The 144,179-nt window shown below is 41.4% G+C and overlaps 2 protein-coding genes across 4 annotated transcripts; both read right to left on the bottom strand.

Annotated features, from left to right (window-relative positions):
* Positions 1-44,848: 44,848 nt before the first annotated feature.
* pde4dip (phosphodiesterase 4D interacting protein) lies at positions 44,849-108,208 on the bottom strand. Of its 3 annotated transcripts, none has more exons than XM_083887825.1 (40): positions 107,860-108,208; positions 104,287-104,363; positions 95,978-96,101; positions 95,688-95,848; positions 93,203-93,317; positions 85,146-85,283; positions 84,729-84,848; positions 83,753-83,845; positions 83,400-83,609; positions 83,160-83,318; positions 82,967-83,065; positions 81,048-81,185; positions 80,772-80,951; positions 79,641-79,835; positions 79,309-79,563; positions 78,981-79,140; positions 74,967-75,052; positions 74,711-74,877; positions 72,575-72,866; positions 70,207-70,369; positions 69,932-70,057; positions 68,744-69,215; positions 66,824-67,059; positions 66,678-66,726; positions 60,427-60,704; positions 59,500-59,649; positions 59,180-59,377; positions 56,541-56,822; positions 56,107-56,238; positions 55,267-55,386; positions 54,946-55,135; positions 54,663-54,766; positions 53,761-53,865; positions 52,682-52,777; positions 52,385-52,569; positions 52,141-52,272; positions 49,756-49,894; positions 49,574-49,620; positions 49,293-49,425; positions 44,849-47,455 (listed from the first exon to the last, which is right to left on the bottom strand). In XM_083887825.1, exons 1-40 carry the CDS (start codon positions 108,121-108,123, stop codon positions 47,298-47,300), a joined length of 6,528 nt encoding a protein of 2,175 aa, XP_083743951.1. In that variant the 5' UTR covers positions 108,124-108,208; the 3' UTR covers positions 44,849-47,297. The 3 variants fall into 3 exon arrangements, with proteins under 3 accessions (XP_083743951.1, XP_083743952.1, XP_083743953.1); XM_083887826.1 differs by having other exon boundaries at positions 56,550-56,822; XM_083887827.1 differs by having other exon boundaries at positions 49,293-49,416; positions 56,550-56,822.
* On the bottom strand, positions 86,410-88,058 carry LOC310926438 (uncharacterized protein; the record flags this gene model as incomplete). Its single annotated transcript, XM_083888564.1, has 2 exons — positions 86,410-86,511; positions 86,772-88,058. The coding sequence occupies 2 exons, from the start codon at positions 88,056-88,058 to the stop codon at positions 86,410-86,412; spliced, it is 1,389 nt and encodes a 462-aa protein (XP_083744690.1).
* Positions 108,209-144,179: the final 35,971 nt, after the last annotated feature.

The following is a 144,179-nucleotide window of genomic DNA, read 5'->3' as shown; positions in this document are numbered from 1 at the left end:
CAGAGGACACGTGTGGGTTGGTTTAGACCAAAAACCATACATCACTGCAACAGACAGCATCCCTGCTCTGCTCCATTAGTGAGGCAATCGCTCACTCTGCTAATTAACAACAATTCATCTGTGTGTGTGTGTGTGTGCGTGTGTGTTCTTGTACTTGCGCCATACTGAGGACCAGTGAGGGTTTTTAACCAACAAAGTGAGGACATTTTGGTCGGTCCTCACTTTGTTTTCATTAAAATCACTTCCTTAGGTTGCTATAACATGCTATACTCAATTTGTCAAAAAAAAAAAAAATTCAAATTTTGGACGACATAGTATATAGTATGACTTTTTTGTCAAATTTTGGACCAAAAATTTTGCGTCAAATTTGTTTTCAAATTTTGGACCAAACATCTTAGGTCCAATTTTTTTCTTTCAATTTTTGACCAAAAAATTTGGGTCCAATTTTTTTTCCCAAATTTTGGAGCAAAAATTTTTCATCAATTTTTTTCAAATTTTGGACCAAACATTTTGGGTCCAATTTTTTTTTTCAAATTTTGGACCAAAAATTTTGCATCAATTTTTTTGTCTTTTTTTTTCAAATTTTGGACCAAACATTTTGGGTCCAATTTTTTTTTTCAAATTTTGGACCAAAAATTTTGCATCAATTTTTTTGTCTTTTTTTTTCAAATTTTGGACCAAACATTTTGAGTCCAATTTTTTTTTTTCAAATTTTGGACCAAAAATGTTGCGTAAATTTTTTTTCAAATTTTGGACCAAACGTTTTGGGTTAAATTTTTTTTCAAATTTTGGATGACAGTATAGTATGACGTTTTTGTCAAATTTTGGGTCAAATTTTTTTCTCAAATTTTGGACCAAACATTTTGGGTCAAATTTTAGTAGATGTCATTCATGAAGTAGATATTTGTAATTGTGTTGATTTATAAAGTGGAAATGCTGGTCCTCACTTTGTCAGCTCTTTTACCCGGTCCTCAGTATGCAGCAAGTACAAGAATGTGTGTGTGTGTGTGTAAGAGAGAGAAAAAGAGAGACGGAAGCTTAAGGTGGAGCTAATAAAACTAAGTAAAGCCCGTTTGCAAATAAGATGCCAAGCTATAATCAATAATCCATGCCCATGCTGACTGTGTGTGTTTCCGTGTGTGTTTCAAATATGCATGTGATAGTTTACACAGCCAGTAGAGTAACACTTATTATGTATGTAATTATCCAGGGATAATAAAATCAATAATCAATTTTGCATCAAAATCCCTAAAAGGAAAAATAACGCACAGTAGATTTTAATGTTTGAGCTCAGATTTCACCATTTAATTTTCACAACTCTAACCAGAACCTCATAGAGGCAGCAAATGGTAGCAAATGCACAAAAAAAGTAAACAAAATTGATGAATCAATGAATCAATTATTTATTATGTATTAAATTTAATAAATATTTTGATAATCAATTAATAACCAAAACAAGTTTCTTAAACGTGAATATTTTCTGGTTTCTCTGCTCCATAAAACCAAAAAAAATCATTTTGGTTGGTTTGTGGACAAAAACAATTGAGTCATTGAGCTTAGGAAAACACTGATCAAATTTTTTTGTAAATGTTATAGACCAAACAACTAAACCATTCATTGAGAGAATAATCAACACATGAATGAATAATGAAACTAAATGTCACAGCTCTAGATTAGATGGCATTTGATCCACAACAATGCCAAGATACCAGAGGCACAGAAAATATGAAGTTACAGTTGAATTGTATTGTTGGCTATTGGTTATTGTTTTTTTTGGACTTACAAATTGTGCTATGATTTATGTTTGTTTACAATAATTTGTGCACTCGACAGGTCCATTATCAACCTCAATAACCCTGAAAGATAGATCTTTTTAGTGTTGACTGACTTCATATTAGTAGAGACTTTTTTGTTCATCATCAAAAAAATTGGTCTCACCACCACTAAGATGAAGAACTGTCACTAACACATCACATGCGAGAACCAGGTGGTAACCATGGCAATAGGTATGTGTGAAGCTCGGTCAGGTGATGCATGTATCAGGCTTGGGTTCAGACACAATAAAACCCAAAATGCCTGTTGAGTTTGGGTCAGAGCCGATGTTTCAGATGTTCATACTGTACAATCCCTCTCACACACCATCACCACCATCCCTCCTCTGATGTGGCATGACTTTGTGATCTCTGCACAAAACACCAAACAAGCACATGCACACACACACACAGGTGCAACCAGTCCCAAGGTGCAAATAAGAAAACCCACACAGTGCTCCAAACATCATTATCCAGAGCTCCCAGGGTGTGAGGACGTCTCACACTCTTTCTCAAACACACACAGAGAAAGAGAGTTGCATTTCAGTCACGCTTATTGTCCACATTTGTTCTTGGCACATATCCGATGGAGCTTTAACAATAATAATAGCTTTAATAGCTTTTTATATGGAAAAACATAGTTGGATTAATCCAATAATTTTTTTTCCCCACTTGTGAGAGAGGGTATTGACTGTGTACATTGTGTACACTCTCTGACACTTTGCAGCATCAAATCTATCACTCTCAAGCCCAATTTATACTCCTGCGTAAAGTGCTCTGCGTAGGCTACGCAGAGTTCTCTGCGTCGACGCAGAACCTGTTGTAGAGTCTCTGCGTCGTCTCCGGCTGCACGGAATATTTTTAAGTGTCCGTCACTCCGTCAAGGGACAACGGAGACGGCAAGAGCTGTGATTGGTCCTCAGGACAGGCCGAGCGAAGCTGCTCTGTGCCGGCTCACAGTGAGCACCGAGCGTCCACAGAGGGCGGAGCTGAAGACCGCCGACTTCGTCGCTGCCGAACTATAAATACGTCATATCTTAACACACACAGCACATGTTTAGACTCTAAATGGCCAATTTCTCGCCTCAAATTATCTTAAAACTGCGTTCCGGGACACAGAAAAGTGACAAACGGCCGCTGTTTCAACAACAACAGTCTTTCTCCTTCGGACGCCATTGCTCACTGTAGCCAAAAGCACAACAACCTTGCGCAGCGACCCCTACTGATCGGGCGGGAAATTGCAGCGCCTATCCGTCACCACGACGCAGAAGTATAAAGGCTCGAGTGGTCTATGTGGTGACGCAGATGGATAACGCATTACGCAGTTGGAGAAGTATAATGTGGCCTTCACTGATCACTTTCAGTAGGTCTGTGTGGTTACACTATGTATGGATGGTGGATGTAGTTTTTCAGTAACAACACAGCTATCAAAAACATGGCAAAAAAATATTGTTCGTCTTTATGGACTAGTTTCTAGAACATTAACTCCAGACACAGCTGAGCAATGCACTGCCTCTCTACAGGACAGCACAGCTCTCTATTGTCACATCTGAAGTTTAAATGAAAAAAAAACAAAAAACAACTGTGTGGATACAGCGTGTAAATATATATATTTTTTTAAATTTCCTAATAGCTCAGTTCACACACGCTGACAGGTCACATGATATACAATACATTTTAAGGCATATTAACATGGACACAGAAGACTTCTGATAAGGAGCTGAAATGCTCATGTCGACACTAGGGCTGTAACGATATGCGTATCGAAATCACGATACTCAGAGCCACGAACCTGTCTCGTGGCGTGAGAAAACAGAATCACGAAATGCCCTTTCTAACTCCCAGTTATTTTTCCAGTCTTCTTTACTGATGTCCCCTGTACCAGGGGCAGCGTCAGACGCAGCGACAACAACATCATAAAACCATGGCTAACTTGAACAAACACAGACGTGCTGCATACCCACAGAAAGGTCAGAAACTCTTTTTTATGGTTTATGAGCTAAAAGCTAATATAAACCATTCTTATGGTCACGAAACACCGATGGATCAAACCCGCAGGAGGTGAAAAAAAACCATTACAGCGCTGTTTAAAAGCGGCACCGGAGCGTCAGCGTGATTATGTAAACAGCAGAGAAATTCACAGATTCTAACGGTACCATTTACCAAGATTCACGGATCCATCCCCCAAAATAAGAGCAAAACAACAACTGACTCTCAAGTTATTTCCACTGGAACAAAACTGCTTCTCGTGAAGAACTACACTTCCCAGCATGCTTTGGGGACAAATCCCAGTCTGATTGATCATTTACTTTGTATTTTTCAACAGTATTATTTTGTTACAGAAAAGAGAGAAATCTTTGGTTATTTATTTATTTATGTTCAAATCTGTTCACAGTGTTCCAAAATATTTGTTATTAAATGTTACATTAAGTAAATGTTGTTTAAAGGTACACTATGTAGTATTTATGGGTTTATATAACCCAAAATCCACTTTTTTATACATATTATGTGCTCCTGCATTGTCTAGTCGCTGTATAATAGTTTTTGTTTCATTTTCGTAGTGTTTCAAAAAGTCATGTTAAATAACATGGTCGCGGGCCACGGTTGCATAGCCACTGTTAGCAGAGAGACGCCATGTTTCTACCGGAGCCTGTAAGGACAAACGCGAGAGAACAAATCAAGCGTCTCTTTACTTGTAGCAGAAGTCCCGCCTCCTCTCTCTCCGCTTCGTCTGCTACGGCCGCGGTAGCTCCGCCCTCTCCCTCACCTCACGAACCTCATCTGCTGACACGGAGAAAGACGACGAGGACGACATTTGACCAGCTGCGGATACCGTAGCGCTCAGGGAAGGGAGGGGGTGAGCAGAGCAGCAGGTCTTTGTTGTAAATTTCAGCCTCTCCTCTAGATGGCACTATAAACTACTTACTTCCGCTTTAAATGAAATGTTTTTTAAATTTAAAAAAATCGAATCGTGGGTCAAAAATCGTGATACAAATCGAATCGTGAGTTTGTGTATCGTCACAGCCCTAGTGGACACAGATCATTTTAAAGAGGAACGTAACCCCTGTTGTGAAGCTGACCAATGCCTGATTTTGAAAATCTACAAAAAGTGGGCAGGGAGTTATCATTGAGCGGGGAGGGGAAGGAGGGGTGAGTGAGAACGGCGATCATCGAGTGACAGCAAGCACAAATTGCAGCAGCTTTGATGTGGTATTTCCAGTGGCAGCTTAGAGCTGCATTCAGCGTGGGACACATGCATTTTAATAAGTTCACACACTCACACACTCACATGACATTTCTCACACTGACGATGTGATAAAGTGAGTGATAAAAGTCACTGCACATAAATTAGTAATCTATGAATCGATGATGTGAAGGCAGTTCGCTCCGCGTAGTTCATTCAAACAGCCGTCTTGAATAAGCACCCGACTAGCCAATCAGTAAAATAGTATTCAGTGTTGCTGGGCAGAATGGATGTGCTGTGCTCTGGTTCACAGCTCCGCGGGCCCCTTCCACACGGCTGCACAGCTGGAGTCACAAGGCAATGTTTTGTTGGGGGTTCTTCGTGCACAGAAATACACCCGTGAATGTTGTAAACAACAAATGAAGCAGCTTTTCTACGGCGTCAACAAAGGAGCTTTTATTCTGAAAAAGTAAACCGGATGTTTCCTTTTCCTGCTTCCTCTCCAATTCAGTGCATACTCTGCAGGGGGTGGCTAGAGGGAGTACGGTTGGTGACATAGAACCGGGAAAGTGATGATAGCATGGTAAGATCCAACTAATAGGGAAATTCAAATGCAATGGGAGGTGTTTATCCAGGGAAGGCAGTACATACATACACCCATTTTTAACACAAAATATGAAATTCAAATACTTTACGCAAAACTAGCAAGAGTTGGACCTGGATCAGTGAATAATGTTACTAGATTACCCTACTCCTTACTAGATGATAACACTAGTTTTAACCTGAAAAGGGTGGTTTAGTTATTCTTTAATCTGAAAACACCAACCACTGTCAGAAAACCATTTTCAAGCTATATATATATATAAATATCAGTGTATCAGTAAGTTGATACCTATCAATAGGTGTGTGTCTTGTGTTTGTACAAGTCAATTGTTTACCATGTATGTTGATGAGATAAAAACAAAGAAGTCTCTACGCATAACTAGAAAAACTAAAGGCCACATTATACTTCTCCGACTGCGTAATGCGTTATCCGTCTGCGTCACCACGTAGACCACTTGAGCCTTTATACTTCTGCGTCGTGGTGACGGATAGGCGCTGCAATTTCCCACCCGATCAGCAGGGGTCTATGCGCAAGGTTGTTGTGCTTTTGGCTACAGTGAGCAATGGCGTCTGAGGGAGAAAGACTGTTGTTGTTGAAACAGTGGCCGTTTGTCACTTTTCTGTGTCCCGGAACGCAGTTTTAAGATAATTTGAGGCGATAAATTGGCCATTTAGAGTCTAAAAATGTGCTGTGTGTTAAGATATGACGTATTTATAGTTCGGCAGCGACGAAGTCGGCGGGGATCAGCTCCGCCCTCTGTGGACGCTCAGTGCTCACTGTGAGCCGGCACAGAGCAGCTTCGCTCGGCCTGTCCTGAGGACCAATCGCAGCTCTTGCCGTCTCCGTTGTCCCTTGACGGAGTGACGGACACTTAAAAAATATTCCGTGCAGCCGGAGACGCCGCAGAGACTCTACAACAGGTTCTGCGTCGACGCAGAAGACTCTGCGTAGCCTACGCAGAGCACTTTACGCAGGAGTATAAATTGGGCTTAATATGTATGGCATTCAGTATTATAGACAGACCAAAATAGCCACCATTGCTAATTTTCACCTCGGGGGATTAAATAAGTTATATTCAATTCTAATCAATGGTGTGTACACTGTGGAAATGTCTCTCTTTATTTTGTGTTTCACTGAACAAAGACAAAGGCCTGTAGGGATCCAGAGAGCACAGCCACACTTTACCTCTACACTTTTGTTCTGTTATATGGGAACACAGAAAGCAATGAATTAAAAAAAAAAAAAAACTACAAACACATGCACACACACACTATTGCTAATGTTTGTAAGCAGGCAATGAACAAAGCCATCAAAAAGAGGTTTGGAGTTAAAGAGAACAGGAGGAGAGGCAGCAAAGGGAAGAAAGAAGCAAATGAATAATCTCACAACATCTCTGAACTTGTGACAGTTGCCTGGGTGACAAGGACTGTGTGTAAAGTTTGTGTGGGCGAACTGTCTAAGTATATTTCAGTCGGAATACGTGTGTGTGTAAAAGTTCAGGACTTTTCTATTCAGAATGGTGTAAATCATCCGTCTCTTCTCTGTTAAAGCTCACATACTGTAGAGTGGTCCTGTTGCACATATATGTTAGTTAAGGAGGCCTGCTTACATCATTACAGCATTTCTCCAGAACAGCAGATCCTCCTGCTCCGGGCACTAGTCCGGGCACATCTGGTTGCGTACATTGAACCACAGAAGAAGAATAAAGTCCGTTGTGGAGGTATTTCACGAGCGACAGTGTCGTGAAGAAGCTATTTTTAAAGCGGAACTAGACCGGAAGTTCCTATTATCGCTGTTTTTTTGGTGTGTATCTGCGTCATTACCTGGTTTATGAAGCCCTGAGGTGTTTCACGAGCAACAGTGTCTTCTGACTCTGGGTCTGACTCCAGTTTAAAGTCATAAAAGGGACTGCGGCGGGGAGTCGTGAAGAAGCTATTTTTAAACACTGTTAAAACAATGTTTTGATAATGAGGAGCAGTGCATCCGCCGTTCCAGAGGGGGGCGCTGCGCTTCTGAGAACGGATGTGCTGGATAGTACTGGCCAATCACAAGACTCTGTCTTCTGGGGGTGAAAGTTCACTCTGAAATCTCGCAGCAGAAAAACACCATCAGAAAAGAGGATTTCTATCGGCTAGTTTACAGCAACTAGGAGGTTTTTGACCATAAAAACAAGTTAATATGCAACAGGACCACTCTATGTCACCTTTAAACACTGTTAAAACAATGTTTTGATAATGAGGAGCAGTGCATCCACCGTTCCAGAGGGGGGAGCTGCGCTTCTGAAAGCGCGTGCGCTGCTGATTATGTCACTTTCGGGTGTTGGCCAATCACAAGACAGTTGGAAAGGCTCTACGCTGGCTGGTCAATCACAACACCCTATGCCTTCTGGGTTTGAGATTTATGTCTGAAATATCGCGGCTCAGGACAGCGTTGGAAAACAGAGATTTCTAATCGGCTCGTTTACAGCAACTAGGAGGTTTTTGACCATAAAAACAAGCTCATGTATGTAAGTAGACCTCCATAACTTGATGAGTGAGAGAAATCATCTACTGTCCCAGATAAAGGCCATTTCCCACTAGATCTTTGAGTCTTCACTTTGTAACAGGACCTGCATGTTGCTCTGTGAATGCTCCTCTTGTACAAGACAAAACTCTTGTTTGATTCCTGAGCTGGCTCCAACTTCCTTCCTCCATTACTAAATTATCACTGGATTATTTTGACACATAAAGGGCAGAGAGGACTGGTCTGGTGGTAATTACTGTAAAGCAGCTGACCAGAGACTCCTGGGCTTCTGCACTGCTGAATATGCTCACATTTTCACCCAATTAAAGTCTGTCACCATCACAATTTTATAGGGTTGGTGCGACGACAAATGAGAGAGCAGCAGAGCCGTGGGGGGAGCATAGTTAAAAGGACACTGGCTTCATTCTGTAAAATGGAAGTGTGTGTTATGAACTCAATCCCCCTAAAACTCCTGGGGTGTAGTATCAAGAGCTTATATAATGTGAGAACCGTCACATGCTTCAATTATTTATTGGTCTATTTAAATCTTGCGATTAAGGAACGATATTAGGAGGGAGATCGTAAAAGCGAGAATGAGGCTTTATCGCTGCTTCAACTTTGAAAGTTAGAGCACTAACCAAAGTTTCAGATTGAAAATAATGTGTAGTAAGGAGCTCCCAACAACCTTAAAATGAGGAACTGGTCATGGTGATTTGTCACCTGCAGGCTCAGAGCAAACTTTATAGTTACATTTCATAGTTACGGAAGTTAACATGGGTCATGAGTCTTATTCCATCCATCATAGCATTGCTCTTTCTCCTTCAGCATCATATTTTTCATCTCCTCACAGGACACCTTACTAGTTGTCGGACCTCTTGTCTGCTGAGGTGTGAGAGGCTGGGATGCTGCCAGCTTCACATTTGACAGTGAGACAAAACAAAACAAGCTAAGCCCTGCTTTTAATAGTTTATATCCACAGCAACAGGGCTCCCCTGTTCTTTACTTGGCACAACTATTGTACAGTTAATGACGTAGTGTAAAACATGCATTATCTTTCTGGCATTATTTATATATATCAAAAAAAACATGAAATATCGATAATATAGTTGTTAATATCAAATGTTCAGCTTATTCAGGACAGTGTGTCCCATTCAAATGAATGCTCTTCTTCTTCTTCTTCTGTGGTTCAATGTACGCAACCGGATGTACCCGGACTAGTGCCCGGAGCAGGACGATCTGCTGTTCGTTTACGTCACAATTCCAGGCTTTTTTAGACCGCTTGCAGAGCCCAAGAATACCAAAATACCCAGCGTTCTCAGCAGTGGCTGAACCGTTTGTTTCGAAACTTTAGGTCTTCATAAACGAGGTAATTGGTCAGATTGGTAGCCATGTTTACAGTGGACTGGACAAAGTTAAACTGATAGTTCACTTTAATTTAGTCCAGCTTAGTTAAACTACAAAATTACATTTCCAGAGGGAATGCATCAAAACATTTAAGAATGGCAGAATCAAAGCTGAACTCTATCCAAGTTTGCAGTTTAAGTTCAAGTAGTAGACGTAAAAAATGGTGTTGTATAAAAAGCTGAATAGTTGAATACCTTGTGACTGCATTGAAGTTGAAATGAATTCATGATGAAATGAATTCATGCAATGATTTCATGAAATGAAATTGAACAAGCCAAAGAAAACACAGTTTTTACAAAGCAGTCCATTAAACACAGCATAACACAACTTCTGTCATACACCATGATGAGGAATGATCAACAGGAGGTTCACATCAATGTACAAAAGAGCTCTCATATATTCACTTCCACAGTCCCTTCCAGCACACACTCACTCACTGTGTTCAATGAAAAAGTGCAAAAATAAAAGCATCTGCCACTTTCACTTTCATGTTCAACCCTGTGTTCTCCTTCCAGCAGAACCCCCCCCCCCCCCACACACACACACACACACACACACACATACTAATAAAATACTTGCCTGACTGTGTTTTATTCAACTTTCAGCCTTTAATAAAAAAAAGAACCTTTCTTTTTTTCTTTTTTAAATATTCTGTAATGTCCACGTATGACCAATTTTAGAAAAGCACACACAGACACACAAACAAACACCACCTGCTAATTTCTGGAGTTACCACGCAATACTTGACTGTTTTACTGGGGAAAAACAGACATAGAGCGTAGGGGAACAGCAGCAAGCAGACCCCTTGTCCATTAGTCAAGACTAGGTAAACACCATATGGACACACGCGCGGACGCTTCACTAACACACGCACAGGGAGGTGGTTCTGTCAGGTAACATCCTGAGTGGACCGCCCCACTTTTTAACAGACAGAAAATAGGCACCGTAAATATAACGCATGATGCAACATGTCAGTTAGGGTTTGGGTCATGATTCGATTAGAAATCCATTCTTTTTTTGGAGGACATACGTACGTACATAAATACACACATAATACGACATACATAAGAGAACAGTGTTTGCAAGTTTAGGAAGCCTTTATATGTGGAAAAAAGTACTTAAAAAAAATTATCAGAATAATTAAATAAATAGATTGTTTTATGTTTTGAATCTACTTAGAATCATTGAGATTAAGAACTTTTACATGAATAGGTTTTTTGACATCTGTAATATCAGTATAGTTACAACATTATATGCAAGTGATATCATTTGGACTGCACATTTAAACATCGAGTACTTGATGACTCTTTGAAAACAGTTGGCTAAAATTTGGTTTGGGCTGATCATTATTCAACTGACTGATATGGGTTTTTCTATGGCTAATGTCTATTTTTAGAAAATCAGGGCAGTCACTTGCTGATAAATTATGCCATTTGTGTTTGGATTGTTTTTTGACCCATATATTTAGCCAATTATTGCTTTTTCCCTCCATTTAATGAAATATAACTCTTTGATAACTGTTAGATGATAACATGATGATAAGTTATACCAAAAAATGGGTTTACTTCAGTTACTGGTTAACAATCCAATCTATTCTATGTCACTGCAGTGCACTTGTTATTATGTGCATTGTAATTATTAATATTATTTTCTAGTAAAGAAAAAAAAACATGTAGAAAATAAATATTAAGTACAATACAAGTCATCAACAAAACTTCCTTCATCTAGGTATATTCTCCAAAAATAGGAGTAGAAATAAGGAGAAGAAAAAAAAGCCCAGAAACCGTTTAGATTTAGAAATCACACAAGTTGTTTGAATTTCATATAAAGCACTCAAGCCCATTCACTGCCAGCCATTTTGAACACAGTGGTCGAATGTCAGCCAATGAGTTAATCATAATCAAAGTGATTGTGCTGACATGTTTTAGAGGATGAATGACCATAATATTAAAAACACACTATTTTCACACTAAATACAAAATAAATCTCAATTGGAATTTACAAAAGGGCTCTTGATGACAGTGTCCAAAATAAAAAAAGGTAATATATATGTATGTCTCCACCCAGACTGTATGTTACAGCTGAAATCTGCCTCTATACAATATAATCTTCTGTGTTCTATAACGTGTAATGCAGAGGGTGAGAGGAGAAGCAGAGCAGAGTGGTGGGGAAAAGGGCTCAGGTGTTCTCTCTAAATCCTAATGTAAGTCCATTTGAAGCATGAGATGAAGCTTTAAAGGCTCCGACAGCCGTGACCATGAGCGACAGCACTGAGATATATAAAATGTGCATCAACCGCTGTTTACTGAGTGATAGGATGAGCGGGACTGAGGGATGCAGCAGTGAACCCAGGAGAGAGGGGGACTAGGCAAAGAAAAAGAAACATTAACGAAATCGCCCATGAGAAACACAATAACGCCGTTATTTTCTCCACAAGAATAAATCTGCTTTCAGATCCAGGATGCAATTTGCTTCTGGCTGCATCAACCACAGGGAGAAGAATAAAAATAAGAAGAAGTATTTCAAACCAGCCAAAACCATAGATGCAATTCATTAAAGCTCATTGGATTGGACCACAATAGGTGAAACATCACTAACACAAAACACTGGAAAATAAATGAAAAGAAATGTTCTGAGTCTGGAAACGTTGACATTGTAACTTAAAGGAATATATCATCATAGAATAATGACAACAATGACTAATGAGACGTGTTCATTTCTTGCATTCACAGCCCACAGTCACTCTAGTTCATAGCACGCAGTGTGAGGGGAAGGTCTTTACATGGAACACAGCTGCCATCTGCTGGTTCCTTTCTGTTTCACAGCTATCGCACTCATGTGCCAGATAATCCAGTTTATTTTTGTTTGCTAACCTTCATCCTGAACCTGGTCAGAGTTTAACATGAGAGTTCTGACATGGCTCTAATTACCTGGGGCAGCCCATGGCTAAGAGGAAGGGAATTAGGCTTGCAACTAGGGGCTCGCCGGTTCTGATCTCAGTGTGTGTGTGTGTGTGTGTGTGTGTCTGTCTGTGTCTGTGTGTGTGTCTGTGTGTGTGTGTGTGTGTGTGTGTGTGTGTGTGTGTGTGTGTGTGTGTTCTTGTACTTGCAGCATACTGAGGACCAGTGAGGGTTTTAAACCAACAAAGTGAGGTATTTTTTACAGAGTGAGGACATTTTGGCCGGTCCTCACTTTGTTTTCATTGAAATCACTTCCTTAGGTTGCTATAACATGCTATACTCAATTTGTCAAAAATTTTAATTTTGGACGACTTTTTCTCAAATTTTGGACCATCATTTTTTTTTCAAATTTTGGACAAAAATTTTTTTTTCAAATTTTGGACCACATTTTTTTTTTTAATTTTGGACCAATTTTTTTTTTTCAAATTTTGAACCAATTTTTTTTTTTCAAATTGTGGACCAAAAATTTTGGGTACATTTTTTGTTTTCAAATTTTGGACGACATAGTATAGAATGACGTTTTTGTCAAATTTTGGACCAAAAATTTTGTGTCAAATTTTTTTTTAAATTTTGGTCGACATAGTATAGTATGACGCTTTTGTAAAATGTTGGACCAAAAATTTAAAAAATAAAATAAAATTTGCTCTGGGGCTCCACCTGCAGACATTTTATGGTACTGCAACCAGTAGTACATTTGAATTATCGATTACGAAAATAGTTGGCAATTAACACAGCTCTTGCAGGAATACTTAAATCTTAGTTGACTGCAAAACTTTGTTGATTGTTATTAATGTTTTGTTTTGTATGCTGCATCTTTACGCTGACAACAGGCTCTATCAAGCAATACTATCAGACCTGACTGAAAGAGCTTTGTGTGTATACAGCTAAACCCACTAACCTGGGCGACCAGTTTTTTTGTGAGCAGTAGAATTCACTCTTTTCAGCGATGCACCCGTCATGGCAAGTCGCAGCTAAAACAAGTTACGTTCAAGTTGAATCAGCACATTGATTTAGCTCTTTTTCTGCTGCTGGCTCAATGATTGTTAGTTGCAGAAAGAAAAAAAAGTCTAGTCTTTACTAGTGCAATGCAACAGTTGCCTCAGTGCAATTTAACATAAAACAACTTCCCATGTACAGTGACAGGAGATGTCTAACTAATAATGTCAAAATGCCAAAGGAATAAAAACATTAAACATTACACAGTGTCCGTCAAGGTGACTAGACTGTTGAAAGCAGGGTGGATTCAGCTTGTAGTCAACTCAACCACCAGCAGGAGTCAGAGTAAACAATTAAAAACAATCATACTGCAGCAGCAGCAGCAGCATCTTCACAGTCATATGGAGTGAGCTCTGCAATATGTCGCATTTTGACCCACAAAAGTCTTCAGCAAATACACACTACAGTGAGTGGTGTGCGTGTGTGTAATAAAAGCCTGAGTCATCTTTAGTCTGCCTGCCTGCATTTAGCTGGCAGAGGTTCATTCTTTCATTCACTCACTGTGACTCAGCATCAGAATAACAGTGTGTTTCTTACACAATTCTAGACCATTTTTTGTCAACACACACTGCTAGGTTTTAGTTATTAAGACCCCACACGGGGCTAATTATCTGTCTGAATCTCAACTAATGCTCTTTTGGGATCGTCCTAATATGAATCTGGGAGGAAATTACTTGAAAAAAAATATGTGAATGTTTTCTGTCTGAGTGTGGATGTGTTGGCATAGATTTTGTGAACTGACCAGTCCAGTGAGCGATGGAGCAGACTGTCCCAGGGTCTGGCTCCTCATACGGACCAGGTTGTTGACCTCTCCTCCTCCTGCAGTTCCTCCACCCATGGCTCCCTGGCCTCCAAAGCCTCCAGAGGCACCCTGCCAGGCGAGTTGACTCACCCCTGTGTGCAGGCTGTTGGACAGAGGCAACAGCTGCTTACCTGTGGAGGAGAATGTGGAGGAGATTCAAATCTACTGAAATCCAACTAAAGCCCAATTTATACTCCTGCGTAAAGTGCTCTGCGTAGGCTACGCAGAATCCTCTGCGTTGACGCAGAACCTGTCGAAGAGCCTCTGCGTCGTCTACGGCTGCACAGAATATTTTTTAAGTGTCCGTCACTCCGTCAAGGGACAACGGAGACGGCAAGAGCTGCGATTGGTCCTCAGGACAGGCCGAACGAAGCTGCTCTGTGCCGGCTCACAGTGAGCACCGAGCGTCCACAGAGGGCGGAGCTGAACACCGCCGACTTCGTCGCTGCCGAACTATAAATACGTCATATCTTAACACACACAGCACATGTTTAGACTCTAAATTACCAATTTCTCGCCTCAAATTATCTTAAAACTGCATTCCGGGACACAGAAAAGTGACAAACGGCCACTGTTTCAACAACAACAGTCTTTCTCCCTCGGACGCCATTGCTCACTGTAGCCAAAAGCACAACAACCTTGCGCAGCGACCCCTACTGATCGGGCGGGAAATTGCAGCGCCTATCCGTCACCGCGACGCAGAAGTATAAAGGCTCGAGTGGTCTACGTGGTGACGCAGACGGATAACGCATTACGCAGTCGGAGAAGTATAATGTGGCCTTAACATGTTCTCTATTTTTTTGCTACACTCAGACTAGAAGCATCTGTGGACATGTGTAGGGAATCAAATCAGATCTAATGGGTCACCACCCGGACTAAATGGAAGAAATTTTAAATGTGGCTCAGACTCGACAGGAGTTCATATTCATCATTTCCTCTGCAGTCGTCATATTAAACTCCCAAATAAACACAAAATAATATATAACTAACTCCACATCGCTGAGCCTTTTTCACGGGGGCTTCAAGTTATCACATGAACCTCTGCTTGGTGAAACATGGCAGCTAAACTGGTAGGATTTTCACTTTACAGATTATGGACATGGCAGATGTGCAAAGGATTACGTATATATGAGTAGTTGCTGCAGTTCTACTAAATCACAGGATGACCTCAGGTCATAAAGGTCACACATCTGAACTGAGGGTGTGAGTGGTCCCACATTTACACCACGCTGAGGTCAGAGTTTTAAGCCAAACACGAATCATAAATCACAGTGACGAAGCTGGATTAAGGAAGCCTTTTGAATGTATGTATTTCATGCAATTTTCAGTCTAAATAAATATGACTGATACGATTCGAAGCACAGATACAATTCTTAGATATTCTTTACACTTTGTACTTTTTTTGGCCAACACAATTATTATTGTTGTCTGACATATTACTTTAGTTTACATTAGTTGCAGCTCTACAGAGTATGAAACTGAGGGTGTTAATAAATATGTGGTTTAAAATGACATTGTAAAAAATAAAGACTGAAATATGACTTCATGAGAAATTACCACAGAAATAAAACACTAATATGTATCACCTGTCAAATATTATGTCATCAGGACCTTTATTCTTGTTCTAAATTTCAACATTTATTGTATTTTATCAATATTTCAATATTATGTAAGTGAAAGAATTAGGTATGCAACGGTTCTGAACTGAAACTGAAAACCTCTGTTCAAAGGACTTCAGAAGCTCATTCTATCTTTCTAAGAAAAGTGATTTTTATTTATTTTTGTTATACCTCTAGTTTAATTTTTATTGTATTTATTTAGACAATGTAGACTGGTTTTAAGACAAATGTTTTTGTATTCCTGGATAGTTAAGCGATTAATACAAGGCAAGCATTTATTTTGGTCTAAATATTACTATACTAGTATACTATATTGTTCATGTTCTTGATATTGCAATGCAACAATCTGGATTTCTGGTAAGTTTTTACAGTATGTCTTTAAAAACCGAGGTTTAAACTGAACCGTGAGTCAAAAAACTGAAGTTCGAACCGAATGTGGGGTTTGGTGAACCGTTACACCCCAAGAAAGAAGTGAACTTATCTCACAATACTTTGTGTGGAGATAAAAACAAAGAAAGCATCTGTGTTATTTAGAAGGTTGATGAAAAAGTATATAGCAATTGCATACGGATGTGCGTAGATGTGTTACCGGTCATGGCCATGCTGCTGCGTCGGGCCCGGTTCTCATCTTGGCTAAGCTGTCGGTGCAGTTTGGATTTGGAGGCAGTGGTTGCTGCGGGCACAAGGTCAGGATTGCTCAGCTTCCTGAAGAGGAGAGGAGGGGGAATGGCAAACTCCCTCTGAAAAAAGATGGAGAGAATAAAGGGGGGAGTAAAGAAGAAAAGGAAGACTGATTAGACCTCAAACTAGCAGCACACAAGCCACATCAAGAATATTTTCAGAATAATAATACTGAAAATACAACAATACAACATTTAAGCGTTTCCAGAGTTTTAATTACAATTGTTATTATCAACTACATTTTTTGATTCTATTTTATTTCTGTCTGTTTTTGTTATTTATAGATTCATTTTGCAACATCACCATGTTAATCATGTTTTTCAAGATTATTAAGAATTTTAATTTCAAATAAGTGAATAGTCCATTTTTCCCTTAACTGTTTTTCACTTGACTGGCCCAAATGTGGCCCCGCCTTTCACCCCACTGTCAGCTGGGATTGGCTCCAGCTCCCTCCAGCTCCCTCATATGGAGGACAAAGTGGTAAACAACGAATCAGATCCTAATCTTCAGAATTGACTACTTCAAAAGCATGTAAACCATCATCGAAAGCAGGACCTGAATTTAGTGCTGTCCACCTAGAGCAGGGGTCTGCAACCTTTAGGATGAAAAGAGCCATTTTTGTCGTCCCTCCACCCAAATAATATTCATTTGGAGCCGCAAAAAAACACACAAGATGAAGATAATAACACATATAAAGGTTTTTATACAGACAAACTATATACAATAGTAACAGTCTCTTTCATTAATGACATTTAAGAACTACAACATGTTCAGTTTATACCCAACCTCAAGACCCCGTAGACCTGGTTCTTCCATTGTTTCATTGTTTGTGGCAAATTAAAGAAATGAAAATGAACCCACTTTGAAATAAATGAAGCAAATTTTTGGATTGTATGTTGTTCATGCTCGAGAAAACGGTATGTGGATCCAAATATGGACAGGACACATCCAAACATGTCAATGTTGGATGTGATGCACAAGATATTAAAATACTTTTATTTTGTCGCCTTGATCTCTAAAGCTACAAGGAGCCACTGCAGAGTGGCTCTAGAGCCACATGTGGCTCTAGAGCCGCAGGTTGCAGACCCCTGACCTAGAGCTAATAAGGTTGGATGTTAATAATAAAGCTGAACGGCGTCATCAAGAGTGCCAGACCTGACAGTTTAAAATAAAATTTTACTATTTTTCTAAACGTGGCTTCAAAGAAAGGATGAATTTCACAGGAAGTCCAGAGAGACCGAGTACAGTGGGTTCTTTGTGAAAGTAGGCTGCAAGCCAAAACAAAGTCATAAAACACAACACTAAACCACTCACTGACACCACAGCACACACATGCCAATCCCACAAAAACACACACTCGCACTCGTCAGACAGTAAAAGCCATACACGTACACACACACACACACACCTGTTTTCAACAGTTTGCACCCAGAGCAGTTAGCAGCAGTAAGAGGTACTCAGAGGGCTGATGCATCCTCCAAACAACACTGTGCCAACAATCATCTGCAGATCTATGATGTAGTTAGTCAGGGTAATAAAGGAAATATTCCTTTGCACTTCCTCAATAAGGTTTCCAGGCAGACACTCGGGGAAAAAACACAGCCAACACAAACAGAACAGTATTTGGGATTTCTGATTCAAACCATTTTGGAAACATCTGTCGTTGCCATGGAAAGAAGGTTTTGGTCAACTCGTATCTTTTTCACCCATTCCTGCTGTTGGACAGGCCTTTGACAGGACTTTTCCAGAAACATCTGGATAGCCCACATTAACACAAACACACACACACACAGCTCCCAGATGGCTGCAACCTTCATTACTAAAACCCACCACTTAATTAACCCAACCACCATAATGTTCCACGCAAACACGCACGCACACAGGAACCCTGAGAAACCTGCATCCATTAAGTGAGGTTGGAGTAAATGAGCCGCAGCAAGTCCTTAATGAATAGCCAATCATCACATTAACACGTGAACCTAATGTCTTGCACAGTCACAGCTTCATGCTTCAAGAGTCAGAGGATCATTTTACACCTCAACCATAAAGTCATGAGGCACAGTGATTTAAATAAGAAATCTCTATAATCTCCATACACTTGAGGTTGTGTGAAATAATAACAACAACTATAAACACAATGATTCTTTAATTCAGGATTTCAACATTTAACATCATTTTATGTGGAGGTTGTTATGGATTCGTCTATGGCAACACCAAAATGTACAAATTAGAAGAGCCAGTTTCCCTCTATCTTATCTAACATTTAAAGGTCCCATATTATACCCTATTAACCCAAGTTAAACTAGGTCCTGGTGCCCGAATGAACATGTCTGTGTCATGCTTTAGTCAAAATATCATAAGGATGAAGCACAATAGCAGTTTAATAACTCTGCCAAAACAGCCTTTTTCACAACGCTCGGTTTTGTGCCTGGTCATTTACATGTGAATGAGACCCAGGTAAACACACATCCACTGCTTCCAAGGGAGTGTCGATCTAACTTACTATCCACAGCCATACTGTCGCCACTTATCACCTATTGTCATGCAGCGTCGTCACAACCCCCGCTCCATATACCCCGTAGTAATGTCCGTTTACCCGTTGTTACTGCGTTTCACCGTAATGCATAGTGTGACCACGATTTTGGCTTCTCTGGATCATAAAAACATTAAAATCGAAGAAAAACGATTAATGCGCCGCGCATATGTATATTCCTATGCTGTGTGTTACTGCGGCTCCAACTGACGTGTGTGGATCAATAACACGAGGAGAGAACGTGGAAACACGACAGAAAGGCAGCCTTTGGTTGAGAAGAAATGTAGGACAACATCTACATCTTTCTGCAGTGCTTTCAAACGCGTACTCTTCATATTATTGATTCACACATGTCACTCGCTAACTGCAGGCACGCAACTGGTGCGTTCAAGGTGTTTTTCTAGCATAGGAATTTACATACACGATCAACAACAAAGGGCTTGTGAAGCTTGTGAACATTTTTTTCATAAATAAAATATATCCACTGGACACAAAAATACTCTGAGGCTGGAAGTTTGTGTAAAACACTGTACTCCGCTGTGCAGCCACTCTTCCTCCCTCGCCTGCACTCTCGTATTTCACAGGGACAAGGGGGAGCTACGGTGGAGCTGTGAAGTACTCTGCCTGGCGGGGTGCCAACATTCACGGTGAAATGTGTTGCTTTGTCGTCATTCCGAGGGAGGTTAAAACATTGCGTGTTTTATCGCCTATACTTACACAAAGTGGAACCACTAAAACATGACTGAGTCTTGTTTTTTCACATTTTGGGGACTGGTATGGCCCACTGAGTCCCAAATATAAGTACTAAAAGATTAAAAAGTTGATTTTGCACAATAGGGGACCTTTAAAGAATTGTGGTCTCCCTGTTCCACCATAATCGGGAAGCAGGACAAACAACCTCTATAGAAATCATCTGGTTTGATTTGGGGTCTGTTTACTGTTCAAACTCTCTCGTTAAAAATCTGAGGCAAAGCAGTTCATGATTCCCTGTTGCAGATGTAGCTGAGAAGCTGCACAGCCGTCTCTGGCTGCACCATCAGGTACTGAAATTTGGTGAAGAAAGATTCTTAATGCGAATCAGCTTTCTTCAATTTTGACAACAAAACAGCTCCGGAGTGACTGTTTTCATCCTCGTGAAAATCAAAACCATCATGCCCAAAAGAGTCAATTATATGAGATCAACTGATCATTTCAAAACAACATGGACTTTACTATGAAGCTGTAGCAGCTCACTTTAATATGAAGGTTTTCTAATGACATTTAAAACGTAACTTACAATAACTTTACCCAAGCTTTTTAAAAACTGCCTTTATGAGAGTGAAACAAAATACTGTAGCACCATGTGTTTTTGCCTGAGACTGCTGTAGAAAAAACAATTACATTCAAAGACTATCAGGGTCAACCACTGTCCAGGTAGTTAATGAGAGAAAAAACTGTTCGTTATTACAATTGCAATCACGTATTTTCATGTAAGACACACCAAGTAAGAGGAGATAAGCATTAGGTTTCACTCAAAAATATTGACACTAATAATAAATATGAAACATATCTGAGCTTAACCGTGAATATGCAGCTGATGACGATGTCTGAAAGAAAGCGAGCTCAATGCAACACACGCTGCTGTTTGGCATTTTACAGAATGCAGCTCCTTGTTCAGTCAGCAGGTGGCAGAAATACATCTTTTGTGTGTACTGTGATGCCATCAAGACTCACCGTGGAAAGCAGAACGGCTGAGAAGTAACAAGGAGAACACATTCATATCTCCAACATCATGATTTCAAAATGTCTCTTGTGAGCTTGTGTCAACCAGTTGAGTTGTCAGAGATCTCCTTCACTTGCTTTTGTTGTGCTGTAGCCAAACAATACTGCCAAGATTTGCAGTGCAATAGCTTAGGGCATGATGACATGACACAATATACTGTCATAGATTTTTGGATATTGTCATATTGTGATAAGGTATCTGTGTGGTTGCATTGATAATCACCATATTTATCATGTTGAATAAATTAGTCAAATACACCATTATAAATGAACCATTAGGGCCGCACGTATTGGACTTTCTGCCCCTCTCCGATATGCCGATGTATCCGGAGTGCTTGGGCCGATAACTGATACCGATATACATACGCTTTCCCTTCGCCCAACTGCAGAGGTAATTTAGTCTCTTGTAGTGAAATTAAAGATCCTGTAAAGCAAATTCTTGTCTTCACACCAGTGTGTGTGTGTTTGTGTGTGTGTGTCAGCTGCAGTGGCCACACCTCCATACTCTCAGAGCCAAGAATGAATATTTCCTGCCTTTTCAGCCTGCTGTTGTTCTCATTAGTCATATTGTCAGATCTTTTGTATTGGTATTTGGCAAAAATCCGATACATTTTAACCCTGTAAGACCCACGGTTGTAAAATTATAACGTTACCTTAAGCCATCCCAAAAAACAATCTGTTATACTTTATCTGTTTTTTTTTTAACCACATGTACACAGTCATTGGGTCTTATTGTTCAGTCTCACAATGTTAGTGGATGTTACATTTGTTTATAAGTCCCCACTTTATGGCCATTAACGCAAACAACCTCTCAAGATTTCGTCCGAACAAAATCTCTTTGTTTCATTGGACTGGATTCATCAGATTCAAGTAAGTAAAATGTATTTTATATTTTTTTGAGCATGTACATATTTAGTTATTGTGGAATAGATGCATCACATTTCATTTAGAGCTTGTTAAATACTTGTTGTAATTTTACAACACTGGGTCTTGGTGGTAGTCAAAATAGCAGGCTTGTTGCAGTGGGCACAAGTATTTTCTTTCTACATGAACAGTATACATTACACACATTATATCCTTGTGTTGTGTTCTGGTCAAATTTGACTGATTTAAAAGTTTTATGTATTGTATGTCCAAGTAAAAATATATAGTTAATTTGATCAGACTGAGTTAAAATCCCATGCCTTTGTCCACAAAGAGGATATCAACAGACAATTCAATTCCAGGAAAGGTGTAAATGTCCCTGAATGTGGGGTGTGGAAGTAAGTGGGGGTATGCATGTTTTTCTTTAAGTATGATAAGTAGCGAGCGTAGGCTAAAGGCCACATTATACTTCTCTGACTGCGTATGCGTTATCCGACTGCGTCACCACGGAGACGACTCGAGCCTTTATACTTCTGCGTCGTGGTGATGGATACGCGCTGCAATTTCCCGCCCGATCAGTAGGGGTCGCTGCGCAAGGTTGTTGTGCTTCTGGCTACAGTGAGCAATGGCGTCGAGAGAGAAAGAGAGAGAAAGACTGTTGTTGTTGAAACAGTGGCCGTTTCTCACTTTTCTGTGTGACGGAACGCAGTTTTAAGATAATTTGAGGCGAGAAATTGGCCATTTAGAGTCTAAACACGTGCCGTGTGTGTTAAGATATGACGTATTTATAGTTTGGCTGCGACCTTCTCAGCGGGGATCAGCTCCGCCTCTGTGGACGCTGGGTGCGCACAGTGAGCCGGCACAGAGCAGTGCCATCTTGGCCTGTCCTGAGGACCAATCGCAGCTCTTGCCGTCTCCGTTGTCCCTTGACGGAGTGACGGACACTTAAAATTTTTTTCATGCAGCCGGAGACGACGCAGAGGCTCTTCGTAACCTACGCAGAGCTCTTTACGCAGTATAAATTGGGCTTAAGCCATTCACATTTACATTTAGGGCATTTAGCAGATGCTTCAGTCCAAAGCGACTTACAATCAGTAGACAGCATTATCTGCCTTGAAAGCATTTCTACCCAGAGGACTTGGTCCACCACCCTATCTATTCCTTCAGATTATGTACTACAATATAAAAATGTTAATTCATTGCTTTTTTTGTCAGAATGCCACCAGCAAGAGCCTTGATACAGTGTGCAGGATGTGATTGATATCATCCAAACTGGAGAGAGTGAAGTTGAGATGGAACTCGATGACACTGATGAGAGTGATGAAGACTCAGATGAAGATGTCTGTCAACAAGTGGACAAAGAAAACCAACCACCCATGGACTGTCCAGCTGATAGTTACTTGGACATCGAGCCAAAAACACACAAACACATCATGCACTGTGACAGGTGTCGAAACACTGATTTTTCTGGTCTGGATATCATCTTCAGGCAAAGAGAGTCCAGCAACACAGACGGTGACATCATGAAGCCTCTGAATGCTCAGAAGAGACCATCCAAGATATGTGCACACATGCCATTGGATGTACGCAAGGACATGAAGACAGGGAGAGGATGCTGCGATAAAGGATACATCAACACACAATGCAGCAAGTGTAATGTAACGCCTTTGCTTTTCAGAGGACAAAAACTGTTTTTAGGACTTTCACTAACAATGAAAGTTTGTCATGAAAAGAAAAAAGGAATGAAGAAGTTGCTAGAAAAAGCTAGAGTTTTATCCTGTTTATTTATTTATTATTAATAAAGGCTTTCATAAAAATATGACTACTGTGTGATTATTTTTAAATCTTATATACATTTATGGAGCCAAGTAAGCAGTCTACCCTGCAAATGAACCCTTATTTGTTCTGAACTGTTGTTCAGACAGTGAGTACAAAGACAGAAATTCTGCTACCACCAACGTTGCAAAATTACATTTCTCTAAAAACGTACATAAACATTTTCCAAAAACTCTTTGATTTCTGCCTCCTACAACAACATCTGAAAGGTCAAATATTTTTTTTTTTTTAGGTTTTTCTTAATTTGGGTCTTACAGGGTTAAAGCCAGTATCTGTTGATACTAGGGTGTAATGGTATATGTATTTGTCCCGTGGTGCCATAAGAGCTTCCTATTAATCTCTGCATGTGTTTGGACTGTGGGAGGAAACTGAAGAAAAACCCTCAGCCAGAGAAAACCCACGCAGGACGTGAAGCAGCAACCTTGCTAGCCACTGTGTGGACCTGTATTTCCATTCTAAAAAAATAATAATAGTGTGAAAAAGGAGGAAAGTGAAACAGGTAGTGGACAATGAGGGGACGACATTTGTTTTACGGCAAAAGAAGAAGCGAAGCTTCTTTTTCTGCTTTCGGAGAATTAGACAACACTGCGAAATAGTCAATTCTGGAGTACATACCACAATCAGATGATTTAATTTGCATCCATGTAATGGAAATATATTGTGATTACGATGACAAACTACTGCACCACTGTCTTCAGGTCTTTGGCGGTCTGGTTGCGTTCCTGTGATTCATAGAAAAATGAAAAATACAGCCCAAGTAACACAAATCACCTGAACGTTAATATCATCAAAGCAAAGCTATTTTGAAGGAATATGAAGCAGTTATAGCCACAGCAGCAGCAGCAGCAGCAGCGGCAGCTAGCTTGAATGTATAAAGCATTCACAGAGCTGTCACCAGCAAACCAACCTGTCTGAGAAAGACACTGAGAAAACACTCTGAATAATACATAGATTTCATAATATAGATCAATGTAGCACAGATGTGAACTGAAACACATCACTGACACAGTGTGACCGAACCTGCAAAAAGGAAGTAAAGCAAGATTATCATAATCCCCCAGAACTCACACACACACACACACACACGCATTGGTTTGGTCCTCACAAAGACAGACACACACACACACACACACAGCCAATGCTCCTGCTGCATTACATTTGGGTCCACATTTATCTTTCATCACTTCCTGTGGAGAGCTGTGTCACACATTAATGCAACACGCAAAGCCACAATCCATCACACATGTCACACCACAGAGCCTGAAACCATGCAAAGTCCCAGCTGAGCTCCACGCTCAGGTTCTCACTGTCCCTTGTGGACAAACAGACAGACAGATGAGCTCGTCAGCAGAGAGTCTTGTCATTTCACTGCACCACAGGCCCACACAGCAAGAAAACAGCCTCAGCCAATCATGCGTGTTATTTTTTTTGGCAGCATTCAAGGTTTGACGATCCAAACACATGAGCTTAAAAACTCTCTTGTCTGGAGAGGGCGTTGGACTGTTGATTTAATGAGGGGGGTAAAAGCAGAGGGGGGCACCTCTGGGAGGTGTCGCCGTTGGTGGCCACCTGAAGACACCTGTGAAGGGTTTACCCCTTTACTAAAACCTCTACACCAAGTACTGAGTATCTAAGGGATTGTACTATCTAGTCCTACACACCTAGAGCCCTAGTTATAGCTTTAGCAGGAGATGAATTTTGAAATAAAATAGATTAAGATCTGTAACTTGTGGAAAAAGGGGATACAAGCTCGATCTCTCATAATGAATGTGCCGCTTATGTACATTTAACTAGAGGGGGAAAAAAAGTCATGCATTTTAATTATTGTCTTTATTATTTATTTAAAAATAATCGATTATTATTTTTAATAATGTGACCGACACTTTTACAGACGTCTCTTTTACTATTGCGGTCAATGGGAAAATTGCTTTTTGGGCCCAATACATTGATATTGATAAAAACGTATATCAATTCCCACCCCTATATGTAAGTAAAACATACAACCATTTTGCTTATAAATCAGTCCTCTGCTTTCAAATCAGTCCCCTTTGCTTGCAAGTTCTAAAGTTTTGCTTACAAATTCAACTGCAATTCAACCTACGCTGGTGGATGAGAGAAGAGTTTCTATTGGTTGGTTGGTTTGGCCTGGTTCCAGCCCCAGCTACGTCTTCCGCATTACACCCACTTCTCCCTTGTGCTGTGCTGCTTGGAAACGTTTCCCATACGGAAACCAAAATGTCTATTGGTCACATATATATTCTGTTGTTATAGAGGAGCAATGGAGACAAAACAATATTCACATTTAAAAAAAACAAATAATCACTTTGCACAGTCTAAACTGAAATGCTGGAAGGAAATGCAAAAAGTATGACAAGAACCACTTTTGAATGTGCTTTCTAACTGCAGGTTCCTCCATCTTCATTCATACACTGTTGACCCAACATTGATGTAATGATGTCACAGTTTTGGATTTAGTAGTTATGTTAGTAGTCACAGCAGGAATGAATTAACTGGTGAGATCAGAGGTTCAAGTCGAGTCCCTGGCTGCTCGTTCCACCCATCTCTATCACTAGAACTGTAGTGAAAAGCAATCCCCTGATTTACATGTATGTCTATATATTTCATCCCAACCAGATGGCAGAAGTACTTGGAAGACAAGTATTTCTTACGTGTATACTGCTTTTATATTCTCCATCAGCTGGAGACATTGATCGGTTTGCTGGTGACTCCTGAAGCCCAGCCAGCGCACAGAGCAGAGTAAGTGATGTCTATGATTCTTAACTTTGTCTTTTAATTCTGCTCAAAAATGTTTTTTTTTTATGATTAAGATTGTTTTTTTTGGGCTCTCTTTTTTGCAAGCAGAACTTATTCTGAAAGGATAGCTTTGACTTTGATGATTTTGGTTTCTTGCCATTTATGTCTATAATCTGGGGAAAGGAGCAGTGACCGTGGTTAAAGCTGTGCGTCAGGGAAACTAAGTGTCACTCATACTCGATGCATCTGCTTTGGTTGGATACAGAGACGGTCAATATTTTACAACTGAACCTCAAACTTCCGAGTCCTTCTGCAGTAAAGTCCAAGTCAAAGTCAGAGACCCCAATCCTCCAGTCGGAGTCAAGTCAGAAAGCAGGAATCAAATCTGACTGGCTACTGCCATAGTTGGAACAGATTATGTCAGAAATAGGGATGGGACTTTTTTGTCGACAAATCGATCGACAATCGACACGTGCGCACCTCGACAAAAAAAATTAAATGAAAAAAAGTCGAAGTGTCACAAACACGTAAAATTTACGACCAACGAGGTTAAAGAAGCTATGCACAAAAAGGTGATCCTGCTGTCCAGGCTCGCTGCGCTCTCACATGACGATGAGCGCATTGAGGAGGACGAGTCACGGCCCATTTTTGTGAATGGAATAGGTGAAGGCGGGTCAGTAAGGTGACTATGGAGCTTCGGCCGCCGTCCGTGGTGCTCAAAGGCTGCTTTGTAGGATGAGTGTGTGTCAGTCACCTGTAACGTTAGCCTACATGGTGACAACAGCTGTTCTCACCATGTAGGCTGTGCGTGTCCAAGCGCGTGTGTGTGTGTGTGCGTGCAGTGCGAATGAGCTTGCGCTAATATTTAAGACGGGGGTTAACACAACAATAAGGCGTCTACACAAATGAAGACGGCATCTCAGCCAGTCAAGATCCTGCTCTCTGGTGGACACAACAAGCGCAGGTTCAAAGACCTGAGCCGTCTGGCGACACACACCTGTGAGACGCACCTGTTTTTTTGCCCCGCATTTTTATTATCGCTGCTTTTATGGTCAATAACGGACATTACAGCCATGTTTTTGAGCCTAAAACTAAGTAGTACACTGTAGAATAGTTTCCACCCCCGCATTGATGCTGTTAAAAAACAAAAAACAAAAAAATCGACAAAAGAAATATATATAAGACAAAAAATCGACACTTGGACCTCGACAATCGACTCTAAAAATGTCTGAAATTCCCATCCCTAGTCAGAAACAACGTTTTGTAATGGTAAATGGTGCTCTGCACTTACATAGCACTAGTCTTGATGAACACTAAAAGTTGCTTTACACTACAGATTTGTCATTCACCCATTCACCCATTGACATGTGACAGCGGTGGGTGGACTAGAAGAGAAACAGGACTGAGAAGACATTGTCGTTCACTTCTTTAATTATTATCTAGATAAAACACCTTTTTTCCACTTTCAGCAACAATATGGATTATCAATAGTAACAGAAATAAAATTATAATGTGTGTAATTTGCCTGCATTCTTGGCCAGGAAGACAAGCATGTCAACAACATCCGTTAATAAGGATTAGTGCGTGTATCCTCTGCGAGAATGTGCCTGATTTCTGGATCTTGATCACTAATCCAGTCAATGATCTTTTGTTTCGGTGCCCTGAAACTAAATTAATTAACAACCTAAATGTTTGGCTGCTGGCTGTCAACACCACTGTTTGTAGAAATATTTTAAAACAAATGCTACAAGATGTGCGGGTGCTGAATATGGCCTCTTCCGGTCATTTAAAAAACTTCCTCATTACAAACTAAGTCCGCCATGTCCATGTGATGCATGTAGCACTCTAGTTCAGCATGGATTCGGATTGGAAAATTCTGAAAATACGTACCATCTAGTGCATAATATTGTAAAAAAAAAAAATAGGTGATATATGATAACATCTAATATGGGCCCAGGCCTAGCTGTGCCACAATAAAAGAAGGAGCTTTGACTAACTTCAATAAGGAGGAGTGAAGAGACTCCACTGCTGGGTTAGCACAAGGTCACATATACCATCCCAAACACACAGTGTTTGCAGGAAGGTTTGGTAACAGCAAAAGAGGAAGAGAAAGAAGCAACTCAGTCACAAACGAATCAACACATGCAGCTGAGTTTGTAACAATACCAATGAGGAAAGAAGCTGGAGGGAAACGAAACAAAACAGATTCATCACTTCATCAAAAGACTTGAAACCTGCAATATCTAAAGAATATCAAAGTCACATTTGAACGCATTGGTGGAGGATCAACAACTCCTGTGTGCCGTGATGTAAAATGTTACGTTACTCACGTAACCCCGGTTCTCTGATAACCGAATGAGGTGTCTCACTATGGGAAACGCCCTCTGGGATGACCGGTCATGGAAGCTCCAATTTCACGTCCGTCAATGACAGACCAATCATTTCGAGAGGTACGGGACAGCTTGCTCCCCTTATAAGCGCCCTGTTCGCTGTACCCGCCATTATTAATCGTATTTCTTCCACCACACCTGTAAAAAATACCTCACTCGGTTATCAGAGAACCAGGGTTACACGAGTAACTTAATGTTCTCTTTCAAACCTCCCTTGGTATCTCACTATTGGAGATATAGCCCACTCCCAGATTTGCATGCTCCAAAGCCCACAAAGTGGTGACCCGCAGTGGGTCGAAACCCAGGTTTAGCCTGTAACATAGATTAGTTTGTCTGTCAGGGTGGTTCAGGCTGTAGAATAAGACGTGTAATAATAATTAATCTAAAATTTGATTTTGGCTTGAACAAATATTATATTATAAATATTGTGTCTTGAAACACTACAGTATATGCCAAAATATGCAAATAACATTTACACAAAGCAAGCCAATCCACATTTCTATGTTGATAAGTGTATTAAAATGAGGAAAAATAATGGTGCAAAAAGTCATTTTTGCACCATTATTGATGATTCAAGTCAATCAAGGGACATTTAGAATAGATAAATATTTGCGTTTGCCAGCACTTGTCATGTCAAACCTGTCATGTTTTAATCCATAACGTTTACACAGGGTCGCCGTTTCGCAGTTGTAGCTCAATGGATCATATTGATTTGATTAGCTAAGCAGTAGACCTGCTTTTGACTCACTAATGAAGTGATTCTCACGCATTTGGAAACCGGGGTCTGATTCTACCGGATTAGAGGTTTAAAACGAGCTGTCAATCACCCTAACTGACCAAGGTAAGCCAGAGCTATGGTGCTGCCTAACTGAAGACACTGCAGACTCACAGAGTTGTTATTACGCACCGGACAGGAAGCATCGATTTACAGCGAGTTATCATACTTTTTTTTTTTTTTTTCAAAACAAGTTCTTTTTAGATCTGTAGTGACATATAAATAAAATTAAATTGTTTTTTTAATAATTTGGTACCTAGAAATCTCAAATGGCACAGATGGTGCCAAGCTGTGTCAAAAGTGAGAACGCCCAGACATCTCTTTACTAAAACCTCTGTAATTTCACTCTGCTTTTTTTTAGGCGAGAGAAAAAAAATCCTTCAGTTATGCTGTGTTCCATGTACATTTACTCTGACACAGTGGCATCTACAGTGAAACATACACCTCGGGTGGAATCTCACAAGTATTATCTTCATTCTGATACCAAGATAATCCACATAGAGCTTGTAACTGCAGAGGTTTTCTCTATTTAGTTTGGGCATGTCATTTTCGAGCAGGGACTCCAAAAAGAGGGTCAGGGAAGAAGTGGTTAACTAAGGTATAGAGCTTATTAGGTGACACATCTGTTTTTCCTTGTGTCCCAGCTGGTAGCCATGATTTTACAGTGAGAAAGCTTCCGTGTCTTCACCTGGTTCTTAATATGTGTCAGTACCTCATGCAGCCAGAGTTTAAAACTGAACTATCCCTTTAACTGCTGAAACAATGAGACAAAGGGAAAGGAGGACATACAGACAAAACGGAATACAAATTTAGGAGTTGGGAATAACAAAGGAGAAAACACTAACGATGACAGAGCAGGTTTTCTCCAGAATGTCTTCCAGCGTGAGATGACCTTAACGCGTCAGCACAGTCCCAACGGGGGACACAGGGTAAGTAAAGCACCACTGAGTCTTGTTCAAGATAACAACATGGCTGATGGAATTCTTCATTAAAAAAGGAGGAGGGTTGGAATCAGCCCCAGTGTTTGAGGCACAATGAGGAGTATAAATGTTAAAGGAGGGAGGCTGAACAGTGGGCAACATTTAGAAAATGTTACACATTCCTCTTCTGTCTGCACTCAACAAATTATGTCAATTTAAATAAAGGCAAAGGTTGGATTTTTCCCTTGCTTTCCTCAAAGAGAGTAAGTATTATATAGACTAAAGCCCAATTTATACTTCTGCGTAAAGTGCTCTGCGTAGGCTACGTAGAGACTCTGCGTCGACGCAGAGACTGTCGAAGAGCCTCTGCGTAGTCTCCGTCTGCACGAAATATTTTTTAAGTGTCCGTCACTCCGTCAAGGGACTACGGAGACGGCAAGAGCTGCGATTGGTCCTCAGGACAGGCCGAGCTAAGCTGCTCTGTGCCGGCTCTCAGTGCGCTCCGGGCGTCCTGACAGAGGCGGAGCTGATCCCCGCCGATAACGCCGCTGCCGAACTATAAATACGTCATATCTTAACACACACAGCACATGTTTAGACTCTAAATGGCCAATTTCTCGCCTCAAATTATCTTAAAACTGCGTTCCGTCACACAGAAAAGTGAGAAACGGCCACTTTTTCAACAACAACAGTCTTTCTCTCTCTTTCTTTCTCGGACGCCATTGCTCACTGTAGCCAGAAGCACAACAACCTTGCGCAGCGACCCCTACTGATCGGGCGGGAAATTGCAGCAAGTGTCCGTCACCACGACGCAGAAGTATAAATGCTCGAGGCGTCTCCGTGGTGACGCAGACGGATAACGCATACGCAGTCGGAGAAGTATAATGTGGCCTTAACAGCACTTTAAATATATGCATTAGGCATCTGTTTCTTTATGTACGCATGTATCGAAATTGGGATACTCAGAGCCACGAACCTGTCTCGTGGCGTGAGAAAACAGAATCGCGAAACGCCCTTTCTAACTCCAAGTGCTACCAAACTTATTTTATTAGACTTTTATCGCTTATCAGCGTGAGAAATGTCATGTGATCATGCGAGTGTGTGAACTTATTGAAATGTGTGTCTCACACAGAATGCAGCTCTAAGCTGCCAATTACCCCTCCCGCCCATCCCCACTCACTGATAACTCCCTGCCCACTTTTTGAAGATTTTTAAAATCAGGCATTGGGCAGAGTCGGCAACTCCAGTGTCATTGGTTTTTACGTGACTCATCACTGTGGCTATGCCTTCTATCCATATAAGACAGTAATGCAATAACAGGTCGAAGCATGTGGCATGTTTGAACCAAATGAACTCACCAGCCGCCTGTTTAATTCCCTGTGGATTAATGCAATATCCTAACTTGAATGCTTTAATCCCAGGTGTGTTTGAGTTTGAGTATGTATGTGTGTGTTACATAATCACACATTTAATTCCAAATCTGCAGGATAACATTGACTGTGGTGAAAAGTGACACAAAAAAAAAAATCAGGAGGCTCAGGTGTGAGTTCTTTTCTATTATCATTATTGCTAATTCAAGATGGCTGCAGATGGCCACCTCAGTGCATTGGTGCGTTTTTCTGTCTCTTTTGTAAATAATTGCACACTTATTTTCTGGTATATTATTTTGCACTAACACCAATGGCCAGTTCCGTTATCATTGCAATCTGAATAAATTAAAAGAAAATGCATACAAATATTGCTATTGTTCGTTTCTTTAGAATTAACTTTTGCACCATTTTTTCAGTTTTCCAGCACCGAAGAGTCACCACACAAGATAACTAAAATCAAACAAGGACGTGCATGTTTTGCTCCCATGAGGTTACAGCACACAGCGTGTTGAAATCTTTATAGTTGCACATTTGATCAATGTGTCACACACAAGCCATGAACTAGAATGAACATTAGTTATCACTGGTCATATCCAAGCTGCAAGTCAAGTCCAAGCAACAGGTCGCTATGACAGTCGACAGTGCATTTCATCTCCATAATAACGTTGATACATGCTGGTTGTCAGCACTTGATGACAGTTTCAAAACTTGGCTGTCACGGTTATGAAATATCACAACAATAACAAGGCAACCACAGGAGACAGCATTAGTCACAGCACACACAAAAAGCACTAATTTATATTAGACATTAGGCATATTTAAATGACAACACTATCACATATGCTCATCTTCAACATGTGGGTTATTTCATCATGACATTTTAAAGATAAATCAGGAATTAGAAAATGAACATGTTTCTGGTTAATCAAAGAAAAAAAAAAGTATGCAGCTTGTCAATGGTTTAAGCTGCCGACTAGAAATTGTTGCGACTGTGCAGATGCTAGACGTGGATACGAAACTTAAAAAAATGCAGGGAGAAGTGACGACTGAAATGGCTAGCAAAGTGTCATGGCACAAACAAAGTAGGGATGCACAACATTATCACTTATAACTTCAGGTGAAAATCAGGACTCTGGAAAAAAATGTGGTGTGGCTGTTTCAAGATGCACAATAAGGAGGCACTTGCACAAAGATGGGCTGCATGGTCCAGTTGTCAGAAGAAAGCCATTACTACACAAATGCCACAAAGTATCCCACTTACAATACGCTAAACAGCACAGAGACAAGACTCACACCTTCTGGCACAAAGTCACTTGGAGTGATGAGACCAAAATTGAACTTTTTGACCACAACCACTACATTTGGAGAGATTCAACAAGACCTATGATGAAAGGTGCACAATTCCTCCTGTGAAACACAGCGGTGGATCACTGATGTTTTGGGGGATGTGTGAGCGACAAAGGCACAGGACATTTGGTCAGAATTGATGGCAAGATGAATGCACCAGGGATGAAACCCAGCATCTGGTGCATGTGATGTCTATGCCTTCCAGACTTCAGGCTGTAATTGACTGCAAAGGATTTGCAACCAAGTATTAAACAATGAAAGTTTGATTTATGATTGTTTAGTTTGTCCTTTTGGTCCCCTAAAAAGTGGGAGGCATTCCTACAGTGTTGTAATTCCTACACCGTTCACTTGATTTGGATGTAAATACCCTCAAATTAAAGCTGAAAGTGTGCAGTGAAAGCACATCTTGTTCGTTTCAATTCAAATCCATTGCAGCGCTGTAAAGATTCAAAAATAAGAGAATTGTGTCGATGTCACAACATTTATGGACCTGACTGTATGTTACCAATCATATGAGTGAGCAAAGATTTGGCTACTAATGGGAGCATTTCAGCTACCCTGTTGAACATGGAGATGACAATTTCATTATCGACAAGACCCACACCATTTTACATGTTACTGTGAGTGTTTTAAAGGTCACATAGAGTGGTCCTGTTGCACATAAATGTTAGTTATGGAGGTCTTCTTACATATATTAACTTGTTTTTATGGTCAAAAACCTCCTAGTTGCTGTAAACTAGCCGATAGAAATCCTCTTTTCTGACAGTGTTTTTCTGCTGCGGGATTTCAGAGTGAACTTTCACCCCCAGAAGACAGAGTCTTGCGATTGGCCAGTACTATCCAGCACATCCGTTCTCAGAAGCGCAGCGCCCCCCTCTTGAACGGCAGATGCACTGCTCCTCATTATCAAAACATTGTTTTAACAGTGTTTAAAAATAGCTTTGTCGCAACTCCCCGCCACAGTCCCTTTATGACTTTAAACCGGAGTCAGACCCAGAGTCAGAAGACACTGTTGCTCGTGAAACACCTCCACAATGGACGTTATTCTTCTTCTGTGGTTCAATGTACGTAACCGGATGTGCCCGGACTACCGCCCGGAGCAGGACGATCGGTTGTTCAGGAGATCCGCTGCTTACGTAACTATTACGGGATTTTCAGTGATCTCGTTGAGCCCCGAGATTACAATAAAACACAACGTTCTCAGCAATGGCTGAACTGTATGTTTCGAACCGTCAGGGTTTCATAAACAAGGTAATGACGCAGATACACACCAAAAAAACTGCGATAATAGGAACTTCCGGTCTAGTTCCGCTTTAAAAATGCCTACTGCCAGAGCAGAGGAGAGCAGAGCGAGAGGTAATGCTGTAGTATCGCGAGATTCCGTGAGATCGCGAGATTCCGTGAGATCAGTGCGAAAATCCAACATGGCGGCGCGCAGCTAATACAAACATTTCCTCAGCACATGGCCAACTAATCCGAGGCCAAATAGCAATAACAGTCGTAATAAAAAACCAGTGAGACAAAACAGAAGACTGGATAACCTAGAGGAATATATGGACGAGTGTTTTCAGTATGACAGAAACAACACGAAACTGGCAGTCGACGGGGATTCTTAAAAAATATATGGAGGATTGTGGTCTCTGTGATGCTTGGCGCTCCCGGAACCCAGCTACGAAAGAATACACCTTCTTCTCACCGGTACACAACTCATACTCACGACTTGACTTCTTCCTGACCAGCAGCTCAATTTTAGCAAATATTGCAGACGCTTATATCCACCCTATCACTATCAGTGACCATGCACCAGTCTCACTAAACATAACTATAAAGGCAGTTACCCCACCAAACAGAAACTGGAGACTTAATGGGGAAATAAGTAATTTATAGTGCCATCTAGAGGAGAGGCTGAAATTTACAACAAAGACCTGCTGCTCTGCTCACCCCCTCCCTTCCCTAAACGCTACGGTATCCGCAGCTGGTCAAATGTCGTCCTCGTTGTCTTTCTCCGTGTCAGCAGATGAGGTTCGTGAGGTGAGGGAGAGGGCGAGCTACCACGGCCATAGCAGACAAAGCGGAGAGAGAGGAGGCGGGACTTCTGCTACAAGTAAAGAGACGCTTGATTTGTTCTCTCGCGTTTGTCCTTACAGGCTCCGGTAGAAACATGGCGTCTCGCTGCTAACAGTGGCTATGCAACCGCGGCCCGCGACCATGTTATTTTACATGACTTTTTGAAACACTAGACAATGCAGGAGCACATAATATGTATAAAAAAGTGGATTTTGGGTTATATAAACCCATAAATACTACATATTGTCCCTTTAATACATCCTTGCTAAATGACCCAAACTTCATCAAATACATCGAGGACGAGTGGGCAACCTTTCTGGAGTTCAATAACCTACCAGGAACTTTGCAATGTGTTCTCTGGGAAAGGGCTAAAGCAGTAATGAGGGGTAGAATAATCTCCTTCTCCTCATTTAAAAAGAAGAAAGACAATTTACTAAAAATAGAATTAGAACAGAAAATTAAAACACTGGAGACTGCTTACACCGCCTCACAAGACAATAACAGGGTTATTCAAGATGGAAGGTGAAAGGAAGGAGACAAAATGAAAGAAGAGAAAAGGGATATTCCATCAATGTTTTCATTAAAGGTGACATCCAGCTCAGTGTGAAATCACTACATCACTCAGCCACAATGACTGAGGGAAGGAGAAGCTGAAACAGGGATGGATGGTTATTTTGTTCATTAAGACTTTGTGTTGGAGATAAAAGGCAGACCGAATCTGTTTCTTAACTCTGAAGTTTCATTTTATTGATTTAACCTTTATTTAACCAGATAACATTGGGATCAACACCTCTTTCACAAGGGTGACCTGGCCATGAAAGGCAGCAGCACATGTCATAGTAAGTTAGTAAGTAAGTAAGTGTAAGTAAATAGACAAAGTGCAGGGGTTATGATGGTTGCACTAAAAATTAAACACAAATGCAGAAAGTTCCCAGTGAAATAACGTTGACCAGAGCTTAATTTAAAGCTTTACTTTAAAGCTGAAGGGATGACTCCACTGACCTGAGAACCACAAAAACACGCACAAGCAAAGATTTGTTGTTCACTCAAAAAATGTCCTTTGTCTTTCAGTGAGGTTTCATTTTTCCTGCCCCTCTGATTCAAAATACATTACTAAGAGACTGTAATCACAAGCTTCATAGTCATTTATGTTATTTCCATGCATTGATGTATGGGACCCTTTGAGATTGTAATTTTTGCTTAATTTGACTTTTTAATTGCTATCATTCATCCCTCTGCACTTGTGCCTCCCCATTAGCGCCAGTCTTAGGCACTCATTAGCCATGTGCTCCTCATCAATCAGGCCCCAGGCCTGTGCAGTACAGAGTCCCTGAGGATGTTCTGGCTCAGTGCTTCCTCACACACACTCTTTACTGACATGTGCTTCAAGAATGGGAAGGAAATCACTGTGACGGAGGGAGCAGGTTTACTGTTTAACCTAAGACATGTTTAATGGACAAGAAAGAGCAAAGAGCCAAGGCTACTGTTGAAGAAAAGGTCAGACTCTTCTCACGTAATGTATAGGGAATACATTTTCATTAAAAATTATGTATTGTTCCCAATATGACTTTGTAAATGTAGGGCCCTATGAAAAAATCTGTGTTATTTTTTTCCAAATTCAGTTTTTTCCGTTTTCATTTTTTAGAATTCCGTTTTTTCCGTTTAAATTTTTCTTTTAATTCTGTTTTTTTTACCTTTTATACTTACTTTACCACCATAGAATGTATGCTTTTTGTGTCAGTGAATAAAATGTCCATTGAAATGCAACCTTCTTCTTGAATCCACCGACTTCTCAGGTAGAACCTTTTTATAAAGCTTCCACCTGGAGCACTTTTGGAGGGTTCAACCAAGAACCCTTTAAAACCCTTTATTCAGGAAAGGGGTTTTAAAGGGTTCTCTGGATCAAAATGATTCTTAGTGGAACCATTAGTGTTACCAAGAACCCTTAAAAAAACTTTAGGAAAGGGTTTTTCAGATGCAAATGGTTCCAGACAGAACCTCAGCTCTTGTAGAAGGACTATTTTGGAACCCTTATTTCTAAGAGTATTTCTTGTTAAGGCAAGATCAGGCCATTTCAATGTGTTTAACTTGACCTGAATCCAACAGAGAAATTGTTCAGCACAGGACAAGGAATAGGGAAGCAGACTTTCTGTTCACACAGCTGCAATAAATACCAGTGGCTATTCTGCTTGAACATTGTCTAACAGCGTTTATTGTGAACCCAGCACTGCTTATACTGCTTCCATTTAACCATGTCAGGGAACATGTGTGACCTGTTAAACAGGGAAAGGTCACAACCACAGAGAGCCATGACTCTGAAATCATCCCAGCAGGACAGGAGGAACAGCAAGTCTTTGACAAGAAACTGCAAAAATCAAGTGGATGAGTTTTCATTTGATTTGAAGATGGGGAATGAGACAATGTTCCTGATGCCGGGGGGGTGAGGGAGTTACAGAGGCCGGGGGCAGAGCGGCTGTAGGCTCTGGCCCCCATGGTGGTCAGACGGGCAAGAGGCGCAATGAGGCTGATAGATGAGCCAGATCTGAGAGTCCGGGAAGGGGTGTTGATGTGAAGGAGGTCATAGAGGTATGGGGGAGAGAGGTTATGGATGGCCTTGAAGGTGTGAAGCAGAATGTTGACATCGAATAAAAATTTAACCGGAAGCCAGTGAAGCTGTTGCAGAACAGGTGTGATGTGATTGATAGATGGGATCCTGGTGATGATACGGGCGGCAGAGTTCTGAACCAATTGGAGTTTATGAACGGACTTGTGGGGAAGACCAATAAGAAGGGTGTTACAATAGTCAAGGCGGGATGTGACCAGGGAGTGGACCAGGATAGCAGTGGAGTTGGGAGTAAGGGATGGGCGGAGACGGTTGATGTTGCGTAGATGGTAATAGGCTGACCGAGTGGTGTTATTGATGTGGGTTTGGAATGAGAGAGTGCCGGTGCCAGTTTTAATCCCCGTGTCTCATTACGTCTGTTGTCATGACTTTACATGTTACCACCTGAAACTTAAAGGGACAATATGTAGTATTTATGGGTTTATATAACCCAAAATCCACTCTTTTATACATATTATGTGCTCCTGCATTGTCTAGTCGCTGTATAATAGTTGTTGTTTCATTTTCGTAGTGTTTCAAAAAGTCATGTAAAATAACATGGTCGCGGGCCGCGGTTGCATAGCCACTGTTAGCAGCGAGACGCCATGTTTCTACCGGAGCCTATAAGGACAAACGCGAGAGAACAAATCAAGCGTCTCTTTACTTGTAGCGTAAGTCCCGCCTCCATTCTCTCAGCTTCGTCTGCTACGGCCGCGGTTTGTTCTTCATTTAAACCAGTGTGAGGAGAGAGAGAGAGAGAGTGAGCGAGTGAGATCTGCGCTCTTGGTCATTAGTTCATTTACTTATATTTGTGTAGGTAATATGTTGTGAAATATGTTTAAACTTAAATAAACTACATCTACAGGTAGTTATGTCTCGTTGTATTAGTTTGTCCTGTTATTGACGTAACGCTGTCATCGCCTGACAGTCTGGCTGATTGAAAGCCTCCAGATGCAGCGGATGCAACGCACTCCAGATGCGCGATGCAAATACTATGAGAATATATTTAAATATCTGTGTTTTTTTAAGAGGGAATATTCGAATATCATTTTTTAAGCAATTCTGACAGCCCAAGTAAGCATGTCTTGGAATATCAAGAATGCATGAAGTTAAGGTCAGCATCCTCCACATCAGCAGGTAACATGGGGAATTTTTATAGAAGATGTTGATTTGCACAGTCAAAGTTCTGTATTTTGACTGTAATTGTATTTGCAAGTTACTCTACAGTATTGATGACAGTAAAATCTTACTGTCAAAGACCATCTTAAGTTAATCTAATGCAATTCTGTTCTCAACCAGTAGAAAATGCTGTGAACACCGGATTATGCATTTAAAAAAAAAAAACGTCATATACCGTGAAACCGTTAGAATTTTGAAAAATACCGTGATATATATTTTTGGTCATACCGCCCAGCCTACACTATGATATCCTAAAGATCCTGGTAGCATCATTTTTACACTTAAGAAACACCATTAAATTACCCACTAAAGGTGATTATAATAATAGTGGTCATGCACTGCTTGTTTTAGTGAGCTGACCGTAAACAGTTAACACACACGCGTGCAATCTAACAATGACTTCTTAGGATGTGACATCATTAATTTCCCACTGCTGTAACTGCAACAACCAAAGTACTGTGTGTGTGTGGGGGGGGGGGGGGGGGGGGGGGTGTTGCGTGTGCATTTCTTGGTTCCTCTATTACAACATTATCTCTTTGATTTGTGGACAAAACAAGACATTGTGATACGGCCATTATTTTGAGGTTTGGGAACCTCCATTTTACCATAAAGCTAACAAAAACTGGTTTACAGAAAAAGAATAGATGTACCCATGAAAATAATTGATCACTAAAGCCTTAATCTCACTCCTAAAACAATAATTAAGAAACTCATGTGGACAAATATAGGCATAATCCCACAACATGGACCATGCTTGATTTATAATTTAGCAGTTCATAGTATAAGCAACTGTTTGATAAGTTACACTAGATGAAAACACTCTGTCTGGCTGAATGTCTGCATTTGATATTGTTTCACACAGAAACACAGCACAGAAACATCTGTTTAACATCCCATGATGCCATAAAGTTGACTCTTAAACTCGGCACCTCCCTCCCCTCACTCTGAACTGACTGAAAAAAGACTCTCACCTTTGATTTTGAGTGCTGAAAACAAATAAAATGTAATAAAATCAGGAACATCAGAAAAACATAAGTGTTTTGTTTGTTTGTTTTAAAAAATGGGACACATTTTACATGGTTATTTACATAATTTCCCAAATGGCAGGGCGGTGCAACTGCAGTGACACTAACCGAGTCAGTGAGATGAGGGAAAACATGACTTCATGCACCAATGTTAAACGAGGTACAGAGCTGACTTCATCTTCTTCTTTTTTTATTTAAAAGGAACATGTTCTTGTTTATTGCACACAAGACCAGTAAAATGTCAAACTGTTCCTTACACAGAGCTGGAGTAATTCTATAAAAGTCAGTGGACAAATAATGGCAGTCATCTGCTGCAGTGTTTGAGATTCCTCAAGAGCATTTCATACAGACTTCAGTAGGGCCCTATGAAATCCGTTTTTTCCATTTTAATTTTTTAGAATTCAATTTTTTACCTTTTACACTTACTTTACAACCATAGAGTGTGTGCTTTTTCTTCTTGAATCTGTTGACTTATCAATTGTTCAATTGTTTTCACTTAAATCCTAATTAATGCATACAATGCTGGTCACATTTAAAAGTAAAATAAATCAACATGAATAAAAAAGTGGTAGTGCCCCCTAATCTGGTGCAGACAGAAGGCCCACCCCTGCGCTGTACTGTACTCCCTCTCCTGCACCGTGTGCTTCCCCGTCTCCAAGAGGGCTCTCCATATCCAACGCCGACTGGATCATTATGCGCAGTTTTATCCCGACATCCAAATAGTAACCTTTATGACGAGGATTGAGTACAGTAGCGATGAAGTGCAGGGGATCGAGTAGACCTTAGTAAAACGTGGTGATAGACTCTTAAGAGCAGAGCACACTTATCAAAAAAAACTGATGAAATAAAATTTTAAAAAAACAACACTCTCCCATTAATCCATCTCCTATTTTACAGTACCCAGCCAAAGAAGAGGCACATACTTGAATATTTGCCTTGGTTTCTATCATATTGACTAGGGGTGGGGGAAAAAATCGATTCACATATGAATCGCGATTCTAATCATCCACGATTCTGAATCGATTCATTGTGTACAGTTTATTTTTGTAACTTCTGGGAGAAAACGGCAGCTAGCCTAAGCGTTTATTAATGCAAGTTATTTTTTTGTACAGTAAGTAGGTTTTTATTTGTTTTGAATGAATAAATGTTAACTTTTGTCTCAAGTTTGCCTTTGTGTGATCATATTATCACATTATCTTATACAAACTGTATTGTTTTGATGCCATAATTTGCCCTAACACACTTTGCATTGTATCAATTTTGAATCGAGAATCATTTGAATCAAATCGGTTGAATCTAGAATCAATTTTGAATCAAATCGTGACCCTAAGAATCGGAATTGAATCGAATCGTGAGCCACCCAAAGATTCACATCCCTAATATTGCCCTGTGGGAGCAGTGCATGATCTGGGGTTGCTCGAGTTGGTCATGTCTAGGTTCAGCAACATTATTGTGCCTATAGAAATGAGGTCAGCTGCCGACTATCTCAATAAACTAAATTACCAGGATTTCCAGTCATAATTCAAGTCAATAATGCCAAGATTCAGTGGGCTCAACTAGTAACAGAATGGTTCAGGGAGCTCGAGTCCCCACTTTCAACACAGAGTCCAAACCTTAACCCCACTAAGAATCTCTGGGATGTACTGAAGAAGATTCAACACAGTGGTCCAACTCTCTCATTTGATAATTAGAAGCAGGTCCAACAAACATTCAAGTCAGAACACTGAATTTCCATGGACACTGGGCTTCACTGAGGAGGGAACACCTCCCGTCCTTGGATTTTTAATTTGGAGCATACCCCGAGTTCATGATTCCAAGATGGCTGCCACCAGACATACACTGCTACTTTTCCAATTACCATCACTTATGTCGTATTTGTTTCAAAGTCAATCAGTCGTACACGTAGTACAGTTTAAATTTTAACTGTGGACCTGTTGCTACGCTGTTTGTGTGCAAAATACCATGTAGAGCATTGTTATCAACTGGTTTGTTTTGCCAAGAGTGGTTATTCCAAGATAGGTTTGCGTTTCCGGCTTCTCACTTAAAAAGCGGTGAACTCACTTTTTACCTCACTCCCAGTTCCAACCTCCAAGTTCCCAAGTAAATGGAACGGAGTATTTGACTTTTAGACTAGGCACTGGATATTTAGAACCCAATCACAGCTCAACCTGCCACAAAATAGTTATTTGGTTTCCCCTTTGCAATGAAAAATAGACTACTGCCACCTGCTGGCGAGGAGGCCAATTTCCCCATACACATACATATACTATATGTATGTATGTATGTATGTATGTATATGTACACACATAGAAAACAAGTTTAGTTTCAAATTAGCCTGAATTTAAAAATAAATACAAAATAATAATAATATGATTTTTGAAATATTGTGCCACACTCACGGTCAGTTCTGCATTGTGATTGTAACCCCAGTGCGTGGTCTGACAGGATTGACGGACACGAACTTTTTATGTTGTTGCCGAAACATATGATTGAACTGGTACTCACCGCATCTTTGTCCTCTCCCCCGCTCTCCTGTTGATCCATGTTGCACAGTTTCCTCTTGTTTGTAATGTCCGACCTCCTCATCTTTCACTTGACAGGAACAATAAAGGAAAAACAAAAAAGTCCTCGAGTTGAGGAGCTCACTGCCCGGCTCTGTTCTACTGTCCTCGGTGCCTTTCCTTGTCGGGGGCTCAGCGTGTCCGCTCGGCGGGTGAAGACGTCACTAACACACCGCTGCCAACATTCAATCCGCCGTTTGTTTGACGAGTTAGAAAGTGACTGGAGGCTCTGCCGCAGGCAGCCATTCCGCGAACGTGAGCTAACCTGGAGCCGCAGCTTTAAATCCCTGGCGTCTGTCACATCTGGAGAAGCGGCGCTGAAGAGATGTCAATCAACCTCGCAGCACCTACACAACACGTCCCCCTTAGAGACATGTATTTATTACAGTTTATTCATGCGGAGTCTTTTTTTTTTTTAATCTTGTTGCCACGGTTCAAACTAAACTTTATTTGTTTTTGCTAGCTACCTTAGCTAGGTAGCTGCTTCCTGCTGCGTGACTAGCAGAGCGGTAGCCGCGTTATGGCGTTACCTGGCCGGCAGCACCGTGACACCCATGACAGGTCTGCCGTCGCTGACAGCAGACAGACCCGGAAGGTGTTCCCGTGTGGTGATTCGGAGCGTTTTACTCCGCGTCAATGTTCGTCAGTGAGCGGCTGTCGTTCTCCGCACACCTCCTCCACATCCTCAGACAATAGACGGAGCTCCCCGAAAAGACGCCGCAGCACACAACGGCATGGCACGGCTCACAGCTTGTTTCCTGAATCCTGACTCCTCTGACACGGTCACTTGACTGTCAAGTTAGCGCCACTATGAGGGGGGAACATCCGGTTGCGCCTTATCAAAATAAAATCATTGTTTCTTTCAAATAATAATAAAGTGATAAATCCGTACATACTAAAATGTACAGTAGTCCAACAACCTGTAATCTGTTGGAAATTGTTCACGACATTCGTGCGAATATTTAATTATTTCCATTTTATAATTTAAATAGAACGGTGACGTGAATAATTATGACATGGGGGTAGATAGACCGACCTCATTCTATCATTGTATTCAAATGACAACATGTGAAAATAATATGACCAGTCATTTGAGTAAGATTTGAGGATGTCACATACTTTGATGACATCCTGATGAAGATCATTTAAAAGGCTGCAAATAATAATAATAATAATTATTATTATTATTATTATTATTATTATGTTAAAAGACAAAAAACATTTAAACTGAAACCAAACTACAGTAAAAAAAAAAAAAAAAAAAAACTCAAAAGCATTTAATGACGTCAGAAAATGCCAATACTATCAACACTGGTCCCTGATATATCATTAGACTATCATGTGTTTACTTTAAAATATAGGAGTGTTTCATTTCTGTCAACGTCCCAAAGCCTTTGATTTAAAAATATGATATTTTATTTTGAAACTCCTTCCCAAATGAAAAAAAAAATATAAAATTAACAAATAAATGTTAGCTATTTGGAATACATTGTTGTTTATGCAGCCCAGTATTGCACATATGAAGTACACGTTTAAGTGATAAACACTTATCGTAAAGTATGGAAGTATAGACAATATAATTGGATGGATTGGATGTTGGAATCAAGAAATAGCCATAAAACCTGCAGCACAAACATAAACTAAATTAAAATATGAACACATTGAGATTAAACTACTGTGAGAGATTTGCTTGTGAGAGATGAGATAAGATATACTATCATACACCATAAGAGAATTTCATATTGACACAACATCGCAAATGGTAGCTGAAAAATATATGTAATATATGTTAAAAGAGAGACTAAACATAGGAACAAATAAAATGAATGATAACATGAAATATAAATACAATGTACAATATAAACGCATGAAGGTGATTTATGATCAGTTTTTGTTGATCTGTGCATGTCTGTTTGACCTGGAATAGATTATCTTTTTCCCTGTTATATGAAATGTTTGGGAATGGAAATATTTTCCCTGAACTCGGTCTTTAAGGATACATTCTGAAGTCCACTGGAAAAAAATTCCTGAAGTTAATGATCAGTTTTGTTGCACTCTGCTGCCACCTGCTGATATAATGGAGACACATTTTTACTCCATGCACAGTGTATGATCCTAGTATGACTGACTTTCAAAAATAAAACATACAGTACATGTGGATGCAGTCACAGTTTATGTGTTCTGATCATCTGATAAAAAAAAAACAACCTTTGATTCATTTGTATCAACAAAAAAGACAGAAGTTGTTTTGTTCCTTGTGCATTTTAATCAAAATCAGTTTTAATAAAGAGAACATGCATTAAAAAACATCTGGTCTTTATCCAAAGGTTGCTTCTTCTCTCACAGCAGCAAAATAATAAAATATCTTGAATTAATATACACACTCCCTTAAATATTTACACAAGAGAAAAACACACACATTTGTTATTAATAATTAATTATTACTCCTTTTCTGCTGTGACTTTGCCAAAGTAAATAGAACACTGTGGTTGATATAAAGCCATTAAACTGCTTCACTGAGCGTATTCATCCAAAGGCCAGTTAGAGCCTCACATGGCACTAATACAGCAACACAAAGGGAAACACAAAGGCTGGTATTGCACGGTAATCCATCGCTTGCATATTTCAATAAAAGTATCAGAGGTCAGTGAAACACCTGTTCATGTACAGAAGAAAACTGCTGCACAGAAATCAAGTCAAATCAAAGAAAGTAAGAAATATTTCAGAAAGTATCCGGCACCATGTTGGGAGATGAAATATGAACGTTTTTCCTTTCCTGATTTTGTTTTTGATTGATTTGATTGAAGCTGCACAGTTTTGGGGGGATTTTGTACAAAAATGAAATGTCACTTCTTTTGGACCAAGCCCTAAAAAATATGATTGTTTTATGTGTTACAGATTGTCCAGCAATAATACATGACACACACTCCTCAGCAGATTGATGACTGAATAAGACGCTGCACATCACAGCAGCTTTATCTATACAGTAAATAAACTGCATAATTGCGTATATGCATGTGTAATGTGCAAAACACTACCTGTGTAATATGTATGGAACGTTTCCGTTTTTTTCAGTAGTATATCTTACAATGAGGACAAACCAAAAGACCCACAGTATCTGCTGCACCATAACAGTATGGCTTTGTTCCAACAGGCTGCTCAAACTGCCCGAATAATTACAAATACAAGCTTCACGAGAAGCTCAGAGGAAGCACTTTAAAAAAAAGTTTGGCTTTGGCTCATACGAAGCATCAGTGTTCCTGGTGTCACGAAATCCCTGCTGAAAGACAAGGAAGCTGAAAGATTTCAACCATCTCGTCCTAACACGGTGTTAAACCCAGTTTATAAGAAAATATCATACCACCGTCAGCCAAACTGCCCTGAATATAATAAACATTTCAGTTGACGCCTCAAAGAAAACATATATCACACCTGTACTCACTTTTACCAACAATAACACCCGCTAGGGACGGGCATTTCTAGACAAATGTCGCTCTCGTGTTAAATAGTAACGCAGGGTTCACAGTGTCGATCTCAGAGGAGCAGCTTCAAGATGCGTTCAAAAAAATCTTGTAAATGTCATCCCGTCTGCAAACACACATGAAGTCCACTGACTAAACGCACAGTAGAAAGTAGGAAGATTTGGTTTTATAAACGAAATCATTGATAAAACATTTGTTCTGTATATTTTAACATATTCCGAATAATCATAGCTGATTGAGATTTTTTTTATTATCAATCGAATAATCTTAGTCTTTTGCACTTGCAATATTTACTATTGTTTTGTGCTATTTAAAGGTCCAATATGCAATACTTAAGAGCCAATATTTGTTGCAGTTTAAACACACGTGTCGGACCAAAAACAAAAGGGATATGACAGCTGAAGCCAGGTCCAGGAAACAAAGAGTCTAAAGTGATGTTGCTGGAAATGGTGAACCCTGGTCTTGTTCTGCGTTCCATTTGTAGTCAAAACTCAGAATTTTAACCATAGAAACACCACTTCTTTACATTTAGTAGTGCTGGGTTATCACAAGCTTTCATAAAATACTATGTTGAGTGTTGACAACCGATAACGCTAACAATGGCTAGCCCTTGATACGTTAGACTTCTCAAATGGAACGTGGCAAACTCGCCGTCTCTGTCTTCTTTTCTGGGAGCTGCTTGCCATCCACAGCTCGTCACTATTCACGTGTTCAAATGGACACACGTGCACATGTATATGAGTATAAAGGGCATCCTAAACTCAAAGCTTTTAGAAAAGCTAGAGTTGACAGGATGTGAACACAATGCTGAAGTGTTCAAATGTGCTTGTCTCATCTCTCATGGTGAATAAAACCATTTGAAGGCGACATATTTATATCCATCGAGCATTTCTGACCCACCCTCAAAAGCAACGTCTGATCAGTAATCAAAAGCCTGCGTAAAAACACAAAAAGAAGAGTGGAACACATTATACTATATTTGTTTCCTGACATCTTGTGGCCAAGGTGAATGTTGCATATTGGACCTTTAATTATTATTAAATTTTTCCTAGGTCCAAAACATCTATTAATTACCGGAACGTGTGACGTGACTCGTCACCCACATGTTCTCGTCCCTTTACGACGTATTATTAATATCAAAATCAGCAGAAATACAACGCAACACAAGCATCCATTCACACATAGTCCATCGTTCAAAATGAAATGTTTCTCCAGTCAAGCAGAGAGCCAGGACTCTCTCTCTGATCAGGTGATGACAGGCTGGTGCACTACAGAAAGGCTGCCTGCAGGGAGCGCTGGTGGCGATCAGGTCCCACTGCAGCAGAGCAGGATGAGAGGATGGAGGTGGAGGTGGAGGTTTGGGGCTTCATCAGGACACTCCAACCAGGAGAGAGGGCGAGCTCACAGAAGCCTCGTGTGTTTTCACCTAAAAAAAAAACGGATAATTTATTCTGAGAAATTAGCATTTCTTTTTTTTTTTTAGTATTTGTTGAAAATGTTCCCCATAAAATTAGTAATTAAATATCTTACAAACTGAAATAATTCCTTAAAAAATTTAAATTGCACTCAGATGAGTCACCCACTCACTCTATTCAGACCCCTTGTTATCCTTTCATGAACTGTGTGTGTGTGTGTGTGTGTGTGTCCTGCTCGATATGCTGGGTCGTGTAAACCAACAGTAAAAACAGACTATTGACAATTTAAAGCACAAACAAACGTTCCCTTTCGCAATGAAGGATTGTTATTGTGTAGGATTATCACTAAAATAATGATGTTCATGAAGTCATGAAGGAACAGCTATTTACCATAATGAACCACTGTACAAGTGCTATGACATCATCCCATATGTTTGACTGCTGGGATGTGACAGGAGGTTTAACCGCGCCATTGCAATGACCTCAACAGCTCAAGCTGAGAGAGCAAATTAATGTTTACTCTACTGCACAAAGTTACACATTTGAAAGGAAATGGTTGGTCATTTGCTAAGTGGATGTGGGTTGATGAGAGTTTTTTCTCCTTTATTAGACAGGACAGATGCATGTGAAAGAGGTAGAGGGGGCAGACACATGCAGCAAAGGACCACCAGTCCGGTCTCAAGAGGCCTCAGCCTTGCTATACTATGACTTATACTGTTTTACAGTACATTCAACCAGGTGCAGCACACTCTATATATTTACAGTGGTATGCAAAAGTTTGGGGCACCTGTTTGGGTAAATGTTCATGATTTTCCTTTATAAATCATTGGTTGTTTGAATTGAAGTTCAATCAGTTAGATATATCTTATAGGAGACAAACACAGCGATATTTGAGAAGTGAAATAAAGTTTATATGATTTACAGAAAGTGTGCCAGAATTATTTAAACAAAATGAGGCATGTGCATAATTTAAGGCACCAAAAGAAACATTTTGTGCATCTTCCTTTTGCAGAAATAACAGCCTCTAAACGCTTCCTATAGCTTCTAATTAGAGTCTGGATTCTGGAGGAAGGTATTTTGGACCATTCTTCTTTACAAAACATCTCCAGTTCAGTCAGGTTTGATGCTTGATGGCATGGCACATGCCTAATTTTGTTTAAATAATTCTTGCACACTTTCTGTAAATCATCTAAACTTTATTTCACTTCTCAATTATCACTGTGGTTGTCTCCTTTATGATATATTTAACTGACATTTCTTATTCAAAAAACAGCTAAGAAACAAAGAAGAGGCAAAGGATAGAGGAGAAAACAGTAATGCATCAATAGGATGCCAACGGCTGTAAAACAACAACAACAACAACAAGGTAATCAATGACGGCAGACTTCACCTCATTCAAGCTACAATAATCTGGTGCCCTCTGCTGGTCATAGTGGCAAGTGCACGTGTGGAGAAACAGACAAACGGGATGGACAAACAAACAAACAAACAGACACAAAACAATACTTCACTCCCACTCCATGGGGCGAAGTGACAAGGCAATCAGAGATGGCAGACGTCACCCTATTCATGCCACAAGCCTCTGGCGGCCTCTGTTGGTCATATTGGCAAGTGCAAGTGTGGAAGCACAAAGAAACAGACACTGACACACACAGAGCCACTAAAAACAATACTTGACTCCAGTGACAACAACAACAACAACAACAGTAATGATGATGATGTAGCTAATGTGAGTTTTTTGTCAGTGCACGTCACTGATATAAGGAGATAAGATCAAAATAAAAGTTGACTGTTTCATCATAATGCAAAAAAACACTGCACCCAACACAGCAAAGCAGGGCACTGTACCTTTAACAGGCCAGGGGTGTGAGGAAGAGGAGGAAGAGGAGGAGGAGGGGAAAATGGAAGAGGGGGAGGGAGGAGGATTTGTGAAAGAGGCTTGGCAAAGGGAAGAAATCCTCAGCTGGTTCTCCTGAGAAGACTCGCGGAGAGGAGGGAGAGAGGGTGTTTACAAGGAACAGTCGGACGAGCAGGAAGGAAAGGATGTGGTTGATTTTCAGGCTGATTCCCTCTCACTCACGATATCCAAATGATGAGGATGTTAGTGAGAGAAGCTGAGATGAACTCACCTGCAAGTTTGTCTTGGCTTTCCTCAAGACGTCCCGTGTTCTCGACACTGTACACACACACACACACACACACTGATGACTACACTGCTATGTTGCAATAAAGACGTGTCGTGACAGAATCTCGCTACATTTTTCCAGAATGAACAAACGTCAGCGTGATGGATGTGTCATCAGTGACTCACATTGGCCGACTATAAAGTGCTCCATGCTGTCTTTGGTGCGATTGGAGCTCCTCAGTCTCTCCATGGCGTCCTTTAGAGCCTTCTCTTGCTCCGAGAGCCTCAGACGGAGAGAAGCGACCTCCTCTGTCAAAAACTGGTCCTGGACGCACACACAATCAAACATCGTATAATCACAGTACAACATTGACTGTGCAGTTAACCGACAAGCAGTTGCAAATGATACAGAAAATCAGTGTGTGATTTTGCACAAAAAACTGTAATCTCAGCAAATGATTTATGCTGCAATCCATTTACATCAGAACTCAGACGTTATATCACTGTTTTTTGAACAGACTCTAGATGTGTATTTTAATATTTAGATATCCACTCTTGGTTAAAAAGTGCTATATTCAGAGGCAACTTTTTTCTGTTTCTGAGTCTGTTTCTCATCTTAGCTCTGATCCTGTGATCACAACTTCTAATATCACAACGTCGAGCTGTTGACGTGAGCTGAGCAAGAGTCAACCTGAGGGAACCTGTGAGGCTGTAGATACTGCTGGTAAAGGAAGAGGGCGGTTTGTGTTAGACAGAGTTCAAGATTAGAATCTGTAATAACACTGACAACAACCTCCATGTCCCCCACAAGTGTGTATGTGTGTTTCAGGGCAGAGAGGGCAGAGTGAAGGAGCAGATCAATGATCAATGATCAATGATCAGGGTGAAAAAGCTCCGATCTGCTCCAGTGCAGTATGATAGGGCAGGGGTCTGCAACCTTTATAATGAAAAGAGCCATTTTTGTCCCCTCTCCACCCAAATAAAATTATTCTGGAGCCGCAAAAAACCTATTTCATCCTTAAAATGAAGATAAAATAACATGTAAAGTTGTTGTTTTTACACATGTACTATATTCAAAGAACTACAGTTTGTCGCACGTTGATACCAAACCTCTAAAGTGTAGAAAAATGACTTTGAGATGAAATTTTATGTACAATTTTATGTAGTTTATGTATGAGAGAATATGCCTGGCCTAAGTATATGGATCTAAGCATGGACAGGCCTCCAAATGTGAATTTCTTCATGTATGCATTACTTTAATGGCTTTCAGGGGAGGTTTTCCAATTGGATGTGATGGACAAAATATCCAAAACAATATTATTTACGCCTTTAACTTGACAAAAAAGTGAAAAACATGAAAAGTTTTTTTCTTCAAAGCGAGAAGGAGCCACTACCGAGGGGCTGAAGAGCCACATGAGGCTCGAGAGCCGCAGGTTGCAGACCCCTGTGATAGGGGATCAGGATCACGTAAATAATATACTTTTAAATACTCTAATTATTCCTCTGTATGAACTACATGTCAACGTTAGTCATATGTTGACAGTTCCAGTTTCTAAAAGGTCAAAATATTAGAAGCAAACTTTTTAAACAGCTCTTTCAGTTCAGGTAGGTCTGGTCAATATATGGATATTGCATCTATATGGAGACATGAGACATGATATGGTCATTTATTTTGGACTTAAATATTATACATTATATTTAAATAAAAAAAACACATGGAATCTATTGGATTGGACAATCTAAATGTCATCCTATGTCTCCTGGGATTGGCACCAGCCGCCTGCTACCCTGGAGGAGTAGACAATGGCCGTTTCTCAATACCCAAGTATGCGAGTATGTACTTGCTTACTTGGAAAGTACATACTTGAGAAGTACGACTGAAGTACATACTTGCCAAGTACGGGAGTACACGAGCACTTCAATTGGAACAGCAGTGTACTTCCTTGTTATTCTTTTTTAATTGGCGGGTGAAGGAAGCACATAAGCCTCATTAGCGCCACCTACAGTGTTGATGAATGAACATATAAAATACTTTTAATAAATACATATATTGTTATTTTCACATTTTAAATATTTTATACACTATAAAATGTGTCCATTATATGTAAATACCTATACAATGACAGTGTGACTTTAATATAAATCTAAAATTCAAAGTTACAATTATGTTAAACAATAATATTATACAAAAGTTCACACTGTCAGGTCAAAACGTTTGCCGAAATGCATTGTGGGATATATGGCTTTCCCAAGTACGCTCAAGTCACCATCCGGTGCATACTTAGTAAAATGGGCGGAGCGAGAACACTTCCTGGTATGAGAACCGTACTCCCTGCTCGCATTATTGAGAAATGGAACAGAACTTGGACTGAGGCTAATGACGTTTTCACAAGTACGGGAGTACGCAAGTACGGGCAAGTACGCACAAGTGTGGATATTGAGAAACGGCCAATGAGTGCATTGAAAAAACTGAAAGCTGCGTTGACAGGGCAGGGACAAAGACATATCAAAGAGCGATGTGTTCTGTCACATCAGTCACTGCGTTCACACTCGCTGCTGCTGCTTCCTGACCTGTTTGGTTTCCTCAGCGTTTGGCAGAGCTGTTCTCCAGAACATCCGCAGCAGAGAGTCGGCCTCCTCCAGGATCTGTTGCAGGGTTTTGGTGTCCAACAGCAGCTTCTTCATCGAATCTGAGTCTGAAGGCTGCGACAGAAAATAGAGCACGATGACCAAATGTCCTGCAGCTGACAGTATAAAACCTCTGACTTATGTGACCCTTGTTTTTGTTTTTTTTAATTTGGTGACGACTTCTCACCTGATGAAGACTGAACTCCTGCAGCACAGAGGAAGTAGATAAGGCAGCCTTCATCTTGCAGAGCAAGGTGCTGCCGTCCAGGATCTGCTGCTGTAGGGCGTTAAAGTCCTCAATGTGGCCCACTGCATGACAGCCATGATGGCTGGTGGAGGAAACACCTGGCACTTGGAGCTGAAGGGCAGAGGCTGCAGGGAGGAGGACGAGGAGGAACAGCAGGAGAGAGGCAAAACAGAGGGATGAGTTTAAAAAAACACTGATGAACAGTTTGTGTCAACTATGTTAAATGAAGTTTCTCACCATGAACTTCAGCTCCAGTTTGATTGTGGACAGGATGCAGAGAAGAGGAGGGACTGATGAGTCCAGTGTTTCTTACAGGTGGAGATGGGGCGTTATCTGAGGAAAACGTTCACCAGTGCTAGACTTTAAAAATCTCACTTTTCAGAAGGACACTGTGCTCTCTTTAACGTGTCTTCAGAGGGGACTTTTAAACAACGTGAAAGAGCAATGTTACGATGCAACATTAATGCACGTTATTTATTATCCACATTAACAGGGTGTGGATAATGTAAGGAATAAAGACAAAGGAAATATTTTCAGCTGTGAAACTTTCTCTCAGAGAAGAGCATATGAGAACCTGTGTATAGGAGCGTAAGTGAATACTGTATGTCAGCATGTGTGCTGTTGGCAGCTGGGCAATATGTTTTTATCCCCTTCTTTTTCCTTCATTTATTTATGTCTTAACATATAGACAGTATATCATAATGTTCTCCTGTCCTATTCAATCAATCCCATCATGTTTTATAGTATTGTATCCTATTATCTTGTCCTATCTCATCCTTCTCTTCTTCTGCTTTGTCTCTCCCTGTAGGTGTCGCCACAGCAGATCATCTGCCTCCTTCTGTTACACCAACTGTTCTCACGTCCTCCAGGCAGCTGCATCTTCAACATCCCTTGTCAAACACAGTCACTATCCTTCCTCTGCACGTGACCAAGCCATCTTCACCTCGATCACTGACTTTATATTTCTGAGCCGTTCAACTTGAGCTGACCCTTGAATGCTCATCTAATCCTGTCCATCCTGGTCAATCCCAACTAAAACTAAACAAAAACTAAGCATCTTCAGCTCTGCCTCATGTGCCACTGTCTCCTCATCTATCATATTGTATAGTATTGTATAAAATACACAAGGAGCTGATGTGTTGTGGCCCATGTCAAAATATTAACCCTGACCACCACAATGTCCTTCACCCAATCATCTCAGAGAAACAGATTTTGTTTTACTGTCAACTATGAACAGAGCTTTCAAATGAATTGACCTGCTTTTCTCTTGCTTCATATATACACATTGAGGTTGTGAGTGTGACAGATGTACTGACCGTTAAAGAGTTGCCTCTCGGCTTGAGGCAATCGACCCAGCGGCAGCTCTCTGTGGTCAAAGGTGATACCGCTGTGTCCTGACTGGACTCTGTCACTGACCTGACCTGTGAAGAAACACACATTTAAAAGATAATTAGTGTTATGAGAGCTCTCGACGCAATTGTCTTTAACTGTCTTTAAAGAGTAACAATTAATAATCATCAGATTTGTATTTTCAAATATCTGTGATTGATATTATATTATGTTGTTTTTGTTTCTGTAAGTACACGGCCCCTCATTCCAGAGGCCAATGTCTGGATGCTGTAGATCATTGGTTCTCAAAGTGCGGCCCGGGGGCCAATGGCGGCCCACAGAAACATTTCTGGCGGCCCGCAGTGAATTACAATTGATTGTTTTAATCCAGGAGGTACTAAGCTTGTTAAATGTTTATTGGACATTACTGGATACAGACCAATAAGTGTAAACAAAAATACTGGGTACTTACCTGGTTTCTATATGGTGAATTTTAGTGTATTATTGGGTTATAAGCTGGTAATAAGCAGGTAGCTACAGCCCCCAATTACTAGCTATTTACCCAGTAAATATATGGTAACAAATGTGTTACTTGGTATTAACCTGTAATTAGAAGGTAAGAACAATGGCCAAAATACTGGGTAATTACCCAGTAAATTATAAAGCGTTATTATATTAATGCTTAAATTACATTATATTAACGCTTATATTACTTAACGCTAAACTGTAGAACTGCAATCTGGTCATTAAAATTATTACAAATGGGACTTCTTTCAGTTTTCTTTCCTTTGGCGGCCCTCAGTCCAATGTTGGGTTCCTAAATTGGCCCTCAGGTATCAGAACTTTGAGAACCCCTGCTGTAGATGAAGATCATACATCATCCTCTCACCCAAATGTGTGCCGGTGGTGACTCCGTCCTCCCTGCGGCACAGTTGCAGCCGACACTGAAGAGAGTGGAGCAGACTGTGGCTCTCACTCAGCTGCTGCTGGAGTCTGTCAGTGCACAGTCAAATACAAAACAAACACACAAATGGATTGTTCTTGTGTCCCGGTTGGAGTTATTAGGCCATGCAGAGGAAAAAAGATATCGAAGCTTTCGAGAATAAATTCATTATATTTAGGAGAATAAAGGTGTAATGTTACAAGATAAACAGACACACACACACACACACCTGTGGATGGTTTCTTGACTCCTTTGCCAGTCCTGTTTCAGTTGTGTTATCTCCCGGTTGTAAGATTCAGCCTCATCTCGCAGCTTCCTGCTTTGCTCCGCCCATCTCTCCACCTCAAGCTCTGCCTCCTTCAACTTGTTCTGCTCCCGGAGCGCCGCTTCTTTCAGCTGATCCACCTCCTTACTGCCCTCTACAGGGTTGCACATGACACGAACTCACACCTTAAATCCGACCAAACCGTTGACGATCGCTGTCTCTGACTACAGGACTGCGCTATGGACTCGAAGATAATCTATGACAGACGTGTGCGTCGCACTGTACCTGCAGTGGCCTGCTCCAGCTGCTTTTGCAGTCTGATGTTCTCCTCCTTCAGGAGTCTGATCTCAGAGGAGAGTTGACCGACTGAGTCCAGACCCTGGATGTAGATGTTGGTAGGAGCACCTGGAGTAGAGGGCAGGAAGGAAGGAAAGAGGGGGAAATGAATAAAAGACATCACATTTCCCCTTTGGAAACTTTTGGAACCCACATGGAGTACCACAACAAGAGTCACAGAAGCAGTGATAAAGCCTTTAATTGATTAGAATTAATTGTACAATATGTTTCTCATTTGGCTTCTCCCTCTATAGGGGTCACCACAGCTTATGATCTGCATATTTGATTTGGCAGAATACCCATCCTGATGCAACCTTTCCATTTATTGGGGCTTGGGACCACAATGCACTGGATGTGGCCCACCATGGCCGGGCTGAATTGAGTTTCCAATTAACAATGAGAAAGGGGGATCGGGTACCTTGCTCCAACTGGCAACCCTCCAGTTACAAGCCAGGTTCCCTTTGCATTTGGCCATGGGCTGCCCCGATTGTACAATTAAATAATTATAAATAAATGTATTTATGCTAACATAATACAAACACTGTACAACCTGATTAGGCACAACCCATTTTTAAAAAATGTTCTATTAGCATTAGCATTGCTAGACTTAGCTTCCTTATAATGCATTACCATAACTGAAAAATCTACTTCAGCTCCCACTATAGGAATACATACTTCCTATGGGCACTTCACTAGTATTTAAGGGTACATAAGTTACTCAATGATGGAGAACATCTGAAAACCCTTTGAGGATGGTTGTTAATGGCCTTTGACATGATGTAGTGTCACCTTTGTCAGTGGCAGTGTGCACCAGTCTGTCCTCCAGCTGCTGTCGGAGGCGGTCGTTGGTCTGGATGGAGTCCTCCAGTCTCTGCCTCAGAGTCCTCACCTCCCTCAGATGCTCCTTCATCAGGTCTGAACCTACACACAGTTACACACAGTAGCTGTTACACACAAGTCACACTGGTTCACTGGTGTCATTCAATTATTACTTGGTCTCTGTTGGGGAATTCTTGCCGATGAGGTCTTGTGGAACAGTTGAAGTTTGGTGTATGTGATGATCATTATGACATGTTTTGATTTACATCATGCTTCCATTGGCTTCTTTCTGACAAGGAATCACCATAATAGCTTTCTCTTGGAGCCTTGAAACTAACAACTGGGCGTTCAATAACAACAATGGTGCTATGTTTGGAATAAATAATATTTAGCGTTTCCCTCACAGTCTCTACCTGCGTGGCTGGTGCCTGACTGGTACCCCGATGATCCTGACGACAGGTCGGCTCCGAGTCTTGATGATCGGAGCCCGTAGGTTTTATCCCACAATGCACTGTTCTCCAGCAGGCTGGCCCCGGCTTTCATGGCTAAGCTGGCATCTAGATTGCTTGCGAAAGGAGAAGGCTGGTATCCATGGGAGGAGGAGAGTGGCACAAAGGCAGAGGGGTCGGACTGCTGGTGGGTGAACGGGAAACCATGGAGAGGTTTGGACTGGGGGGTGGAGAACCCTGTGGAGGGGGAGAAAATCAGGTTAAACAAAGGTAAACAATTTCTACCATGTTAGTGTGACAGAGAGGAAGGAGAACGAGGGATGAACGGATTTGTTTTAGGACAGTGGTTCCCAAACGTATCACAGTCCCATATCAGATATTTGACCAACAGTCATATATCCCCGACTCCTGTGCAACTGAAAAAATGTGTCTGTCTGTACACACAGCACTCACCACATAAAATCTCTCAAAGTCAAGTATTTCTCACCAAAAAGATCTATTTAAATATTACCAGCATGTTCAATGAACAACACCAACATCACCATATTATTTATATTTATATTAAATATAAATGACCAACAGTCAACAGTTAATAGACCAACAGTTAATAATTTATTAATATATACACATATATGTACTATACATTTTATATTCTATATATATATATATATATATTGATAAATCCACTGTGATGTATACATATATATATATATATATATATATATATATATATACACATATATGTATATATAATAATAATAATAATGCATTTTATTTGGAGGTGCCTTTCATGGCACTCAAGGTCACTTGAGTGATGTGATATCGGCCTATGTCAGCTGAGATAGAAACAGCACCCCCTGCAGCCCTCCGGTGGAGGATAAAGCACTAGATAATGGATGGATGGATGCACCTCCCTTACTTTGGAATCCCTGGCTTAAGAGAATAGTCTGTCGAAATCTGTCTGATTTGGGAAATTTTTCCATTCCTCTTCAATGTTGAGAGAGACAGTACATGAGCGAGAGAGAGTACAAGGAGATACAGATGAAGGTAAAGAGAGGATGGGAAGTAACAGAGCTCTCTGTGTCTGTGTTTCCATGGCGTGGTTTGTTGTTTTGAGCTTGTCATTTTAATGGATAAACAACAGAGATGAGTGCAAACACGTTAGTACATCTGTCCATAAAACTATACGTTCACAGTAGCAGCCACATTGCTCAATTACAAATAAATGCAGATCAGATTTGAATGTTCAAGTGTCTCCATGATGCTGCTGTCACTTGTACAGTTACCTCTATACATTGAGGATGAGAGGTCAGTCGTTGTTGTTGTTGTCGATGAGGATTCTGATTGGCTTGTATGTATTTCTCCTTCTTCCTACACTGCCGCCAACAGGCTTGGCGTAATTATGATGGCTCTCCACAGCTTATTTATGCGGGTTAAAGGTCACATAGAGTGGTCCTGTTGCACATATATGTTAGTTATGGAGGTCTACTTACATAAATTAACTTGTTTTTATGGTCAGAAACCTCCTAGTTGCTGTAAACGATAGAAATCCTCTTTTCTGACAGTGTTTTTCTGCTGCGAGATTTCAGAGTGAACTTTCACCCCCAGAAGACTAAGTCTTGTGATTGGCCAGTACTATCCAGCACATCCATTCTCAGAAGCGCAGCGCCCCCCTCTGGAATGGAGGATGCACTGCTCCTCATTATCAAAACATTGTTTTAACAGTGTTTAAAAATAGCTTCGTCACGACTCCCCGCCGCAGTCCCTTTATGACTTTAAACCGGAGTCAGACCCAGAGTCAGAAGACACTGTTGCTCGAGAAACACCTCCACAACGGACGTTATTCTTCTTCTGCGGTTCAATGTACGTAACCGGATGTGCCCGGACTACCACCCAGAGCAGGACGATCGGTTGTTAAGGAGAACCGCTGCTTACGTAACTATTACGGGATTTTCAGTGATCTCGTTGAGCCCCGAGATTACAATAAAACACAACGTTCTCAGCAATGGCTGAACTGTTTGTTTCGAACCGTCAGGCTTCATAAACAAGGTAATGACGCAGATAAACACCAAAAAAAACAGTGATAGTAGGAACTTCCGGTCTAGTTCCGCTTTAATATAAACAGAAACTTTTTTGAAAACGATGATGTGTGCACAAAGTTATTTTGGAAAACTAACTAAAATATCCAGCTAGGTGTAAACGTAGCCTCAGTGTCCCCTGTTCTCTGTTTTCCCCCCTCCCATGGTGTGGGCGTGACCAACTCGCCTCTCCCTTTGCGGTTGTCTTCAATCAATCCCTCAATCACCTGCACTAAATCTACCCGGTTCTTCTCCTCTACCGCTGCCAGATCATCAGTTTCCACAGTGTGGTAACAGTGTTGAAGTCATTTCCTGTATGAATTTTTTTTTTGTCTGCCTCTGCTCACGTACAAATGAGTGACATTCCTGCAGCTTGGAGTCTTACAGCTGATATATTTGATATTTGCTAATTAAAATTTTAGTTAGTTATACACACACACGCACACGCGCACGTGCACGCACACACACACGCGCTCATTAGCATAGAGCAGAAGTCTCAAACTCAGTCCGACGCACTCTCACTGTCTCCCAGCTGTCTCTGTAACATCTGCAGCTCCTGTTGCACCTCAGCTAAGGAGAAACCCGCTCCCCTGCCGCTGTCTTGGTAACGGGTTCGCATGGCGGCCGGGTGGGAATGGAAGGGCAAGGGTGCATTTTGCGCAGAGGAGGAGGGAGGAGGGAACAAGGGGGCAGAGATGAAGATTGAAGCAGGAGCTAGAAGTGTAAGAGAAAACGAAGGAATGAAGAGAATTTGCAGTTTCGAAGGGCAACAACGAAAGAAAAGAAAGTATAACAACACAGCAGAAACTAAAACGTTTCCCTCTTTCTTACTCTACCTGTCGTACTCTTCATGTCAGCAGCTGTGTGCTGAGAGCTGGGGCAATGCATGCTGGGACAGCTGAAGCAGGACTGAGTTCTGTGGGATGAGGTGACCGATGGAGGGACAGATGGATGCTGTGATATGGCGCTACTGTGAGAGTGGCAGTCTGGAAATGAAAAAGAAAATGGAAGAAACGTGGATTAACATGGAAGAGATGCATGGCGGACGCATCCGTGCGTTTCTGTCGTGACGCATGTCACACTGAGACGAGACGCCGTGAACAGAGAGGACAGTGGGCAGGATAAGAGCGCTCACATTTTGAGTCACTGCTTTGTAAAGATGGGCTCAAGGGCAGTTGTTAATTTAAAAAGTAAAATCATGTAAGAAATAAATAACCGTGATATATTATCTGTGATACATTTGAAATCAGTGATCACAAATTTGGCACACTCATAGAAATATTTAAGCATCATGTTAGATGTATGCATCATCAGTTGTAGGGGAAATGTTACGGAGCCAACAGCTCCCCCTGGGGCCACAGATGCATATATGCATGTTGTGTGTAATGCTCTTCAGTTCTGTTCTGTTTCAAAATACTGTGAATACAGATGATAAGAGACGTCTGTCTGCTATGTATGCATCTACACTTCACAGTCAGTGTTTGCGTGGTGGCGAGCACTTTTGCCTCACAGGTCCAGGTTCAGTCGGACCCAGTCTGACCATGGGGTCTTTCTGTGTGGAGTTTACGTGTGTGGGGATTTCTCCGGGTTCTCTGCATGGTTCAGTCCAAAAACATACAGAGGTTAAATGGACACTCAAAATTGACCGGTGGCGTGAATGTGAGAGCGAATGCTTGTTTCTCTCTTGTGTTGGTCCTGCGATGGAACTGCTGATATGTTTAAATGCTAGTGCTGACTCAGCGTGATTAACATCCCATTCTTACCTGAGCTGACTCGGGTAGAAGTCGGCATTTCTTCCTGGCTGAGCCCGTTGACGATGTCCGTGTTGGAGCAAACCTCCACGTCCTCGTTTGTGGAGCCACGGTCGTCGGACACATAGGAGATGCGATCGGATTGGTCCGTGACATCGGAGAGGGCGTGGCTGCTGCAGGGCGTGTCAGAACCATGAGATGAAGGATGATGATGATGATGATGATGCTGGTTTAGTTTGGCGCGGAGAGACTCAATTACTTTGTCCTTTTGCTGCAGCTCCTTACTGAGCCTGTTCACAAAGAAGACACACAGACACATGCAGTAACATGAATACGAATTAGTGAAATATCAACATGCAACTGGACAAACAGGTGCTATATTTATGTTACGTTTCATCTACTGTCGCAGCTTAAGAGAAGCTGGGTATAGCTAGCATTGTTTTCCAACCATCCCTTAATGATGATGAATCTGCTAGTGCCAGATGATTATGTGTGACACTGCAGAGCTTTGTTTTTTATTTGGGTGACAGTGATTCAGTGGTAGAGCAAGCCGTCTTTACAACTGGGAGGCAGTGGGTTCAATTCCTAGCCGATGTGCCCTTGGGCAAGACACTCGTTGCTCCTAACGGCTGTGAGCATGATGTGGATGTAGGAATGTGTGAGTGAATGTTTGAAAATCTGTACAAAATCGTAGTATAAAGCAGCTTTGAGTGCTCTTTAAGACTAGAAAAGGGCCATATACAGACCATTTAGCCCCGAGATTACCATAAAACACAGCGTTCTCAGCAGTGGCTGAACTGTTTGTTTCCAAACTTCAGGGCTTCTTAAACAAGGTAATGACGCAGATACACACTAAACAATAGCGTTAATTGGAACTTACTGTCTAGGTCCGCTTTAATTGTCAGATCCAGTTATGTTGCATAGTGTTAATATTGCTCGGGAAAATTCTTATCTAAATAATTTGATGTTTTCTTGAAGGAAAATGAGCAATAATAATGAGTCATGTACCAGGTGTACACACACACACACGCACGCACGCACACACACACACACACACACACACACATTCTTGTACTTGCTACATACTGAGGACCAGCATTTCCACTTTATAAATCAACACAATAACAAATATCTACTTCACGAATGACATCTACAAAGAACTACTGGTTGCAGTACCATATAATGTCTGCAGATGGAGCCCCAGAGCAAAAAGGGCTGGAAAACTTTTTCGATTTTATTTTATTTTTTTAATTTTTGGTCCAACATTTTACAAAATCGTCATACTATACTATGTCGACCAAAATGTAAAAAAGAATTTGACAAAAAAATGTTGGTCCAAAATTTGCAAAATTTGAAAAAAAAATTTGACCCAAAATTTGAAAAAAAAATTTGACCCAAAATTTGAAAAAAAAATTTGACCCAAAATTTGAAAAAGAAATTGACCCAAAATTTGAACAAATATGTAGACCCAAATTTTGAAAAATTTGAAAAAAAAAATTTGGTCCAAAATTTGAAAAAAAAAATTTTGGTCCAAAATTTGAAAAAAAAATTGGTCCAAAATTTGAAAAAAAAAATTGGGTCCAAAATTTGAAAAAAAATATTGGTCCAAAATTTGAAAAAAAAAATTGGGTCCAAAATTTGAAGAAAAAATGTTGTTCTTTTGACTGTACTGAATCCCTAATATTTTTCAAAATATTTAATAACAAAAAAAATCATTATTATTATTTTATTTTATCAATCAATTTATAGCCACTATTGTTGATCCCCAACATTTATACATATATTATTCTGATCCGTCTTTTATTAAAAATATTTAAGATAGCTACTAATTCACACGCTTCTAGCATAGACACCAGGACCAATGTGAGGTTCTTGTACATGGACACTTTGGCATGTGCACTAGAGAATCCAGGGAACCTGCTCTGTCTACTGCATAACAGAGAGTCCTTAGGATTTCAGACAGCTTTAAGCACTTACTGGTAATACACCTCAGGCTACTCTCACATTAGTCCCCATAGCTCCATATACTGCAGCCACCCACACTACCCCAACATAAGCACTGAGAAGTTTTCAAATGACCATGTAGTGTGTGCTCGTCTGGATGGAGATTGCATAGGAACAATCTTGTATAGATTTACACTTAAAGGTGAAGTAAGTAGTTTATAGTGCCATCTAGAGGAGAGGCTGAAATTTACAACAAAGAACTGCTGCTCTGCTCACCCCCTCCCTTCCCTGAGCGCTACAGTATCCGCAGCTGGTCAAATGTCGTCCTCGTCGTCTTTCTCTGTGTCAGCAGATGAGGTTCGTGAGGTGAGGGAGAGGGCGGAGCTACCGCGGCCGTAGCAGACTAAGCGGAGAGAGAGGAGGCGGGACTTCCGCTACAAGTAAAGAGACGCTTGATTTGTTCTCTCGCGTTTGTCCTTAAAGGCTCCGGTAGAAACATGGCGTCTCGCTGCTAACAGTGGCTATGCAACCGCGGCCCGCGACCATGTTATTTTACATGACTTTTTGAAACACTACGAAAATGAAACAAAAACTATTATACAGCGACTAGACAATGCAGGAGCACATAATATGTATAAAAAAGTGGATTTTGGGTCATATAAACCCATAAATACTACACATTGTCCCTTTAAAGCAATAGTTCTGGTCCTTTTATAGTCAGAACTCTGAATTTCCGAGGTCATGAGCGTTCCGAGGTCAACTCTGCTACTTTCAATTTTAAATCGGACTAAATCGGAATGTTGCTACACTGTTTTTGTGTGTAACAATAAGTAACGGTGGTGACGTCACTCCCGCAGCTGCACCGTTGTTTGTGTCGCTGAGATAAATCCAATTCAAGGAGCTCAAACTCACTTGCAAGGTCTTACTTACTTGTTGAGCTGTGTAAGCAGTGCCCTCCTCTCTCTGTCAGTGTGTTTCCTCAGCAGCAGCAGCTCTCGTTCCTGAGCTTTCCACTCCCACAGAGAGAAGGAGAACAGGGAGTCTCTGTACAGTGGGCTGCTCTTTGACAGCATGGACTTCCACAAAGGAGCCATTAGTCTCATCCAGCCTGCTGTCCGCTGTCCAGGCCGATGAAGGTTTTACCCGACTACTGACCAGCCATGGCTCTTGTCTGCCCTCTGCTCTTTCTCTATCCCACACTCAGGGGTTGTTTCACCTTTGTGTGCGTTTGTGAGACAGGAGGTAAAGGAGAAAGGCCGAGGCAAAGCAAGGGATAAAGTAAAATGGCCGATGGTCTTCTCACAGAGATGAACGGAGGACCGTCTTCACACCTGTACACACACCCTGGGAGTGTGTGTGTGTGCATGTGACTACAGGTGGCAAAGCACACGGGTCCCAAATCAGGTTCAGTGGCTGTGAAATTCACAGACGCCAACGTCGCAAGTGAAAAGTGGATTGAGCCTTCAGAGATCAGTCAGATCGGATTGATGACAGGAACCGGATCAATGACCAGCAGATCAAGGACATTTTTATAATTTATCACAGCTTAAATAAAAGCTAAGTTTCTATATTTTACTTCACCAGTGTGAAGATCGTGAGATTACGCACAGAATAAATTAAAAGGCTAAAGCACACATTTAGTAAATTGCATCTCAGAGAAACAAATCAAAGAGAGACAAGTAAAAATGACTCTAATGCTCAAAGGAACTTCAAGTTGTACTCTGCATCTCTGCACAATTCGTCCATTTCCCCTCCTTTTCAAATTTCAAAAATTCTGTCTCAGCTGCAGAAATTACTCAGAAATTTCAGAGAACCTGAAAGGAAAATCCTCTTCATTCTGTTTCTGACACACTCTCTCTCTTCCCAGCAGCAGCAGCAGCAGCAGCAGCGGCATCACCAGTCCTGACGGAGAAATGTGATGACGATAGAGCAGAGGGAAGAGGGTGGCCACAGGGCCGTGCATAATAATAATGTATGCACAGATCCAGAGGGCAATGTGTGTTCATGCTCCAACAACCGCGAGAGAACGAGAACAGAAGCCGAAAGGACAGTCGTCCGCAAAGCACCACTTCCCCCTTTTCTTTGTTTGATTAAGTGCTTTCAGAAACACATCCATCCACCTGCAAGCAAAGTGTTGCCTCTTTATATCAGGATCTGCTGAGGTTCTGAAAGACTCCATCAAGCTTCCATTTTACGATAATCCAAAAAAGTATGTTGTAGTGGAAAAGCAAAAACTGCGTTGTCCTCAGTACCATGTGCTACTGCTGATGAAGAGAAGCAAATTGATGCTCTCTGCTGCTCTCCTCTCTCTCTCTGTGTGTGTGTGTGTGTGTAGTGAGCTGCTTCTGACCCATTTCCCTCCCACTCCAGGTTTTAATAACTTAACCTGATTAGGAGCCACGTCAACGCGAGTGCAGCATTAAGCCATTCGTGCTACACTCACACAGTCACACTTGATATGTGTAAACTATACACATAAACTATATTGAATTTCACCATTTAATTCACAGATGTTCAACTCATCTTCTTCTTTGACTGAACACTAGTGTGTTGTTATGTCTTTCATATCTTTTGTAAAGGTTTGCGTCGCTAAAATGACTTTGTTTCCTAAACTAAAAATGCACAAATTCAAAACAAAACAAAACAGAATGAATCAAAATGTTTGACTTTTTCTTCAGCAGAAACTGTGATATTAAAGTCACGTAAGAAGAACATGATAGTCACAATTCTAAAATCATATTTAGAATTCTATAAATTATGACTGAAAAATATTCTATAAATAAATACATTTATGTCAGACTTGTGACTTTCATCTCAGAATCTCTGAATTGTGTCTTTTTTGTTTTCCCAAAAATGTTCACGTATCACGTAATGTCTCCTTTTAGCCTCTATTCTGAAACCCTGGACCTGTTTTTGAAAATCTTTGCTTTACTCTTCACTTTTATTATTTTTAGTGGCTCTGTGTGTCTGTCTGTTTGTTTGTTTGTTTGTTCGTGCTTCTCTTGCACTTGCCAATATGACCAACAGAGGCCGCCAGAGGCTTGTTGCGTGAATGGGGGTGAAGTCTGCCATCTCTGATTGCCTTGTATTACAACTGAATTCATTTGAACCATCATATGTTATATTAAGAGATAATAATAATAATAATAAGGAATAATTCATTGTGTAATGCTAACACAAATAGCATTTTAATTAAACGTATTTTGGTGTAAGTTTTAAGAACAAAATGTGTTTGTTTGGGAGGTCACAATTAAAAAGATATATTTGAATTTGGTATTATGACATTTTGTGTTTCTGAAAGTTAGAGCTGAACAATAAGAATTGTTGTTTTTCTACTTTCTACTTTTTACATTTTCATTTATTTTATTGTTTTATTGTCTTTTAGGTATGTTTCTACATTGTATCTCTGATATTCTTTGCACTTTGTGAACAGCTGTTCGTGCTTAAGATCTCGTCGCAGCTTCACGACGGTCTGTGGCTGGTCCATGGCTTCGAGGGGATGACACAAAAGACCCTCAAGACTGAGCAGTGGAAGGGGAGTGACCCAAACAACAACAACAGAGCACTCCCACCCCCCAGCGAGTCTCTGCACCCGGGAGGCCGACATGCTCAGTAGAGACTGGGCCGCCCTGAACCGGGCGAGGGCCAAGGTGGCCAGGACGGCAACGACAACCTGTTACGGTGGGGCAAGACCACCAGCGCAGCCTGAAGTTGCGGCGAGGACCTCCAAACCATGCATGGACACAGACCACAGAGGCCAACAAAACAGCGTGGGACTGGTTGGGGAGCTATAGAGACAAGCTATGAATGACACATTCACACAGTCATCAGGAGCAACTTAGGGTTAAGTTTCTTGCCTAAGAATACATCGGCATGACTAGCAGAGCTGGGCATTGAACCCACAACACGTTATGCATGTTATACATCTAATGGACTTTTTTGGGGGGATTTTTTATAGCTGAATTTTTTTGGTCTGATTTTGTCTTATGTCAGACATGGTGAATGAGAGGCAACTGTATGTGCAAATGGACTATAAAGTATTCCTTCATCTTAACCTTCCACTTGAAAGATGACCTGCTTTACCACTGAGAAACCTTTGGCCCACAACTACATTTTCAGTATCACAGGAGGATTTGACCAATCACACGAGAGAAAGAAGATAAACACAATAAACACATCTGATTTTTCTGCCCCGAGGAAGAAACAGGGGCCACAGCATGGACGTCATACACACCAATACTTTACAACAGGCCTGTTGTTATACAGGACACACACAGTCTTGGCTGAATATTAAATGTGATAAGCAAAGGAGCACTGACCGGATGGCGAGCAGCTCTGTCTTCTCATCTGGATCTTCAGGGTAATCTCCTGAGGTCACACATTCATTTGTTCTTAAATTAGCTACATTTAAATGAATCAGACTCACTGCATGTTACAGAGTGATGAAAAAAATCCGCTGACTCACGTCCACTGATCTTTGCGCCGACTCTCTGCGCCAGAGAGCTGCTCTGAGAGAGTTGCTCCCTGAAGCTCTGACCCATATAGTAGTCGATGTCATTGGCCCTCAGCAGCTCCTCGAAGGCTTTGGTGGTGTCTCCGAGGTGCTGGGTGAGGATGTTGCATACGCTGCGACCCTCCCTCTGCTGCTGACGGAGGTGAGACAGCTCTCTGGCCTGAGCCTGGATCAGAGTGTCGAATTTTCTAAAGGAATCAAAGAGGCACGTGACAGTTAGCTGCAGCAATTTTAGCAAAAATAGTGTGTACAGTTTTACAATTTCTTAATTTCTCAAGGAAATTAATAATAAGCTTTATTGCAGACACAGGTCCATATCATACACACACGTAATAAACAGTATAAAAGGAGATACAAAATACATAGAAAATCATATATTAGCTATTGCACCAATGCCTTCTTAACCTAGAAGTGAATCTATAGCAGCTTTTCAGAGGGCTGATTAGAGCTTCAATGATTTGGTTTCTGACTTGTTACGGCGACACATAAAGCCAAACATCAGTTGTCTGCCTCACAGGTAGGCACTCTAGTGGACACAAATAATTGGCTGGCCACCTAGGGCCACGAAGCAGTAGCCTCATTGCACCATTGCATGCTACCTTAAGCCTCTGCATACTCTTTTTCTTATAGTTAGACCATAATTGAGCAGTATATAAAGGTGTTATAGGTTCTAATCAGGGAGCACTTCACAGGGCCAGAACACATAGAAAACCTCCTTAAAAGCATGTTAGAGCTGCAACTAACCATTATTTTCGTAATCGATTAATCTGGCAATTATTTTCTCGATTAATCAATGAATCGTTTGGTCCATAAAAAGTCAGAAAATGTTAAAAAACATTGATCGTTGTTTGTCAAGGCTGGAAATTATGATGTTCTCGGAAGTCTGGTTTTGTCCACAAACCAAAATGATTCAGTTTTAATGATTTATTTGTTAGGTGGAGCGAAAAGAAACCAAGAAAATATATTCACATTTACGAAGTTAAAACAATCAGAAATCTTTCGTTTTACTGATGAAAAAAGCTTCAAACCGATTATCGATTATCAAAATAGTTGCCGATTAATTTAGTAAGCGATTAATAATCAATTAATCAATTATTGTTTCAGCTCTACCTCCCGCTATGTTTCACAGGCAGTTACCTGCGTTCCCATAGTTCTTTTTAGGTAGTCAACATCAGCATTGATTTGCTGCATTTTCCCAAGGAAAACACTGATGCAGACGGGGTCGTACCTATGTTCCCCCGGGTCCTATGTTCCCCCGTTTTTCCCAAAAAAGGTCCACTTTGTATGTGACAGGGGAACATAGGACCCTTTTTTTGAAAAAGGGTAGGGTTAGGATTAGGGTTAGAGAAAGGGTCCTATGTTCCCCGGTCACATACAAAGCGGGGAACATAGGACCCGGGGAACTTAGGACCCGGGGAACTTAGGACCCGGGGAACATAGTTACGGTCCCAATGCAGACACATCGATGTGCTTAAATGAAATGGGGGGTAATTCATTCAGGAAGTGCGATACAAATCGTGGTATCTAAGTTCACTGCACTCATTAAGCACTTGCAGGCACATTTTGACATTGTTAATGTCCTTCTTTTGTCCCCTGTGGAAGATCCATCTTTTTTTTATGCGGAAACAACTCAGCCAAGAGTTCTCAAACTGCCTTTGAGGACTCAATCTGCTCAGAGCTGAAACTGCTCGTAACAATTGACCAAATATCATCATGGCTTAGTGTTCACATGTTGATCATAATAAAGTTCAGTAGTCCATGGTGGTCCATGCAGCTGCACCACATGCCATCTTAAAAAACTCGTTACACTTCTGGAATGATTTTATTTTTTTTTAAATTATGGAACATGAACAAATGAACTCTTTCACTCACCCTGGACATTTAGCAGACCTTACATCCTGGTCCGCAGACTTTTTCCCTCCTCTCCTCAGCTGGTTCTCCAGAGCATCAACCCGGAACACCAGCTCCTGCAGGCCCTTGTCGGAGTGAGCGTGATGAGGTGAAGCCAGTACACCCCCGTCTGAGGACTGCCAGCCCTCATCGTCTTCTGTGCCGCTCTGTGCGGGTGAGTTCTGGATGCACCAGTTGACTTTGCGCGGTGTGGAGTTTCCATAGTCGCTGCAGGCGGAGAGGGAGGCCAGGCGGCACTGGAGCCCTCGGATGACTCCCTGTGAACGGGACAGCTGTGAGCGAAGGCCCTCAACAAGGTGCTGGAGAGATGATACCTCATCTCCACTACCAGAGCTGTGGGTAGTGGCTTTTGCAAAGGCAGAGCTGCTGCTGTTAGCGGGCCACCACTGAGAGCCACAGTCAAGAGATGTGCACATCTCCAGATCATCAAACTCTGCGGAGAAAACGGTAAACACATTGAAATAACCCTGAACTTAACATTAGTTGGACTGCTATAGGCCTAAAACACCCATAGTGCACTGAGTGATTAATTATAAGCATACTATTTAGAGCATTTACACATACATACAGCCGATTTCCCGCCACTATCCTCGGCCGGGGTCGGGCCCTTGATCAAGCATTTGTGTTTTTTCTCCATTGTCGTGTTCGCGTGGTATGTTTTAGCACGTCGTATTGTGTGAAGGTGTAAAAACCTGTGGCCATGAACGCATCATTTAAAAACCAGGAAGTGTATCGTCATTGGCAACATATGCGTTCATGGAAGCGGATCTCAGCGGCTCTGTTATTGTTGTAAATTAGACTGTGGCAGCAGGTACAACAAGCTCCCCCTGTGGGGAGGACGTGGACGTACGTGTACATTTATGGCTCACGTATTAAAAAAAAGTGTCGGCTTTAAATCGGGCTCGGACTCGTAATTACAGTTAATGTGTCGGGGTCCTGACCAAAACTTACTGTAATATTTTTCTGCTGCCCTTACTGAGGTATGCTTTGTGGCCCCCTAGTGTTTCTAAAAGATCATTACAACTCTGCAGCAGTTCACCGTGCTTTTACGAGACATTTATTTAAATTTCAGAACATTTACTGAAAAAAGTATTAAAAGTAAATAAGCACAGGCTCTTCTCCACAGACATGCGAGTGTTGTATGAATACCTGGACTGCTGGTGTCCTCCCTCTCGGCCTCGTTCTCGCTGCGGCCACAGGTTTCGTAGCCCATGTCCTGCAGGTCAACCTGGATCAGCTTACTGTTCTGCTGCACTGTCGCCTCTGCTGCAGTGTCTGCACCGACAAAGAAGAAGTGTTGCAGGGGACGACGCTCGAATCTGTTGTGTGTTATTTTAAACCCTGGTATAATCTGACCAATATCACACAGGACTGATTCCACATACTGTATAATAAAAGTGTAAGGGATGAGAGGGTGAACTCACTGAGCAGCTGCCTGTAGTCTTTGAGCTGCTCGGCCTGAGCCTGTACTGTGGCCTCAGAGACCATCAGCCTCTCTGTCAGCGCCTTGCTCTTCTGCTGCAGACGAACATGAGACACAGACCCCTGCTGCACACAGGGCCGCAGCTCACCGTCCCGCTCAGCAGCCTGGACACAGAAAAATTCATATTATTAATTATAATTGATAATAATAAATAATTTCATTTTTAGGTGACTCAATGTCACCTTACAGCAGGGGTGTCAAACTCATTTTGGTCCAGGGGCCGCATCCAGCTTAATCCGACCTCAAGGGGGCAGGACCAGTAAACTCATCGCAAAATGACATTGAAGTAATAATAAGTCCACTTTTTTCTTTGTATTAATTACTGCAAAGAAGAAGAATTATAAAATTCTATGTATTAAATGAATTATTCTTTTACAAAATATATTATGAACAGCCCAAGAATTTTTAAGAAAAGTATGTGCAATTTCAACAACACTATAACAATTAACAAAACATTTACATTTGTCCCTGTTATTTGCTAGTGTTTTGTTATTTGCTGGCGTTTTGTTATTTGCTGGTGTTTTCTTATTTGCTGGAGTTTTCTTATTTGCTGGTGTATTGTTATTTGCTGTTGTTTTGTTATTTGCTGGCGTTTTGTTTAGGGCTGTCAAAAGATTAAATTTTTTAATCAGATTAATCACAGGGTAGCTGCGGATTAATCACGATTAATCACGATTAATTACCATTCGTAAATATGCCAAAAAATCTAATTTTCTCTTTATATTGTTGTAGGAACAGAGCGATAAAAAGTATGTGGAAATATAAATGTAAAGAACAATAAAATACTGTAAATAACTTGTAAAAACCTATACAAACTTAGTTAAAAAATAAACATTACATTGTAAAAAAAAAACACATTATATGACAATATAAATAAATAGAAAAAATAAAATGCTGTAAATAACTTAAACAAAAATATATATACATTGCACTGTAAATAACTCACATTATAAACAAAAAATATAGAAGTATAGAAGTTAAATAGTTTTCTTGAAATTCCTCATCAGCACTTTGAAGCACTGCTTCTACTAGTTAGCGTTAGCGTCAGCTAGCATTCTGACGCTAATGTTAGCTGCTGTCTGTGTCCCCGTTAGTTAGACAGTTACTGTTAATGTTATGATTATATCATTATCTGCGCCAGTAGCTCCACTTACAACTGTGTGTCTTTCTTTCTTTTTTCTTCCTCCTCTCTTTTTTCTTCCTCTTCTAACTTCCTGATTGATAACTCCTCTTCATTTTCCTTCAGCTTCACACAGGTTAACGTGAGGAGACGTGGGGCTCCTTTAGGGAGGTTTCCTACTGAGATGTCATTGCAAATCAACCCTTGTTGTTTAAGGGAGACGGGGATGCTGCTGCTCACTGATGCATTTAGGCTCCGAGTGTCGGGAGCCCCCCCTATCGACTCGGGGCCCTAAGCAGTTGCCCGCCGCCTTGCCTGTTCATAAACTGCACGTCGACCCGTAGAGCGATGAGAGTGAGAAAGTGCGTTAATGCGTTAAAAAAATTAACGCGTTAATGCATCAAATTAAGCATCCTGCGTTAACGCGTTAATTTTGCCAGCCCTAGTTGTGTTATTTGCTGGCGTTTTGTTATTTGCTGGTGTTTTCTTATTTGCTGGCGTTTTCTTATTTGCTGGTGTTTTGGGGTTTGCAGTGCGTTTGCCCCTGTCGGGCCACCGTATAAAACAGTAAATAACACAAGAACACACTCAAAAGAACACAGACGGCTACCTAAGAACAAAACAAATGGAATATGCTCATCTAAAAAATGTTTTGAGCTGAAAAAAAAGTTTTGAGCTGTAATGTGAAGGTGGGGAGAGAAAGTTATTTTGTAAATAGACATATGACAATGAAGTTCACACACTTCAGTTTACAGTCTGAAAATGCTGTTTAAAGGCCAGATAAATATATTACATATTATAAACATATTCTTATTTCAGCTCGGTAACAGCTCAATACGCTTACAGCTAGTATCAAGTCAAATGTGTAGCTCGAACTCACGACTGCACCAACAGGTGGCGCTCTCTATGTATGAGGTTAGACGTTAGTGACGTTGGGAGGAGAGGGGGATGCTGACAGTCGCAGCAGTGGCAGGGAGTTAGTCAGAGGTTTGCTATAACATCAACATCACAACATCAAATAATATGTTGATTTAAAAAAAAAACTAAAAAAAAGTGTTATAAAAGGGTAAAGGCAGATATGTGTACATATACAGTATAACATACATGTATCATAATAGTGCCCCATCAAATCCATATCATCCACCTCCAGGATGGGTTTCATGGAGAATAATTGATATTAAATGTGTACCTTTGAGGAGGTGGTGAGTTGTTGCAGTGACTCAGGTCCGGTGATTCTGCCCGTCCTCTGCTCCTCACCGCTCTGGATGTTGCAGTGCGACACAGGCAGCTCACTGTCCCAGGCCTCCCACATCTCTGAGCCGTCCACGGTCACGTCCAGCTCCTCCTCCTCTTTCTCTTCGTCGTCCTCTCTTTCCAAAACCTGTCGGTCATCATCGTCGTGTTTCCTGTCGGCGTGCAGGCCTTCAGCCAGCTGACGCTTTAGTTCTTCCTTTTCTGCTCGGAGGCTGAACAGCGCCTTCCTTCAATGTCGACACAAGAGTGGAGGATATACGAGAACAAACACCTTAATAATCCTTCATCTTTACGATCCAAGGAACTATGAAAAGTATCTGTATTTTGCGTCATTATTTGAAACCAACAACGTATCAGTGCATTTCTCAATCATTTTGTTTTGTTCATGACTTGTGGTCTGGGCCAGTGGTTCTGATGGGTATGATGGATAGAGCACTGTCCGTGGTGCTGAAACAACGCCCGATCAATACACCGTTGGCTACGTCGCATTTACATATCAGAACAAGCACTTACACACTTGAGCTATTCGTTTTTATTTAGAAACACTTTTGGATTTTTTGAAAAACATACAGCAGCATCGAGAGGGTAACTTTTCACACGAGTAATAGAACGACAATTGTCGCTATACATCCCATCGTATTGCTGGTAGTTGAGCCGGTTAAAATGTAAACAAATAATAACGCAAATTTTCTTTTCCTTTTTAATGAAATGAAACGATAGCTAGGGATGGGAATTACACGGCATTTTGAGAGTTGACTGTCGAGGTTTAGTGTCAAATTTTGTCTATTTCTTTTTTTTTGCGGGGGTGGAAACTATTCTTCACTGTACTAATTAATTTTAAGCTCAAAAACATGGCTGTACTGTCCAATATTGACCATCAAAGCAGCGCTAATAATAAAAATGAGGGGCAAAAAAAAAGGGAAAAACTCTCCGCTGTCACGGATCTCCAGATGGCGGTCAGGTGGTGAAAAGCTGGTGTATCCAGTGTACTTTTTCGGCCCAACCGCTCGTCGTCATTCTAACGTCTGATCGGACGCTACATTAATTTTGATTTAAAAAAAAAAAAAAAAAAAAAAATATCATATTATATATATATATATATATTATATTATATATATTTATATTTTTCCAAAATGATTTGGTGACTGGCCCACGGTTGGTGTAGTGGTTAGCACTCTTGCCTTTGCAGCAAGAAGACCCGGGTTCCTGGGTACGAGCCCCGTTTGGAACAACTTCGGAACAAGGGCCTTTCTGCAAGGAGTTTGCATGTTCTCCCCGTGTGTGCGTGGGTTTTCTCCGGGTTCTCCGGCTTCCTCCCACAGTCCAAAAACATGCAATATGGGGATTAGGTGAATTGGTCACTCTAAATTGACCGTGGTTGTGAGTGTGTGAGTGAATGGTTGTTTGTCTCTATATGTGGCCCTGTGATGGACTGGCGAACCGTCAAGGATGTACCCCGCCTATCGCCCAATGTCTGCTGAGATAGGCACAGCACCCCCCGCGACCCTCTGGTGGAGGATGAATTGGTAGATAATGGATGGATGGATTTGGTGACCCCCCAGAAATCATCTCGCGACCCCAATTGGACCCCAAGGTTAAGAAAGGCTGGTCTGGGCAACATGGTTGCCCCAAGGCAAAAAGGTCACCAGTTTGGATCCTGGTTCAACCAGAGGCCTTTATGTCTCTGTGTGCTGACCCTGATGGACTGCTGATCTGTACAGGGTGTATCCCATTTTTATATCTTGCAGTTACACATTCTTGTCCGACTAGAAACTGAAGCTTGTTTATTTTGCATCACAGCGACCTGGAGTCAGTAAGTTCAAATGTGTTATTTTATGACTTTGGTGTTAAAGCCAGTGGTAAAGAAACAGCTCCTATGTCCTTTAGAGCTTAAAACGCTGAGTTCATCTATTGAATCTGGTGTGTGAGCAATTTATAAACCTTAGTTTTTCCAGCTGGAAAAGGGCTGTAATGGTGAGATAAAGCAGTGGACATATTTCTAAGACGTCATAAACTTCTGGTGATCGATCACTTTGTCCCAAAGGCCGAGTCGAGTTTCGTTGGTTTTTACCTCATCTGTGAAAGTGAAGAGAAGCCGCTTTTCTCCAGCTGAACCTTCAGCTCGTTCAGCTCTCTTTCCACTGCCCTTTTCTGCTCCACCAGCTCCTTGACCTCCATCAGACCTTGGCTTTCAAACAACAGATCGTGTGCTGCAGCCGTTCCTGGACCTGTGCAGCTCTGTTCAGACGAGACATAGTTACTCTCAGTCAGAACTTATACAGTGACAAAAACACTATCCATCCCGTGTGGGCCAACTATGCTCTTACCTTGGTGTCGGTCAGTGACTGGACCCTCCGCTCTGCTTTATCAACGCTGTTCAGATCATCGTACGCCTCGTCCTCTGAGCTGGGCTCTATACAAACAGACAGACAGGGTGTTTGAGAAAAAAGATCAACACGTTTCCATTTCCATTTCCATGACTGAACCTGTGACTGTGCAGTTCAGCAGCCAGTCCACTGAGTGTCACCACTCATGATGCTGATGCTGGTTCACTGAACACACCGCTGAGCTTCAGAGCATCAGACTGACTGTAAAAATCAACCGCCTTCTCAATTTGGAATTTAAAACATGAAACCAAACAAAGATGTCAATGTGTTTGTGTGTGTATTGAACATTTTAGAGTTTCCCTCGGAACTGATAATAAAAAATCAAGCCAATAATGGTGGCTCCATCCGTGTGATGAAGAAATAAATCTTCACCTCAAATAATGTGCATTAGAGGCATCATTAACCCACACACAACACAAACTCACATGAACATACACACATAGGAAAAAGGTTTTTATGTCAGATGTAAAAGTTGTTGATATGAAGTACATTTGTAAATAAATGATTGTTTTGCCATCAAAAGCTTTTTATAAGTGTTGTTTTTGTTGTTTTATAGAAGGAAAACACTGTTCAGTGTCACTGAAGCAAAAAAATATTAGCCTCAAAGTCTCTGATCTGCTTGAAATGCTTCTTTTCACAAAACGCTTGTTTTCTCCGTTTTTTGGTTAAAAACTGTGTTTTTGGTGAAATCAGCCTATTTTCTAATGCCGATTACTAAAAAACAGAAACAGGTAGAAACATACTTTTTTTTTCCTGATGAAAGAAGAAAGTCTATTCTTTCTTTTGGTAGTTTCACTATTTATATATTCATAGAACACAGTATTCTGTGGGTCTCGAAAGATGGGTCAAAATGTTGGAAAACGACTGGCAACATGGGACGCTCTGCTCTGAAAATGGCTGGCAGTGAAAGAGTTAATGTTAATTCGTTATACTTCATGCCCTTTGGTTAACCTTGCTTTTGTTTCCATGGGTTTGCTACATTTTAATCCCAATGGGATTGTTCCATTCACAATTACATATGCTGTTCACATTGTATTCCAAGGCTCATGGAGTTTGCATGTTCTGTGCGTAGGTGCATGCGTTTTCTCCAGGTTCTCAAGTTTCATCCCACAGTCCTAAAACATTGACCATAGGTGACTGTGAGTGAGTGTGAATGGTTGTTTGTCTCTGTGTGTATGCATAATATGTAATGAATTAATGTATTCCATTTTGGGTACTTCACTATTTAAGATATTTGATGTATTTCCACCGTTATGATTCATTGTGACAATGTGGATTGGAAGTGATTTGAGCAACATTCATGTATTATTTCTACTGCTTATCCATGGAAAGTTGTTGTTGGAACAGAATCTCTATGGTCGTTGTTTGAGAGGGAGAGGACGCCAAAGACGGGTCACGCCCATCACAGGCCCATCATTCAGTGACAACAACAACCCATCACAAATAAAATATCAGCCTCATTTTAGAGTTCACAATGAACCCAACCCCCTAAGTTGGAGTACCTGGAGAAACATCATGCATCATGCTTGTGTTGTTTTGCTGCAGATCAGCTGTTTCTCTGCAGCTTTACTCTTTTTTTTGTGACTGAACACGTAAATAAATAAGTGACGCAGCACAGGGCAGTTTGAGAATGTTTTATGCTACGTAACAAATCTGTACCATATTATATCTGGAATCCAGATACATGCTCGATGATAGATATAGAGTCTGGATCAGTGAATTTAATTAATGAAGTATATTGCATGTTTATTGGTGTCCAGATGTTTATCCATTTAATAAAATGGGCAGGATCAACTCATAATATACCGTATAATTATAACATTTTTGACGGATGAAAAATGGGCAAACATTCGTACTTACTGTGCTCCGGTGTGACACTCAGTTTTAATACTCACTGATATTGAACTACAGAGTGATAATGCATGATGGCTGTAGAACTGCACAAAGTCTCAGAAAATCACAGAAGCAAACATAGATTTGAGTCTGATCCACGGCTGTAACATGAACATACAGGACTATAATATTAAAATCCAGGTCCTTAAAATCAATTAACAATATTTGATATTGTTTAAAATAAACATAAGCACAAACACCTACATAAACACACACACAGAGATACAGCTATTCCTCTAAACTGATACTAAATGATGCTGTACTGACCTTCATTAAAATAAAACACGGTATAAATCTGTATGAAGCATCAACTGAAGTATTTACATTGCTTTGAAAATGAATAATTTGTTCAAAAATGTCTTAAAGGTCGAATATGCAGCGTCGATCCTCACAAGATATCAGGAAACATAGGACTAGTGCTGAAAGCTGATAAAACCAAGATAATGTTGTTTTCTGGTAAACAAAAGAAGATGCCAGCAATTCTCCTGCTCCGAGTATTTGACTCTGATTATTCACTTGACATTTTGCACATTTCATTTATTTTAGTGCTGTCTGTCGTTAACTCTGTGCTATAGAATGAGACCCAGTGTCTCAATGGTTAAATAAAAAATAAATAAATATGTAAATAAACTCTGCATTTGCTTTGGTAGCTGGTCTGCAGAGGAGTGTGTCTGTCAGAAACACAATATCCTGTATATAAATATACTATATTGATTACTAGTCTCACAAGATAAGTACTCCATGTACTAAATACTCCATGTTGTCATATTCCCAATCTGACAACTCTGACAAGTTTTCTTATATATGATGTCTATGCCCTGATTACAGTTCATGACCACTGACCTCAACAGCAAACACCGTTAAAAATGAGTTGCACATGGTATGCAATTAAAGATTGGGAGTGAAAGCACGACGGCAGAAAGCAAGAGCTTCCGATCCAACACAACACACTGTTTCATTTTTAACCTGTAAATGCCGTTTGTGTGCACAAAATAACACGTAGGAATTGGATTTCAATGATTAAAAGCTCCTACCTCTTCTCTGCCTGGGCTCAGAAGTAATTTAATGCAAATGTTACTTCTTTTTTTTTTATTATTATTATTGATGAGCAGCTCAAACTGGCATAATTGCTTTTGTTTTGGTGTGACGTGCATGTTGCATATTAGACCTTTAATGTAGATTACATTTACAAAATCAAAATCCAAAAATGATATTTGGCCAGTTTTCAGACTGTAAGCATTCAGTAGTGAAATCATACACACTAATATGATCTATTTGCTGATGGTGGTGACACTGTATTTTTTTGTATGGCATTGTATTGTATACAATAATGTTTCTTTATTGTACGCATTGTGTCTTCGATGGCCTGAAGATCACCTGCCTTCTTCTACACTGAAGGCCGCAAGAAGAACACAGACGACACAGTGTACACAAGCCTAAAATGACATAAACAAACTAAAATGTCTATTAAATGTCAATAAATTGTTTGTAACAAGTGCAGTTAAATTATTAAATTGTTAAACTAAGAAATTGTTAAACTAAAATCAGCTGCCAGCAACTAAAATGTCTTTCTTTCTTTTTTTTTTTTTTTTTTTAATGAAGAGACAATTTTACTCATTGTGAACAATAAGGGTTAATCTAACATTAACTTAAATCCCCTGGATCACAGTCATTGTGATCCATGTTATTCAGGCACAGTTTTACTAAAAAAGACGATGGCATTTTTATTTGTACGCATTTCAATCATAACGTATGATGGTTGTAATGTCGGGATGATTAAAGAGCTCGTGACGCCTTCAATAATCTTGAGATGAATGAACCCACGTGTGTTTCTTTCTTCAGTGTTAAGGAGCATGCAGACTGAAATCGGCAACTGTTGAAGGTTAGAAAGCAAACTCTCGTCACTCTCGCTCCTCGAGCTCATTCCCGTTTTCCACCGTGAGAACAACGATCATGTTCAGTCGTTTTAAATCAAGCACAGCAACCACCACCACCAGAGCAGGTCACTCCACAGCCACAGCCGCTGTTACAGATACTGTCCCATGCTTCTCTGATGCCCACCTCCAAACTCAGGCTGCCGGTTACGGCCCGGGAGGTCGGGGCCTGCAGCTGGGAGGCCGCCGTCCTGCTGCAGCAGACACTCCCTCAGCTCCTGAACCTCCTGGGTCAGTCGCTCCACCAGTGGGAAGTCTGAAGGATCCACCAGCTGCCTCTGGAAGTCCTGAAAGTACACACACACACACACACACAAGACCAAACACACAGAAGACCATGAAATGTACACGGAATGTAGCAGAGAGAGAATGTAGCCTGGTTCAAAATTGTCTACTGCATTACAGTCAAAATTGAAGCTGGGAAAAATTGCTTTTGTAATCCCTCTCTCACTTACCCTAATGACCACGTCCTTGACCTGCAGTGTCCTGCTGAGGGAGTCCAGTCGGTTGGCCTGACTCCTGCTCATCTCCTGGTTCTCCTTCTCCCTCCTCAGAGCCACACACAGCTCTTCCTGCACAACCTGGAGCTCCGCGGCCAAGTCTGCTCCGGGGTCAGCGCTCGAACCCAAACCAGAGCTCAGCTGTCTGCGGAGCTCCTGGATCCTGGACGTCTGCTCTGTCATCACGTCGCCCAGCTGTTTTCCACAGGCCTGGATGGAGAGAGCGTGGTTATATTTTCCAACATGTGACAGTTGTGTGTGTTCACAGTGAGCTCTTTCTGCTGTACCTGAATGTACTGGTCCCTGGAGCTGAGGGCAGTGAGCAGACTCTGGACCTGATCCTGGTGCTCCTGGGCCTGACGAGTTCGGTCAGCAAGCACCTCTTGGAAGAGGCGGTCTTTGAGCTGGAGGCGGCCCTGCAGCTCCTCCAGAACATTGCCCGGAGCCGAGTGGATCTGAGCCAACAAAGAGCAGCGCAGATCCTGCAACCCAAGAAGAAGAGGTGACTTTTACTCATCATTTTCTATTTCAGTATGTAACCAACAAATGATCAATAACACTTATCATTGAGTCAATCTGTGTTTTGGTCAGTTAAACCATCCTCCTTGCTCTTCAGGACAGATTTTATTTATTGGTGGATTTCCACTTTAAACAAATATATTGCTGTGTCTCAGATACATTGTGGTTTACAGTGGTTGTACGCACAGGAGGCATCCATTTACAGCGAGTTATCATACTTTTTTTTTTTTTTTCTAAAATAAGTTCTTTTTAAACCTGTAGTGACATATAAACAAAATTAAATGGGTTTCTAATAATTTGGTACCTAAGAAATCTCAAATGGCACAGATGGTGCCAAGCTGTGCAAGAGAGAACGCCCAGACATCTCTTTACTAAAACCTCTGTAATTTCACTCTGCTTCATTTCAGCAGCATCAGACTTTGCACAGCTCATATCCACATGTTGTTACATGACCTCCATGTGTTTTCAAGCTCCTACTGCATATTTTAAAGGTGATATTTGCTTTAAAATGCAATATTTTTTTAGGCGAGAGAAAAAAAAAAATCCTTCAGTTATGCTGTGTTCCATGTACATTTACTCTGACACAGTGGCATCTACAGTGAAACTTACACCTGGAATCTCACACGTGTTATCTGTAGTTTGATACCAAGATAATCCACATAGAGCTTGTAACTGCAGAGGTTTACTCTATTTAGTTTGGGCATGTCATTTTCGAGGTTAAGTGGTTACGATATTCTAGTTTCTGGCCTTGTTTTAAGAAACATTACAGTCTGAAAAGCGGCTGCAGATTATTCCAAGATCATTTTGAGTATTCTTGTCAAGCAAACCGTGCTTACCTCATTGGCAGATTATTGCTCTTCAAACAAGAAAACTGAGATACGTTAAACAATCTCTTTTACCTGTGCCTCCTCAGTGCTGGTGAGCAGCGCCTCCTGCAGCTGACCGACGATAGCGTCTCTCTCCCTCAGGGCACGGCTTCGTCTCTCTTCGCTCTCCTGCTGCTGCCGCTGAACATTCCTCCACACGTGGCTCATCTGCTCCAGCTCGACAGCTTTGCCTCGCACCAGCAGCTCCAGGCTCTGTGAGACACACACACACACACACACACACACAGTTTTAGGAGAGGACAGTGAATCCAGGAGAACATAATATGTTAACGTGTATGTGTTTTTTACAGTGATGGTCTCCTCATTGTTGAGCAGGACACAGCGCTGTCTCTCCAGATCTCGCTCCTTCTCCCGGAGCAGCAGCTGAAGTCGTCGAGCTTCCTCCTCTTTCTCCTCCACGCAGAGGAACTTCTCGTCCACCGCTCGCTGTAAAACAAACGCGTCACACTACTTACTGTATATAGATTAAATAATATATTCATCAATATGTTGCAGTAGCTGGAACCGCAAATCATTTTCAATCATTACGAACGGCAACTAAAACCTACATTTGATTTATTTTCTCGGTCAGCCAATAACGATACCGATACAGTAAATTTAAAGCGCCCATAGAACGGAAGTACCAATTAAAGCGGAACTAGACCGGAAGTTCCTATTATCGCTGTTTTTTTTGGTGTGTATCTGCGTCATTACCTTGTTTATGAAGCCCTGACGGTTCGAAACAAACAGTTCAGCCATTGCTGAGAACGTTGTGTTTTATTGTAATCTCGGGGCTCAACGAGATCACTGAAAATCCCGTAATAGTTACGTAAGCAGCGGTTCTCCTGAACAACCGATCGTCCTGCTCCGGGCACTAGTCCGGGCACATCCGTTTACGTACATTGAACCGCAGAAGAAGAATAACGTCCGTTGTGGAGGTGTTTCACGAGCAACAGTGTCTTCTGACTCTGGGTCTGACTCCGGTTTAAAGTCATAAAAGGGACTGTGGCGGGGAGTCGTGACGAAGCTATTTTTAAACACTGTTAAAACAATGTTTTGATAATGAGGAGCAGTGCATCCGCCGTTCCAGAGGGGGGCGCTGCACTTCTGAGAACGGATGTGCTGGATAGTACTGGCCAATCACAAGACTCTGTCTTCTGGGGGTGAAAGTTCACTCTGAAATCTCGCAGCAGAAAAACAGTGTCAGAAAAGAGGATTTCTATCGCCTAGTTTACAGCAACTAGGAGGTTTTTGACCATAAAAACAAGTTAATATATGTAAGTAGACCTCCATAACTAACATTTATGTGCAACAGGACCACTCTATGTGACCTTTAACTGCTGCGCTTCTGAGAGCCGGTGTGCTAATTACGTCACTTCCATGTATTGGCCAATCACAAGACAGTTGGGAAATCTCTCGTTGGCTGACCAATCACAACACAGTCTGTCTCCTGGGGGTGAGATTTTTAGTCTGAAACAGCACGACTGACGAGAGCTTCAGTGAGGAGAGATTTCTAGGATTTTGACCATAAAAACAAGTGAATGTATGTAAGTAGACCTCCATAACTCACATATATGTGTGATAGGACCACTCTAATGGGAGCTTTAACATATTTTTCAAACTCATCTCGAATCAGAAGTCGATATATATTTTCTTGATGGTGTAAAATAAACAAATACACATAAATAAGAAAGTTTCAGAGACAACAAGAAGTTAGCAGTCGATTTTGCCTGCCGTTTGGTTAGCCATTAGCCATATCGAGGTGTATTTGCCGATATCAGATAATACATAAAAAGCTAATATCTGCTGACTCCATAATGTCCATAAAAAAGTGAATTATTGTAATATTAAACACAAGGATACACAAGATACAGCATGAAGATAAACATTAACACATTTAATTTAAAATTGACTTTAAAAAAGTACAACTATGTTTCACCTTGTTATGCAATGTTTGCCTTTGATTTGATTTGATTTTCCCTTTGATTTTGGGGAGAGTGAGTTGGTTTGAATCCAAGATCATGTTATAATTTATTGTCACCAGTAATTTAACACACAGTAAGAGTTTCTTTTTTTCCATTACTCCTATAATGTAACGCAATAGGTCTCAAGTCAAATCAGCCTTTTTTTAGTATTACTGTATTTGTTTGACCTTAAATGTGACAACACGAGACACTGGCACGACACAAACGCGAACTGACAGAAGCTCAGAGGAATCGCTCACTCACCTCCAGAGCTCGATCTCTCTCTCTGACACGCTGGTGGAGTTTCTGAAGCAGAAAGTCTCTTTTGTCCCTCTGCTGCTCCTCCAGGAGCTCACAGTAATCCTGTGTATTCAGATAAAACACATTAGTGGGTCATATTTGCAGCACATGGACTTCACTGATACAGTGCGTTATGTTGGTTTTGTGTATGACTGACCTCGAGCTGCTGTTCTTTGGTCTGCAGCGATGTCCTCAGCCCTCGGACGCTCTTCTCTCTCTCCTCCTCCTCCCTCCGTCTCTCTTGCTCAGCCTCTCTCAGCTGCTCCTCCTTCTCCTGCAGGACCACTCGAGCGTTCTCCAGAGCCGACTGCAGCTCCTGCACAAAGAGCCCAGATACAAGCGGGAGCTTTTTTTTTATCAGCACAAACCGGTCAAAGCTTTGGTTGCTCAGCCTTACCTGGTTATGCTTTTCTGTGTCTCTCCTGTGCTGCAGCGCCCTCTGCAGGTCCTTCTCCAGCCTCTGCAGGGCCCGGTTTAGGTCTTCCTGCGTTCTCGCCGTCTGTTGCTGTGCCCGGTCGTGGGCCTGCAGCTCCAACTGAGCTTGGAAGAGAGAGACCTGCAGAGCCAGACGCTCACTCTGACCTTGAACATTTTCTGCCCCGGACGCCTGCGGGTAAAAACCCAGAAAGGGCAGGAAGAAAAAGAGAGGAGAGAGGAGAAACTTGTTTAAAAAGTAAAGACCAGTATATAGCCCCTGAGAGATGTGATTGAGCTCAGAGTTCCTATCAGGGTGCGTCAGTGCAAACTAACCTGGAAGTGTTGCAGCTGGTTGCGGTTGGAGAGCTCTTTGAGAGAACACAGCATCTTATTCTGCTCCTCAATCACTCTGTGAAGATCTGCAGCCTACACACACATACACACTTTGTTTTATTATTATTATGTATTTGTTTATGTGATTACCAGAGTAAAATATTGCACCCAAAACAAAGGAATTAAAAACCTTTAAACCAGACAGTGTTCACTGAGAACAATGTCAGAATCAACCCGTTTCCTTTTTGAGAGGTGTGTCGACACCCATATAAGGAGGTCTGATCACACAGGTCCGATTCTACATTTAATCAGAATGCTGATTGGTGGTAAATGATGGTGTTGTATTTATATAGCACTTTTCCAGTCTTGATGACCACTCAAAGTCCAGACCACACTTTACATTTACAGTTCCCATTCACCCATTCACACCCATTCACTCACACTTTCATACATTTTTTTCTATCATTAATCTGTCATACCAACTCACACACTGCCGGCACAGCCGTCAGGAGCAATTTGGGGTTAAGTGTCTTGCCCAAGGACACATCGGCTCGCAGACTAGCGGAACCCACAACCTTCCAGTTGAGAGACGACTCGCTCTCCCACTGAGCCACCGTCGCCCCATGGAACCCATTTAGCATCTGTTTCAGTGTTGTCAACTTGCTAATCAGACTCACTAAGTATTCAGATCCCTCAAGTGACAAATCTTTTGACTTTTATTAGAGACTTTTGGAGATACTGACATGAAAGCATGCATTGTTCTAAAGTTCTGGACTGGACAAAAGTGCAAATAATATGGATGCCAATTGGATTGCAGTGAGTCTGAGCCTGGAAACGTAAACCAGATTACCAGGAATTATTTTCCCCAGGTAAAAAATAGGCGAAGAACAAGTTATTAGTTCCTGCTAATAAAAGTTCCTGGATATGTTGGTGGCTCGCCTTGCCTTCCATATTCATCCATATCCATCCATCATACCTCTGCTTCCTTTGAACTGGTGATATCAGTGATGTTCTGGATGTTTTGCTCCTGTTGCTGGGCTTCCTCTTGGGCCAAACGCAGTTCCATCTCCGTGTCACTGAGACGTTGCTGCAGATTCTACACACACACACACACACACACACACTAATATTATGAACTTTTCTGTCATAAACACTAACCTTGTCAGGACCAGTAGTCCACATGGAGGCCAAAAACTGGGCCTAATGAGGTAGAACCTAATTTCTGGTTCAGTTTAGGGTTGTGATTTGAATTGTGGTTAGTTTAAAGTTAGTTAGTTCGTAATTGACTGTTAGTGATGATGAGGCTACCCAAATAAATGGAAATCAATGTAGTGTCCTGAGAAGAATAGTTGCACATACACCTGTGTGTGTGTGTGTGTGTGTGTGTGAATACCTGGTTCCTACTTTCACTCTCTCTGATCTTGGCCTGCAGTGCGTGGACCTGTTGCTGGGTCTTCTGCAGGTTATCCACACACTGACCTGCAGCGCTCTCATAGTGACCCAGGTGACCCCTCTGCTCGTGAATGAGCCTCTGTAAAACAGGACACATCAGTGCAAACAAACTATAGAGGAACTTACACAGGGAGCAAAGTAGAAAAGGTGTCACTTTGAGCATCGAAAAACATCACTGAGCTTTTCTTTGTGTCTTACCGTTATATATTTATATTCTTTGAAAATGTGCTGTTCCTTTTTTTTTTTTCATGACTAGTGAATAGCTTTATCTTTTTTTTTTCTTTCTATAAATACACACATGATTGAATGAAAGTGGAAAGTGTTGTCAGCTGGCTGTTGGATGACTTCCTGAGGAAGCAGCTGTTGCCATGGAGAGCTTTTGTTTTTCTATGACAGAGTAGTGATGTGATGTTACTCTGCCTTCATAACACACACACATTTGTGACATTTCAAGCTCGCTGAAAGACATACTTATCTAACTGTAACAAATAAAGATGTGCATTCTTAAAAAAATACTACAGCATTATCAGTATTTTAAAGGGATGAGCTGATATGATATTCAGTGTGAGTATTTTGGCCGATACTGGTGGTCAAAATCACTGAATTAAATAATGGGGGGAAAATAAAAACATAACATCTGATACGATACACAAACCCTACAAATGCTTCCGAAAGTACAGTCTCATCATGGGCCCAGAATGTGAGTGAGGAATTCATGCAGGATATTGGACTTTTTGCCAATATCTGATAAGTTTGGGTGGATAACTGATACCATCTGCAAAGGCCATGTAGTCTGTAGTGTTTAGCATAATAATTTGCATACTCATACAGATGTAGATTTGTGAGCTTATTTTAAGAAAAAGGAAGATTTTTTTTTTTTTTGGAATTTTGTAAAGAGACTGATATTGGTTGTGATATCAGTAGTCATTGAATCATGAATCAGAGCTCCACTACTACAGTAGTTGAATTCAGCAGAATCTGCTTTTAAATACACTGGCAACTTTATCTGACTGATATGACTTAATGACACGAGTGTAACCTCCCTCATTCACACCCGTTTCCTTACAATAGACCAACACAGCTGCTTAGACCAGACTATAACAGTGTCATGCTGCCTGGGTTTGCTCCGTTCCTGTCAAACTGAGCCACATCCTCGCTAATGATTAGCATAACAATAGATGTTATGAAGCTAGATCACGCTGAGCTCAGGCCTTAACACCAGCCAACTGCGGTTGTGGCTCTTCGAGTGTTCCCATGCCAACGAGAGTGTTGCCGGGATACAGATGAGGAAGGGCATTCATGCCCTCCTGCCAGGGGAATCGAGGCATCAAGTGCATTAAGCTTCACCAGCAGCAAAGGGAATGAATCCATGCAGATTAAAATCAAAAGTAAGGAAAATCTCAAATTTTGGCTACTACTAGATTAACCTACAATAATAATTGAGTTAAGCCTTCCCATAATGCAACGTATTGGCTGGTAGCATTAGCAGCTACCGGTAAGATAAAACCACGCACTCTTGCATGTAAGAAAATGTAAGAATCTTCATCCTGCACTGTGCTGGAACTACCTGCTGAAAGCGGAACGGCCCACATTGAACATAATCATCCAGCCACTGCTCCTCCATCTCTGCCAGCTCAGTCTGCAGATCCTGCTGGGGACACGGGGTCACGACCTCTGGTATAGACAGAAGAGAGTCCAGCTCACTGTCCGCTGCTCCTCCACAGGATGACCTCAACAAGTTGGACAGATGCCGGGAAATGCCCTGTTCCAATTTGGCTTTGACCAGAACTGGGAGTTTGCTGCCCCTTTGAGGCTTCAGCGGCCGGTACTTCCAGTTCCTCAGGAGACTCAGCATCACCTCAAGCCCAGAGAGGGAGCTCTCACTTGGGGCACTTTCCAAACGAGTGTCCCTTCTTGTCGGATCATTGTCTGGATCTCTGTCCGTTTCTGTTTCTTCTCTCACTTTGTTATATGCAGGAGAGCAACTGACATCCACGGCCGTGTCCAGAGATTCCACAGAAGACGCTGGACTGGGACTCATTTGGTTGAACAAAGTGTTATCAGTGTCCAAACCAGATGAAGGAGAATCAAAGGCCAAGGTTGCAGTTTCAGGAGCTTTATTTGGCTCCTCAACCCCCTGAGTGCCTGTTGAGTAGCGGGTAGCTGGTCCACAGGATGTGCTCCTTTGACCAACCTTGCGAGGGACCTTACAAACAGCCTCATAGTCAGAATCTGCCACACGGAGGACCGCACAACCTCTGCACCGCCTCGGCTTCTGGCCAGAAAGGGAGTCTCCACCGATGCAGTGGTGGAGATGGTGGTGGTGGTGGTGGTGGTGGTTGTCCAGGGCAGAGTCCTCTTCTTTATCAGCCCACGATTCAAACACAGAAAAAGTCAGATCATCCTGGATCATATCGGAATATCTCGCATCCTGGAGGGCCGAGAGATCGACCACGGGCGAGTCTTCAGACTCCACCTGATCCACAACGACCCCCGCTCCAGGACCGGCCAGAGATACATCCCCACCCACTGCGTTGTTCTTCCAGTACAGTCCTCCAATGCACTGCCTCAGTCGATCTTTCTCCAGCAGCAACTTGTGGAGTCGCTCCAGAGACAGGGCCTCGACCCGGGCTATCACTGTGTCGAAGCGGTACATGCGGTCCAGCATGAAGGTGCACTTGGAGCAGGCGAACTCCCTGCGGCCGTCCCGAGTCAATTCGCGGCCCAGAGCGTGGGAAAGCAGCACCTGCAAGTTGAGCTTGGCCGTCGGGTGGAAAATCCAACGGCGTTGGTTGCCGCAGAGCTCACGGGCACAGATCCTGCACACCTCCTTCATCTTCACCACATCCAGCATCACAAAAGAGTAAAGTCAGATCGATGTAAAGGGGTTTCTTTAGGTTGTGCAGAGTAACTGTAAAGGGTTCAGTGGGCCATTATGTATATGTGTGTGATAACCTTTCAGTATAATGCAAATCAAGTGATCTAAAAGAGAGAGAACAACACTTCTACACCTCTTCTGGACTAGGTTTAAAATTAAATCTGTGGCATCCGCAGCAGCTTTTACCAGGCAGAAGAGAGTCTGCTTCTATTGGCTGTTCCACCACACTTATTCTGCACACAGGTGGAAAAAAAATGTTACTCCAGTATCAGCAGAAACTGCCTATGCTGCAAAGAAACCTAAGGAGTCTCAACTGCCATCTGACATTAAAAACACAATAAAACGTGTGTCAATATCAGGAGCATTTCAGAGATTTCCTTGGTTTGTTTGCGGTGTGTGAAGGGTGTGTGTTTGTCCATGTTTGGCTGATGAGAGGAGCGCAAGACAGGAAGCTGTGATCCCAAAAATACGTATAGTTAGTATTATTTTTAAATGTGCTTTGAAATTGAAAATAACCCCAAAAACAAAAGCTACCACAGAGCAAATGGAGACCGTTTCCGTTTTGCTGATGATGCAGTTGACTGGAGGAGGCAGCAGTGTGATGAGCATCAGCAGAATGAGCAGCAGCAGCAGCAGCAGCAGCATCCACTCTGCTGGTTCCTCTTCCTGGTTCCTGACATGACACCGTGGATTGAGAGTGAATGCAGCCGGCGGGTGTAAATAACTCTCTCATCCGCCACGCGTTACATTCTCACGTCACTTCGATCCTTTAGGATTTATCCGCGTCGTGTCCAACAAAGACGACCTTTATCCTCCTTTCTGTCTATGAAAGGATGACAGTCGCTTTATTTCCTCCGCCCTCCTGCTCTCGACCAATCCCAATCTCAACGACAACAAAAACACTCTCTTGTCTGGCGGACGCTCAGTGTTCGTTCCTCCGATCGAGCGCAGTGTGTTCGTCTTCCTCGGCTGAGGATGGAGGGATGGAGGGATGGATGGAGGGAGCGGCTGTCACAGAACGAGATCAGGGCGCGTTCACCGCGACGACGACGCGGCCCGGCAACGTTGACAGAGACACAAAGATCCTCTATGCACCAGACGACGTCTCACTCTGCGGTAGAATCGAGGCCACCGAGCGTGTTCGGCTGTGATGCCCCACTCTGCTTGGATTTCACTCTTGTTTTCTTGGATGGCAACATTTTAAAGCGGAACTAGACCGGAAGTTCCTATTAACGCTGTTTTTTTTAGTGTGTATCTGCGTCATTACCTTGTTTATGAAGCCCTGACGGTTCGAAAACAAACAGTTCAGCCATTGCTGAGAACGTTGTGTTTTATTGTAATCTCGGGGCTCAACGAGATCACTGAAAATCCCGTAATAGTTACGTAAGCAGCGGTTCTCCTGAACAACCGATCGTCCTGCTCCGGGCACTAGTCCGGGCACATCCGGTTGCGTACATTGAACCGCAGAAGAAGAATAACGTCCGTTGTGGAGGTGTTTCAAGAGCAACAGTGTCTTCTGACTCTGGGTCTGACTCCGGTTTAAAGTCATAAAAGGGACTGTGGCGGGGAGTCGTGAAGAAGCTATTTTTAAACACTGTTAAAACAATGTTTTGATAATGAGGAGCAGTGCATCCACCGTTCCAGAGGGGGGCGCTGCGCTTCTGAGAACGGATGTGCTGGATAGTACTGGCCAATCACAAGACTCTGTCTTCTGGGGGTGAAAGTTCACTCTGAAATCTCGCAGCAGAAAAACACTGTCAGAAAAGAGGATTTCTATCGGCTAGTTCACAGCAACTAGGAGGTTTTTGACCATAAAAACAAGTTAATATATGTAAGTAGACCTCCATAACTAACATTTATGTGCAACAGGACCACTCTATGTGACCTTTTAAAATGTATTATAAATTACCAAGAGGAATAAATAATTTAAATCTACATGTATCTGTCCTGTTATTTGCTTTCCTTTTGTACATTGTCATTGCAACTACTACTATTATTAATATTATTATTATTATTATGTATTCCCTTCACATGTCTGCTACATGTGTACATATGTACTATTTCAAATACAATTAATTGGAAACCCTCAATGATACAAAACTGGCTACAGCGCAAACTATCTACACACATTTTTAAAATTTAAAATGTATGTAATATCCTACACATTTTTGGCAGCTGATATCCTGCCCCCTGGTGGATGGCTCAGTCATAGTGTCACAACATTCGAATGGTTCCTGACTTGGCATGTGGATGACCTTCCTTTCAAATGATTAAATAATCATTTAAAATATTATTTAAGAAATATACCAAGGGTGTTTTTTTTGTATTTTTGTATCAACAATCGTGAAAAAACAAGGATTTTCTGAAAGATATTGAAATATAATGCATCCAAAACATCCATAAATATCAAATAATAATATAAATGTTTCTGATGTCAAGTTGAGTTTTAGCTTTATATTGATTTTGGTGATTAATTGAAGGAAAACATAATAAATGACGTCATGGGATCATCACTGTGATCCATAAGCTTTTTTTTTTTTTCTCAACTCAGCTGCGGTCTGTTTTAATCATATTTAATCTATTTAGATTTTTAGAATTGTGTTTATGTAGGCCTTTTTTCTCAGTTTTTCCATTATATAAAGTAAAGTGTTATTATTCTGTTACTGTTTCCATAATGATGGTCACATGTCACTCACCACTCCATTGTTTTCTATAAACACAAGCAAATGCCATGCCATGGGATTGACACCAGTGACCTATCAGACACTTTAATGTGGTGATGTTTGAATATCTCAGAATAATGCTCTATTGTCTATACTTTTTTAAATAACAACTTTATGAATAACGAAGGCCAAATGGAGGAGAAGTGTTGAAATTTTACAGAAACAGGCTCACATTTCTCTTTCCTTTATCCTTATTAGCAAATTCCTTCATTCAAAATATAACACTTTCTTGCAGTAGCACAAATATGTTCTGTATCGGCGTGTGTGTGCACCTGTGTGAACAGAAAACAACAAAGTTTTACACTGCGTGGGCTCATTCAGTTATCTACATTGTCAGTGTGGAATGAGCTAGAGCTGCAACTAACGATTATTTTCACAATCGATTAATCTGTCGATTATTTTCTCGATGAATCGATGAATCGGTTGGTCCATAAAATGTCATAAAATGTTAAAAAACGTTGATCAGTGTTCGTCAAACCTGGAAATTACGATGTTCTTGAACGTCTTGTTTTGTCCACAAACCAAAATGATTCAGTTTTAATGATTTCTTTGTGTATGTGGAGCAAAGAAACTAAGAAAATATTCACATTTAAGAAGCTAAAACAGTCACAAATCTTGTTTTAATCATGAAAAAAAGCTTCAAACCGATTATCGATTATCAAAATAGTTGCCGATTAATTTAGTAATCGATTAATAATCGATTCATCGATTAATCGTTTCAGCTCTAGAATGAGCTCATAACGTTCCCCGGGGGCAGATGGAGGGTAATCGTTTCCCCTGGAATCAGTGTCAGTGAATCACGTGACACCTTCATCACCTACGCTCTTAAAAAGCTGATGTCATCATTACCACACACGCACACGCATGCACGCACACACATGCACACACACACACAGAGACTCTCGGGTCCTATTTTCCCACAGAGTCTTCATCTGTCTTTCATTTTCCGCAGCAGGACGTGAATGTGTTGTTGATACAAAAGCTCTCACATGTGATTTGTTTTCCTCTGCGTGTCTTATTTGGCTCTGGTTCTGACTGTGTCTTCCATTCGTCACCCCCCCCCCCCCTTACAAGCCTCTGGAGAGACAAGATCAAAACAGCGATCGGTCGGAACGAGGCAACGCAATCAAAGATCAATTAATCCTAATCAGAGATGAGTGCCAAACACTGTGGAGAGACTGCACCCCCGGCTGTTTATTTTTCCTGAAAGTGGCAGGAATACTAAAGTGTGACAGGGGGGGAAATTGATGTCTGTGCAGACAGAAGAGGTGTCTCCACTTTTTTTTCTTCTTCTCCTTCAACTCAAATGTCTCACTTGTTGGTTCTCCAAGTTACGAGAAACAATAGAGTGTGTCTCGCAGACTATAAGATGATTATAATTATTATAACTGGCATCGGTCAGGCTAAATTAGCAGAACTGCACTGTGTGGTCACTGCTGATATGAGAGCGACTGTGCAGCCTGATATTGACAGCCACCGCTGATAGGGCACATTAGTTAATGCAGGCACAAGTTTATTGTGTTCAAGTGTCAGGACACCGGGTCATTTGACCTCCATTTCAGCAGTAAATAATACAACCAATATAGATTAGAAGCTGATGTGCTGCAGGTTTTTTTTGCTTTTCTTGTATACTTATGTCAATTTTGAGATTTTTCCAATGATTGTGTAGTTAAAGCTATACTTACCTTTCTTGAATTTTTACACTTTTCTTTTGTAATATTAAATTGCTCCTAATAAGCGTATGGCACTCTAAAACGAAAGATAAACCCACCAGGTTTTGAAACTCATCATTATTTAATTCTCATATTATTATGATGAAAGTATGACCAATTAAAATATTCAGACTTTGAGGGAGGTGGAGGTGTTCATGTTCAAATGTTTACTAAGTGCTGTGAGACATGCAAGAAATAGCTTTAAAGTATTGTTCGTTTTCTTAAAGTTAAAGTGAACAACAGTAAAATGCGTGTGAAAAAAACAGTGCGATGTGAAAAAGAGTAAATCTCATTCAGCTTCAGTTTCAGGAATTTGTCAGAATAAAAAAAAGGTACAAAAACAAACAAATATATATATATGGGATATAAACACATATACGGATTCAAATAAGGACAAAATAAAAACTAGAGTTGAGGCTATAATGCATTGCGGTGCAGGCACCTCATTAAAATGCAAGAACAAAGTACTGTGAACGTGCAATTGAGGTGCGGTAACACTAGGTGGAGCTACCTGCCTGTGAACTCAGGGCAGTTGTAAACCAGATTATTGCCTGCACAAGTTTGTGCCACCAACAACTGGTGCCAAACTGACACTCAATTCCAGTCTTGTATACCTAAATGGGATACTTTAGTATCTTAGCAGAAGTTATAAGTGTTATCTCTTAGAACAAAATTCGAAAATTACCTCAACTCCACCTTCTCTCTTCTTCAGAGAGGCAGAAAGGTCGTCAACTTTGACCTCAAGCTCCTCAAGCCTGAGACACAGGGAATGTTTTTCCCTTGTCAATTCCTCAATCACCCTGAGAGAGAGAGGGAGAAAGAGAGAGAGAGTCAATAAAGTTATGGTGCAATCCGTATAGATTTTCTTTGCTGACAATGGTGACGATGGTAACAGTATGTTCGTGTTGAGTTCTGGGTCTAAGTCTTACAGTGTCAGCAACTGTACCAGCACACTTCATTAAAACTTAATGAAAGCAAAACAGAGGTTGTCCTATTCGGTTCAGGTCCTTTTGGTCCACTTATTCCTCACATCATCTTTTTGTGATCATTGACTGTCTTTTTAAATTGGACAAACTAGGTCAGCTCGGTGGTCAAGTCTAGCTTTTTTCAGCTAAGACTTCGAGCAAAAGTGAAATCCTACCTACGCCAGAACGACCTGGAAAGAGTAATCCATGCTTTTACCACATCACGCTTAGATCACTGCAAATCTCTCTATGTCGGCATTGGCCAGTCAGAGCTAAACCGCCTGCAGCTCGTCCAAAACGCAGCAGCTCGTCTACTAACTGGGACAAAGAAGCGTGAGCACATAAAGGCCACATTATACTTCTCCGACTGCGTCATGCGTTATCCGTCTGCGTCACCACGTAGACCACTCGAGCCTTTATACTTCTGCGTCGTGGTGACGGATAGGCGCTGCAATTTCCCGCCCGATCAGTAGGGGTCGCTGCGCAAGGTTGTTGTGCTTTTGGCTACAGTGAGCAATGGCGTCCGAGGGAGAAAGACTGTTGTTGTTGAAACAGTGGCCGTTTGTCACTTTTCTGTGTCCCGGAACGCAGTTTTAAGATAATTTGAGGCGAGAAATTGGCCATTTAGAGTCTAAACATGTGCTGTGTGTGTTATGATATGACGTATTTATAGTTTGGCAGCGGCGTTATCGCAGGGATCAGCTCCGCCCTCTGTGGACGCTCGGTGCTCACTGTGAGCCGGCACAGAGCAGCTTCGCTCGGCCTGTCCTGAGGACCAATCGCAGCTCTTGCCGTCTCCGTTGTCCTTTGACGGAGTGACGTTAAATATTCCGTGCAGTCGGAGACGACGCAGAGACTCTACAACAGGTTCTGCGTCGACGCAGAGGACTCTGCGTAGCCTACGCAGAGCACTTTACGCAGGAGTATAAATTGGGCTTAACTCCGGTGCTCTGCTCACTCCACTGGCTTCCAGTTAAATACAGGATTGATTTTAAGATTCTTTTATTTGTTTTTAAGTCTCCGTATGAGCTGGCCCCTGAAATACCTGTCTGACCTTGTCAAACTGCACCAGCCCTCCAGAGCCCTTAGGTCAGCTGATCAGGTGCTCTTAGACATTCCTCCATCTTTGTTCAAAACTAGAGGTGATCGAGCGTTCACAGTTGCCGTTCCCGCTCCATGGAACGCTCTACATCTCACTGTGCGGACTGCGAATTACCGCTCTACCTTTAAATCTCAGCTAAAAACGCACCTGTTCACTTTGGCCTTTGGCGGTTTTTAGTTGCTTTTATTTTTTATCCTTATCTGCTTTATTGATTTTATTGCTTTTATTGTTTTAAATATTTTTTTGGGCTAATTTTACTGTAAAGCACTTTGGTATGCCACTGGCTGTTTTAATGTGCTATATACGGTGGTATGCAAAAGTTTGGGCAGGGGTGTCCAAAACTTTTTGCATACCACTGTAAATTTGAATTCTGTAAAGTTGACATTGACATAGACACACTGTCTACTACATTGGTTCTCAAAGTGCGGCCCGGGGGCCCAAATGGCGGCCCACAGAAACATTTCTGGTGGCCCCGCAATGAATTACAGTTGATAGTTTTAATCCAGGAGGTACTAAGCTTGTTAAATGTTTATTGGACATTACTGGATACAGACCAATAAGTGTAAACAAAAATACTGAGTATTTCTATATGGTGAATTTTAGTGTATTATTGGGTTATATGCTGGTAATAAGCAGGTAGCTACAGCCCCCATTTACTAGCTATTTACCCAGTAAATATATGGTAACAGAAATGTGTTACTTGTTATTAACCTGTAATTAGAAGGTAAGAACAATGGCCAAAATACTGGGTAATTACCCAATAAATTATAAAGCGTTATTATATTAATGCTTAAATTACATTATATTAACGCTTATGTTACTTAACGCTAAACTGTAGAACTGCAATCTGGTGATTAAAATTATTACAAATGGGATTTCTTTCTGTTTTTTTTTTTTTTCCTTTGGTGGCCCTCAGTCCAATGTTGGGTTCCTAAATTGGCCCTCAGTTATCAAAACTTTGAGAACTCCTGGTCTACTATAACTGTATATTAAGGAGTCAAAGACGTGAAAGGCCAGGTCTCGATAACTGTGGGAGTTTTCACTGTAAACCTCTTAAAATATATATACAAATATAAATATTTGTAAAGGTGTAAGTTCGTCACCTGTCTTTATCAGTCAGGGTAGGCTGGGTAAGCAGTCCAGCTGAGCTCGCACACTCCTCCATCCTCTCCACCATCTCTCTCTGAAGAGCCAGACAGCGCCGAGACTCAGAGTCCGCCAGCGAGGCCATGCGTTCAGCCTCATCTCGAGCCAGCTCCGCCTCCTGAAAGCAAAGACACACACGGATGGGTAACAGTGGGTTTGACACACTAATCAGTGCAAACATGTTTAGACACTTGCACATACACGATATACACTGTTTGTACGATGAGGATCATCCGCGAGTCTCTACCTCTTGCAGTCGCTGAACTTTGGTTTCCAGGATTTCTTGAATATGGCTTATCTCCTGCTGCCGCTCTGCCAGGCAACGCTGCGGCTCTGCTTCATTCGGATTGGACAGGCTGTCGGCCGTCGGCCTAAGGAGTGAGAGTAAATATTACAGTGAGAAATATGAACGACAAGAACTGGTATAGACGATGTGTATTGTGTGTTTTTGATGAAACCTACTGTTGAATTCAAAAACTCGACTTGTTGCACACTGAAAAAAACAGCTCTTAAATTGAATAATATTTTGTCATTTTAAGAAAATAAATCTGCCAATGGGGTAAGCACGTTTTTTTTCTTGGTGAGAATACTTAAAAACTAGCTTGTAACCACTTTCAGACTGAGTCTTAAAACTCCTGTAAACGGGTCAAAAACTAGACAAAAATGTAAGAACGTTGTCCTTATCACAAGCAAAGAACCAATAATGTTTTATCTAAAATAGTGATTATTTTCTTAAGCAAATTGACTTTAGATTACAATTTCCCATTACACACACTATTCTGTGAGAGTGAGGTTATTGGCAGTGTTGCAAAGAAACGACATACATTTACTTCATGGACTTCATTACAATTTCATATACTTAGACTTTCTTATGTGATTTCTGTTTCACAACAATTAATTTTCTTTAGTTAAAATAAAATGGAAATATTTACACAGTATGAAAGTGATTTTAGCAGGGTACCAGTAAAAATATAGATATTGCACAGTTTGGATGTGATTATTAAAAAAATATATAAATATTTGCACTGTATGGAATGTAATTTAAGCAGGATAAAAATCTGTATAATAATTTATAACAATATAAGTATTGCACAGTATATAAGTATTGCACAGTATATAAGTATTGCATGAGGATGTTCTTCTTCTGGAGTCTGCGTAACCGAGGTAACACTACAAATATCTACTTTTTATGTATTTATTTATACTTTTTTTTTTTTTTTTAAATATCACCAGTAAACTGTGAAAAACCTTTACCATGAAAACAAATTCTTTCTGCTCAAAAAGACGCTCAGATTATTTTGGGGACATCCTCACAAAACATCAAATGACGTCAAACATAGTATATCAGCGATATGGACACATCATTCACACAGAGATTTTACTTGTCAAAGAGTATTTTTTACATTGTTGTTGTAGAACTTGAACTTGAACAATATAAGCAATAAAATAGAAAACAGGACGGCCTTTCGGAAACAGAAGGGTTTCTTTTATTGGCTTTTTTCCTTCCTGTGGACAACAAGCACTCATGATTTATTCATGAGTGCTGGCTTCGATCAGGACATGATTAACCTGAGTCTTTCCAAAGAGACTCCACTTCACTTAGTGCATCAGGACTGTCTGAAACATGGAGCTTCATCATCAGAACCAATGTGAGTTTTAAAAGGTGTTGTTCTTGAATTGGCCATGGTTTTATTATGGAGTCTACAGCACTTCGCGTCACAGTCACAAATGTACATTTCATTTTGGAAAATGCTAAGGATGTTGTTCATATAACATACTGAACTCACCAACAACAGTACAGACAAAATATTTGAATAAAATAAATATTTTGCAGACTGCAAATCATGTTTATGTTTTGACATGTGGCGCCACCTACTGCCGTCTACCAATCATTACAGTCAGTAGAGTCTCAGCTGCTGAGCAACCACGGGTTGCCAGTTACGTCAGAAACCGAAACCTATACCTTGGTTTTTTGAATTTGAATGTAGTAACTGTTTTTGGCCACATATGACAAATGATTATTTATTAGGTGATTCTTTAGTCAAATACTAATTTGGCTAATACTTGTACTTTCATACTGCCTAAATATAAAATAAATGAAATAAATGTAATTATTACTGTTTTCAACATCATTTTGTTTGCACAGACATGAGATATTTTTCAATTAATAAACAAATGTTTGAATGATACTGAAATGTGCACTTGCATATACACTCCCAATCAATGGATATGAATCAAAGGTGTTTTATGACTATATAGGGAACTGTAGACGTTACTGAAGCTCACAAAATTCAAAGTTATTATAATTACATTTCTAGAGCGCTTTTCTAGACACCCAAAGCGCTTTACAAATTACCCATTATTAATTAAGACATTCTCACTGGTGGTGGTAAGCTCTTGGCAGCATGGCTGCAACCATTCGTTCATGGCATGTTTTTGACCCGATGTCCCCCCATGACATGTGACCATAAATCCACATGTAGCACATCTCTAACTGATTTTTAATCTCTAACAGTTCTGCTGACACCAGTGAACGACATGAGGTCAGGACAGGAAAGAAGACTCCGTCATCCTCAAGTCTCTGACCACAACAGTCTTCACTACAGGCTGTGACAAACCCAGTGATCCAGAAGGATCCTGGTATTTAAAGACTTTTTACTTGTTATTATTTGTCATTATGTATTGTATGTTTTGGGTAACATCTACTGCACGTCTGTCCGTCCAGAGTGGATACCCTCACCTGTGGTTCTCCCTAAGGTCTCTACCTTTTTTTCCTGTTACAAGGGTTTTTTCCCTGGTCGAAGGTCTAAGGACAGAGGATGTTACCAACCCTGTGAAGTCCCGTGAGACAAACTATGTTTTGTAAACTGTGGGCTATACAAATAAAGATTGATTGATTGATTGATTTCAAACTGTGAGTTCATTGTGCTGTGTAAAGAGGTAAGAAAACCTGTGTGTGCATGGCTTCATAAATCTGAATATTTCTGTGCATGAGCACCTTCTGTTTTATACATTATGCCAACATTTCATGTGAATCCTGCACAGTTTTATAAATAGTCTGACGGAGGTATTACTGATAAAACCGGTGGGAAACGCATCATTAGGAATTAGGTTTTCACTTAAAGGTGAAGTAAGTAGTTTATAGTGCCATCTAGAGGAGAGGCTGAAATGTACAAAATCTGCTCACCCCCTCCCTTCCCTGAGCGCTACGGTATCCTCAGCTGGTCAAATGTCGTCCTCGTCGTCTTTCTCCGTGTCAGCAGATGAGGTTCGTGAGGCGAGGGAGAGGGCGGAGCTACCGCGGCCGTAGCAGACGAAGCGGAGAGAGAGGAGGCGGGACTTCTGCTACAAGTAAAGAGACGCTTGATTTGTTCTCTCGCGTTTGTCCTTACAGGCTCCGGTAGAAACATGGCGTCTCGCTGCTAACAGTGGCTATGCAACCGCGGCCCGCGACCATGTTATTTTACATGACTTTTTGAAACACAAAAATGAAACAAAAACTATTATACAGCGACTAGACAATGCAGGAGCACATAATATGTATAAAAAAAATGGATTTCGGGTTATATAAACCCATAAATACTACATATTGTCCCTTTAATTCCTAATTAAATTTTATTTAAAGAAAGAAAAATAAGACAATATTGTAAGACTGATTACTGAAAATCTCATATAAACACTGAACAACATTATTATTGAACACACTGTGTGGCTCATCATGGTGTTTGTGTGTTGGCAGAGGAAAGTGATACAGTGAGGGGCAGACAGCTGACAGACAGCTGCTGCAGCTCAAATAGTCTCCGACTCAGCAACACTGCAAACCACACAGCAGCTCCTGCCCTTTACTCTCTGAGCTGCCCTAAGACTCAAACTCGCGGCCACAGACTTGATTTGTCCACAAGTCAAAAAGATTAAGTTTTAAGGATTTCTTTGTGATATGGAGCAACAAAAGCAGATCATATTCACATTTAAGAAGCTGAAAATCAGAAAACTTCTTTTAATTCTTTATAAGAACACACACTGACTAATTGTTTACCAAATAGTTGACAATTAATTTAGTAATTGATTCATAATCAATGAATCCAGTATTTGTTTCAGCCCTAATCAAGTTATAATGAGATCTGACTTGAAACCTCCACCACATGTAGCTAGATTATAGACACACACTCACACTTTTAAAGTGTCTAATGTAAAATTATGTATATACGTGTGTATATACATTAGGGATGCAACGGTATTTTACCGAACTGTTCACTTGGAGCAGCATGGTGTGTTTGTAGTTGCAGTTTCTGTGAAGCCAGGGTTTCTAAAATTGACAGCACAAAACTTTATGTTTAATTTGTGTGGTTTTACGTTTGCCGTTTAATTTGACCTGATAGTGCACTAGTGTTTAAATAAAGTTTGTGGTTTGATTATATCTGTGCTTTTAATTCTTTTTTTTCAATGTAATATTGCCTTTTCTAGTCTGAGCAGTTTTATATTAAGATGCCAAAACAGTGCCGTTATCGTGGCTCCAAAACCGTGATGCATACCGAACAATGGGACAACTGCACCCTTGCATCCCTAATATATATATACATATAAAAATATGAATCATCATGAATATCGTCATTGCATTATCATGATGGAATATTGTGATACGATTTTAAGCTAATTTCCTACATGGTTGAACTTTTTATTCACATGACTGCCCCCATCATGACCAGAGTGGGCACTCACTGGCCCCAGGTCATTTGAGTTTGATGCCCCCCCCCTCCCCCCAACACACACACTCACACACACACACACTGTAATGGTAAACTCAATTTCTCTGTCTCTGAAGCCCAATTTATACTCCTGCGTAAAGTGCTCTGCGTAGGCTACGCAGAGTCCTCTGCGTCGACGCAGAACCTGTTGTAGAGTCTCTGCGTCGTCTACGGCTGCACGGAATATTTTTTAAGTGTCCGTCACTCCGTCAAGGGACAACGGAGACGGCAAGAGCTGCGATTGGTCCTCAGGACAGGCCGAGCGAAGCTGCTCTGTGCCGGCTCACAGTGAGCACCGAGCGTCCACAGAGGGCGGAGCTGATCACCGCCGTCTTCGTCGCTGCCGAACTATAAATACGTCATATCTTAACACACACAGCACATGTTTAGACTCTAAATGGCCAATTTCTCGCCTCAAATTATCTTAAAACTGCGTTCCGGGACACAGAAAAGTGACAAACGGCCGCTGTTTCAACAACAACAGTCTTTCTCCCTCGGACGCCATTGCTCACTGTAGCCAAAAGCACAACAACCTTGCGCAGCGACCCCTACTGACCGGGCGGGAAATTGCAGCGCCTATCCGTCACCACGACGCAGAAGTATAAAGGCTCGAGTGGTCTACGTGGTGACGCAGACGGATAACGCATTACGCAGTCGGAGAAGTATAATGTGGCCTTAAGGCGACAACTGCCCATCACCCTATACTTGCCCAACACAGAATACCTGGTCCTTTTGTGTATTGTACATTGTGTAATTAGGATGTCTAGCCTGAACGGACACCTTCCTACAACATCCGCAGGGAGTTGTGAAAACATGGCCGGGAAAGCCAGACTTCTTTGTCTATTGGAGGAATGCAAAAGGGGAGTTGCTCAGGTACTGCCTGCAAAAGCCAGACTCCCGAGGACTCCCGATACTCTGGGTCTTTCTCCAGCTAGGATCACTCCTGTGAAGATTGACCTTTTCCTTGCAAAGAAAATAAAAACTAAAAACGGCCGGCAGAAGTTTCTCTTCTTCATTCTTCACCAGCAGCAGAGAATTTCCACAACACCACACACACACACTTGACCTCCTCATCCCCTCTCTCCGTCTGCTGTCCCACACAGTCACTTCATTCTCTTCAAACACATTTCAGTCCATGCATGGCATTCCTCAGAGCTTAGGCCTTGTATTGATAGCTAGGTGAGGCTACACGCCTGCGGGCTTGCATGTGATGAGAGGGTGACTGGGTTCTGATGAACTGAGTGGACTCATGGGAAATAATCAAACTGGTGATGAAAGGAGCGTTCGTGAACCCGGACCATGAAATATCTGGAGCTGCAGGTGGAGGAGCTGCAGACTCTTTGCAGACTCTACAGCAAATTGACTCCCTTATGTCAAAAAAGTCAGCCATAGCTCTGGTCATGTCTAGGTTCATGGCCATCACGCAGATGGACGCCCCATCTTGCTTCTTCTTTGGGCTGGAGCGGAAAAATGGACAACGGAAGACCTTCCTGCTGATTTCTATAAGTCTTTCTGGTCTATACTAGGACCAGATCTGTTAGAGGTGGTTAAACGAAAGCCTAGAGACCGGAAAACTGGCTCTGAGCTGCAGGAGGGCCGCAATAACCCTGCTGCCAAAAAAGGTAGACCTGCAAGAACTAAAATACTGGAGGCCGGTCTCATTTGCTGTGCACAGATTACTAGATCCTGTCCAAAGCTCTGGCCCTTAGACTGAGAGAGGTGATGGCGTCCATCGTCCACCCTGACCAGACCTACTGTCTGCCTGGCAGGCACATTTCCAGTTCATTGGGTATAGATTGGTCTGATTTCATTAGACCAAGAAAAGGCTTTTGACCGGGTTGAACACCATTACTTGTGGCAGACTCGGGCTTCATAGCCATAGTCCGGGTTCTCTATAGTGACATGTGAGCACAGCGCAGCGAGGCAGACAGAGGCAGGCGACACACACGGACTGAACTGATATAGATACGGTTCATATGTATAAAACACAAAAACAGTGGGAGAAATGGTGGGTGTGAGTCCTTATATTTAATAAAATGGAAATGTAGTTTTAATCTCATAAATCTGCGACTTTTCTCGTATATCTGACACTTTTAATCTCGTAAGTCTCCGACTCCACAAGTTACAAATACTTTTGCACCACTTATACCACCTAGCAAGGGGCAAAAGTATCTGAAACAAGTAGAAGCAGATTTGAGGTCTTGTATCAATTGACCTGCAGTCGTGCAAGAAAATGCTCAATGATCATAGCGATGTATAGAATTTTATTAATGTTGTGCATGTTCTCAGATTACGAAACACGAACGTACAAACGTGTTTTGCACCAACTGCACCGCAACGATCGGAGCAAAAGTGTCGAGTGCATGCACAGGAAATGAAATGGATTTGTGAACCTGTAGCCCCTATTTTGTGTTAACAAGGTATACAAAAAACATGTACAACTTCAAATTTACGGTTAAACATTTGTGACTTTAGTGTGTGTGCACATGTGAAATCTGCAGTTAAATGTGCTTGTGACTTTTGCACCAAATATACCTTCATAGTCTTCGTCTTTTACCATTGTTTGGTTTTTTTACCAAACGTGGAGAGGTTTTTATCAAGCAGATTTTTTATTCTGGATTTTAAATACACACACCAACACAAGAACAAATGCCAGCTTTTAAACTTTGTTTTAGGGCAGGCCAAAATGGCCATGCTGCTCCAAGTGAACGGTTTCGGTAAAATACTGTTGCATCCCTAATATATATACACACATATATATATAATGTATTTTAACTGAAGGAGAAAGGTGAAGGATGGTTTTATTGTTGAACCTGTCACTGTTTTTTATCAATATGATGAAGTCCAGACTGCTCATTGATTTTAATTATTACATTCAGATGATTTCTTTTGAAAAAAAAACAGGAAAATAAAGTTGAAAATAAAAAAAATCATAATCTATCTCTCTCTCTCACAGCTGCGAACAGAGCATCATGTCTGATCTTTAAAGGTCACATAGAGTGGTCCTGTTGCACATAAATGTTAGTTATGGAGGTCTACTTACATATATTAACTTGTTTTTATGGTCAAAAACCTCCTAGTTGCTGTAAACTAGCCGATAGAAATCCTCTTTTCTGACAGTGTTTTTCTGCTGCGAGATTTCAGAGTGAACTTTCACCCCCAGAAGACAGAGTCTTGCGATTGGCCAGTACTATCCAGCACATCCGTTCTCAGAAGCGCAGCGCCCCCCTCTGGAACGGCGGATGCACTGCTCCTCATTATCAAAACATTGTTTTAACAGTGTTTAAAAATAGCTTCTTCACGACTCCCCGCCGCAGTCCCTTTTATGACTTTAAACCGGAGTCAGACCCAGAGTCAGAAGACACTGTTGCTCGTGAAACACCTCCACAACGGACGTTATTCTTCTTCTGCGGTTCAATGTACGTAACCGGATGTGTCCGGACTAGTGCCCGGAGCAGGACGATCGGTTGTTCAGGAGAACCGCTGTTTACGTAACTATTACGGGATTTTCAGTGATCTCGTTGAGCCCCGAGATTACAATAAAACACAACGTTCTCAGCAATGGCTGAACTGTTTGTTTCGAACCGTCAGGGCTTCGTAAACAAGGTAATGACGCAGATACACACCAAAAAAAACAGCGATAATAGGAACTTCCGGTCTAGTTCCGCTTTAATCGATGGTCCACCACTTTGATTCATGTCAGCTCAGCATTAAAATCACCGATTCGCGGCCTTCACAGACCAACAGAACAGTAATTAGAGAGAGCGTGAAGTTAGAAGTGAACCTCTAGGTAGAAGTTAGAACTACTTACATTGCTTGGTCCAGAATCTGCTGTTTGTCCTCGAGCTCCTTCTTCAAACTCTCCACTTCGACCTTCAGCTCGATGTTCTGGAACAGAAATTCATGAAACAAACTATTACAACAAGTTGCAGAGGAAAAAAAAAGCTATTTGTTAGATTGTGTTGTCAGTGATTTAGGTAGATGATTTTTGATTATCAGCATTTAGTAGTTTTGTTTAATATATATTGTACGTTTTTGTTATTTAATGTGATTGCTTTGGGCAAGTAATTTATATCAGATGACTGGTAAGGGACCAGAATGCATCTGGGTCTGTCTATGGTTTATTACCAGAGGCAGAGAGGCAGGATGTCAAAATAAACAATCAGCTACATTGGACATAATACTTATGTTGTGTACAGTAGTGGATTTGATTGTTTCTCAACAAACAGCTATTCAATTAAACTATAGCTTCAGCTTGAGCTGGGCAAAAATCAAATATCCAATTTTTTTCACACAAAACTCTTTGTGAAAATAATTTTTTTCTTTCTCATAAACAAACTACAAATTAGCAATCAATTTTGGTTCCATTTTGTTTTTATTTGGCCATATTTTATGTTAATACAAGTCTCAAAAACAAGCATATGAACAAGATGCCAAGCCCCGTCATTGTAAACAACAAAAATATACATATTCAGCAAACTTTCTACTGGCTTCAAACAATGTCCTGACTTAGGGAACTTATCTTAATGGGGAGGGAAAAAAAAAATCCTCCTAAAACACATGTATGAGAATTAATACAATTGATTTACTAGCCAGCCCTAGTTTTAAAATAGCCTGGGATTAGCATGATAATAGGAGAGGATACGTCTCATGCACTCAGCAGCACTATCTATTACAGTTACAGTAGATGGCGCTCAGCGACAACCAACTAAGCTAAACCTCAATGATAATATCTGCAGGTTCACATTATTTTACTACTTTCCTGATAAGTTCTGCATTTAATACTAGACCATTTGGTTAAATACATGTTTGTTTTTGTTATCTTTTGGACATATGGGTCTGCCTGTCTAATTTCCCAGTTACAGCCCATGGCCAAGAGGAAGCTGGGTCTCCAGTTTAAATCCCAGGATAGGTCAAGGCACGCAAACCCCAAGTGTTGCCCCCTGCTCCTGTGCCCGGCTGTTGTGTTTAGGTCCTTTTGTCAACGATTAAACAACTTGCAATATGTGCTATTCTTATGGAAACAAAATTAGCTTGTCAAGTCTCATGTGCTGACCCTGAATCTCAATGGGTTTATAAATAGCTGTTGGGGATATGAGCACCTGCTCTATCTATCTCCTCCTCCTCAACCCCCTCCCTGCCCCGGCAACACCAACATTTTTAACTTCTGGCTCCGAAAGCTACAACAGACTGGACTCAACTGGCCTCCGATCATTCACATGCGTGTATCTAATTGCAGTGATTTTTCCGTACATTAGATTGAAATCCCAGCAGTGTTATTTCATGTGTTTCTATGTGCAGACCGGTCAGATTACTGATACACTGACAAACAGCACAAGTGTTGCTGCTTACAACGACATGCATACATGCATTCAGTAACAAGCGTGCAGGCATGCATGCTGGCATAAAGGCTCCCGGGCAGAAATAACGTGGGTCATTGGGTCTACGATGGAAAATAGGTCAGACAGTGACAATGCAGTGTGAAAGCAAACTGGGACTGGCTGAATGTTACAACCCCCAATTGAATCCCAATCTTATGACCTTAGTGTTGCAAAGCTATGTTGTGTTGTGTTGCAAATGGTTTTTTTTTTTATTCAACTGACAACGCCTTCCAACAGAGATGCAATTCTCTTCAGACAAATAGAGCTTCAGTAGATGAGGTCACACAATTAAAGTGATGCCATTGACAATAATGCTGTAATGCATTACTGGCAATGGAGAGAATTTTGTTCAATTATTCAATCAAACAGGATAGATTTGAAACCAAAAAAAAGATTTGAGGACAAAAAACACTAAGTTTAAAAAACATTTTTTTGAGATCAAAACAGAACAGGTTGCATAAGAAAAACAAATATGAGAGAATATATTTCTTCAAATTCAATCAAAACTAATGTTTGTAAGTAAAAACATTAAAAACCATTTTGCTTATAAATCAGTCCTCTTTGCTTTCAAGTTAAAAACCTTTGCTTATAAATTAGTCCTCTTTGTTTGCAGCTTCAAAAGTTTCGGTTGCGAATTCAACAGCACTTGATGGGCGGGGCCTACGCAGGTGGATGGGAGAAGAGTTTCTATTGGTTGGTTTGACCTGACTCCTGTGCAGCTACCTGCATCACACCCTCTTCTCCCCTGTGATGTGCTGCTCCAACGTATGGCTGTGATTAAAACATTTAGTGTTGCATGGTACTCTCTGTGCCAAAACGTCACGGTTCCTACACAACAGTACTACCATGGATTACTAAACTACAGCTGAACGCGGTGCCGGTTTCCACGGTGTCGCGGACTGCCACCGTGAACTTGAGCCAGGAGGAGTGGCGGACTGCCGGGTCCTGGCTCCGGGTCCCGGGTCCCGGCTCGAGCTCCCGGCGGTAGTCCGCTACACAATGGAAACTGGCACCGCGTTCGGCTGCGACTCTGTTCAGGCTGTGACGAGCAGTGACAACCATGTTGCTGCTAATCAGTGTGCTTGCAGCAGCAGGGCAATATAATTCATTACTTGTGTTGTTGTTGTTGTTGTTGTTGTTGTTGTGAATGTACGGTACACTGTATGTGTCGAACGGAGATATGTTTTATGCGGACCAGAGTTTGCGTCTTTGGTGCGGATCAGAGTTCGGTTGCGCATTCACAGGAATGATGAGCCTGGTTATGTTTGGTCTACTGAGAGCAGTGCTCGTTGTACAGTCTAGCAGCTGCAGGGAGGAACGACCTGCGATAACGCTCTCCTTCAGACATTTAGGATGTTTTAGTCTGTCCGGCCTGTTCTTGTCCGCAGCTGTGATACCACTGCCCCCGGCAAACCACTCCATAAAAGATGGCTGATGCCACTACTGAGTCGTAGAAGGTCTTAAGGAGTTCACACTGCACTCCTCCAAAAGCACAGCAGCATGATCAGACCAGTCCAGTTTATTGTTAATGTGAACACCCATGTATTTGTAAGATGTTGTAATACCATCTCAATGTCCATGGATGTTCACCGGTGTTGGAAGAGAGTGTCGTCTCCTGTAGAAGTGCCCCCACCAGTTCCTTATATATTGCATAATTTCTTTTTTTTCAAAAGCTTTCTCTGCTAATATGGTACTGTGAGCAAGCAACTCACATGAAATACAGAGCTCTATAGCTAACTGGTGCAGCTAAAAAAACGGAATATTGTCCTTGTTAAATAAAACATTTTTTTTAATTATAAGATGTCCATATTCAACTAATTGTTTGTTTTCTCTGTGGAAGAATCCACAGAAAGTTCAAAGTTCTATTGGCGGTGACCTAGAGCCTCTAGGTTAGAGGCTGAGATGCCTAATGTACAACGCAACAACCACAGACGAGTGCACTCAACCATCATTTTTTTCATCACAAATAGTTCATTCATTCACAGATTAATTCTCGGACTCACCCTCTTGTGCACATCGTCGCTGCTCTCCTCAAACTTCTGCTGAATCTTCTCCTCCAGGAAGTAGATCCGAAGCTTCAGGCTGAAGTTCTCCTTCTTCAGGTCATTCAGGTGCTGCGAGATAGTGCGATAACCAGGGAAACCGCCGTTAGACATGGTGACGGGCAGCAGCTCTTTTCCTATGGGGCACTGCAGCCCCACATTTGCCGCAACGTCATTTGTGGAAAAATCCAAGCAAGGAGAACAGTTGAAAAACATAGACGACATGAGCTGCGGCGACTGGACGACATAAACTCAGCTCTCTGCTCAGATCTCCCACTGCCACATATCAACAAACACCAACAAGAACAGAGAGTTGGTCTAAAGCTAAAGTGGGCATGAGCCCCACTAAGATTGGATCTGTTACAGGAGATGGTACACAGGCAGGCAGGGGATTATGGGAGATAGGAGAGGGGGGGGGGGGGTCGAGGGGTTTCCTTTTTTACCATGACGAGGTCATGCCAAGAATCTGAGACATGAGTGTGTGTGTGTTGTGTGTGTGTGTTGGGGGGGGGGGCATTTTATGCCAGAACACTATCCAAAAACACTTCAACTGTGTCGCCTACGCCTGCATTAAGACTGTAAAACACCCGTCCGATACACGTGCATACTAATACACGTGTATTAGTAGTAGTAGTACTAGTACACCAAATAATAAAGTGTGACAGGTGATAAGTGTCATGCCACATGCGAACGCAGCAGACGCCTGTGTGCACGCTCGTCTCAATGTACCGACACCTAGCTTTTTGTTTTATTTAAATGATTATTGTATGTGCACACTGTCCTTTTAAAGGTGAAGTAAGTAGTTTATAGTGCCATCTGGAGGAGAGGCTGAAATTTACAAAATCTGCTCACCCCCTCCCTTCCCTGAGCGCTACGGTGTCCTCAGCTGGTCAAATGTCGTCCTCGTCGTCTTTCTCCGTGTCAGCAGATGAGGTTCGTGAGGCGAGGGAGAGGGCGGAGCTACCGCGGCCGTAGCAGACGAAGCGGAGAGAGTGGAGGCGGGACTTCAGCTACAAGTAAAGAGACGCTTGATTTGTTCTCTCGCGTTTGTCCTTACAGGCTCCGGTAGAAACATGGCGTCTCGCTGCTAACAGTGGCTATGCAACCGCGGCCCGCGACCGTGTTATTTTACATGACTTTTTGAAACACTACGAAAAAGAAACAAAAACTATTATACAGCGACTAGACAATGCAGGAGCACATAATATGTATAAAAAAGTGGATTTTGGGTCATATAAACCCATAAATACTACATATTGTACCTTTAAGATCTGCTTATGCTCAAAATTCAACCCTTTCAAGAATGATGACGTGGTATTCATTTATGATCATCTACTGCCTCGGCGATGCTGGAAAATAGGAAGAGTTCAGGAAATATTTTTCCGGACGAGACGGGAGAGTCCGCTCATGCGATATTCAGCTGCCATACAGTTTACTTTATATGTGATTATAATCATATAACCTTGAACTGAATTCAATTACTCTGCTGAAGAACACGTCCATGCTCATCACTACGTCGACCTGCACCACAACCGGTTCTCGCATCAGTCTCTCTTGGTAATACTTGCAGCTACAAGGTCCTCTCGGTGCGCAGGTGTCACGGTCAGGAATGAGCCCTCGCTATTTGATTTCCAAAAACACTACGCAGTGTGTGTCTGTATGCTCATGTAGTCATTGTAATTGTACTCAACAGTCACACGTGGTCTTCACGTCACATATTTGAGGGCGTAGTTCACCTGTCACACATAGGTGCATGTGCAACAACGCGTGTGCAGCGTCTGTGTGACACATACGTGACGCCCGTCTGTCCATTGAAAGTGAATGGAATTTACACGCGCACATGCAGAGGTTTGATGTCATCGCATTGGCGCTTTGCACACGTTTTTAGTGTGTGTGTGTGTGAGTGTGTGTGTTCACCGTTGAATGAAGATGGACAAGGAAAAACCGCAGAACAACAACAACACAGTAGTTGTCTGAGATGACGACGTGACGCCAGCACCCCGAACCTCTTATTAACCTTCCATCATCTTATGGGGTGAGTTTTCATTAATGTCATGAATCTACGTAATGTTAGTGTTCATTCAAAGTCACATACAGGGATTAAAACAGGTTTTGTCTTTTAATCACAGTTTTAGAACGATATGTCGCTGCATTGTTATTAACTAGCTTCAGGGCCGGGACAAACGTGTAGGGCTGCAACTAATGATTATTTTTCCTAACTAATCACGATTATCTTCATTAGCACCTATTTTGGATTTAAGTTTAGACTCACACGTGCTTTAATTATCACAATTAAATACCTTTACAATTTATTATAAATACTAGTGCCGACAGGGGCTGAAATGAAGTATGTCAAAGGAGCTTCGCCTGTAATTCACTGATTACTGCCGTAAAGTACGCATTAACGTAAGTGAACTCGCGTGCGCTAAGCAAGCTTTTTACATGATTGTCCGACTGATAGACGTATGACACAAATGTATTTGCATCATAGGCTGATGGTTAATGAATAAATGAGCGTGTGAAAAATATCTACGAGGTATCAACATTATTTGTGAACGCACTTCTCTGCGATACGTGATGATTCAGTGGCTCCGGGGTGTCGGCGTTTAAGTTTTGTGAATTTTGCATGCGCCATAATTTGTGAGTTCTTCTTCTCTGCTTCCTCGCGGGATGCAAAGAGTGAGCAATACTGCCCCCCACTTCCTGTAGCTATAGTTCTGGATAGCGAGAGTGTGTGTTTGGCCGTGTTTGTTTACACCGCAGTTACAGGTGAGCATGAAGCAGCCGGCGTGTGATTTACAACAACAAAAATGTTTTGTAGTTGACATAATCGATTACGTCGACTAATTGTTGCAGCCCTAAACATGTGCTTGAATCATGTGTGAATGATACGGATTTGTGTATGAAGTATTGACTGTGATGCTAATGACTTAGCAACTAGCTCACAGTTAGCACATCATCAGCTCATTCAGTAACAGACTGATCCATCCACACTACACCACAGAGCCACTTCAATGTATTTCATTAGTGCCTGCAGCGGCAAGGCAGTTTGATTTGATATTAGAAATATGTGTCTATATTTGATCCTTCTCCTTTAAAGGGACACTATGTAGTATTTATGGGTTTATATAACCCATAAATCCACTTTTTTATACATATTATGTGCTCCTGCATTGTCTAGTCGCTGTATAATAGTTTTTGTTTCATTTTCGTAGTGTTTCAAAAAGTCATGTAAAATAACATGGTCGCGGGCCGCGGTTGCATAGCCACTGTTAGCAGCGAGACGCCATGTTTCTACCGGAGCCTGTAAGGACAAACGCGAGAGAACAAATCAAGCGTCTCTTTACTAGTAGCAGAAGTCCCGCCTCCTCTCTCTCCGCTTCGTCTGCTACGGCCGCGGTAGCTCCGCCCTCTCCCTCGCCTCACGAACCTCATCTGCTGACACGGAGAAAGACGACGAGGACGACATTTGACCGGCTGAGGATACCGTAGCGCTCAGGGAAGGGAGGGGGTGAGCAGAGGAGCAGTTCTTTGTTGTAAATTTCAGCCTCTCCTCTAGATGGCACTATAAACTACTTACTTCCCCTTTAAGTATATGTAGTATATTTTGTTTTTCATTTTTATCAAACAACAAAAACAGATGATGGAAATATGACTACACGAGTGTAAGGACAATAAATGATAACAGAAAAAGCCAACCCCCCCCCCCTCCTATATATTTTTCAAGTTATGTCATTTAAAATTATTTCAAGTTATTATATCCAATTTTTTATGTATTCTGTGTAGCAGTGTAGCTCACAACAATAGTATCTGTGCTCATACAGAGCAGGGTGTGGTTTCACTGACAGCTTAGACCAGGTGGGGGTTGTTCTATGTAAATGTGATGATTCTGTCTCTTTGCTCTCAGAAGGTGTAAATGTTTGAGGCTAAAATTCTCCCTAAAGCAGTTTGAGGAGTGCCTACATTCAAATGACCACATCTTCAAATATTATGATTTACATGTGTTAGACATTGTTGGAAAGCTTAGAAATCACACTTTCAGAATCTGTAAATAACTCAAAATGTTATTCGGTAGACTTGTGCCTGGTTTTGCCGTGGCTGGCCACATAAGCCTACTTGAAATTATCAGTCATCCTGATGAAATCACTTTTCACTCCTGCGTTGAGACAGTTTCTGACCACAGGGAGGAGCCAACACTCCACCTGAGCCCCTTCACAGTGAACTGCGGCCGGTCCTGGCACTATTTAAAGAAGCTATTGCCCAGCAGCTGTCACCAAGGAATTCTTGTGTTGGGAAGACGACCATCACATATGCCGGGGCCATCCAAAGTGTTGGCAAATACCATGGAAATGAGAGAATGCACATCACAACTACACATGCAAATGCAACATGTGGCTGAATTCAGGAGCACGTGTTGGGTTCACATGGTGCTGCCGAGAAAAGAACAAATATACGTAGAGAAACAGCGCTTTATAAATAAAGACGCGCAGACAAATACAAGCAAACACACACATGGACATGTTTAAAATCCTGTCTGGATTGAGACCTTCACTGGCTCTGGGTGTCACACGAAAAAAAACCAAAGTAACATTTGTCATGGATTGAAACCTCACTTTGTAAAACAATGATAGAGACCACAAGATGATGACTGTGGATCTGTGTAAAATAACCACACATCTGCTTCTCGTAGGGTCGTATCCATCAGACTGTCAGGTCTGTAAAAAAAGTAGCTATTTGCGTCAATAAATCACAGCTTCATTAATGTATTTAGGAAGTTAAAAGAGTGGTAACAAGCTTTTTTTAAATAGCAACTTAACACTATTCATGCTAGAGCCACATCCCTGTGTCGAAATTATGCATTTGAAATGACTGGAGGAAGGAAGGAAGCTGCTCTGGAATTGCTTTCATACTTAAGGTAATAGACCTCGATCAACTAATTGTGAGTGAGTAACTTTATATACGTGTCTATTAAAGAACGGGTGGTGGATTCTCTCTGATGTTGCCGTTTTATTTGAAATAGTTGTCTTAATAGTTGTCTTTTATCTGCAACTTGGTGTAATATTTGTGCTGCTCGGTATCCAGGATAAATCACCACCAAAAGGGTTATTAATTGATGAATCAATTGGATTTTTCATACAAAGATTAAATAAACTAATATAAATATATGAAATAATTTTTTTTACTTTGTATTTACAGTAATGCAACCAAGTCACAAACCACAACATTTCTTTCAGGGCGATTTTTTTTTTTGCTTCACTGGCATAAATATTTGTCTTCATCAAAAGTGTGTCGACTATATCAGGTATATAGATATGTATTTTTCCCCAGCTCCACTAGTTTACATGCTGATGTGTCCATGGGCACCCCTGTATACATTTTCATGATTTTCCTTTATGAATCAATGGTTGTTTGGATGAAGAAATTTCAGTTAAATATATCATATAGGAGACAAACACGGTGATAACTCCACGTTGCCCCTTCTGATACGGCGTGAATGGGTATGAAAGACGAGTGCTAGAAATTGTGGATGAATGGATTTGAATGGCAATAGTGCTTTAGTGCTATAGTGTAAAGCAGCTTTGAATGGTCATCGAGACTTGTGCTACATAGTTACAGACCACGTACCATTTACCATTAATCCTTAGTCCACATTGCACAGACAAAGTGAGGAAAACTCAACTTCATTACATAAAAACAAGACACAGAAATAGACATTAAAGGTCCAGGTTTTTTATCATTTAGGAGTATTTATTGAAATCAATTCAATTTAAATGTTTGTAGAAGTGAATGGTCTGAAAATAAATATTGTTTGGTTGTCATCACCTAAGAATAAGCCTTTTACATGTACTTCAGGCAATGGTCTTGCTTCACATAGTCATCTTAAGCTGCCGTGTTCCCACAGCAGCCTGAACGTATGATGTGTGTATAATTTTTAATTCTCATGTGAGATTCTTTGCACTGGTGTAATAAATCTAGCTCTTTCTGTTCCATGAATGCATTGCAATATAAATATTGATTGTGAATATTATTGTTTTGCTTTTTGAGAGATTAATGCATGGTGTGTGACACCTTGGCTGTATGAATATCACTTTAGTTTTCTTACATTCTTTTTCTTTTTCACCCATCCCTGATCTGCAGTTACTGTCAGGGCTAGAGATCAGTGAGAGCTGTCACAATTAAGATTTTAACTAAAGTGCTTCACTGATAAAGACTATTTCCCTAAAGCCATAGACATTTTGATATCTCTGCTTGAAAAATCACTAAAAGACTGTATAAAGCGAATTAAGAGATTTTCATTTTCACACATTATGTTCGACAATAGTGGCCGAGAACATGTGAACAAGAGTGAACACAGTTTCTATCCAGTTTTCTGTTCAGGATTATTTAGGCATGTCTTATAAATTATGGCTCCATGACATATTGGAGGGATAGTAAGTATAACTCCTCAATTAGTGGTTTCTTTTGAGTAAATGAACCTGCTCCTTCACTTTGGTTTGCTAACTAGCTGAGATATCTTTTTTCGCAGAAATGTTTCTTACCTCTTTGCAAGAATACACTTTATTTAAAATTGCTATAGATAACTAAGTTAAACTAAAGGCCACATTATACTTCTCCGACTGCGTAATGCGTTATCCGTCTGCGTCACCACGTAGACCACTCGAGCCTTTATACTTCTGCGTCATGGTGACGGATAGGTGCTGCAATTTCCCGCCCGATCAGTAGGGGTCGCTGCGCAAGGTTGTTGTGCTTTTGGCTACAGTGAGCAATGGCGTCCGAGGGAGAAAGACTGTTGTTGTTGAAACAGTGGCCGTTTGTCACTTTTCTGTGTCCCGGAACGCAGTTTTAAGATAATTTGAGGCGAGAAATTGGCCATTTAGAGTCTAAACATGTGCTGTGTGTGTTAAGATATGACGTATTTATAGTTCGGCAGCGACGAAGACGGCGGTGTTCAGCTCCGCCCACTGTGGACGCTCGGTGCTCACTGTGAGCCGGCACAGAGCAGCTTCGCTCGGCCTGTCCTGAGGACCAATCGCAGCTCTTGCCGTCTCCGTTGTCCCTTGACGGAGTGACGGACACTTAAAAAATATTCCGTGCAGCCGGAGACGACGCAGAGACTCTACAACAGGTTCTGCGTCGACGCAGAGGACTCTGCGTAGCCTACGCATAGCACTTTACGCAAGAGTATAAATTGGGCTTTAGTTGAAAAGAATAACAGAAAGAAGAGCAGACCCCTGCTGTGAGGCTGCAGAAGCACTGATAGAGCAGGACTGTAGCTAATGTCAAAACTCTGTGCTTGTGTACAGTATGTCATAAAACTGACACCAAAATGGTGAAAATGTTGCTCGTTAAACAAGTGGCTTGAGACCAGAGTGTTAAGGTTGATAATGTTTTCTGTCGGCTATTCTTCGCTGATGAAGATAAATGGGGTGGTCCACTCTGGTTGAACGCCCTTCGATTGAAACTGTGTGTGTAGGTGAGGTAGTGAAAAAACGGGAGAGGGCAGGACTCACATACACACTCCTTTTTATGTCAATTTATGTCAGTATGTGTTTGAGAGTGTGTGTGTGTGTGGCTCCTCCAGTGTATCTGATCAGAATGTTGCTGAATTTTACATGATTTCAAACCTAATTTTAAAACCATTAGTGGTGAGTTGACAAAGTCAAATTTTTTTTTCATCATTTTACACAGTTTTTATATGATGTAAAATGTGACGTTTAAGTGTACGAACAGTGTGCAGTTTCCTTTCTAACTTCAGAGTCTGTCTGGGGTAAATGATCCAGTTGTCCTTGTATGTTGTCTATAGCCAGTTATCAGGAGGAGAAAGAGGCAGAGATATATTAGCGATGATGGCTCTTTATAAGAGTTCAGACACACAGAACCACAGTATTCCAAAACAGTAATCAAACAGAATAGATTTCTGGAATGTCAACTGCTTTGGGACAAGTGTTGTAATACTTGATGGTTTGTTGGCCAGAGTGAGCCAAACGTGCTTCACCTCTGCTAAGATGTGAAAAAAAAAAACGACCTGGAGCTACACACACGCACGCACACACACGCGCACAAAGTGTGTTTTCCAGCTTCAGAGCAAATTCCAAAAGTAGAAATGAAGAAGAAGAAGACTACAAATAGCATTACAACATTTTCCAGGTTCTGGCTCCTCGAGCCTTCGGGCCAAAGTCATACTTTCCACGTCTGTGAGTCCAGAGTGGTCTGCTATGGTCTGTGCGATGTAAATTTTGTCATCGGGGATGTGAGCACACTTACAGTTTGAGTCTTCACCGACCATTATTTTGCAGCAATCTCGGCTGATTACCTATGGGGAGGTTTACCAGGACACGAAACATGAAAATCAGCCCTAAAAGAATACAAGGACATACAAATGAGTGCGACCCCCTGGGGTAGAAATCACTGCGACTGGGAAGTTGAAATCGCGTACACATGCACAGGAACCTTCGACTGACTCGGCTCCCGACTTTAACGCGAATGGAACCGCAGCCATATAGACACATACGGAAATTTGACTACAGAGCGTGGAAAGTATGACCCACGCATTTGCCCCAGTGCGTCTAATTATTCAGAAAAAAAACTTAAACTGCTATCTATCAGAAAGTACGAGGTCCTGAGAGTCAAGTGTGTAAAGGAGGATCCACTGTCCCCTTTTCCACATTTTTGTCCTTTCACATGCACCAACGGCCGCTGTTATGTTGCCATGGCAGGAGACAGCCACAACAGTTTCCCAGCCTCCATGCCTCATCTTCGTGCTGATATATGTCCAAAAGCCAACTCTACAGGAACAGGAGTGTAATTGGATGTTTGCATGTGAGTGTGTGTGTGTGTGTGTGTGTGTGTGTGTGTGTGTTTGCTCTGGACTGGCAGAGAGCTGGGAGTTTTCCCCCACTTTTACCGGTAACAGGAGCTCCTTGATGCCAACAAGTTCGACATTTTCCAGCCCTGCTTTCTGGCAGTGCCAAGCCCCCTAATGCAATTCTGCAGGCGGAATGTCTGATTGTGTTTATTGTGCTGCCACAGTCCACGGTAGACACGCTGGTTAAAATTATAATTTGTAAACCTAATTAAATCATCAAGAGAACCACTAAAAATATCCCCAGGAGCTAATTAAAATCATGGACACGCTAAGTACACAGCGGAGCAGCCAGCTAAAGCTGCCTCGACAAGTTTTTCCTCGCAAGTCCTCTGTACGCAGTGCCACAAAATAACATTTGAGAAAAAAATCTTTTTGCATTTTTCCAAGGTTGAGATGAAGATTAATATAGATCTTACAGAGCAGAAGTCGGGATGTGGTCGGTTTAAGCCTTAAAGCAGGAGGAAACAATTAGCCATGCTCGTGAGCGAAATCTAAATACACCAACACAGAGTTTTAGACTTTGATACCTTGAACAGTATCAACCAAATAACATTTGTACAAAGGGGTACTCACTCCCACAAGATCAACCTTTGCTAACCCAGGAACCCGGGTCTTCTTGCTGCAAAGGCAAGAGTGCTAACCACTACACCGACCGTGGGCCCTTTAAATGATCGATAAATACCAATTTGTTTTAAGTCGGACTGCATTACCACGTACACACACACAATTTATTTCAATGAATTACGGTTGTTTTACAGCTATAGCCATATTTGAAATTAGATTTTGGTCATTGATGAAAAATGCATTAATTCTATTAATAAATGTAATAAATGTGAATTCTTAACAATAGACAGTGCAGTGAGTGTAGTTCCATCCATCCATCATCCATCCATCATCCATCCATCCATTATCTACCGCTTTATCCTCCACCAGAGGGTCGCGGGGGGTGCTGTGCCTATCTCAGCAGACATTGGGCGATAGGCGGGGTACACCCTGGACAGTTTGCCAGTCCATCACAGGGCCACATATAGACGAACAACCATTCACTCACACTCTCACACCTACGGTCAATTAAGAGTGACCAATTCACCTAATCCCCATATCGCATGTTTTTGGACTGTGGGAGGAAGCCGGAGAACCCGGAGGAAACCCACGCACACACGGGGAGAACATGCAAACTCCTTGCAGAAAGGCCCTTGTTCCGAAGTTGTTCCAAACGGGGCTCGAACCCAGGAACCCGGGTCTTCTTGCTGCAAGAGTGCTAACCACTACACCAACCGTGGGCCCTCCATCCATCATCTACAGCTTTTTTCTACGGTTGCTGGGGGTGCTGTGCCTATCTCAGCTGAGATAGGGCGACACACCCTGGACAGTTTGCCAGTCCATCACAGGGACACGCATATAGAGAGTAAAACAACCAATCACTCACACTCTCACACCTATGGGCAACTAAGAGTGACCAATTCACCTAATCCTCGTATTTGCATGTTTTTGGACTGTGGGAAGAACCCGGAGAAAACCCCCCCCAACACACGGGGAGAACATGCAAATGCCCTTGTTCCAACTGGGGCTCGAACCTGGGATTCCTTGCTGCAAAGGGGAGAGCGCTAACCACTACACCAACCGTAGGCTCTATCTGTTTTTTTACTGCGCGCGCTGGAAACAAAAGTGCAGATAAAACACAAACACAAACCAACCGCTTCAACATTTACTGGCATACAATAAGCTCAAATGTGACGACGAGAAATAATAGTAATAAATGGCTCCGCTGGGTCACACCCCTGTTATTAGTGAATTCAACACGGAGGCTGAGAGCCACAGTCATTCTTACCACAAACAGTGAATCCATGATTGAGGTTCATAATGATATTAAAATACGTCCCTGCAATAGATCACATTACACTTTGCCCATAAATTAGATTAACACGGGGACAGAAGGCTGCATGTTGCTGTCACAAAACTGAAGTTAAATACATTAAAAAAAAAAAAACTTTAAGAAGCACATAAAATAACTTGATTTATTTTTTTCTGAGCTGGAATTATATTTATTTCCATTTTATTTTCCAGTGAATAATCATTTCTGCTTAAACCACATGGCTTGTAAATTGAGAAGCAAACAGTTCAAAGTATATTTAGCTTCACAGTTGAGTTTCATAAATTGGGAAGTTTCATCAAGCCAAACTAATGTAAAAATGTCAAATGAATTGATGAAGTGAGCTACAGGCTCATATCAGGCCCAAAGTGAAGGCACTATTGCCAGAGCGAGACTGAATATCAGAGCGCAGCTTCGCGGCTGAGACACTAAAATATTGAAATATGCCAATTCTGATATGTTCATTTACTCAAAACGGACACAGCAACCTTAGCTTAGCGTTTTTAAACGATAGCCACGTTTGTAGTATAGCTGTGAAAAGCAAACTGTTGCTTGCAAAGTTTGCATTCCATTTTTTTTTTACCATCATCTACTTTTTAAAAATGCTGCCACACTGATGATGTCTTTGACAAAAGCTCAAAATTCACGTCTACGCCAATCTGTCTGTCTCTCATTGTGATGTGATGAGCTACAACAACCCACTGGGTTGGAGTAATAACAAAAACAAGGGTCTCATTAGCCACGGAGCTACAACAACCCACTGGATTGGAGTAATAACAAAATAGTGGAAAACAAGGGGGGGTGTTCTCTGAAGACACGCAGTTACCTGTGAAACACGGGTGCTCTAAGACACCCCCCATTGGCACTTGGTACTTTCCTCCTAATGAAATTCACCATAAAAGAAATTACATATAAATAGAAAAAATCCGATTTCCGAGTTCCAATGTAAGTGGAATGCAACATTAAGTTTGTTAGTCACAGCTCTCCCACCAGATGAGGACACAGACACACATAGGTCTTACATTCACACTGACACACTTAATCTTTTAAAAGAGACTCCACCACTTTTTTATGTTTATTGCAGCATAGGCAGCTGTTAATCCAGAGGTCTCAGCTAAAATATTATAAAATATATGCATCAGTAATTCCAACCATACAATAATATTTTATGGTCCAACCATTGGACCAGTATCACATCACATCACTGTGCCTCGTATATTAGGTTATTTATTGCTTATTTATTAATTTACCCCACACTATGCAATACTTATATACTGTGCAATATTTATATTGTATATACAGATTTTTATCCTGCTTAAATTACATTCCAAACTGTGCAATCTATATTTTTACTGGTACCCTGCTAAAATCACTCTCATACTGTGTAAATATTTATATTACTATTTTTATATACTGCAAAATTACATTTCATTCTGTGATATTTATATTCTATATGCTGCTAAAATCACATCTCACACTGTGATATTTATATTTCTATATTTCATATACTGTAAAAAAAAAAATTACATTTCATACTGTGGAAATAGTCTTATTTATTATTTTTTATACCCTGCTATGGGTCACGTCTCATAGAAATGCACTATTTATATTTAAACCCTGCTATAGACCTGCTATTTCATACTGTGCAATAAAAATTTGATGGCTGTTTATCCTTTTAATGTAGTACGCTGCAACTGAAAACCCACCTCACGTTAACTAGGGTCACTTTTTTTATGTCCTTTTTGACCCATACTCTGGTTGTTGTTGTTGTTATTGTTCTTTGTTTTTAGCTGTATGCACTTTCAAGGTGAAGTCAAGTAAATCTTGTTGTACAACTTGTATAATGACAATAAAGGCATTCTATTCTATTCTATTCTATTCTATTAATCCAGAGAAGAACAGTGATGCTTGAAAGACCACTGGGTTTGTGGGACCCTTAGTGAGTTAATATTGTAGCCAGGCCACATGGTGGGGTAGTGGTGTGATGACTGAATCCACACACATAGTTACATAAAGTCCATTAACATTCGTTCTTTCAGTAAAGAATGAATATTAATGGACCTGTCCAGTGTGTAACCCTATCTGTGAATGTGAAGCGTAGACAGTGAAGTCACAATTAGATCCCTGCAGCTGTTTTGTTAATATTAAGCATCAACCCTCTGGCTTTAGGACTTTGGAGTTTGCTCCTTCAGAAATCGGTGGATTAAAGCGAAGGTTTCATTTAAAAAAGCAGTTCAACGCGTAAAAATCTGTAGTTAGGCAAACAAAGTACAGCTGCAAACGATAGACAGATAATCGCTGCAGCCATGTATTAAATGATGGAATCCATTGCGACAACAGCAGCTATATTTTCGACAAGCTAGCACTGCCAGTAAAGCACTAGAATAAAACTATTTCAGATGATCGTGCAACTAAAACAGCATCAATGACAACAGCATCATAAGAATGACTGTATTCCTTCACTAAGCCAACACATTGGCTCTTTAACTGTTTGCTGTGTGCTTCATTCTGTAATCCTACTGAGCAAAAATAAAGTTTGCTGTGGAACAATAACGTTTGTGAATGCTGGAATCCAGGGGTGTCAAACTCAAATACAGAGTGGGCCAAAATTTAAAACTGAACAAAGCCGCGGGCCAAGGTTGAACAAATTAACCTTTTAATAGGGACCCAAACAAATTTTGCATTGAATATTGAACAAGCAAGGCTTATATAACTTTATAGTGACATGCAAAATCGAGTTTCAAATAATAATAATAATAATAATTAAAAAATATCAATGGCATATCAAATAAAATGTAAAAAAAAATTGAATGCACCTTTAATACAGGATAAGCGGTAGATATTGGATGGATAAAAATTGAATGCCTCTTTTCTATTTGCAGCCTTCTGAGGTAAATATCAAAATAAACTTTTTCCACAGGCTAATTATAAATTTGAAAATAAAATAACAATAATGAATGAATCAAACATTCAAGCCTTGAAGTAGCAAGAGAAAGTGCATGAATAAAACGTTAATTATTGCTCAGTTTGCTACACTGATTTGCTTTAACACTGAATATGGAACAAGCAACGCTTATATAACTTAAAAGTGCAAAATCAACTTTCAAAAAACTAACGAAAAAACATCAGTGGCATATTAAATAAAATTTAAATAAAAAATTGAATGCCTCTTTTCTATTTGCAGCCTTCTGAGGTAAATATCAACATTAACTTTTTCCACAAGCTAATAAATTTGAAAATAAAATAACAATGAATACAAAACAACAGCAGAGCATTATGGGATTTGTAGTATTAGCGGTGAATGCAGTGTTATAATACCGCTGTATAATACCGGCGGGCCAGCTCTAATGTTAATTTGATATTGCCTCAAGGGCCAAATTAAATTACACGGCGGGCCAAATCCCGAGTTTGACACCCATGCATGCTGTAATCGGTGTTAATGGTGATGCACGACTTTCCATGTGGAGACCCACTTTTAAAAATGGCAAACTATTGTGAACTAAATCACAATTATTCATGACACAAGCAGAAGCAGTGGCTCTATAAGAAAACACATTTTTAGCCACTTATCTTACAGCTCAAAGAATACAATTTACAAGCTTAAATATGTGATATCTTCATAATATGTTATGCGACTATGTCTCTTTTTTTTTTTAGACAGCCTTATTCAACAAAAAACTTTGTGTTGGCTTTGTAAACTCACGCTTCCACACCGAAGTCCATCGGGAAAATAAATGATTTGATATCCCGGCATACAGCTGTTGGTCCACTGATCATCAGTATGTTCAAATGTGTTGTTTGAACTCCTTCAACATATATCTACATATAGATTTTTTTGTCTATGGGCTTTGATGCGGGAGAGTGCAAGCTTAAAAAGCTTCTCTAGGTTTTATTAGGTTAGTCTTGTAAATTGGCTAAAATATGTTAGACAGACATGTTTCAGGTTTGTACAGGTGCTTGAAATCCTTGAAAATGCTAAAACTTGTATTGTTATGTTTTTTAAGGTTTGAAAAGTGCTTGATTTTCAATAAAGTGCTTAAATGCTTGAAATAATGGCTGAATTAATTTCATAAAAACCTTGTTTGCTTATTAGGAGGATAAATCAATAAATGGTAAAAACCTGGGTCTAGAACTCGCTTGTTTGCATGACAGTAACTTTTATAATACTCAATTTTGTTGTTTATTACAAATTTTCATCTATCCCCTTTGATATGATGGAGATAATTCAAAATAATATATTTGGGAATGTATATATGCTTATTCATTTACCACAGGTGTAAGAAAAGTGCTTGAGTTTGACTTTGGAAAAGCAAAACCGCAAGTTTTGAGATGCTTAGTTAGTTAAAAAACACCAGGAAACAAAAGCAGTTGGTGCTTATAAGAAGTTTTTATCCGTAGGTAAAAAAAGTAGTCCAATGATAAATGACCACATATCTCTGGTCACAGGGGGGCGTGAAGTGTTTTCAAATCCAGGTCTCATCTTCCAGTCTCTCTAACTCTCACTTTCCTTCCCCTCTTTGGTTTGTGATAAAATCACAACCAGATGTGGTGGCAGGCAGCAGCTGGATATGCTGTGTGAGGGAGGTGGCATTGCAGGGTCGGTTAGCTCAGTGCCAGCCTCCCATCAGGGTTTATGGAACGGCACCAATGGAGGGAGGGATCGGTTATATGGAAGGCAGTCAAATACGTTTTCCAGCTTGTGTGCCAACTTTCATGTGATGTGATGAGAGAGGGGGAAAAAAAAGAGACTTAAGAAACAAAAACATTTAAATCTATGATGTGTTAACTTTGATACTTTGACAACAGAAAGCTTAAACGTGTTCAACACACACTTGCATTCCAACCTTCTTTGATAGGAGTCGAGTGTGTCAAAAAGTGCATTGCACATCCTGTAATGTGCACAATAAAGACTTATACGTGTGTCAAGATGAGCTCAACGTGAGCGTGCATCGTATAGCTTGCAGCAGTGGTTTCAGTGGGAAAGCGCGAGATTCATATGAATAATAATAATATTAATAATAAAACAAACAAAAAAACTGGCTGGCCTCAGAGTTTAGGTGCGCCCTTGCCTTGTTTCCATGGCTATTTACTTTGAGCAACATTGTTTTTGATTTAATGATGCCAAAAGAACAAGAGGCATGTAGCAAAACAGGATCTGGATGTATTTACCAGCACACACTGACTCCAGACATTCAGACAATGGCTGCAGAGCAAGGCCTGGACCTGGAAGCAGATTCCTCACTGCTTCTTCACGGCAAAAATGAGTGAGCCGATGAGCCAAAAGCTCTCCTTATTCATGTAGAACCAGACTCTGTCGTTTAAATTGTCAGAGGTAACATGACGTTTTGAATGTATGCGAGTCCCACCGACCACTGGAGCACAAACTGGGTCATTAGAACATTTGCACCATGGGGCAACCAATGTACACACAAAAGAGGGAAGGAGGACACTCAAAACCTGTAGCTATCCAAACTGGGCCTTCGTCAAAACATAGAGATGAAGAACATCAGACGAGGAAATATAACTGCAATAAGATTGTTATTCCTTATAGTCTCTGAGTAACTTTTCAACAAACACCACATCTCCGTACGCATCAAACCTCGCGACACTCTCAGAAACAACCGCTGCATAAACACTCGACAAAGCACAGAGAAGTCAGCTCTTGGTAAAGCAGATATTTGAAAGAGGAATGAAAAAATACATCTACAGTGGTATGCGAAAGTTTGGACACCCCTGTAAATTTTCGTTTATAAATCGTTGGTTGTTTGGATAATAAATTTCAGTTAAATATATCATATAGGAGACAAACACAGTGATAATTGAGAAGTGAAATAAAGTTTATATGATTTACAGAAAGTCTGCTAGAATTATTTAAACAAAATGAGGCATGTGCATAAGCACCCATGTCATTTTATTGATTTCAATACCTTTAGCACTAATCATTGGGACTCAAAATTGGTTTGGTAACCTCAGTGACCCTTTACTTTCATGAGAAAGGGTATTTAAGGAGGTCAATTTTAAGTGTTTCTCCTCTTTGCATCTTCTCTGAAGAGTGACAACATGGGAGCCTCAAAACAACTCTCAAATGACCTGAAAACAATGATTGTTCAACATCGTGGTTTAGGGGAAGGATACAGAAAGCTATCTCAGAGATTTAAGCTCTCAGTTTCAACTGTGAGGAACATTGTGAGGAATGTGAAGACCACAGGCACAGTTCTAGTTAAGGCCCGAAGTGGCAGACCAAGAAAAATCTCAGATAAGCAGAGGGTAAGGATGGTGAGAACAGTCACAGTCAACCCACAGACCAGCTCCAAAGACCTACAACATCATCTTGCTGCAGATGGTGTCATCTGTGCATCGTTCAACTATTCAGCGCACTTTACACAAGGAGATGCTGTATGGAAGAGTTCTATATGAGCTAGTTAGTGATAGCAACCATTAGCTTACCCTCATTCATCGTCTCTTAGCGTCTCGTAACATCTCATTTTCGGTTTCATGGCTCCCAAACTTTTCTGTACGCCTCTACAGTATGTCTTCTAGCCGCCTGTGTAGCCTTTTCTGGCGATCTTCTCTTCTCTTCCACAGACCGAGCAGCAGATCGCCTCCACGTCCGCCATTGTTTATGTTTGTGTGTGCGTGTGTGTCTCGAGTTTAAGACAAGGTACTTTTTTTATAGTCGAAACACAACCAAACTGTGCCGAGCCGTGCCGTGCCGTGCCGAGGCGAGTAGGGCCGGTGGAAACTCGCCATACGATACCTGACCCCCGGAAGTGAGCGCATGGTGTGACAGATGGCTCCGAGCCTGGAGCTGAGGCTGACGATGCATCGTGATACTCCCAGAGAGGGAGCAAGGAGAGACGTGAGCAGAGCCTTGGACTCAGGCAGCTCCTGCAGCTCAAGCTACATCTACATCTGCTGCTGCTGTTGCCAGTGATGATGATGATGATGGCAGTGGTAAGTTGGACCACTCTGCCAAAGAGGAAACCTGTGATCCTGTCAGCACAACACAGCACAAAGGGGCCAAGGAAAATGCTAATGAATGTCTACACATGCGTATATGTGTGGTTGAGGCATTTAGAGGGGAATACTACACATTCCCTCCACATCTGAGTATTAATTGCGCTGTATTTTTCCAGAAACAAAAACAGCAATCCTGAGCCAACAAGCAAACTTTTTGGATGCAGGTGTGACACCCAGCAACCCCTCCACCCTGCTTCAGAGGTGTGAGCACTGAGAGTCAGACAGAAAGGGTGTTGGGACCTAAGCCATGTGGCTGTAATCCATTGTTCTCTGTCTAAGGCCTGTATGCAGACGAAACGCTTGATTTGAGTTTAACAAATCCTGCAACCTCCTTCATTTTGTAACACTCCTTGTTTTATGACTGGAGCTGACTCTCCAGAAGGGCAGGATCATTTAAGTCTCATTGGTCAGTCTTAATCCTCTTATTCCTCTTTTACCCTTTTTGCTGGTTTGTTCTCTGGCCTCCGGTCGTGCAGATCTCATCCCATGCCCCACAAACGATGCCCTTTTTGAAGAAGCCGTGTCAGTTTCACAATTGCTGGCCGCAATTCAATCGTGTGCTCTCTCTCTCTCTCTCTCTCTCTCTCTCTCTCTCTCTCTCTCTCTCTCTCTCTCTCTCATTCATGAATGAGAGCTCCTCACAGGCGCCATCTTGAGTCGAACACGTGCCTGTACAGCCATGCCGTGACGTGTTCGGTCTAAGATCTGCGGCCTGATGTTAATGTATTTTTGGCGCCATCTTCGGTGGAGGCGTGCGTTTTACTGCTACTGCCACTGCACGCATGCCCCCACCACTCTGGTTCCAGGAGTGGGAGTGGCTTCGCTCGGCCACCAACCACGTCACTCCCTTCTCTTATCTTTCTTATCTCCTCCCGTTTCACTAACGCACGCACACACACACACACACACACACACACACACACACACACACACACACACACACACACACACACACACACACACACACACACACACACACACACACACACACACACACACACACACACACACACACACACACACACACACACACACACACACACACACACACACTTGTACTTGCTGCATACTGAGGACCAGCATTTCCACTTTATAAATCAACACAATTACAAATATCTACTTCATGAATGACAGATTTACTGGTTGCAATACCATAAAATGTCTGCAGGTGGAGCCCCAGAGCAAAAGGGGCTGGAAAACTTTTTTTCTTTTTTTTTTTTTTAATTTATTTTTGGACCAAAATTTTACAAAAACATCATACATATACTGTGTCGACCAAAATTTAAAAAATAATTTGACCAAAAATGTTTGGTCCAAAATTTGATGAAAACGTCATACTATACTGTCATGCAAAAGTTGAAAAAAAAATTGAAAAAAAAATTTGGTCCAAAATTTTACAAAAACATCATACCAAAAAATAAAAAATGTGACCAAAAATTTTTGGTCCAAAATTTGACAAAAACGTCTTACTATACTATGTCCTCCAAAATTTGAAAAAAAAAATTGACCCAAAATTTTTGGTCCAAAATTTGACAAAAACGTCATACTATTCTATGTCATCCAAAATTTGTAAAAATCTTTGAAAAAAAATGTTTTGATCCAAAATTTGACAACAACGTCATACTATACTATGTAGTGCAAAAGTTGAAAACCATTTTGAAAAAGAAAATTTGGTCCAAAATTTTACAAAAACATCATACCAAAAAAAAGAAAAGAAAAAGAAAAAACTTGACCCAACATTTTTGGTCCAAAATTTGACAAAAACGTCATACTTTTATGTCGACCAAAAAAAAAAATTGACCAAAAATGTGTGGTCCAAAATTTGAAAAAAAACGTCATACTATACTATGTCGACAAAAATGTAAAAAAAAAATTGACCCAAAATTTTTGGTCCAAAATTTGACAAAAACATCATACTATACTATGTCATCCAAAATTTGTAAAAATCTTTGAAAAAAATGTTTTGGTCCAAAATTTGACAAAAACGTCATACTATACTATGTCATGCAAAAGTTGAAAACAATTTTGAAAAAAATAATTTGGTCCAAAATTTTACAAAAACATACAAAAAAAAAGAAAAGAAAAAGAAAAAACTTGACCAAAAATGTTTGGTCCAAAATTTGAAAAAAACGTCATACTATACTATGTCGACCAAAATTAAAAAAATAATTTGACCAAAAATGTTTGGTCCAAAATTTGAAAAAACGTCATACTATACTATGTCGACCAAAATTTAAAAAAAAAAATTTACAAAAATGTTTGGTCCAAAATTTGAAAAAAAAATGGCATACTATACTATGTCGACCAAAATGTGCATTTTTGACAAATTGAGTATAGCATGTTATAGCAACCTAAGGAAGTGATTTCAACGAAAACAAAGTTAGGACCTGCGAAAATGTCCTCACTCCGTAAAAAAATTACCTCACTTTGTTGGTTAAGAACCCTCACTGGTCCTCAGTATTCTACAAATACAAGACCACACACACACACACACACACACACACACACACACACACACACACACACACACACACACACACACACACACACACACACACACACACACACACAATTCATATCTATTACTTTTATATTTATCAATCAAATTATTGCCACTATTATTGATCCCCAACAACAGGAAATGACTTCACAGAGGGATGTGAGAGGCAAAATTGAATGAATGAATCTACATGTGTGTATGAATGGTGGTAACGGTCGAGAGGGGCCGTTTGGCGCACATTGGCTGCCGTGCTTCCGTCAGTCTGCTCCAAAGCAGCTGTGGCTACAGACGTAGCTTCCCACCACCAGGGAGTGAGAATGTGTTAATGAATAATGGGTAATTAGTATGCGCTTTGGGTGTCTAGAAAAGTGCTCTATAAATGTAATGAATACTAATAACCTTATGCACAGGCCTCAGGTTTGAGCTTGGTGTTGATTTCTTGAGAGAATTGACATTTTCTGTTCTTCAGACATCAAACATCCTTCAGGTGATGCATTTATTTGCTTACTGTTGGTGCACAGGACTCGTAGGACTTGTTTTATCAAGATCTGACAGTAAATCATTCTGCTAAGCTAATCATCCGCCAACCTCGGCGTTGGTGCCAAAGCTAATCAGGAGACGTCAGCGCACACATAGTTCTGCAAAAAGAGCACATGCAGAAACACCGCACTTGAAGGGTCACACATGCCAGACTGTGCACATCTGAACAGTTGAAATCAATGATAATCAACAACCGTTTCAGCTTCGGCTCAACATGCGTGCTATAAAGAGACAGAGTCAGCAAAATCTAGAGTCATTACCGAATCATCCCCTGAGCACAGACCAGTACCTGTTACCAGACCTCTGCTCTGTACACATGCAGACAGCACAGCTGAGGCCAAGCAAATACTTTCCATCAGTTTATGTAAGCAGCGATAAACATGTTACATCTAATCATAAGAGCGTGGATTTCATGTTATGGTCGGGGCAGAGCTTTTGCAGCCAAAATGCCAAGTTTTCCTATGGTTTCCGTTTCAGAGGGAGAGCAGGTCTGTGTCTAATTTCAAAGTGTTTACGGCAGATCCAAATTACGGTATCGAGTTCACTCCAAACCCGACCAACTGCCAACTGTCATGGCCGACCCTCCCATGTTGGCCACTTTTGTCTCTGGGAAGTAGTGAAACACAATCTAACCCCACATTTCTGAGTCTCTGCTTGGATTAATGTTGCTGTACAGGGAGAGAGAGAGAAAAAAAGAGAGAGAGAGAGAGAGAGACCATTGACAGGTCACCAGTCCACAGGGCCACAAACAACAATCCACTATCTGCATGTTTTTGGACTGCGGGAGGAAAAAACCGAGAAAAAACATGCACACGCAGTAAATGCAAACTCCATGAAGAAAGGCCCTTGTTCTCAGTAGAGTTTAGATTCTCTGCCCGAGCCCGAGCCCGACCCGGGCTCTTGATCAAGCATTTGTGTTTTTTCGGCCTCGGGCTCATAATTACAGTTAAAGGTCACATAGAGTGGTCCTGTTGCACATAAATGTTAGTTATGGAGGTCTACTTACATATATTAACTTGTTTTTATGGTCAAAAACCTCCTAGTTGCTGTGAACTAGCCGATAGAAATCATCTTTTCTGACAGTGTTTTTCTGCTGCGAGAGTTCAGAGTGAACTTTCACCCCCAGAAGACAGAGTCTTGTGATTGGCCAGTACTATCCAGCACATCCGCTCTCAGAAGCACAGCGCCCCCCTCTGGAACGGCGGATGCATTGCTCCTCATTATTAAAACATTGTTTTAACAGTGTTTAAAAATAGCTTCTTCACGACTCCCCGCCGCAGTCCCTTTGATGACTTTAAACCAGAGTCAGACCCAGAGTCAGAAGACACTGTTGCTCGTGAAACACCTCCACAACACGGACGTTAAGCCCAATTTATACTTCTGCGTAAAGTGCTCTGCGTAGGCTACGTAGAGACTCTGCGTCGACGCAGAGACTGTCGAAGAGCCTCTGCGTCGTCTCCGGGTGCACGAAATATTTTTTAAGTGTCCGTCACTCCGTCAAGGGACTACGGAGACGGCAAGAGCTGCGATTGGTCCTCAGGACAGGCTGAGCGAAGCTGCTCTGTGCCGGCTCTCAGTGCGCTCCGGGCGTCCTGACAGAGGCGGAGCTGATCCCCGCCGATAACGCCGCTGCCGAACTATAAATACGTCACATCTTAACACACACAGCACATGTTTAGACCCTAAATGGCCAATTTCTCGCCTCAAATTATCTTAAAACTGCGTTCCGTCACACAGAAAAGTGAGAAACGGCCACTGTTTCAACAACAACAGTCTTTCGCTCTCTTTCTTTCTCGGACGCCATTGCTCACTGTAGCCAGAAGCACAACAACCTTGCGCAGCGACCCCTACTGATCGGGCGGGAAATTGCAGCGAGTGTCCGTCACCACGACGCAGAAGTATAAATGCTCGAGGCGTCTCCGTGGTGACGCAGACGGATAACGCATACGCAGTCGGAGAAGTATAATGTGGCCTTTATTCTTCTTCTGCGGTTCAATGTACGTAACCGGATGTGCCCGGACTAGTGCCTGGAGCAGGATGATCGGTTGTTCAGGAGAACCGCTGCTTACGTGACTATTACGGGATTTTCAGAGATCTCGTTGAGCCCCGAGATTACAATAAAACACAACGTTCTCAGCAATGGCACTGAACTGTTTGTTTCGAACCGTCAGGGCTTCATAAACAAGGTAATGACGCAGATACACACCAAAAAAACAGCGATAATAGGAACTTCCGGTCTAGTTCTGCTTTAATGTGTTGGGCCGGGCCGGGCTCGGACACAACGTGCATGGGCTCGGTTGGGCATGATTTTTTGGGCCCTACCCGAGCTCTAGTTCTCACCCAGTTGTGAACCCGGGTGCTAACCATAACAAGTTGATGCCAAAACCTAACCCCAATTCAAATGTTAGTTCCTCAGATATTATCGTTCTTCATATAACAAAGAAATCATTCAAACTGAATTATCTTGGCTTGTGGTCAAAAACATTTGAGAACACGATCATTTTGAGGTGTGGGACACACTAATCAATTTTCCAATCAATTTTCTGGATAAAACAACCAATTAATCAATTAGAGAAAATAATCTATATTAAGTGATTACAAAAATACTCTTTAGTTGCAGCGACTATCCACATGGCTGAGCATCAGCTGTACAGATGTGGATGGACTCTTAAGCCCAATTTATACTCCTGCGTAAAGTGCTCTGCGTAGGCTACACAGAGTCCTCTGCGTCGACGCAGAACCTGTTGTAGAGCCTCTGCGTCGTCTCCGGGTGCACGGAATATTTTTTAAGTGTCCGTCACTCCGTCAAGGGACAACGGAGACGGCAACAGCTGCGATTGGTCCTCAGGACAGGCCGAGCGAAGCTGCTCTGTGCCGGCTCACAGTGAGCACCGAGCGCTACAGAGGGCGGAGCTGATCCCCGCCGACTTCGTCGCTGCCGAACTCTAAATACGTCATATCTTAACACACACAGCACATGTTTAGACTCTAAATGGCCAATTTCTCGCCTCAAATTATCTTAAAACTGCGTTCCGTGACACAGAAAAGTGACAAACGGCCACTGTTTCAACAACAACAGTCTTTCTCCCTCGGACGCCATTGCTCACTGTAGCCAAAAGCACAACAACCTTGCGCAGCGACCCCTACTGATCGGGCGGGAAATTGCAGCGCCTATCCTTCACCACGACGCAGAAGTATAAAGGCTCGAGTGGTCTACGTGGTGACGCAGACGGATAACGCATTACGCAGTCGGAGAAGTATAATGTGGCCTTTACAGACTTCACGTGGGCCTATACAGGGTGTCTGTGTGTACGCAGTGCAGCACATTACACGCATGTGGGTAGAGCTGCAAACGCTTTTTTTTGTTTGCGTTTTTCTGCATGCAGTGTATACACTGGATAGATGCCCTCGTTTCTGTTGTGTGTGGACAGAAATCAAAGGGACAGCGAGCAGAGCCCGAGGCCCTCGCTGCACTGAACCATCAGTTGGGGCAGGATGAGAAGTGACTGCGTAATGAGACAGAGAGGTATACGCAGGGAGGGGGAGGGGGGGGTTGGATGTCGGGATTGGATGACGTGATGGAGGTTAGAGGAAGCAGAGGATGGAGCAACAAAAAACTGTGTGTGTGTGTGTGTGAATGGGGGGGGGGGGGGGGGGTGATTTAAACTCATCCAGTCTCCTCTGGGTTATGTTCATGTAGGGCTCTGATAAACTGGTTGTGGGGGCGGGGCTGATGAACCATCATTTGCCCTCAATATGTCCCGGTTTGAAGTTCAATCTCATGCTCGTCGTCGTGTTGTGAGGAAAACCCATAAAGAATCAAAATCATAGTGAATGTGTAGGTGTAATATATACTTTAAATTGACATTACAGTAAAGTGATAGTTCAGAGTTCATTTTGTCTCAATCAATCAAGCAATTCACATAATGAAATCAACCCCACCCCCTTTAAAAAGGCATTAAAAGAGATACAACTGTCAGGAAATCACTATCATCACTGAGGGAATACTGAGGTGGTATAAAACCAACTAAAACATATACAATATACTGTATATAATCAAAATAAAAGGTAGGGTAATGAAATAAAGAATACATAAAATACTCAGAGAGATTAACATTCCTAAAAGGAAGATAAGACAGTAAAAAAATGGGGGTCACTGAAAGACACCAGAATCCATACATCCATTTTCTACCACTTTGTCCTCCACATGGCGCTATAGGACAATCCTGGCTGACACCAGGGCAAAGGTACAATCTGGACAGGTCACCATCACCATCACAGGCAAAACAACCATTCACTCTCACACTCACACCTACAGTCAATTTATAGTGTCCTATTAACCTCTGACAAATAAAATGTAATATAAAACCACATGAGATAAATGATGATGATGATGATGATGATGATGAATAAGAAAACAAATTAAAGTAAAAGCCAGACAAAAACAAATATGGACCATAGAAACTAAAAGCTGCCGTTTTTTTTATTTAAAAATTCACATTTTCAGCTCTGGTTATGCCTGGTACCCACAATCTAACCTTAGATAGGTCTGAAAACACTGCAGGAAGACAAAGTCATATTTTGAAATGATGACACCATAACCCACAGTCCAGCACTTCCTATGTTGGTTCTCATCAGCAACAACTGTACTATCAGGTTCAAAGGGTTAGCCGCAACTTGTAGCCGCAGACTTTCTAAAGAACTTATGTTCAAAAGACTGATGGATTCTTGAGTGGCCAAAAGCGAGTGCCAGGACATGACAGTCATTGGACACCTTGAAACGAACACACACAGTAGTTACTTCTGAGATGACGTCATGATGCCAGCGATGAAAAGAAAGCACCCCCAACCTCTTATAGCTCGTAACGTTACATAGCTAAGTTGTTATTAGCTAGTTCAGAATTTTAAAATGCAAATGTTAAGCACATCGAAACTTCTGTTCGATCAGATGATCGTATTATAAGCTTTAATAGGAGCATGTGAGCATCTGCTATTAATATGAATAACAAACCAACCTGATGTGCTGATGAAGCACACAGATTTGGGTATGAAGTATTGACTGTGATGCTAATTATTTAGCAATTAGTGATAACAATTGTTCAAACTACTACAATAGTTTCTGTCTTGTGGGCTAACAGATATCAGATGTCACTGACAGCTTAGACCAGGAGGAGGTTGGACTTAATAAATGTGATGATTCTCTCTCTTGGCTCCCAGAAAGTGTAAATCTTTGAGGCTAAAATTCTCCCTAAAACAATTTGAGGAGTGTCTACATTCAGCCTCAAGCTAGGTTTACGGTCACTGTAGTGTGCCGGACGTGCAACAAAAATTGACATCATATACTGTGCATATCCATAGCTTGTGGCCCAAGCACCGCGACACCAAGGACGTGGAAAAAACACGAAGGATCGCTTTAGTGATGGCCAAAAGACGAGCCCACGGAAAGAGTGCTGACCCAGGGGGGAAAAGCCTGGTGGAGGTGGGAGCATAAACGCCTCTGTGCATGCTTGAGCGCTGTTATGTGCCAGTTTCTGTTGTCCTCCCCCTCCTCCTTTTCTTCTCCCTCTGAGCCGGTACCTCCCTACCTCACCTTTTCCTAGCCCTAATTTCTGTTGACTCCAGGTAGCTGAGTATAAAAAGGGTGAAGTAGAGCGGCTAAAGGCCACATTATACTTCTCCGACTGCGTAATGCGTTATCCGTCTGCGTCACCACGTAGACCACTCGAGCCTTTATACTTCTGCGTCGCGGTGACGGACAGGCGCTGCAATTTCCCGCCCGATCAGTAGGGGTCGCTGCGCAAGGTTGTTGTGCTTTTGGCTACAGTGAGCAATGGCGTCCGAGGGAGAAAGACTGTTGTTGTTGAAACAGTGGCCGTTTGTCACTTTTCTGTGTCCCGGAACGCAGTTTTAAGATCATTTGAGGCGAGAAATTGGCCATTTAGAGTCTAAACATGTGCTGTGTGTGTTAAGATATGACGTATTTATAGTTCGGCAGCGACGAAGTCGGCGGTGTTCAGCTCCGCCCTCTGTGGACGCTCGGTGCTCACTGTGAGCCGGCACAGAGCAGCTTCGCTCGGCCTGTCCTGAGGACCAATCGCAGCTCTTGCCGTCTCCGTTGTCCCTTGACGGAGTGACGGACACTTAAAAAATATTCCGTGCAGCCGGAGACGACGCAGAGGCTCTTCGACAGGTTCTGCGTCGACGCAGAGGACTCTGCGTCGCCTACGCAGAGCACTTTACGCAGGAGTATAAATTGGGCTTCACTCTCTCTCTGATTCCTGAGCGGACACTCTGCAGGTGGCACTCCGAGCGCGTGGTGTCGCTCGTGCGGAGATCTGGATCCGAGTTCTATGGTGTGACCAGACTCTGGGTTTTTCTTCAGTCCTCGAAAGAAGTGTTTCTCTTGTTTTTGATTAATTACTTTTTGTTAAGATTAAAAAATGGTTAAATCTTTCCGTTGGTTTCCCGCTTCCTCTTTCGACCCAGACAAACACCCTAGAAACAGCTTGGTTGTAACACGCGCCACCTGCGGGCTGTCACATGCAAGCATAAACAAGGCTTTAGGCCGCTGCCCACAGCAGACAACAATCAGCGTACATGATGGCACTGTCAAAACAGAGTCGTATAACATCCCCAGCATCGTCCGACAGATGTTGAAGGACCAAAGTCGTCTCAGAAAATAGAGACGGCTTTGGACTTTCTTGTAGGCGTGAGTAGAGTGGCCGCGATTTTGGACCAGTCCAGTTTATTTTCCAAGTACATGGACAGATTAAACGGTGTGCCTCACCCTCACCGCTCCTCTTTAGCTGCTGTACTCTGAGGGAGACATAAAGCCCAATTTATACTTCTGCGTAAAGTGCTCTGCGTAGGTTACGCAGAGACTCTGCGTCGACGCAGAGCCTGTCGAAGAGCCTCTACCTCGTCTCCGACTGCACAAAATATTTTTGAAGTGTCCGTCACTCCGTCAAGGGACAACGGAGACGGCAAGAGCTGCGATTGGTCCTCAGGACAGGCCGAGCTAAGCTGCTCTGTGCCGGCTCACAGTAAGCACCCAGCGTCCACAGACGCGGAGCTGATCCCCGCCGATAACGCCGCTGCCAAACTATAAATACGTCATATCTTAACACACACAGCACATGTTTAGACTCTAAATGGCCAATTTCTCGCCTCAAATTATCTTCAAACTGCGTTCCGTCACACAGAAAAGTGACAAACGGCCACTGTTTCAACAACAACAGTCTTTCTCTCCCTTTCTTTCTCGGACGCCATTGCTCACTGTAGCCTGAAGCAGAACAACCTTGCGCAGCGACCCCTACTGATCGGGCGGGAAATTGCAGCGCGTGTCCGTCACCACGACGCAGAAGTATAAAGGCTCGAGGCGTCTCCGTGGTGACGCAGACGGATAACGCATACGCAGTCGGAGAAGTATAATGTGGCCTTGAGCCACATGGGCACTGTACATGGGCATGTTTCGCACTGTAATTACACATATGTAGGTTTTCTGTACGTTTGTTTTCTAGATGGCACCCTTTTTGAGTGTTAAATTTGCTTTGCGTGAGAAATAAACAGAGACGACCTCAACACAGATCACATTACACTCCGCAGTGTAATTTGGGGGAAGTTTTTCCTCTTTTCTGTTTATGAAGATTCAAGTTAACTGTGTTAAATTTAGTAGAGGAACAGGGTTTACCATTCTAAACCATACTGTGGCGAGCTGAACTGCACTGTGCTGCTGCTTCAGGACATCAGTTCGCTGGACTACAAACTTTTCAGATTCCAGGATAGATTTATATAGAGGCAAGACATTGACTTGATTTGTCTCCAAGATTTTAATTCCTCCTCTACAAACTCTAAGTAAATGAAGCACTGTACACCATTAAACCAAATAACAAATACAAATATGAATTATGTTTATGATAATTATGATAAGTATAACACCACAGATTTGGAAAAAGCTTCAGTCTACCTTTCTCCGACTAATTCAATAAATGTTCATCTGGATCCAATTTGGCCCTTGTTAGTGATAATTGGCCCGGTATTTACTAACAGCATTACTCAACACTGGTTGGCGCACATGGGGCTGGTCTGATCTGAGCCAGGCTATGTTCAGGTTTCTGGGATTGTGAGTTACCTGCCAATTTATCTTTGCCCTGCAGAAACTCACTATCTCCAAAAAGGTCAACTTCTCCACAGCTCGACTCCCAAGGTTTCACCAATTTTCCACGCAAGCATTTGGTTTTTGCAACAGTTTCTTTACCACAGTCATTTTTGCTTGAACAGCTTGAACCTATTGGAATTTTAGTATGTACAAATGCACCAGGTCTAACAAGCTTCTCCCAAAACTTTCACATACTCTTCATGGACCAACCACACATTATTTCCAGTGATACCAAGTATCACAGGATAAAGAATTGAAAGAGATGGATTTAAAGATCCCATGACATGCTGTTTTTTGGATGCTTTTATATTGGCCTTAGGAGCCCCTTAATACTATATTTGAAATCTCTTTCCCAAAATTCAGCCTTGGTGCAGAGTTACAGCTACTACAAGCCAGTCCCTAAATGAGCTTTCCTAAATCATTTTTGCCTATATATTTTATATATATTAAATATGCAAATGAGGAGGTGAGTGGCAGCTCAAGCTCAAATCTTGAAAATGAGTTTTTCAAAGGAAAAAAAACGGATGACATAAACAGATTAAATCACTTAATCCAATCTTGGTTTCGACCAGATCAAACCTTTAGTTTATTAATGATAATAATAATAATAATAATAATAATAATAATAAAAAATAGATCGGCACTGTGTGGACTCAAGGTAAAAGTTTATTTTACTGTCTTATTTTATTTAAACAACAGGCGGGCGAGCGAGCGAGAGGTCTACGGTCTTAAAAGTGAAGTAAGTAGTTTATAGTGCCATCTAGAGGAGAGGCTGAAATTTACAACAAAGACCTGCTGCTCTGCTCACCCCCTCCCTTCCCTGAGCGCTACGGTATCCGCAGCCGGTCAAATGTCGTCCTCGTCGTCTTTCTCCGTGTCAGCAGATGAGGTTCGTGAGGCGAGGGAGAGGGCGAGCGAGAGGGCAAGCTACCGCGGCCGTAGCAGACGAAGCGGAGAGAGAGGAGGCGGGACTTCCGCTACAAGTAAAGAGACGCTTGATTTGTTCTCTCGCGTTTGTCCTTACAGGCTCCCGTAGAAACATGTCGTCTCGCTGCTAACAGTGGCTATGCAACCGCGACCATGTTTTTTTTTACATGACTTTTTGAAACACTACGAAAATGAAACAAAAACTATTATACATCGACTAGACAATGCAGGAGCACATAATATGTATAAAAAAGTGGATTTTGGGTTATATAAACCCATAAATACTACATATTGTCCCTTTAAAAGTGTTACTGTATAGGTAAGATTCAACAGCATTTTGGAGCAATTTTGACAGCCTTTCTCGTTCTCACAGTCATCGATCATTTTTCACACGGGTGAGGCGGTGAGCCAGATTACCTTGGCAGGCGCAGCAGAGAAAGGGGTGGTTACCTTTCCCCTTATTATGACATAAAGGGAAAGATTCCAGATTGGACCATCTGAGCTTTCATTTTCTCAAAGGTGAGGGATGATACCCAGCGCTTGCTTTACACATATCACCATTTCTAGCAACTGGGGGGATCATAGGCAGGCTGGGGGAACTCACCTTAATATCAAAAAACCTCTGAAAGTGACATTTTCATGCCATGGGACCATTAAAGTGAGTATATAGAGGAGAGCATACATGTTTTGGAGAAAACCAACCCATGTTTTAATCTACATTTTCAATTTTCCATGCAACTTTCTCCAGATCAATTCATCACAGTTGCATGAGCCTTATAGAATTTCCTAACATAACACCATAATTTTCATAAATTAGAGCAGTGTGTGAAGTGTTTTTAGTTCAGCATATCACTCAGATTTCTTCACAGAGTTTGTGTGAGCGCAGCGTCTCTCTCAGGCCCATTAGGCCCCTCCCCTTCCCCTCCCCTCCTCTCCCCCTCCGCTGCCTCCCAGTCAGAGCAGGGATGGACTGGTGAGATGGCAGAGAGGAAGAGGAGGGCTGTGTGGAGCTATTTTACAGCATCAGACAGAGAAACTGCTCGATGTGACATAAGCAGTCAAGAGAAACGATCCTGTGCTAACACTACAAACCTGTACAAGCATTCAAAAGCTGTACACCCAAACGTTAATGCTGAGCTGCAAAGTAAACGGAGGGAGGAGGAGGAGGAGGAGGAGGAGGAGGAGGAGGGAGCTCCCCAAACGCAAACCAGACCCCTGGCACAGAGACAGACGTCACTGACAGAGGCCTTTCAAAAACCTCAACAATATCCAGGTAGCAATTTCTAGAAGTGAACGTTATTTCCAGCATTAATTAATGTTGTTTTTCACAGTGTAATTGGTGGTCAGAGAGATTAAACTATCATCATATATTCAGTCGACATTTTCAGCCTCCCTCAAATCTGAAGTCTTAAATCGTTGTGTTTTATTATTATCATTATCCATCCACGCCCTGGACAGTTCCCCAGTCCATCACAGGGCCACATATAGAGACAAACAACCATTCACTCACACTCTCACACCTACGGTCAATTTAATGAGAGTGGTCAATTCACCTAATCCCCATATCGCATGTTTTTGGACTGTGGGAGGAAGCCGGAGAAACCCCGGAGGAAACCCACGCACACACGGGGAGAACATGCAAACTCCTTGCAGAAAGGCCCTTGTTCCGAAGATGTTCCAAACGGGGCTCGAACCCAGGAACCCGGGTCTCCTTGCTGCAAAGGCAAGAGTGCTAACTACTACACCAACCGTGGGCCCCCATTATCATTATCATAATCATAATCAATTCATCAAAGGCAAAATTACAAAAATCATTCAATGATCAGGCATTTTCAAGTAAAAAGTATCAGCATCTGTATTTGCATCTGCAATACTGACCCTGTAATTCCTTGGTATCGATCGATACCAAAATTTGCAGTATCGCACAGCCTTAGTGTCCGGTTATTATGTAGTTCTTCCAGGACACAAAGGTGGCAAAAAAAAAAAGTCAACGAATATAACTAAACATGAGTTAAAGATTTGGCCTGTGCCATTTCAAGCACTGCACTGGAGTTGTAGGTTTTGGCCAGAGGACTCATAGTCAGTCACACAGGACGGTGCAAGGTCCTTATCTGTCCACGTGTTAAACGTGCTTATTGTTAAACTGTCAATGTACATATCACTGGAAACATAATATTAATGGCTGCTTCTTTTATGCTCAACAGTATCATTACATATCACATCACAAGGCTGTCTGGTACTGGCAAGATCAATTTACATATTCTAAAGATCTAGAATCAATTTTTGCTATGTGCCCCCAATGGCAGCCATATTGAGAGCCATAGAGCCATGTTGTCAATGAGACTGAGCGTCCATGTCTCAAGCTGCTACACAGCAGAAGGACTAACATATCAGTGCAAGATACAACTGCATTTAAAGGGGAAATAAGTAGTTTATAGTGCCATCTAGAGGAGAGGCTGAAATTTACAAACAAAGACCTGCTCCTCTGCTCACCCCCTCCCTTCCCTGAGCGCTACGGTATCCACAGCTGGTCAAGCGGAGAGAGTGGAGGCGGGACTTCCGCTACAAGTAAAGAGACGCTTGATTTGTTCTCTCGCGTTTGTCCTTACAGGATCCGGTAGAAACATGGCGTCTCTCTGCTAACAGTGGCTATGCAACCGCGGCCCGCGACCATGTTATTTCACATGACTTTTTGAAACACTACGAAAATGAAACAAAAACTATTATACAGAGACTAGACAATGCAGGAGCACATAATATGTATAAAAAAGTGGATTTTGGGTTATATAAACCCATAAATACTACACATTGTCCCTTTAAAAAAAAAAAAAAAAAAAAAAAAGAAGTACTACACAGTACTACTGAGCCTAAATAATAAAAAAAATAACATAGTAGTCGACAATCAATCAACACATTTTTGCTGTACTAATAGAATGCTCTCATAATCGAAATACTGCAGTCAAAGACATAGTATGTACTTAATGCAGGATATTTAACTCCATGCAATGTGACCCATACTGATACTGTAGTGTAGGCCGATGTGCTTCAAAGATATTTTGGCAAAATGCTGATTGTGAATGTAAATGTAAAAGTGTGTGGAAATCAAGGATTTTCAATTCCACTGATACACTCAATGAAGTGATTGGTGATCAGGAAATGTTATGAGACGCTGCTGCAGGTTATGTCTGAGAACACTGATGCAGTCCAGCCTCACCCAGTGGGTACAAGAACAACACACTGTTAAATGCAGAGTTTAACGGTTGAATTCGTAAGTTTCATTTGAAGAGAGAAAATATTTTCACAAGTTGGACAGGATTGGTTAAAGGGACAGAGAAAATAATGTTATCCTTTCTGTTATGTGAAGGCCACTGTAGTTCACTTCACTCACACTTTGGAAGAGGAGAGGTAACCATTACATGTCTCTCTATTAGATGTCACTAATTATTACACACTAGATATTTGGGCAAAAACAAACAAACGAACAAACTTGGTAAGGGTAAAGGAAAAGATGGCAATTTGAATTAAATCAGAAAAAAAGGTCAGGTCTTGATGGTGAAAATGTTACTCACTTATTCTCTGCCCTCTTTGATATGATAAAGGTTTCCTCCTGACAATGAAAAGTGCCTTGAGATAACGCATGTTGTAATCTGGCACTGTACAAAAACAGTTGATTTGATTTTGATTTAAAGGTGAAGTAAGTAGTTTATAGTGCCATCTAGAGGAGAGGCGCTACGGTGTCCTCAGCTGGTCAAATGTCGTCCTCGTCGTCTTTCTTCGTGTCAGCAGATGAGGTTCGTGAGGTGAGGGAGAGGGCGGAGCTACCGCGGCCGTAGCAGACGAAGCGGAGAGAGAGGAGGCGGGACTTCAGCTACAAGTAAAGAGACGCTTGATTTGTTCTCTCGCGTTTGTCCTTACAGGCTCCGGTAGAAACATGGCGTCTCTCTGCTAACAGTGGCTATGCAACCGCGGCCCGCGACCATGTTATTTTACATGACTTTTTGAAACACTACGAAAATGAAACAAAAACTATTATACATCGACTAGACAATGCAGGAGCACATAATATGTATAAAAAAGTGGATTTTGGGTTATAAAAACCCATAAATACTACATATTGTCCCTTTAAAGTGATGAACAATGAACAAACAAAGTGTAAAGACAAATGTCAGCAGAGAGAATTATCTCAAATAGCAAAGTGTTATAATGGCCTTTTGAAAATCAAGGTTGTCTTTATTCCTGCTCCTGGTTTTCCTTCCCCCCGTCTGCTAGAAATGGTTCAATTTTAAAGGCTTACTCAATCACCACTAATTTAGAGGGTTTTTTACCAAAAGGCACCTGACCCTAATGTACAGCATGAAAAACTCTCTGTCTCAGTTTCAACACCTCATCCTAATGTGCTGATTCCAGTAACGCTGCATTGGAAATAAATGATGACACATGGGTGCATACAGGCCAGTTCCAAGTCAGGATTTCTTTTTTTTTTTTGTTTTTTTTTTAAACGTAATTTTTTTTCTCCCCTTTTTCCTCTGGCAAGTGGTTGAGTTTTCTCTGGTATTTGAGGAGGAAGGGAGGGGAAAATAAGGTCTGCTCAGCACATGTTGCTCTTTCACAACCTTTTAGAAGTTATCCCAGAGAAAAGGAGAGAGGGAGCAAGAGAGAGAGAGAGAGAGATTCAAGAGCAGGAAAGGAAGGAGAAAGAGACAAAGTGAGAATCTGCAGAATGTTTCTGTGATCGAGAGAGAGAAAGAGAGAAAAGAGGGGGAAACAGAGGGGTAGAGATGGCTTTGATTATACACAGATCTGGCCATGACCAACAGAGAGAGAGAGAGAGAGAGAGAGAGAGAGAGAGAGAGAGAGAGAGAGAGACTAAAACAAAAACAAATGGAGACCATCAGTCAGTCCATCAGTAATAAGCTACAACAAGCAGGCGGCTGATGGGAAACACACTTACGAGCAGTTGGAGCAGTGAGACTGAAAAGCTACAAAAGGAACCTTGTTAGAATCTATATTCAATTTCCTCGTCTAATGAAGAGGTGTTTCTGAAAAACATCACAGTCGCCAGATCTTTGACAGTTTGGAGGATAACTGTCAAATCTGTCCAACGGAACCGTGTTCGCTGAGTGTCAGTTCGAGAAGAAGTGCCGTGTCAACACTGGATTTTAATAACCGCTCTTATAAAGCTGCTTTCTTGGCCTTGGATTATTTATTTATTTTTAGTTTGGGTGTGGAAAATAATTTGAAAGCTTGATCTTATGTAACATACTGGCCTTCGTGTGTTCAGGACAACTGAGACAATTTAACACTACAAGCCTACAACGTTTGTTTTAGTGTTCAGTGTTTAGTGTTTTCATTTGTCCATCAACTGTTTTGGTCCAAAGCAAACCATTAGCTCAGCTCTGTCATAAAAACAATTTTTTGTTGTATTATTTTATTTACATTGTTTATAGTTCACGGCTGAATTACTGTAACTCCATATAATTTGGTATAGATCGATCACTGATGTATCATGTGCAGCTCGTTTTCTTACCGTTATGCGTCACGTGATCATATCACCCCACAAACACTGGCCTCGCTCCACTGGCACAGTGCATTTTAAAATCGTATCATTTGTTATCAAACCCTTTAATAGGATGGCATCTCAGTATGTGGCTGAACTGCTGCGTATGTTCACTCAAATCGGAACACTTAGGTCGAACCAACCAACCAGCTGCTGCTGGAAGTCCTTAAAGGTGACATAGAGTGGTCCTGTTGCACATATATGTTAGTTATGGAGGTCTACTTACATATATTAACTTGTTTTTATGGTCAAAAACCTCCTAGTTTCTGTAAATGAGCCGATAGAAATCCTCTTTTCTGACAGTGTTTTTCTGCTGCGAGATTTCAGAGTGAACTTTCACCCCCAGAAGACAGAGTTTTGTGATTGGCCAGTACTATCCAGCACATCCGTTCTCAGAAGCGCAGCGCCCCCCTCTGGAACGGCGGATGCACTGCTCCTCATTATCAAAACATTGTTTTAACAGTATTTAAAAATAGCTTCGTCACGACTCCCCGCCGCAGTCCCTTTTATGACTTTAAACCGGAGTCAGACCCAGAGTCAGAAGACACTGTTGCTCGTGAAACACCTCCACAACGGACGTTATTCTTCTTCTGCGGTTCAATGTACGTAACCGGATGTGCCCGGACTACCGCCCGGAACAGGACGACCGGTTGTTCAGGAGAACCGCTGCTTACGTAACTATTACGGGATTTTCAGTGATCTCGTTGAGCCCCGAGATTACAATAAAACACAGTGTTCTCAGCAGTGGCTGAACTGTTTGTTTCGAACCGTCAGGGCTTCATAAACAAGGTAATGACGCAGATACACACAAAAAAAACAGCGTTAATAGGAACTTCCGGT

Source organism: Microchirus variegatus (genome assembly GCF_963457635.1).
Source record: "Microchirus variegatus genome assembly, chromosome: 4".
In the NCBI taxonomy this organism is placed as follows: Eukaryota; Metazoa; Chordata; class Actinopteri; order Pleuronectiformes; family Soleidae; genus Microchirus; species Microchirus variegatus.
This window is presented reverse-complemented; position numbering and strand designations above follow the sequence as displayed.

Coding starts and splice junctions, on each gene's coding strand:
- pde4dip (XM_083887825.1), bottom strand. CDS start 108,123: ATGTCGTCTATGTTTTTCAACTGTTCTCCTTGCTTGGATTTTTCCACA. Junction 52,570..52,681: donor AACTGGAGCTGAAGTTCATG/GTGAGAAACTTC, acceptor TCCTCCCTGCAG/CCTCTGCCCTTCAGCTCCAA. Junction 49,426..49,573: donor AAGCCAAGACAAACTTGCAG/GTGAGTTCATCT, acceptor CCTCTCCGCGAG/TCTTCTCAGGAGAACCAGCT.